Raw genomic sequence first — 144179 nt, 5'->3', positions numbered from 1 at the left:
GATTTCTGTGGCTTGACAATCTCTCGGGGCTCTTAATGTTTGTAATAGAAATAAGCCCTTGCAGTTTAGGTAGTTATTTTATGAGTGTCGTTATTTTTCTCAGCGGGCCTCCTGTTAGGGAACTATGTGGGGCCTCTTTAAGTTTGGAAGGTTCTGCAAAGATTTTGTGGCCTGAAGTAAAGACTTGTCTGCTTAACTACAGCTTTGCTAGATCTTGGATGACACTTAAAATGCATTTTTCCACAGTTGTGCATATTCCTGCACATCAGAGTTACTTAGCTGTGCCATTAACACCAGCGATTAAGGCTGCAATCCTGTGCATATTTACTTGGGAGCAATGGAGCTTCTAGATGGGGGTTTAGTTTGGGATCAGTGCTCCTCGTGCATGCAATTTTATTTTATTACTGCAGCATCTACATGACATTGTTGGCATCAAAATGCCCACCTGTACTGCTGCCAATAACCCATTGGCAATCTTAATGACCTTTTTGCAATATTAAGCCACCATCCAGAAGCCCCCTAAGCCCCACTATAAGGACAGCAGTTCTTACTCCTGACTAAACATGTATAGGATTGCACTGTAGTGGGAAATTAAAAGGTCAGTTAAGAAGGTATCTTTTACAGCACCAATTACTACTAATGAAAAAGGCAATATAAGCTAAATTTCAAGTCACAGTGTGTGTACTCAAAGGTTTGTGGACTCTCTCCAGCAGAAGTTGGACCAATCACAGTATCTAAGCTTGCTTTCTTTGGACATATTCCAGGTCTCCTGAACAAGCCCCATCAGAACGAATGAGCTCTGCACATTTGTGCTCTTGCACAACTCCCATCGGCTTGCTCGAGGCTTGCACAGAAGTCATTCTCAGAGGACAGTGCTCGTTTTCTCAAGCATTCCTGCAGATGAACGGCTATTGCTCGGAGCTGCCAAGACTGGGCACTTAGCAAAGCCCAGCTGGTGAAAGGAGCAGCACCCAAGCGAAAGCCACAGTCAAAGTCTCCATCTCCAGGAACGGATGGAATATATTCAGAGCATAATTACAACAAACAAGGCCAGACAACTGGAAGCTCTATGCAATTGTAAGGAGGATGAAAACTGGAACTGAGCTTCCACTTTGGAATATAAATGGCAGCTCCTTTGGCTGCTGTGTTTAGGCTTAACACAGAGCACTTGTGCACAGGCTGCCTTCAGGGAGAGCCTTTCGTTTCTGGTTGGGCTTTTTTAGACCTCATACTCAAAGTTACAGTACTTACTTAGGGAGGAAGGATCCATCCAGTGAAACACAATTTGATCAGTGATGTGTCCAGCATCAGGCGCTACCAGCGCTGGATTATCCACGAGGCACACTAAACACATACTTAGCATACCAGCAAAGCAGGGGGACCCAAAAAGTGAGAATCGTTTTGGAAAGAATTGGACATTTTATATATATTTTTTAAAGCACTGAAGCATCCTCACAGGAAAGATCAGAACTTTGTTAGACTTCCTTTGTTACCCTCCACAACACACACTTTCCCTGTTTCTTCTCTTCTCTGAAATGACTTATCTCCACCTAAACAAGGGGGCATCCTTCTAATGTAGATCAAAATAATGCGAGGAAATCACATCCTGACGTACATTCATGTACATCACAGCATACCTATATGTTTTGAAAAATAGATTTTATTTTACAGTTTAGTGCTGTTTTTGTTTTGAATTACAGGGATAGGGGCATCAGCGTTTAGGGCCTCTAAAGGTCTTCATCTGGACCTAGGCACAACTATACAGCAAGGATACCCTATGTATCTGCACCTAGAGGGAGAGGGAGAGACAGAGAGATAGTATTCAGATGAATTTCAGCGGACATGATTCATCACAGTTTGACCATGCCTCCTTGATGTGAACCAACTGGATCATCTTATTTTAACCAAGGTTGCAGTAGTCCTCAGAGAAGGGCTGCCAACTTGGGTAAAATATGGGGGGGAGGTAAGCCCTGCCCTGCAGTATCAAATATTTTATTGGGGGACCTCGACCCCCAGGAGTTTGCTCCTATGCCTCAGTGGATTGCATTCTGCAAATGAAGCACAGTCACGTTGATGTTGTTGTTATATGGATTGTTCTCTCAGTTTATTAAATATAAATTTATGACTGGACTTCCTCCCTGTATCACAGCAGCAGAGCAGAAAATCCTCAGAGAAACCTGCTTTCCCGAGCCTTCGGGATTTCGCAGCATCCTGCGCCCTGTGCGGACTTTATTCCGCAAGACTTTTTCGTCGCCTCTTTGGGAGGGATTCCCTGTTATTCCTTTCCCTTTCCCATTTTCCCCTCTCCCTATGGAGCGACGAGGCTATTGCCTCTAAAAAATAAATAAACCCGCTTCTAATTTAGCTCTTTCAAGGCGCCCATTCGGTTTGATGCTTGGACACTGATATTCGCGCAGCAGCTGAGCAGGAGCCAGAGGAAACGGCAGCCCTCGTCGCCCCTCTTTCTCCTGCTTGATGGTCTGATGGAGACGAAGTGGATTCGCCCGTCTTCCGGCAGGTCCAGGCTCCCGGCAGGCGCTGAGCGAGCATGAAAGAGAAGCGGAGCGGAATTCGGAGCCGGGCTCAGATATCACCGAAGGGTTGTCATTGGGACACGCGAAATGCGCTTCCCCGGAAAACGGTGCGGCGGACAACTCTTCCCAACCCAGCCAGACCACTGAGATGCCTTTGTTTCCTGGGATTCACGCAGAAAGTCATTTGTCATTTAATGGTGGTGGTGGATTTTGTTAGAAACCAAGAGTCTGATAGCGCCTTCAAGACGAACTCATTTAGGAGGGCATGTGCGCTTCGCCAGATGCCTGCGTCTTAGTTGGAAAGGAGAAAATGGCACGGTGAGAGCTGAATGGCAATGGAACGCAAAAATTACAGTCAGTGACAATTAAAGGATAAACTATGTTAAATAGGCACAGCTTTTTACTGTAGCAGAATTGCTATAATTGCTGAAAAGATTCAAACCTGTAGTGGGGCAAGGAACCATTCACAAGAAACAGGCATGGATAGCGCATTTTCCCGTAATTAATACATATACTGTGAGGTTTTTTTAATTTAAAAAAATCATTTTCTTGGTTTAGCCCACAAGTGATTGTATGGAACGTGATGGTCCTGAACACATGAGCTTACTCAGAACTTCTGGGAGCTTTGTCCAAATCCAGAGGCTGGTAATGTATTTAGGAGGTGTTAGAAGCTCTCGAGGCGTTGTATCCTAGGCATGGGATTCAAGATTTCGCCCGGAAACCGTTTACACTAAATCGTTCATGGCAAGGAAATACTTAGAGGTGGTCCCGCTTATTTGTTATATAAAAATCATTTATATTTTTCTATTAGTTTAATAATAATAACAATAACAATAATAATTTTTGTGCGGCTGAGCATTGCCTGCGATCAGCAGATTCTAAGCCTTGTTGATCCTCATGCAACCTGGAAATAAACTTCTCCCGCTACTCCCAGCTCTAGTGGGGAAAATGAAAAAGTCATCCCTCCGCAACTTCGTCCCAGCGCGCTCCCTTTGCGCGCTCCCTGCGCTGCGGCTCTCGCGATTTTCTCCGTCGGCCGCTTGCTTGGATTTGTCACTTTAACCCTTGCTCAGGAACCACTTGATACTTCATACTCTGCACACCTCACCGGGCAGGAATCGGAGGGACTTAGGCTGCAATCCTAAGTAGACTGCAATCCTACTCAGAAGTAAGCCCTACTGGGTCCAGTGGGGCTTTACTCCCAAGTAAACGGGGTTAGGACTGCAGTCTTAAATCTCGGTCAACAGTGTGGTGTAGTGCTTGAGTGTGTCAGACTCGCACCTGGGAGACGAGGGTTCAAATCCTCCCTCAGCCCTGAAGCTCGCTGGGTGACCTTGGGCCGGTCATTCACTCGCACCCTGACCTACCCCACAGGGCTGTTGTGAGGATAAAATGGGGAGCAGGGAAACTATGTGGCCACAATGAGCTCCTTGGCCGAAAGGAGGCGATAGAAATGTAAGAAGCAATCTGTGAATAGGATCAACGGGATGGTCAGCTATTTGAGGTTACCCTGAGGAAATTCTGGTTATGGGCGGCACAGACTAAGGAGGAATCCTCCGAGTTCCCTAGTCCCTCGATCCAGGTTTTGCAGAATTAGGAGAAAGAGACCACCAGCCAGTAGCAGCAGCAGCGGGAGCTCCAGGGGCGCCTGTGGGGTGTCAGTGCCGGCTTCTCGCTCTCTTCTCCGCCTCATGCATGAATTAGGGTCCACTTGGCGTCATCCTTCTTGATGCAAGAAACCCGTTGACAAGCAGGGAGACGAGGAGTCTCAGCGCCTCCACGCCTGGAAGGAAAAAACAATTTTTAATACAAGAGATCCGGGAGAACCTGAGAGCAGCTCAGAAGAACTCAGGCGCTTGGAGTGAGAAGTGACTCTTCCCATCCAGGGACCAGCTTCCAAGGAACCGCTACTAATAGTAGTAGTAACAATAGCTCTTTGGAACACTCGAAGTTGGTTGTTGTTCTTGTTGTTAATAATAATAATAATATTTTGTTGTTGTTGTTGTTGTTTAGTCGTTTAGTCGTGTCCGACTCTTCGTGACCCCATGGACCAGAGCATGCCAGGCACTCCTGTCTTCCACTTCCTCCCGCAGTTTGGTCAAACTCATGCTGGTAGCTTCGAGAACACTGTCCAGCCATCTCGTCCTCTGTCGTCCCCTTCTCCTTGTGCCCTCCATCTTTCCCAACATCATGGTCTTTTCCAGGGAGTCTTCTCTTCTCAAGAGGTGGCCAAAGTATTGGAGCCTCAGCTTCACGATCTGTCCTTCCAGTGAGCACTCAGGGCTGATTTCCTTAAGAATGGATAGGTTTGATCTTCTTGCAGTCCATGGGACTCTCCAGCACCATAATTCAAAAGCATCAATTCTTCGGCGATCAGCCTTCTTTATGGTATAATAATAATACTAACAACAATAACAATAGCTTAGCTTACATAGAATCAGAGCATTGTAGAGTTGTGGCCCAAAGAGTCATCTATTCCAACCCCCTGCAATATAGGAATCACACCTAAAGAATCCCTGACAGAATCCCTGATCTTGTAATCCTGCCAACAACCCTGCAAGGTAGGTTGGAATTATGACCCCCTCTTGCCGAGGGGAGCTTGAGGCCACCTCGATTTTAGGTTGCTCTCCTGAGCATTAAAACGCAGAGGAGAGACTTTTTACCGCCCTAATCTGAAGCGCGCATTGTGGAAGGCGCAGTGATGGAGATGCCATTTACGCGCAAGTAGCGCCGTCGCAGAATCCGAGCTGCTGGTGACAGAGATCTTTCTTTCGGATGGGGCTCTTTCTTGGCAAACCATCCCCGCCGCTTGGAAAGGAGATGGTTCCCGGTTTAGCCCCGCTTCTTAAAACGAGTTTGAAGTTGCCCGCAGTCTCCTTCTCTCAAACGGAACGCCGAATCTGGTGCGCAACACTTGATCAGCTCCTGTATCATTTTGGAGAGGCAGCAACCGAAGTGGTGCAGACACCCGCTTCGTCTCTCTTCCTCGCCCTGCAACGAAGGGATTGACTGGGAGCCCTGGTTCCACAGCTGCGCCCCTCACCGTAGCTCCATCCTGGTAAAAATGGCACCTGTTGGATGTGCCCTCCTGGCCCAGACCAGGGCGAGGGTTGGGGACCTTGAAGCTGTCCGGCACCCAGCGCCCCTGGCTGGGTGTTGGGGTCTCCAGGGCCGCAGGCTCCTCTCCCGGGTGGAATCCAACAATGCTGCCTTATCCCGAGTCAGGCCACTGGTCCATGATTTAACTCAGGGCTCCCTGAACAGACCGGCAGTAGCTCTCCAAGGTTTCAGGCTAGCCCAACCTGCAGGCGCCTGGATCTTGAACCAGGACCTTCCGCACGCCAAGCAGATGCCCAGTCACTCCGCGACGGGTGCTTCTCATAGCGCCCGACCCAAGGTTTGGACGAGAAGTCGAAGAGATCCTTTGGGTGGCCCCAAAGGGTGGGCACGGCCAGAGAGCCTTCTGTCTTTTAAGGATGATACTGAACACTCATCTCCTGCGTAGACAGAGGTCAGGTGGCACCCCTGGCAGACGCGCTGTTTGGAAAGCCCCCTTCCTTTTCAAAAATGGCTTGCTGCCTGGCCTTGCCGGGGGTCGCTGTGGGCCAGGCCGCCGTTCGCGCGCTCCCTCTCTTGAACCGCGGAGTTCTCGGTTCTTTCGGATCCCGGTCCTGAATCAGGCAAGAGTCAGTTGGGGTAATAAGAGCCAGAGTAGTGTAGTGGTTAGAGTGTCGGACTAGGACCTGGGAGAGTAGGGTTCAAATCCCCACTCGGCTATGAGTGACTTTGGACTAGTGACTGCCTCTCAGCCTAATCTATTCAATGAGGATGGGGAAGAAGAAGAAGAGTTTGGATCTGATATCCCGCTTTATCACTACCCTAAGGAGTCGGTTAACAATCTCCTTTCCCTTCCTCCCCCACAACAAACACTCTGTGAGGTGAGTGGGGCTGAGAGACTTGAAAGAAGTGTGACTAGCCCAAGGTCACCCAGCAGCTGCATGTGGAGGAGCGGAGACGCGAACCCGGTTCACCAGATTACGAGTCTACTGCTCTTAGCCACTACACCACACTGGGTGGGAGGACCATGTACGGCTCTTTGGAGTATAAAATGCAGCAGCAACAACAATATAGTGCTCAGGGGAAAGCACCAATGAACGGGTGTTGAATAAGCAAGAGAAGCGGGGGTACTGTGTCTTATCACACATTTTGCATTGAATAACGGAAAGGAATACTGTTATTTTGAAAACCCCTGAATTTAAAAATATTCATAAGAGGGTGTCTTTTTTTTTAATTAAGAAAGGTGGAAAATAAGATTTTGTGAATGTTTTTGTAAAGTTATTTTTGGGCGATTGAAACAATCGGAGTCTAAATGGAAAGCTGTTACCTGGACAGTTGCTTTTAAGTAGCACCTTCCATCCCAATAAAGTTGGTCTTTTATTCTCACAAGCCCCCCTTGGTGTAGTAGTTAAGAGTGTCAGACTGGGACCTCGGAGAGGAGCTGAGTTCAAGTCTCCACTTAACCACTGTGTGGCCTTGGGCCAGTCACTATCTCTCAGCCTAAGTTTACCTGCAGGGTTATTGTGAGAATGAAAGGGAGCGGGAGGGATCAGACTGTGCGCCGCCTTGAGTTCCTTGGAGAAAGGCGGGATGTGAATTTAATAATGGCCTAGTGGAGAGAGTGATTCGCGCCTATATATGGGATATTTTAACAAGAAATATGATTGCATGAAAGGAGTGAGTTGCGAGCATATTCGAAGGCTCCGCTGACGGAATGCTTGGCTCACTCTGTGCTGCGCGGGGACAGGACAGGGATCTGTTGCTGCTGGCCAGCTGGCTCGCGACTCCCTTTACCCAGGAGCAAGTCCCACAGAGCTCAACCCCGCTTACTTGCGAGTAAGTGGCCTGGGTCAAGAGGAAGGCCAGCGAGCAAACATTGCAGGCTGCTCCTGATGTGCGCGTCGGGGGCCGAGAGAGAGACGGGGAGAGACCCACCCGGGACAAGCCCTGGACTGGAGCCGGGCCGGGCCGGATCGCGGCTTGATTGGCAGGCGGGCCGGGCGGCAGGTCCTGGCGGGCCTTTCTGCGAGCTTCTCCCATGCCGTGTAGATTATAGGCTAATGGGGTGCAGGCGATGGCAAGCTCTGTTTATATAATCCATTTCTTCACACAAGTTCCCCGTGCCTTTGCTGTCTGTGGTGGTTCTCTGATCCCGCTGACCCCGGCCATGTGGTTTCACTTTTTCTTCTGATCTCAATTCCAGGACCAGCGGGGAATAAAACACAAATTGAATAGTAACCATTCACAGACCATTCTTTGCAAACGCCTCTTAAGCCTTCTTTGTCTTGTCGAGCAATTGAGAGATAAATGCCTCGCATTTGGCCCCGTTTCTCGATTTTGCTTTCTTTACCCTCCTCCTCCGCCTCCTTTCGATGTGTGTGTGGTGTTCTCCCTTAAAAAAAAAGAAACTTTCCCCCAATAGACTCACACCCAGCCACACAGGCGCACTTTCCCCTACAACACAACGGCGGCGGCGGGGGGGGGGGGGCGGTTAGTGGATCCCGTACAAATCCCCAAAGCAAAAGGCCATCAACATTTGGATCAGTGAATTTCCTCTGTACACGGGTATTGCCGGCTTTCGGGCTGCGTTCACACGGCTCCCTTGAAAGCGGACCCTGGAGCGCTGGTGGGAACCGAAAACATAGCTGGCAGAAGAATCTCCCCATCCCCACTTGATCCTCCGGGTCAGCCTTGTCTTCTTTTGCTCCGCAGTCCTATTTTCTGCCGTGTCAGGTGAGGGCAGGAGCTGTTTATTCAGCTTTTCGAGAGAACGAAAAGCAGCCGAGAGACTCTGAAACCATCTGTCTTGTTTGTTATGGGGACAGGACCGGGATCCGCGTGTTTGTCTTAGGCTGGTGCCCCAGGCTCTCCCGGCTGCAGCTTCGCTACCACATTGCTGAGCGGAGGAAAAGCCGCTCCGAGCGCTCAAGTGAGCCGCGAAACCCAGGTCCGATCAACAGTCTCTTCAGACGACCACAAAACACGACACTGCGGCAAAGACTGCTCGGGATTTTTAAATAGCGGGTGGCGAGTGGTGATGACGAGGCCGATCCTTCTTAAATTTTAGCTAGACTGATGTCATAACCACTTCTATTATTATTTTAGAAACCATTTGCCATCTATTGTTCGTTGCCATCAGATAGTCAGAATTCATTATTACACGCGTGTTTCGTGGCTCTGCTAAACTGGGACGGGGATGCGGGGGAGGGGGACACACCACTTTGTACCCATCCAATACAACATTACTTGGTGAGTAAGCCCCACTGGGTTTAGGGGAATTGAGGGTCACAATCCGTTACTCTCCTTCCTCCTCGAATGGATCTACTTCGAAGTGACCTCAGTTTAACTTCCTCGGGGTGAGAACAACTGTCCATAACCCCAAATCAGGGCATAGTCTGGTGGTCTTTGCTGGACCTGTAAATATCACTTCGGTTCGGCGGGTCAATTATTTCGCCGCTTCCCAGTTTGCATTCGCAACGAATTCGCGGTGCGGGCCGACTATCGGTCACTCGAGTCCGTGACAAAAGACCCCCTTGACGCGAGAGCCTCTGGACCGCAGCACTCCGGCAGCTGTAAGTTGCCCTGTCCCTCCCAACTCCCCCCCCCAAAAAAAGGAGAAATTAAAAAGGGATCGGGAAAGAAACTGGAGAACAAAGCCAAACAAAGATCGGATCGTGCAGTTAAAGTCATTAACCGCAGAGTTGAAAAGGCATTTAATTGGCCGTGTTTGAAAAGGTTCCCCCTGAAAAGGAGCCAGCCCTGCCAGCTCATCAAAATATGTGTGTGTGGTTGTTGTTGTTTGTAATAACCCTCCTGCTTTCCTTATGGCTGTCCAACCAATAAGTTAAGCATCTGCCTAGCAACGGAACCAAATCCTTTAGCGTGCAAGAAATAGCTCTGCACTTTTCTCCTGTGTTGAGATGCGCTCATGCGTCGCCGAAGCGTCGATGACACCAATCTATGAATTGGGAATAAGAAAGGCCAAAGATTTGGCTCGGGGCTGGGGCTGGGGTTGCACCCGAAAAGTGTTAGATCCGTGCAAGGTAAAAAAAGAAAAGTCCGGGGGGATTTTAAAGGAGTCTGAGGATTCAATGAAGTTCTGAAAAGACGCAGCGTCCGGGATTCCCAGGGCTTTTCGGAGATTTGTAGCGCAAGCCTCAAACCTTCATAGGTTTACTCCGAATTAAAAAAGCCCCCAAAGTTCAGATCTTATTTTTCCCTAGTAAGCATAAGAAAGGGTGTGCAACCTCACGGTGGAACTATTTCGTCGCAACCTCATCGTCTTCAACACGTGTATTCAGCCTCGTGAAGAGTTTAAGATCGGGGCAATCTGGCAAGGAGATAAAACTGAGTTGGGAAAACCCAGGGCCTGCGGCTCTTTAATGAGATCTGGAAGGCGCAAATCCGTAGGGGTGAAACGAACACAACCCGAATCAGGCCAGTCTAGTCTACACACGGACTTGCAGCGGGCCTTCAAGATGTTAAGTTCGGCGTCTAGAGGTTCCAGATTGGCCCCGCGACCGTGGGTGCCCGGGGCCGTAGGTGCCATGCAGTGTGCATGGCCCTGGCACAGAAATTTGTGAGTGCCCGGCCCCTTCATGGGGAATTTTGTGGGTGCTCGGGCACCCAGGGCCAGTGGCGTAGCGTGGGGGTGCAGGGGGGGCCGGCCGCACCGGGCGCAACATCTGGGGGTTAGGGTTAGGGGGCGCAAATCCACGGGTTAGGGGGCGCAAATCCACGGGTTAGGGGGCGCAAATTACTTGCCTTGCCCCGGGTGCTGACAACCCACGCTACGCCACTGCCCAGGGCTCCAGGAAGTTGGCACCTGTGACCGCGTCTTTCCCAGACTGACTTACCTGGAGATGGCGGAGATCGAACGCTGAGCTGCGGCCGTCCCCGGCTTGGAACAGGGCAGCATCCTAGGACGCCTTTTGGTCGGGCGTCACTGTGCAACCTTATGTGTGCTTTGCATAGAAGCAAGTTTCCGTGTGCTTAGTGGGTCTTCCTGCCTAGGAAGCAGGTTTAGGATCGCACCCCTGAAGCACAATGTTGAGCCTATTACCTCGAAAGTGAGATCCTCTAGATTTCCCACGAGTAAAATGTGTTTAGAGTTGCTAATCCTAGGCTTATTCAATTGTTGTTGTTGTTTTATTAAAAACAAATTATATCATTTTGTGGCTGTTTCAATTCATGCTGCGAAGCGCCTTGGGTCCTGCACTGGGAGAAAGGCGTAGTATTAAACAAATAAACAAATTGCTCACTTAGCTGGGAGGGAACCCGCTGAAATCAATGGAACGTACCATTGTCGATTAGAATCTCTTCCCTGAGCTTTGAACGCCAGAACAGGAGAGCTACATCGCTTGCACAGGGATTCTCCGGATTTAGGAAGGAGAAAGTGTGGACAGCAACAGCGGACTAGGGGGGATTAAAGGAGGCACGAGGAATTCATAATCCACATTAAGCAGAGGTATGCACGGGCCCATAATATAGGATTGCGCTCTTAATCCGGATTGACAACAATGTGGGAAACGTATTGAAGATACTTTGCCCCACTCCCACAACTGAACGCATTCCTTTGGAAGTCCGACGCCTGGGGAGGATTCGAAAGCGAAAGAAACGAAGCAACGCTTTCAGATGCGTGGTTACCTTTCGAGTTAGGCAGCCTGAATGATCAATACAAGGCGGGGGAAGGAAGAGGGACAATCAATAGCCTCTTGCTCGCTGTTTATCCTGTCTCTGCCGACCGGCTCCCATTCATCCAAGCCATTGCAAGCCACTAAACCTAAAAAATAAAATCCTGAGGGGGGGAAACGCCCCGAATTTCGACAGAACGCTCTGGATGCGAATCTGTCGGAAGGGATGCGAATTCTATTTATAAGGCCGTTTACAGTGAGATATTTATTTTGCATGCAGAAAAGGGGGCTTAATTCGGAACAGACGGTGGGGGAAGCAGAGGTGGAAATTTTAGCACAACCGCTCATCAGCCTCGACCGGTCCTTTTGGATCGGCTGGTGGCGGCGAAAACGCGGGTTCACGAAGAGGGAGACCTTTGAAAAACGGGTTGTTTTGTGGGATCCTTATCAGCTGGTTCCAACCCGTATTAGTGAGCCACGAAGAGGACCGCCCCCAGAGTGTGTTCGCTACTCCGGATTAGCCGCTCCGGATTAAAGCGGCGGGGTGGTGCCCGAGGAGCGGAGCGGGGCCGCGCTTCTCCCCCTCCCACCTGCTTCCCATTAACCTCGCCTGCGCGCTCCGGCCTCCTCCCGGCGGCTTCCTATAAACTTCCCGTCGTTTATTTAGCCTGGTTTTCATTGCGGCAGTCGTGCATGGGTTGCCGCTTTGTTTAGTTTATTAACCCACAGGGTTACTTTAACTAAATATTTGGGCGGAATACTTTCGGGTTGGATTTCAACGTTTTCTAACAAAATTACCCAGTTTTGCGAAGCCAAACAGAGAGCCCTCTGTTGACTTTATTAGTCGATTAGGCAGACTTATAAAGGAAAATAAAAATAAAGGGGGACCTTGCGGGGTGTCCCCCACGGAGAGCCGCTTCTCACCCCGCCACTTTCCCCCAAGGTATCTTCTCTGGACCTCAGCTGCAGTTCCTCCAAGCGCGCATCGACTCCGGGGTCCAATTCGGCCAGGGCAGCAATTTAGAGGCTTTCAAGGCGCGCGATCCTATGCGCAAGTACCTTGGAGTAAGTCCCATTACTTCTGAGTGGGCATGTGGAGCACTGCTCTGTAAACCATTCCCAGCTGGAATAAAAATGGCTTCTCTTTTATTGGATCCTGCTCAGGAATTGGAATAGGAAAACGACCCAGCTTCTGATATAAGGAAACTAGATTAGATTCAGCACCCACTTATCCTACCCTTGTCCAATGGAGCTTACTACTCAGGGGTTTACAGGGTGATCAGAGCGAAGGGAGGCGCTTTCGGGTTGCTCTTGGGAACACAGAGAAGGGATGAAATCGGTTAGCCTGCTCTAATTCAAAGACGTTGTCGCGGACCAAACGCGAGAGAAGATTGTGTGTGTCTGCACTATGAAAGCGAGATCGGCTAGGTCCATTAAACTGCTTTGCATTCTGTTTACTTGGAAATCAAGTGGGGTTTCCTCGGAGGTAAATGTTCATAGGACTACAGTTAGCGCAATTCAAGTTAGCACACTTAACATTATTTCTAGAATCTAGATAATGTGCTAGTATTAAGTACGATTGAAATCACGGGGACTTTAATTAAACTTATTCCGGTGTAATTCAAATCCGTTTGTCTAAATGGTGCATTAATTTTAACTTGGTTTTATTGTCTTCATTCGCGATATCTTACTTTGTATCCTTGTTGCGGTGTCATTGATAGCTCATGCTGTGTTGATCAGGCTCTTGCGTCATTTTGGGTTTTGTAAATCGGGTAATAAACTAGTTTTAGGATAGCGCGGGTACATAGTCGGCCCGAAAAGGCGCGTGAACGTGCCCGGAAATCAAACAGCAAACACGCACCCGAGTCAGCAATTCTGAAATAACTTGTAAATAAATTTGATTCTTGCCAGTTGCTTAAATAAAAGTCTAAACGGCTTTGCAGCTCGCAAACGAGCTGAAACCGTAATGGGACAAAAAATCTATTTGGATTTTTCGCAAGATGGTTTGAATCCGGTGCAATTTAAAACTGGTGATTGCTACGGGTCCGAAACAGGCGATACTGCACAACTCAGTTAAGGCTGCAATCGTGCATCACTTTGTCCGTAAGTCCCATTGAAATAAATGGATCTTAATTCCTGTGTCTAGGATTTCACTGTGAGGTCCTGCATCTAAAGGGGCTTAATCCAAGCCCTCCTTCTCTAACGGGTCTGTCAGCTCTGGGTGTTTTGAGCAAGGGGCGCCTGGCGACGGTCTTGCGCAAAGGGGGGGCTTACCAGATGACGTCACTGAACTTCAACTTCCACCATCCTTAGCCATTGGCCATGCTGGTTGGGGCTGATGGGAGCAGAGAGACCAGCAACATTGCAAAACGCTTCAGTTCAATGATCCACTGTTTTCAGTGGTGATTTGTATGGCAGTGCACCACTCTGATATTTCACGAGATGACAGCATCTAAATACTTTTATAAGCAAACAAACAAACATATGGAGAGCCACAGGTCTCCCCCCCCCCAGCTTTTGACTGGTACAAACCAGTTCAGTCTCACTCGGTTTCTCTATCTCATTGGCTTCTATCGAATCAAATTGATCTCCAACCCCCGGGAAATACAACAAGGGCGCTCTGGGCTGCTGGTTAATTCAATGGGCAGTTAAGTACCCCCCCCCAGGCTCCACCTTGTTAGATGCATCTTTGGACTGGACCTGGAAGGTACGTCTCAGATTCCTCCCCACACCCACTTTTCAGACTCTGTCCCTCTGCCCCATCCTCCCTCGCCCTCCGAAACTTGGGTGGTCGCCTGCTCCAGGGCTGCCTCCCTTCCGAAGGGAGTAAGAGCCCGCCCCCTGCGCCTTTCAAGCTGACAGCCCTGCCCAGGGGAAGCACAAAAGCTCCAGGCAGCAGAAAGGGGGACGGGGGTGTCAACCAGGACAGGCTTGGTGGTTCAAAGAGGAACCTGAGATTTTGGGAGGAGGCTTGGCCACCCCATGACTGAGAGCCCTTGGTCATGGTGGGGAGGCGGGAGGAGACGGGTTCATGGAAATGGAGAGGGTAACCCAGAGTCTCCCAGCAAGCGAGGCAAGCTTACACCCCTCCATTCCTTTTTGGAAAGGATCGCTGGCTGGTCTATGGGGCCGAATTGCAGGCTGCGTCAGCCAGCCCCACCTGCCTGCCTTGCAGAGGGTTGGACTAGACCAGGGGTCAGCAAACTTTTTCAGCAGGGGGCCGGTCCACTGTTCCTCAAACCTTGTGGGGGGCCGGATTATATTTTGGGGGGGGGGGAATGAGCCAATTCCTATGCCCCACAAATAACCCAGAGATGCATTTTAAATAAAAGGACACATTCTACCCAGGTAAAAACATGCTGATTCCCGGACTGTCCGCGGGCCGGACTGAGAAGGCGATTGAGCCAGATCCGGCCCCCGGGCCTACCCATGGATTAGACGAAACTTGGGATGCCTTCCAACTCTATAATTCTATAATCCCTTAACCACCAGTCCAGGGGGCAGCGGCACAGGCTGTCTCTGTCCTTTCTCCCTTGTAGAACTCGGCAGGGAAGTAGAATGAGGGAGCCCTGCCTGCTGTCATTGGCTCTGGCGCCACCTACTGTTGGGCTCTCAGCCTTCTGCCCTACGAGTCCCAATGAGCAGCCGTCACTCCTGTTCAGTAGTGTACAGAACAATGAAGAGCAATGAAGCTGGCTTCACCCAGCTTTTCCCCAACTTCGGCAGTGTCCCTCCCCACCTTAGAAGTTGCCCTATGCCTGACTATTCTCTGGAGTTGGCCACCAGAGGAGTGAAGGTCAGGATGGGGTAGTAGAGAATGAACAAGGGCAGATAGACAACATTTTATTTCATAGAATCTCATAGACTGGAAGAGTTGGAAGGGACAATGAGCGCTGGCTAGTCCAACTCAGGAGCCTATTGAATAAATTATTTTTCCATAGGTGTCAAGAAGATGAAGGGACATATTACCATGCCTGGTGGATATTATTATTATTATTATTATTATTATTATTATTATTATTATTATTATTATTATTATTATTATTATTATTTGTATATCACCCTATACCCAATGTCTCAAGGCAGTTCACAGATAAAATCACAATATAAAAACACAAAATACATAAATCAAGACAAACAAGAACAACCCAATAACCGCCTCTCCCAATTTTAAAAGGACATTGAACATCAATCAGTCAAAGGCCTGGTTAAAGAGGAATGTTTTTGACCTGGCACCTAAAAGTGTATAATGAAGGTGCCAATCAAACCTCCCTGGGTGTAAAAATACTAAAAAAAAATGGTTACAAATGCCTATACTGATATAGCAGATTTTAAAGGTTAATGTTCAATGGAAGCCAGACCTTTTTCCAGGTAGGACTAATGGATACACAACTGGAAAAGGACTAGGGAAGAACATTTCCATAAATAATCACAGCCATGAGATTGTTATATGCACAAAGATGGAAAGATATAGCCCTACTTACTATGGATGACGGATAAAAATTATTGGACTTAGCTGAGATTGCAAAGTTAATGTGTTTAAGAAGAGAAAAAGCATTGACTTTTATTTAGGATTGGAAATGTCTTATGGACTTTTGAGTGAGGGAGCAAATGAGCTTATAATATCTAGACTTGAAGACTGAAAAATATTGGCTTATAGAAAATAGAATAGTTGGATGTTATTGAGAAAATACTATATTTAGCTGCGGGACAGAGGTCTTTTTACATTTCCTTTTCTTTCTTTTTTCTCTCCCTCTCCTTCCTTCCTTCCTTCCTTCCTTCTTCCCCCCTTTCTATTTCTCTTTTTTCCTTGTCCCTTCTTTTCCCTTCTGTTTCTTTTTAGATTAAATTTTGAAAGCATTCCTTTTATTCTAATGTATTATAAAAAGATGCTAGCTAATAGTTTCTTAGCAGCCTAGGTTTTTTAAAGGTTTTTTAAAAAGCAGACTGGTTTAGGAGGAGTGGTGTTGGTTGGCAGAGAAAGGAACTTCAGCATTCCTTTCTAGTACAGTGAGGCTTAGCAGCAGGGAAAGTAATGTATATGATTGCAAGCGTACCATGGTTATGTACGTGTACTTCTGCTTGCTCTGCATCACATGTACTCCCACTGCTGGTGTGGAAAGCAGTGTGCACATGATGTTAGCCATAGTACATATCTATTCTCTCTCTCTCTCTCTCTCTCTCTCTCTCTCTCTCGTCATTTTTTATAAAATACTGTGTTTTAATGCACTTTCCACTAAACCAGCTTTAATCTGAATCGAGAAAAAGAACAACTTAGCTGTTATGGAAGTCTACAGTGTCTGGAGAAACTGGAAGTTCTGCTAAAAAAACCATGGTGGAAAATTCCAGATTATAAAAGCCACAGTTAGTTATAAACAAAGATATTTTAAAGATGCAGGTAAAATTGGATGAGCTGAGCTTTCCAGTCAAGGTGTGGAGCAGAGAGAGAGCGACCACACTTTTCAGCTAAACACACATGGAAGGACAGACAAGGAATAACAGAAGAGCCCATGATGGATTTGTACTTCCATTCCATGAAAAGAAAGGGCTCACCTTTCAGCTGTGCACTTCTTGATACTTCCTTAAGCATACAAGGATAAAGCACTGTACTCCCACTTCAGTCATTAATCAGTCCATCAACAGTTTAGCAGCAAAAACATATGTAATTTCATCCAACAGGAATGCACAAGCTAAACTTGGTTGTGTGATGTTGGGCAAAATGCATAAGATGTCAGCCATCATGCCTAAGCAGTGTGAAGTTGATGAATAGTCAAGTTAAAGTGGGAAATTATAGTTATAAGCTTGGAATAGGCTTTATCCCAAAACCACACGTTATTGATTTTTCATACACACACTTATAGACTGTTCTGTGAAATTGTGAAATACACAGGCTGGGAAGAGCTGAAAAACTGCACAACTTGTTCTGCATGACCAGCAGGATACCCCCTCCCATGTGTTTCTAAAACTACTTCTGAAGCAGAGAAGATTTGCAAAAAGCAGCTTGTAATATGGCATTGTCTGATGTTCGTCACATATGCTATTATAACTATATTATAACTCATATACAGAGAAACTAGCGGGGGGGGGGAAACAGGTTCCTCTCAAGTGATGCAGAAAGAAGAGTCAAAATTACATTATTTTGGACCTTATCGTTTGAATACATAGTAAATAAATGCCAAGTTTATAAATTTCCTTTTTAAAATTAGTGAATTAATGAAACTGCAAGTATGCAGGTTTAGTAACTCCTTCGTGTACAAAGCCTCCCAAATTACATACAGGCGGGTAGGTTCTGGGGCTTTTGTGCTGGACACCAAGTTTGTTATTTTTTAATAGAAACCACTATAACATATAGATTGGGGTAGAAGTGGATGAAATTTGCAGGCAAAATAATTCCTTCTGTGTGCATGAATCTTGGGAAGTTTCAGAAGCATCACTTCAGTGTTCTCCTACAATGGCAGCTGTTATGGTTTGGGGGAGGGGATTTAAAAAAATGAATCAACTAATCTCCCCCAGTGCTCTGCAGGCGATTGGCATGATAATGGTGGACATTAGAGAGGTGCTTCTGGGCAAGAAACCTGGCATATTGCAGATAAATAAGTCCAGGGGCTTTTGTGCAAGGCACCTTTAAATTTGATTTGTCTGGAAATGCTAAAACTAATTTGTTTCTTGGATAAAACTATTTTCTCAGAGTTTAACACCATTTACCATAATTTTTTTAATATACTGCTTTGCAACTAGAGGGGTAGCAACCTTGAGAGCATCAACCACTAGTCCCTATTTAATTATAAGGTTTTCACTTTTTTGGCCCAGCTTTGTTCACATCTATTAGTAATTGCTCCAAATAACTTTTCTTAGGCAATCTTGCATCTGACATGCATTGTAATTTCAACCAGTACAGAAGCAAGGCAGTGTGAATGCTGCATAATATGGGGGAGGGAACCCAACCCCACATTTCATCGTGACAATGGGAGCGCCGCATGTGACGTTCAAGGCTGACCTCACATATAAATTTTGGTTTGCTTCCAGTTTGACAGCATTTCCACAAGCCCACACCTCTGCACCATACACCGCTTCTGAGATCACCATTCCCTTAAAAATCTTAAGTATAGAGGGTACTAACTTACCAACTTAGGGGCAAGTAAAGGTTAATAAGGCTTTGGTTACTTATAGGGTTGAGAGCTTGTATTGTTCTGGTTGAACTGGTTATTAAATAAATAAATAAATAAATAAGCAAGCCAGCCAGGCAGCCAGTGTACTCAGAAAAGTGATCCAAAGCAACGTACAACACTGTATAAACACCAGTTCCAATTACCAGTTGAGTTATGAGTTACTGTAATCCTATGCCCACCTACTTCGAGCTTACTTCTGAGTAGACAAAAAGAGGCTAATCATAGAAAATGCAAGCACATTTTATAACACTATTTTTTTTTCATCCTCCAGAGATCCTGTTCACCTTAATTCTTCCCCTTCTTCAGCTGCCCATTAGCCAGAGCATTGTACTAAACCAATTGTGAAATCCTATACAAGCCTATTCAGAAGTAAGCCCCATTCAGTTCAGCAGGACTTACTCCTAGGGAACTGTATAGGATTGCAGCCTAAGGAGCCTCCCATGACATTTCCTTTCACTTAGAAGATCCCCGTGTGCAAAGTCCACAGCTACCACTTGGCGTTTTGAAGCACATTTTTTACTTTTAAAATTTAGTTACTGTCCATTTCCCAAGCCAGACATATGCTAGTGATAAAAGAAGGATGGTGACATTAAAGTTTAAGCAGTTACATAAGGCAGCGTGCTGAATTAGACTCGAAGGGGAACATGTTTGGCTATAAAATAAAAGAATGTGCCATTATTAAACTCTTGTTTGTGGTCAATCCTTATTTTCAAGGAAATTGGCTCCCAGAACCTTCTTTGTTGTGTGAAAATTACATATCCAAAGTAACAAAACTCAGGCTTCCTGTTATGAGTTATGGAACACAACATTGCTAGGAAGAAGCATTTGTCTGCACCCTGCTTCTGAGCTCAGCCAGTCTGAATACGGAAGAATCGGGGCAGAAATGGGTATGAAATGCTTCCTTGTGTTCCTGTGATCTTGCTGGCTGAGGGCATCCCACTGCTTCTCTCCTTGATCATCAGAGATGCCCTGCAAAGGAATGGACATGACTTTACCCCGGGGATATCCTTTCTCATCAACAGCCAGCTCAGGAATAGCATAGCATGTGCAGTGGTATCATTAGGTCATTTTAGATTCTGGACCTAGTAGCCTCCAGCTGATAGATGAGAATATGCGTTACTTAAGTTACTGTGGCAAGCTGGAGCTCTTCTGTTTGGGAGACCCCATGTTTATCTTGCTGAGTGGGACCCTCTATGTCTGTATCCAAGTCCTATTTGGATGGCGCCACTGGCTGCATGGTGCATGTAAAGGTAAAGGTAAAGGTAAAGGTAAAGGTAAAGGTAAAGGTAAAGGTAAAGGGACCCCTGACCATTAGGTCCAGTCGTGACTGACTCTGGGGATGCGGTGCTCATCTCACTCTATAGGCCGAGGGAGCCAGCATTTGTCTGCAGACAGCTTCCGGGTCATGTGGCCAGCATGACTAAGCCACTTCTGGCGAACCAGAGCAGTGCACGGAAATGCCGTTTACCTTCCCGCCGGAGCAGTACCTATTTATTTACTTGCACTTTTGATGTGCTTTTGAACTGCTAGGTTGGCAGGAGCAGGGACCGAGCGACGGGAGCTCACCCCGTCACGGGGATTCAAACTGCCGACCTTCAGATTGGCAAGTCCTAGGCTCTGTGGTTTAACCCACCGTGCCACCCGCGTCCCTAATGGTGCGTGTAGTTTGGTGCTATTAATCACGATCATAGCTAGATGGAACTTCCATGGGTCACATGGCCGTGAATTAACTTGCTCATCTACTGGTGGTGGCTGGTCTCTTCTTGTTGGACGCAATGGAGAAATCCCTCTTGCTCCCCCTTCAAAGAGTTTTATCCAGCTTGTGAGACATCTGGGGTGCATTCTTGATGGTGCTCCAAGACATATTGAACCTGCCTGCTTGTGTATTCCCCTTTACCAGTGGTGAGATAGAGAGTATCAGCCAGTCCCTTGCCCAAGATGCTTCTATGTGCGATGGGGCTTCTCTGCAGAAGGGAACCCAAAGAGCCCATGGATCCTCCCTCCCTTCTACTTTCGTGTCATTGGCTCAGTTAATTAAAATTGCAGTAATAAGGGCGGCTGAACAGTTTAGCTGATTGGTAACAGGATATATAGCCTTTCACCTCCAGGTCACTGGTTTGATTGCAGCCCAAGTAGGTAGTGACTAAAAAATTATTACCATCCAATTGCTTTTCAGTGACCTCTGCGAAACCAGTTGGAGGCTTTCAGTTCCGTTGCTAACTGGGTAGGTGTCCGCGTTGTCAAGGGCTCTAATGCAATTGGCACTAATTGGCACCTTGGTTGGCAGGCTTAGCAAAGGATGAGGATGGACTGGGCATGAGGAATGAACTGCACCTTCCACTTTCTGCTCTGCCATCGGGGATGGAGTGATACACCAGTTTAGAACCTGGTTCTACAGAGAAAACAACTGTAAATAAACATATTGCTTGTGCATTGTGTACTGCATATCACAGAACTTAATAAGAATGTATCACTGGACAAGTTATTGCAGTTATGTGTTGTTCCTGTGCTTACACTAGAAGCAGTAAAATAATTGGGGAAAAGAATATTTTCAATTCTGGGGTATGTGTGTGGTGTGGGTAAGAGATGCATTTGTTTATGTGTCCAGGTGAAAGATCAAAATTAATCTGCTGGGTAACTTGGCTTTTGCACACAGATAGCTTCATTTGAGCAAATGATTAAAATGCTTATTCTTTCAGAATGAAATTCTTGGAAGTCAGTGCCACTTGAGTGAGTGGAACTTAATAGTAAATGAGCTTCCGATCGAAGGGTTAAGTGTTCCTCTTCTTTGTGCCCGTAAAAAAACCAGCATGCTATTTTCCTTCCATCTTCCTTTTACAGAATCAGCTTAAGTCCTTGACTTCTCTGATTCTCCACACTCCACCTGCTTGATCCTAAGGGCCAGCTGAAACTGCACCAGAAGAACTGGTGATTTGTCACACTGTGTGGCATAATCCTGTGTTGGTAAACTCTTAGGAAACTCCCAACATTTCCTTTGCTTCACTTAATGATAACTCCTAGGATGATATGCAAGGTAAGTCCCAACCTGAAGCCTTGCATGGGCAGGGACTGAAGAAAGCTCCTTCAATCTGGACAATGAGGTCCCAGTACAATGAGGTCCCATCAGGTAATGAGTTGCGGCTTGCAATGTGTGGTCCTTTCACCGATTCCTATATGCTGCAGAAACATCTTGCAACGCAAGTGACTGGAAATGACTCATGTGAACTATGCCCATGTCATCAGATAATGCACCCTGCTTCATGTTTGCTACAGATTTGCTGTGATCTCTTCTCTTGACATACCAAGAGACAAATCCCTGTCTCAGTTTTGATTACTTCATCCAGTGGTTGGTTAATCTTAAATCTACTTTCATTAAAGTGTTTATTTTGGTGGCCAGAATTTAAGTGCTGCTTCCATTTCAGATTTGGTCTTTTATTCAGTTATTACTAATTTATATCTCTGTAGCTATGTGTGTGCACATTTCAGATGTTGTTTTAATAGGTATTGTTCTAAGACAGTGGTGTCGCTGCCCTCCTGTTTCTTTCAGAAAAGGCCCATAGCTTGTTTATAGAGCAGAAGGTCCCAGGTTGAATTTCTGGCATCCCCTGGTAGGGCTGGGAAAGAAACAGCAGCAGGGGTGGGATGTGACTGTGGTGGCAGCAAGAGGGGCAAGTGGCAGGCTCTTCAGGCCCAGATCTGCTGCCTGAGGTGACCACTTCACCTCAGCTCAGCTCACCTCATGGGTTGGCTAACCCCGGGTGGAGACAATGCTAAACTCATAGACCAATGGTCTATTGGTAAAAAAAGATCAGCTTCCTTTTGTTATATGCCACCTTAATCTCTGTTGAGTGGCAGCAAGATTCCAGAGGGTTCCAGGCACTCACCCAGGGTTGAGTTTCCACTGGAAAATCAAGGCGCAGTGGAGTCTGCAGTGGCTTAGAAATATGGATTATTCACACACATTTCCACCTCAGTTCATGGCATTTACATCTCAAGAGGGGCTTCTCCTTTCTAGCATTGGATCCAGAGGCATTCTTCTTTTAAAAACATACTTTTATTGAAGATTCTTGGTTTACAAATGTGCAATCTCTATTTTTTCAAGTTACATTTAATACAGATCAGTTTTGTTTGTTGAGATATTAGTGTTCCATTAGGAAGAAAGGGGGGGAAGAGGTGGAGGGGGGCATGGTGAGTGGGGTGGGGTCGGGTGGCAATGCTTCTATTCTACTTAGTGTATGTGTGGGGTTTTGTGTCAGCGTCACTTGTGTGGGTTTGCTTTACCATTCGCTTGTATTCCTTTGGTGGTGAGAGAAGTTGGGGTTGGCCTAGGGTGTGGTTCATTGTCTTTGATTGGCTGTAGTGAAATTTGTTTTCATTTGTGTGGGGGTGTTTGGATCAGGTTAGCCAGATTGATTCAAATGCTGTTGGCAGGTTCTTGTTGTTGTCTTGTTGGGCTGTGTATGTGATAAAGGGTAACCATATTGGAATGAAGGCGTCTTCTTCTATCCAGAGGCCTTCTAAGTACCATCCCCATGTCTCTCTGCTACACTTCAGCACCCATGGGGAATTCTGCCCACTTCCTGCTTCATTTTCCCAGAAACCCCTGCTCCCAAAACCTCTGCTGTAAAAGGACACTCTCTTTTCCTGCAGTGACATCACACTCCCTGTTACCCTGGCAACCTCCCTGGCAGAGCTTTCTGCCTGGTTGATGACTTCCATTGCAAGGCTAATGGCTGGCCATCAGCACCACAGTTTCTTCAATGACCCACCATCACCACCATGAGGAAGTTAGCTGGTGTTTGCTCATGACCCTTCTCTGACTGACCCTTCACTGAATGTAGAGAGTGAGGAGTCTTCCCACACACATACCCAAATTCATAACACCATGTTCCTGTTTCTAAAGCTCTTCCTTACCCATTTGAGGACTCCTTCATGGTTTAATTTACACACTATTTTGATTCCGCGCATGAACATTTTGGCAAAGGGCTTATCAATGCCAGTTCTTTTCTTGATTGGAACAAAATGCTGTCACATTATTGACACTCTTTTCTGGCATGTCTTCAGCTTTCCCTTTCCTTTTGCTGTGATTCTCTCTCTCATTGCTTAATTTGGTGCCTTGTGGCTTTCTGGAGAGACTGCGTGGATTCTACCCCTCCTTTCCCCTTCTTTTTTTGGCTGTTGAAGCTGTTGTGTTATTCTTTTTGCGTCCCGCTGACTCTTCTTAAGAAAATTGTTTTCCTAGAGTGTCACTTCTTTGTTCCTCAGTCACCATCAAGACACTTTTAACTGAACTTCGCCCAAGATTTTGGACTCTCCAAACTGTTTGCTTGCTTAAGGGCATCGTTCACACCATCCAAATATCCATGGCTGCTGTTTTAATTAAGTCAGCACCAAATTTGCCGCTATTGTTCCTGTTCTTGCCTCCATCAACCACATGTGGAAAAATGCACCTTTAATAAATAATATTCTGGCACCAGCGTGAACGATGCCTGGTGGTCCCTCTCCCAAGGTTCTCAGAAGACTTGCTGGCAACTTCCCAAGGCGCTGTTGATTAATGCTTTCCACTCTTCCTTTAAGGAGCTCCAGTCTGCACACTGGGCTACAATCCATTGTCCATGTTGGGTTGTAGCTAATGCTAGTCCTAGTCATGAGTATAGCTATTGAAATGAATGGGCTTAAGTTAACCATGTACATTGATTTCAGTGGGTCTGCTCCAAGTAGGACTAGCACTGGCTAAAGTAAAGGTAAAGGGACCCCTGACCGGTAGGTCCAGTCGTGGATGACTCTGGGGTTGCAGCACTCATCTCGCTTTACTGGCTGAGGGAGCTGGCATTTGTCTGCAGACAGCTTCCGGGTCATGTGGCCAGCATGCCAAAGCCACTTCTGGCAAACCAGAGGAGCACACAGAAATGCCATTTACCTTCCTGCCGGAGAGGTACCTATTTATCTACTTGCACTTTGATGTGCACTTTAATTCCCCCTGTGTGGAACCTACTGTAATAAAGGTTAGTTTTCATCGAAGGAATGAGTCCTCATTGAGATAATAAGCCAAACCAGGTGAGGAATGTAGATGGGCTCCAGGAACAACCTCCTTCTCTGCTGCTATTCTGAAGAAAAGCTCTCTTCTGACGCTGGTATTTGTAGTGGGGAAACGCCCCCCCTGAAGCAAATTCCCACTTCAAGAAAGTGATTTTCCACAGGACCACAAGGGTTATATTCTCCCACCATGCTTTTTAATTACTATTAATGATTAGTTGTCCACTCTGCTGGTGCTATTTGGTCCTTGCACAATATATGAAAAGATGCATTTAACTTACACCAACCTTGGTCCTGAGGTATCACAAGGCCACCTGGTCACCTTCACAAATAAGGACCAAAACACATTACAATGCAAATATAAATCAATTCCCATCTCCTTTCTTTTGTAGATGAAAAAACAGCCACAGAAGATTGTAGATTTGAGTGGACAATTAATGTTAGGAAGTGTGACAGGAGGAGTTGTAGATGGAAGGACCACTTAACCCTTTCCAAGCCCATTATCTTAAACTCAGTACCATCATCTAGTCAGTGCTGTGTGCCACACCGGGGCAGGGCAGGGGGTGGGGGTGGCGGCCAAATAGATTTGAACCTGGGCCTCTTGGCTCCCAGCTTGGCCTCTTTCTGAGCCACTATAAAAAGGTAAAGGGACCCCTGACCGTTAGGTCCAGTCGTGACCGACTCTGGGGTTGCGACGCTCATCTCGCTTTATTGGCCAAGGGAGCCGGCGTACAGCTTCCGGGTGATGTGGCCAGCGTGACTAAGCCGCTTCTGGTGAACCAGAGCAGTGCACGGAAACGCCATTTACCTTCCCGCCAGATACCTATTTATCTACTTGCACTTTGACGTGCTTTTGAACTGCTAGGTTGGCAGGAGCAGGGACTGAGCAACGGGAGCTCACCAGCTCTTTAAAAGTTCCTCTTTTTTGTGGTGCAATTTAATAAAGTATCAAGAATGCGTCATTCAAGATAGCTGCAGATAGATTTCCCATTCGCGGCTCCTAGCCTTTAAAATATCACCTCTTTTGCCTGGTAACTTTCCAGCAGTCTCCCCCACACAAATGCAAGATGGTTCATATCTCCCCCCCCCCCACACCCCTTACACCTATATATCCTGGCAAAATGGGGAGTAAGTCAAGCATTATTAGCCTGGCTGCTTGTAAGTCATGTCTTACATTCATGAAGTGGTTGATTTACAGTGTCTGGGTGTTCTCTAAAGCACAAATGATCTAGGCAATAAAATAAAATCCTTTTATTAAGTTTGTAGACTTGGTAGCTCAGTCGGCAGAGCATGAGACCCTTCATCTCAGGACTGTGGGTTCGAGTCCCATGTTGGGCAACAGATTCCTGCACTGCAGGGGGTTGGACTAGATGACCCTTGTGCTCCCTTCCAATTTTGCAATTCTATTATTCTATTTGTACAGTGAGAACTGGGAGCCAAATGCCCTTGAGAGCCTGGGCAAAGTATTCCGGAAGGTTTCCCTTGGCCTGGGGAAACTGTAGAGCAGTGTTTCCCAACCTTTTTTGGGCAAAGGCACACTTGTTTGATGAAAAAAATCTCGAGGCACACCACCATTACAGCCCCGTGACGTCAGCGCGCAGCGTCACGCCGGGAGGGACGCACGAAAGTGTAAGTTTCAATTTTTTCCCTCCCCCTTGCCGGGGAACCTCCAAGCTTTGGGGGTGGGGGGGAGGAGGCAGCAAAGTGAGGCAGGAAGGAGAGCACGGCTTGGCTGGGTGAGCTTTGGCAGGGGCAGGGAATGAGAGCCGCGAGGCGGGCGCTGCGGACGGAGGCGCTGCCCGCCGAGCTCGCAGGCAGCCAGGCAGGCAGACGGCGAGAGCCCCGCGCTGGGCGGCCTCTCCTCGCTGCCGCCGCCCCGCCTCTCGCCGCCCAACTCGCCCGCCTCCCTCCAGGCAACATCTCGCGGTACACCAGGCAACATCTCGCGGCACACTAGTGTGCCGCGGAACAGTGGTTGGGAAACACTGCTGTAGAGATTCAGATGTTATTATTAGACTACAGTGGTACCTCGGGTTACATACGCTTCAGGTTACAGACTCCGCTAACCGAGAAATAGTGCCTCAGGTTAAGAACTTTGCTTCAGGATGAGAACAGAAATCGTGCTGCACAGTGGCAGTGGGAGGCCCCATTAGCTAAAGTGGTACTTCAGGTTAAGAACAGTTTCAGGTTAAGAACGGACCTCCGGAACGAATTAAGTACTTAACCGGAGGTATCACTGTACAACTAATAATTTCAGCAACATTCTGGGTATCTACTCTTTTCCATATAAGTGTGGTGTGATGGATAGAGTGTCATACTAGGCCCTGGGAGACCAGGATTCAAATGCCCACTCATCCCTGAAGCTCACTGGGCCACCTTGGGCCAGTCACTCACCTTCAGCCTAACCTACCTCAGAGGGGTTGTTGTGAGGCTATAATGCGGCTCAGTTGGTTAGAGTGTGCCAAGCTTGCAGGTTCAATACTCATACGGGGCAGCTGCATATTCCTGCATTGCAGAGGGTTGGACTAGATCAGGGGTCGGCAAGGTTTACCGGCCATGGGCCAGATCACTCCCACAGAGATCGTCCGTGGGCTGGACTGGTGCAGCACGATGCCGGAAATCACGTCTGCGCAGAAGTGATTTTCGGCGTCTGGACATATGCAGATGCGATTTCTGGTATCTGTGCATGCGCAGATGCGATTTCTGGTGCCACTTGGTGAGTCCCCGCACCGCACTGTGCCGGTTTAGCGCAGCATGCTGGGGACTCGCCGAACGGGCGGCTTGGTTTGGGGGCGGCTCGTGGGCCAGTAAAATGGTCTTCATGGGCCGCATCTGGCCCATGGGCCGCACGTTGCCGACCCCTGGGCTAGATGATCCTCAGGGTCCCTTTCAGCTCTGTGATTCTATGATACTACAATACTATGATACCTTGGTGGAAAGAAGGGATACAAATGTAAGAATGAAAGAATGATGCTGTGTGCTTTGTGAAATTAGCACGGCATCTAGTATTTCAGTATGTGTGGGATAAACTGCAGCACTTGTGACCATAAGACAGAGGATATCAACCTTTTTGAGTCCGCAGCTCCCTTAGCCAACTGCATTCTTTCTGTGGCATCCCTGTGGGGCTCAGGATGTCACCCCTTGCCTGCAGAGTGGGCAGCTCTCACCCTTTTTCGAACCCTCTCCCTTGGGCAGTGTTCCCTCAGCCTCCTCTCCTCTCCCCTCTCCTTGGGAGTCCTCCAGGAAGCTGCTGCTGCTATCCCTGGTCTTTGAGCTGAGCCCCCCCCCCCCCGCCCCAAAGAGAGGTGCCTCCTCACACTGCCCCACAGGGGCCTGGGCAGAGGATGCACCCAGCCTTAGTGGCCCAACAGAAACTTCAGTAGCTCTTTTTTCACTTCAAAAATGTGTGCTACAAGGCAGGCTGCATTTCAAATACAAGTGAGCTTTGGATAAGGCTGTGTTGGGGGGGGGGTGCTTTTAAAAAATAGGTCAATAATTCCACTTGGCTAGCATGAGCTCCCTGAATGAATTAAGCAGCTCTTTGGATCTAGGCTTCAATCCTGAGCAAGCTAACAAGGGCACACCTTTTCTTTCAGCCAAGTTTTTGAGCACCTGAGAATAAAGACCAAAATCAAATTAAATTAATGTTGTCCAATAGCACAAACCACGGCCGAATTAAGACCTTTAGAGGCCCTCACTGAAAACATTTTGGTGCCCCCATATATAGTCAATTCAAAATATAAACAACAATAAACCATAAAATAACCGTAAAATAAAATTTTCAAAATGAAACAAAACCTAAAATAAGATGGAAAACAATCTTTATTTTTGTATACTTCCATTTTATTTATATTTGATTTTTTTCTCCTACTTTTTCTTTTATCAGATCCTCAAACCAATGTAACACGTTTGCTTCTGCACTTAGTAGAGATAAAGCATCCAGCATGCCTTGTTGCATAGTTGTTCTGTTGGGATTTTTAATATACTTCAGCTGAGAAAATGAAGGCTCCGCTGAGCAATTTGTGACCATTAATGGTAAAAATCCGGCAATGGAAAATTTCTGTGGCGCTTCCCTTCCCTCGATGCCCTAAGCATCTGCTTATTTTGCTTAATGGTTAATCCAGCCCTGGCACAAACTTCGAGAAATATGTATAATTGTGGGCCAAAAAGTAGTATAATTCCTAGAAATAACACCATAAAATAGATCTGATGGGGAAAATACTGCAGTATTGCAAAAGGACTTTTGTCGTTCATATATTAGCAGCTGTGTGCTTAGCAGACACTGAAGAACAAGTAAAGAAATAACACTCGAACTGTGACACAAAGAATTGTGGTAGATAGTTGTGGCTGAATACTGCACTTCACAGTTGCAACATTTAAGAAATCAAAACAAATGCTTTTTTTTGTTAACAAGATGGCAAGCTTTATTCAGTATATAAAGACAAATGAATTGAGAAAGTGTCCACTACAAACCTATCTAAAACTTTCTAAACACACAGAGAACAAAATGCAGATGTATGTCAGTGTGACACTTTGCGAAGAATGTTGTGGCAATATCTCATGCTCTGTCTGCAAACTTGCAAAAAAGAGAAACGTTTCATTTAGTAGAAGGATGCAGAAACTGTCCCCCCCACCCCACCCCAATATTGCTGGACTCCAGTTCCCACCAACCCTTGGTTATGCTGGTCTGATGGGAGCTGTGTAATAGTTCAACAACACCTGGAGGGCCGCGGCTTTCCCATCCCAGGTTTAAGAGACTGCGTGTTTATTAAATGTTTAATGAAAAGAAAAGTTGTCCTTAGTGTGGCATGACATAAGGGAGAAGTCAGGGGGAGGTATGTTCCTCTGATCTCCCAAAGTATTTATATGAGCTCCAGGGCTCGTCTGGGACAGTGATAATTAAGTGGGGTTTAGGGAGGTGCAAGATAAACACCACCCTCAGCCCATAAATCAACTTTCCTTGCAGCAGAAAGGGGGCAGAGATTTTGATAAAGGGCACCTGGAAGCCCTTCCAGCATCGACATGACTGGTTTGTGCCGTCTTGATTTCTTTTCTACACTTGTTAAAAGTTGACACGGGAATGAAAAATGCTGCCAGATTCGGAGAGATCCACCTCCCACTGTCAGAACTGGTTCAGCTTGAAAGTCTTAAAATAATGATCTTTTGCCATGTGTTGGTTAGAACTTGAGGTTATACAAAATGTGTCTTTGATTAAGTGTACAATATACTCCATGACAAACTGCCTGGGAGTTGCTCCTCTGGAGAGAAGCAGCTTCCCCCCTCCTTGCTGTTGTTATAGCTAGTGGGATTTCCCCCTTTGGGCCTACTGAGCAGACAACGGACGAGGAGCTGGCCCTTTCCATACGGCCGCTCTTCAGAATGGAAGGTGCAGAAAGGGTTTCCGCCAGAGTGCCGTAATGAAGTCTGTCAGAGGGCCTTGGAAATGATGACTTCGTTACAAAGAGCTGCTGCTTCCCACATATGAGGTGTGCAAGATGAGACTGTGTAATGCAGTGGTGTCCAAACTTTTTTCAAAGAGGGCCAGATTTGATGAAGTGAAGGGCCACGAGGGCCGCCCAAAGGGCCAACCAAAGGATTGAAGTGGTTGAGCTTTTATTATGACAAAGTTGTTAAGCTTTTTTGAGGGTTGGAGTTTTTAGGATTTACCACAGAAAATACCACAGGGGCTAGAATAAACCAACTAGCAGGCCGGATTAGGCCCCCAAAATGGACCTTGGACATGACTGGTGTATGGACATAAGGACAGGCCCCTCAAGTGTCCCTATTTTCTAGTGACAGCCCTGGATTTACAGGATCCATCCCAGAATTTGATCCCGGAATGTCCTTAGGATGTCCCCATTTTCATTGGAAGATATGTCAGAAGGGCTCTGTTGGACGTTCTCGTAATGGTCAATCTCAGATGTCCCTGGGAATCCTGCAAACAGAACCTAATCCTCACAACACTCTCCCCACTTGTGATTCCCAGCAACTGTGAAATGCAGAAAGACAGACTTCCACTAACAGGGGAGGCAGGGCATAGCCAGAGACCCATCGACAGCTTTTATCCTACATGAATTTCTCAAATCCTCCTTTAAAGCCATTCAAGTTGATAGCCATCCACCTCTTCTGGAAGTGATGTCCAGTCAACGAATATATTTTTAATAATTTCTTTTGAACAGAAAAAAAGACAACAGTAAAGCAGGAAAATGCAAACTAAATAAATATATGCATTCTATTGAATTCCAGCATATACATATCTCTTTCCCTTTGGTCAGCTGAGATATTATTGCTTGTCATTCAGACTGGCTGTGCTCTGCAATCCACAGGCAGGAGGAGCAGGGCAAATCAAATGTAGCTTCTACATTCCTCTGAGGAAAGGCTCTGATGTAAAGGATGCTATTTTGCCCTACTTCCCCCCCCCTAACAGAACAAGTGTGATTTCTCAATATTCTTTAAGATTTTCAGGATCTGGAGCAATATGGTGTATACCCCAGCAACCAGCAGCTGAAGTAATCGAGTGTACCAGAACTCAGAGGCAGCTCTGGAGCACTGGGTCTATGGAATTATTTGTTGGATGCATTAGTATATTGCGTGTAATGACCCAGGCGACATCAGGGGTCATTTGGAGAGCATGGAAAGAGGCTCATGGAACACTGAGCATTTCAGTCTTTATTTTCAGGGCAGCTCTGGAAACACAAAGCCATTCCTCAGTGTACAGAATATATGCAGCTATAGCTTGTTAACTAGTGAAAGGAAAGGCTCACGGTCAAATCCACACACACACACACACACACACACACACACAAATGTTTGTATTGTAGAGTTGTTCTCAGCATAAGTGATGAGCTGGATTTCATTTTTTTAAAATAATGTTTTATCATATCATACATAGAGAAAGACTATGAAACATTGGACACATGACAGCATCCAACTATCTATTTGATGGTATTAATATAATGGGATTGTATTGAACTAAGTTCTATTCAGAATAGACACATGGGGATTAATGTACCTCCATTAATCATGTCCATTAATTACAGCAGGTCTACTCTGAGTAGGGCTAACATTGGATACAACTTGTGATATGAATTCTTCTAATCTTTTGAATCAGTTTACATATTATGAAATCACAATACTGCAAAACAATTAATTTTATAACATGTCTAGTTCTCTAAAATTAATTAAAAGATGACTTTATAACTTCATTGTTTATCATTGCATGTACTGGTAAAGGAGAGGTACTTGAAATGTCTGTATATATTTTGCAGCATAGACTGTTGTCATATTTAAGAATAAAAAATCATTGTAAATGGAGTCCCAAGAACAAGAACAAGGGCAAAAAAAAAAAAACTAGGCGAAAAGCTAATAGCCACATCTGCCTATTTAAAATTTGCACAGGAACTGTAAAAAATCTGTTTCATTTTTGTATGTATGTATGTTTTTCCCCAGTTAGGGAATTATAATGCATTTGAGATGATAAAATTATGTGCCTCCTGGTGTTTTCAGGCTATCTGAGGACATCAAACATCTCATCATGTGACAGTAAATAGGCTGACATGCAAGATGCCCTCATCACACCACAAAAAAGGCTTAAGGGCAAACCAGCTATTTTGAGTGGGAGAAAAAAGATGAGCTCCTCCAATGAGGCAGAATGAAACAGACCCTCTTTGCACGTCAAAACAACACCAATAACAACAGAAAAATGAATGTAGAGCAAGGATTTTTTCCAGCAATGAAACAAAGCAGCAAAATGTTTTTAGACAGTATCAACATCTGGTACATGGAAGATTAGGAAGGATTTTTGCAAATTACAGCTAAAGCCTGCAAACGAAAAGCAAAACAGAACACAGAAACTCACAAGCAAAACTGAACTAGCACAGATGTGAGCTACTGCTTCGTCAACTAAAAATAAGATGCTTTCGTGGTCGTGTCTTCTTGTTTTAAATGAAGCAATTGGCTGCGTTGAGCTGGCACTACCCTGGACTTGCTGAGCTGGTAACCTCGGGTAACACCACGAAGATCTGGATACCAGTAACTATGTGGCAGGATGAAATATGGGCAGGCATGAGCCACGAGGCCGAATCCAGATCTTGCACAAGTCCCACTCATTTGGAAAGGATGCAGGTTGGGGCTTCCACTGGGCCGTATGCCACTACTCAGAGTAGACCAGGCATGTCCAAAGTCCGTTTCGGGGTCCTAATCTGGCCTGCTGGTCTGGTAAAATCCTAAAAAAAAACCTCAACAACTTCATTCAATCCTAAAAAAATGTTAACAACTTTGGTTGGCCCTCATGGCCCTTCACTTCATCAAATTGGGCCTTCTTTGGAAAAAGTTTGGACACCACTGGAGTAGACCCATTTAAAATAATTAACATGGCTAAGCTACATGCATTAATTTAAACAAGTCTACTCTGAATAAAAGGGATGCGGGTGGCGCTGTGGGTTAAACCACAGAGCCTAGGGCTTGCCAATCAGAAGGTCAGCGGTTCGAATCCCAGTAACGGGGTGAGCTCCTGTTGCTCGGTCCCTGCTCCTGCAAACCTAGCAATTCGAAAGCACATCAAGTGCAAGTAGATAAATAGGTACCACTCTGGCGGGAAGGTAAACGGCATTTCCGTGCGCTGCTCTGGTTCGCCAGAAGAGGCTTAGTCATGCTGGCCACATGACCCGGAAGCTGTACGCCAACTCCCTCGGCCAGTAAAGCAACCCCAGAGTCATCCACAACTGGACCTAATGGTCAGGGGTCCCTTTACCTTTACTCTGAATAAATCTTAGCTGAATAGCATCCGCTGGCTTTATTGTACTGTGCTGTTTATTCAGTTTGATAGTTGCCTAACACAGGGCAGCCTAGTGTTTAAAATCAGCCATCAGAAACATAATCAAAAGCTGATAATAGAACACATTTACACTTTTAACCCAACCCAGTACAGTTAACAGCTTATTCCTAGCAAGCAAGTTCCAGCCCATCCGTATCTTTTCAGGTCTTCTTCTTTTCTCCTAGGTGCCCACTCTCTAGAGACAGTTATGTATCCCAAAGCAGCTTACCCAGTCCCACACATTTGACAGCCCCCAAATTGTGAGTTTTGGCACCCAAGGGGCAAAATCATGGTGGTGGTAGTTTATCTCACCCAGTTCAGCAGTAGCCAGCTGCTTCTCGGGGGCATACATACATGCCTCAAACGTTTCCTGCACATCCTCTTGCACTGAGGAAAACATGGCCATTTCCTCAGTCGCTGGCTACTCTTCTGGTGAGCTCACACACTTCTCCTCTTGACACCTCTGCAGGCACCATTTCCTCTTGCTCACGAACACACATCTCACAATCTCCCCCTGCGCTGCTGGTGCACATGGAGTGAAGAGATCTATAAGCAGCAGCTCTTCGCCTCCATCCTGCAGTTTGCCCTCCGCTGAGGCACTTTCCTCCTGCACCCCGCTTTTCCAAATCAGGCTCCCAGGGAGTAGAGAAATCAATGATAGTCAGCTGCTCAGCTCCAGCCAGCTCGCCTTTCTCTGAGGTGTTGTCTTCCCCTTGGCCTTCAACTGTTGACTGGATCTCTTTGCAGTCCAAGCCCCTCAGCTGCCCATTCACAGACTAGCCACCCCTTCCTCTTGGGTGTCTTGCAGCTGGGCTCCTGGGCCACTCTCAACCCCCTGCAGCAGCTTCTCAAGCAGGGTCCACTTGGCATGGAATCACACTTTCCTCCCCATGGAGGCTTCTCAGCCACTCCGCCAGCATCTGCTCCATTTTATCCAACTGCCAGCTTTGTGGTTGATTCTCTCTCTCAAGGAGTGTTGCTATTCTCTATTTTGACTCAGGTATACCTCTCTCATGGTGCTGGAGGAGACTCTTGAGAGTCCCATAGACTGCAAGAAGATCAAACCTATCCATTCGCAAGGAAATCCATTCGCAAGGACAGACCCTGAAGCTGAGGCTCCAATACTTTGGCCACCTCATGAGAAGAGAAGACTCCCTGGAAAAGACCCTGATGTTGGGAAAGATGGAGGGCACAAGGAGAAGGGGACGACAGAGGAAGAGACGGTTGGACAGTGTTCTAGAAGCTACCAGCATGAGTTTGACCAAACTGCGGGAGGCAGTGGAAGACAGGCGTGCCTGGCGAGCTCTGGTCCATGGGGTCACGAAGAGTCAGACACGACTAAACAACTAAACAACAACAACATACCTCTCTCACAGTCCCTCCTCCAGGAAACATGGATCCCAATTTCTGACACCAGTGTTGCACACCACCCCAATCTCCAAGTGGTGTGAGATTCCATGGGTTGCAGGCGCTTAACCAGGATTTTTGTTTCCTTTCAGAAATAAGGCATAGTGGAGACTGTGGTATATTTATGAGATATGGTTTATTTACACATATATACAATCAACTGATAGCTGCAGCCTTGGATTCAAACAGAAATCAAACATTGCTCTCTGACCCTCTGCTTGCTGTTTTGCTTCCAGGTCACATCCCAGATCTAAAGCTCAGGTTTTGTCTTTCTAACTATCTAAGAGTTGTCGGAGGCGCCCCACTCATTTTTCATCTAACAGAGAGCCCGCTGTCTTTTGTTCTCTTAATGACCCATCACCCAGGCTATCATCTCATGAGGAAGCTAGCCTGGTTTATATTTTAACACTTGCTGGATCCAAGGATTAAAGGGATCTGGAACCCACAAACTCATAACAATATCCTCCAGATGGAATAGATGGTCCATGAGGGTTTCTTTTGAAGCTACTTTCTAATTGAATCCACAATTACAAAATGACAGCTACGGTCCCACACTTTCCCCTCCCTCGATCCAGATTTTCTCATACTATCTCCTCCTCAGAGTATCTGTGGTTTGAGAAAATCCAGAGGGAGGGAAGGGGAAAGGGTAGGAAGGCAGTGATTTGAAGGAGAGCATCTTATGGGCAACAGAGATTTAATGGAGGTGCTATCTACATTAAACAACAGTATGGATGAGTCCTGAATCTTTATGAGGTGCAGAGCCTTTGCTAGGATGGAGTGACTGGCTGGCTTGAAATGTGTGTGTGTGTGTGGTGAAGGCATAGGAGGGGCTAAGGAAGAAAGATTGTTTCTGCTTTTGAATGACCTTTTAGGGGGAATTGGCCATGCTCAGCTCAGCAGGGACCAGGAAAGACTTGCCTTCCCCCTTCCATGTTGTTTGAAATAATAAGGATTTTTTTAAAAATGGTTTAAAGTCAACACATGATGCAGAGCCATTTGGGACTATGTGAGGTGAGAGTGTAATAAATAAAATGTTATGTAGAATTGCCTTCAACGGTGCAGAAAACGATGATGACATGGATTTGTTACATCTGCATAGGGCACAGATATAGCCAATTATGGGCTCCTCCACACTTTTGCTTGACCCCTATTTTGATTGTATTGTATACTGATTAATTCCCCTGGGTTCCATGGCTGTGCCTTGTGAAAATCAGATCTCACCCGCTGAACTGGATCTCATCAGAGACATGGGAAATCCAAATAGAGATTTTGCTTACTGAGTGTCTGATTCAGTGGGTAAGATTGGCATTCCCCAAGGCACAACCACCAAACAACAAGAAAAGCTCTTGGAACCATTAATCAGTATACAATCTGATCAAAATTCAAGGCAAGCAAAAGTATGGATGAGCCCTATGACTCAGTGGTGCAGTCTTCCGGGTGCAGCTGCCGATTGGGACTGAAGTGTCAACAGCCGTCAGTTTCACGGTTTGGCTCTATGTCCTAACGGAGGGTACTTTCTATATACTTTCTCAGCAAATGAAGTGCACTTTCATTTATTTATTTGCAGATGTATAGACCACCTCACAACCAAAAGCAGTGTGTACACTAAGTTAAAATACTAAAGATCACAGACTCAGGGCTTGACGACATCAGTGCTTACTGTGTGTTTACAGCTGTTTGTGTGACCCCCATTTAATTTGCAAGTTCCACATGCAAGCAACCCTCTAACACCAGTCCTGATATTCCCCCCCCCCTGTAAATTCAGGTTTACCCAATAGGAGGATAATCTGATAAACCTGGGATGGGGAACAAAGTTGCTCCTCATGTATAAATTCAAATATGTACGGGTGTGGATTACTCCAATTTGAATGGGAGGGAAATGGATTAACAGCTAAATAATGCTGAAATGTGAACATGCCCACAATAAACTGAAAGCAATAAAGTATTTCTACAACTGTACAATTAATATTACATAAAATGACAGGAGTGCCTGGCGTGCTCTGGTCCATGGGGTCACGAAGACTAAATGACTAAACAACAACAAAATGACTGGGTCACAGTTCAGGAAAAGCTATCTTAAACAAAAACGTATTCAGTAGCTACCCAAATAGCAAGATACTAGGCCCTTGTCTAAGTCTATTGGCCCATCTAGCCCAGTACCATGATACCTCAGGTTAAGTACTTAATTCGTTCCAGAGGTCCGTTCTTAACCTGAAACTGTTCTTAACCTGAAGCACCACTTTAGCTAATGGGGCCTCCTGCTGCTGCCGCGCCGCCGGAGCACGATTTCTGTTCTCATCCTGAAGCAAAGTTCTTAACCCGAGGTAATATTTCTGGGATAGCAGAGTCTGTAACCTGAAGCGTATGTAACCCGAGGTACCACTGTATTGTTTACACTGATTGGCAGGAACCCTGCAGGGTGTCAGGCAGGGGGAAGAATTCCTACCTGGAGACAGGCCACTACCATGGAGGCCTGGTATGCTTCTGGCTTTTGAAGCTCTTAGCTATAATAAATGCAGCCAGGAAAAAATGCTGACACACAAAAACAAAATAAGGTACCCCCCTCAAAAAAAAAAAGTTAATAAAGGGGAATTTATACATTCTTTTTTATTTAACAAATGCTTTTGAACTTGAGACCCTGAAGCTAATGGCCTTCCTGCCCCCTCCTCCTGACTAGCCATGCTTGGAGATGCCACGATTCAAACCTGGCCCCTTTTGTGTGCAAGGCATTGCAGCCCTTGCCACCTTTCTGCAGACTGCCAAATTCACTGGAATCCATGTGAAAGCACATAGCACGAAGCAGGTATATGCATTCATTTCCCCAGAGAAAACCAACCCAGATGGTTGCAGCAAGTCAACCATTAATTCTGCTTTTCACCTGACCTACACACCGTCGCAGGAAATGCATCTCTTTCCAGCTGCAAGTACTGCCCCTTTGCAGATATTCTTCATGGTGTTTCTGCTGAAGAAGAGAGAACCAGCAGCAAACAAAGAGAGATTGTGTAACAGAGATCTCTTCTGCACACCACCACAACCAGGGCCGGCCCAAGACATTTTGGCACCTGAGGTGAACCACAAATGGTCCTCCTCTCACTCTGCCGGTTGAGTTGTGAGTGGGGAGTGTAAATCTGCACCAGAATGAGTGAAGATCAGCCTCAGAATTAAAGTGCATGGGAGGAGGAAGCGGTAGTGGAGGAGGAGGAGGAGGAGGCAAAAGTAGAAGCAGCAGCAGGCGGATCTGCTGCCCCTCTTCTGGATCTGCCGCCTGAGGCAACTGCCTCACCCTGCTTCATGGGCCTGACCACAACCTCTACAAATGCATAAACACATTCTTTCCTTGAGGCCACCCAAATGCAATCTGGCAGTCACTGAAGCAGGAAGCCCACCTACCCCTCTGACTTGATGGCAACCTCAAATGTGAAACACATTTGCACAAATGCTGTCACCAAATATCGAGATTCATGTCATGCCTCTGACATCTTCAGGCAATCTCATCGGGCTGAGTCGGTTGCGTGGTGCCAAAGCAGTACAGTCCCAGGCAGCTGAGTTCTCCAAAGTGGCTTACTCCAAAGACTTGGAAGAAAACAACTGAGCTGCAGCTCTTGCATGTGGCATCTGCTCTCTTTGCCATCTTTCGGTTCTCTGGTTCAGTTCTGTAATGCCATCATAACCTTCTCATTGTTAGGAGAGATCTATTCTCTTCCCTGAGTTACAGTAACCAGAGTGGTTTACCATTCAGTCCCTCTTCTCAGGGAACTCTAGGAACTCTGTAGCTCTGTAAGGAAAATCGGGTTCTCCTAACAGCTCTCAGCACCCTTAACAAACTACAGTCCCCATAATTCTTTGCAGGAAGCCATGACTGTTGAAAGTGGTATTATAGTGCTTTATTCCCCCCCCCAAAAAAAATATTGATTTTCTCTTATAGAACATAAACACAAAGGAAAAACATTTTGTTGTGTTAAGGGTATCATAGTGCTTTAAATGTGGCTGTAGTCTGATCTAGCAGAGCTGTTCTGATGTTCTTATGACAACTGGCAATGCTGTGAAAGTACAAACATGGCATTCGTTTCCAAGTGCATCCACACATTATTGTTTGGGGGTACAGAAACTCTTCACATGGGGATGGGGAACCTGTGACCTTCCAAAGATTGTTGAACTCCAACTGCTACCAGTCCTAGACAGCATGATCAATGTTCAAGAATGATGCAAAGTGTAATCCAAAAGTGTCCCCATTCCTGTCTTCCGTTCCTGACTTAGCACATCTACACTCCAACCCATAGCATATGCAGACATCCTCATTAAAAAACCAAAACCAAACCAAATCCTATGAACAATTTACACACACAAACACACATTATTTTAACTAAATATTTAATCTATTATTTTAGGAGTCAAATACTGCTTCAGTGTGTTTTACCTAAGTTTTGTATTTAAAGAAAACAAAACTTTAAACTCTCTTTAAGAGAAGAATGGTGGGGTATATGGAATATATATGATCTAAGAAACTGACATGAAGACTAAGTTAAGTAGCAGTTCTGGAACAATATAGAATGAAGCCTACAGAAGGAAGAAAATACAACATTTTGTGTAATTTAGTATAAAGATTAAAAACTATGAGATTACTGATGTGTAGTCTGATCCATTTTTTGAAAAAAACAAAAAACTGGGAAATAATTTCTATACCCAGAGCTAATATTCTGTTCGCAGAGAAGCATATTTGAACTGGAATTCTTTTTCTTCAGTGTGGATCATGAACTCATTGGCAGAGACAACTGAGAAGCAGAGGAAGTAATTTAAGAGAGATAATTGGAACATCAGTAACTCATCAACTGCAGACCACATACCAGCAGACATAGCACCAGTGAGAGAAACCAGAGAAGTTCTGAGTATATGCACAAAATTATAGGTTCCAGGGACTCAGCTTAGCTCTTACCTTTGGATTAGCTTTAAATTCATAGGTAGAAAATCAGCTTTGTCCAACCTGGTGCTCTCTGGGTGCTTTTGACTATGGCTGTTACAGAAATGTAAAGCCTGGAAAAAATAAATATGTATTTGCCTTCTGCCTAAACAACAACAGAAGGTGTGTCAGATGAGCTTCTCTGGAGATAGAATTCCATCACTGGGGAAAGCATTACTAGGAAAGCCCTTTCCTAAGTCACTACTCACATGCGGTGCTAGAAGTAGAGGAGGAACTCTGATGCGGATCATAGGACACATGCAGGTCAGCGTGGAGGAAGGCATTTCTCTAGGGAATCCGTGGCCTTCCAAATATTGCGGAACTCCCTGGCTCTGCTCTGGTTGGGGCTGATGGGAATTGGGTGTCCAACATCATCTAGAGGGCTGCAGGTTCCTCGCTCTGCTCTAGCCAGTCCTTCAGTTTCTACCACCCAAGTTACAAAGAGTGAGCTTTTTAAAATTCACTTGATTACGATTTATTTATTACTGCATTTTTACCCCACGTTTCCTCCAGGGAGCTCAAGGTGGAAAACATGGTTGTCTCCCATCTGTATTCTCCTCACTAGATCCCTGTGAGATAGGTTAGGCTGAGTTCTGGTGAGAGCCCACAATCACTCAGTGAGCTTCCTAGAAGAATGGGGATTTGAATGTTGGTCTCTCAGACCCTTGCCCAGCACTCTCACCACTTTATCACGCTGGCTCTTTAAACGAATTAATGAATGATATCTCCTTTATTGAAGTCAGCAGAGAGGAAGAAAGGCCGAAGAATGACTCAAGAGGGATTGTTAAGCATGGGCTTTCTATAAATGCAGGCAGTATGAAGCCTTTGGTTGAGAAAATCATTCCTAGTCAACAGAAGAGAGATCACACAGTCAATATTTTGAATCTCACAGCTCAAAGCCTGCCTCTCTAAGAATTGACAGTTAAACCACTGTGGGAATTGTAGCTCCTTGTGGGGAATAAGGATCTGCTCACTTTTAGCTTCCTTAAGTTCCTAGGATTCTTTAGGAGAAGCCATGCCTGTTTAAAGTGGGGTGATGCTATGTTTATTGCAGGTGAGGCCTGAAGATTTGTTGCCAATCAGCATAGGTAATACTGAACTAAGGCAAGTTCCTATCTTCTTATATGCCAACCAGTACAAGTGCGTCCTAAATGTTCAAATGTGAATCTATGTACAAATCTTTGTATATAGTATGCAACCTTTTCTGAAACAGCAAGATACTGACAGACAAAATTACCTTGCCCCACTTTTTAACATTTCAGCGTACAAATAAGGATATTAAATAAAAAGATGGAAGGCTGACGATGGATGGTGTCATGAGGACACCAAGCTGGTTTTAAGGCTTGCTTGCGGATGCAAGTACATGTTTGATTGAAACAATGGGCATTGCCATTTCTGGCTATTATTTCCCAAGTTTGTTCATAGCACTAAGTTGGTATGGTATCTGGGAACGGAAAGGGGTTGTGAAGGAGGAGCTGCCTCTCTGCCACCCCACCAGTAATTATACCCACCACTGAACTAGAGAAAAAGAGAAGGTCAGAGCAAAGGGACCTGCCCCAATTCAATAGCGCTTTGATTTAACAGCTCTGAGGCCTTTGAAAACATTTTGCCAAGAAAGGTTTGCCATCAACCCATATAATCTCTTATCAGAGGCCATTGAAAGTCCTGGCTCTGAGGTTAATTCCCCCATCGCAAAGCGTTTGAATCAGCCCTAAACTCACATTGAGATGAAAGCCCCCAAGTCCCCTGCTCCCCCCGCCCTCCGGCCGACTTGTCCTGCAAAACCCACTGAGATCAACCGACTGGGGAGGATTAGGGCATGTTCATCTGCTGGCTCTCCAGCAGGACGGGCAAGCTCAAAAGAAAAACAATAATTAGGGATAATTGCTTGTGTCCAAACACAGGCATTAAAGTCCCTTTCCCCTTTGGGACTTTGTGAGCTGGAATGAAAGAGACACCCCCTGTTTTGACAGCTGGGCAGGCGAACAGAATGGGTGACAGATGAAGTGAGACGTCTTCAGACATTAGGAGGAGGGAAACAAGGGAGGTAGCCAGGCAGCAACAGGGCCCGCCCTCTTCAGGCTTGATACTGAAGGAGGGTCTCACCCTCCCACACACACCGCCCCACCCAACAGCATCCTGCCCTGGACATTCCCAGCCACCCAGAAGGAAGCTTTGTTTTGTAAAAGCAGCCATTTCACTGAGGCAAGCCCACCCCCTGATGGCTGGGCAGGACACACGGGGGGAACTATTTAGTTTCTAAAAAGAAGAGTGCTAGGATTTTGCCAATTTCTTGTGTGGAGTTTTTGGCCAATTGATTTTATTATTTCCATTTATAGATCACTTACTATCCGGAAATCTCAAAGCTGTTGACAGTAGTCTTTATGGCACATGTACAAAAGTACAATTAAACGATTAACATAAAAAAGATGTACAGTTAAGCCTGCAACTTACATGGGGTTACATTGTGGGGATGGTGCCTAAAGCCCAAAATCACATATAGTCATAAACCCATTGAGTTCAATAGTGGGTATGATGCAGGGGAAGGCATGCCACAACCTGGGGGGCAGCACAGAAAAGGCTGGGGAATGCCTCAGGGTACCATCTTGGTCCTGAATGCTGGTTAATATCCACATTAAGCCACTGGGAGTACAAGGAGACAGAGAAATGTATAATGACAATATAAGCTAGGAAATGCGTAACTTTAATTATTACTACGAATGATTTACGGACAAGCTGAAGGAAGTCTTGAAAGGGATGGTTATGTAAATTGTTGATGTAAAAACTACAATTTTATGTATTCTTTTTTTCTTTTCTTCGCTATTCTTTTCTTTGTGCACTATTTTCTTTCGTTTATTTGTGTGCTAGCTTGCTTTTATTTTCTTATGGAACAAATCAATTTAAAAAAAAAGCCATTGGGAGTACAGTGGTACCTCAGGTTAAGTACTTAATTCATTCCGGAGGTCTGTACTTAACCTGAAACTGTTCTTAACCACTTTAGCTAATGGGGCCTCCTGCTGCTGCCACGCCGCCGGAGCACGATTTCTGTTCTCATCCTGAAGCAAAGTTCTTAACCTGAAGCACTATTTCTGTCTTAGTGGAGTCTGTAACCTGAAGCATATGTAACCTGAAGTGTATGCAACCTGAGGTACCACTGTAAACATTCATATATTTGAGCAGAGGCAGCATCAGTACACTGATGACACTTAGGGCTGGTTCACACTTCCGCCTGTGCCGTGAATAACTCCAAGCAGTTTCCCCCTAGATGACCCACGTGGTCCCTTCCAACACTACAATTCTATGATTCTAACATTCCTTTCCAAGGGAAAACCTGCTCTTTAGTGACAGATCAGAACAAATGGCAATGGGGGGGGGGGAGATGAATTACTGCTTGTTCCGATGAAGCACTAAAGAGTGGCCTCCCCTGGTGAGGCGGTGGAAAGCAGCAGGTTAGGAGGTAGTTTGGATAAGCTCTCAGCTCTATTTTTCTGAAACATCTAAAAAAGAGAGTCCTTGTAAGCCCTGGTCTGGTGACTGTACCAGATAACTGGCCAATTGCTTGCTTTAAATGGAGTTGTACTCCCCCTGGAGGAGCAGGTTCATGGTCGGGAGGTACTCCAGGATCCATCTCTGTTGTCTAGCACATCAGTGACTAGAAGTGCTTCTGACTGCTTCAGTTGGTAAGACAGCTTCAATCATTTCTAGATCGGGATCGCATGATCACTGTCTTCCATGTGCTGGTAACCTCCAGATTGTATTACTGCAATGCACTCTATGTGAGATTGCCCTTGAAGCTGACCTGGAAACTGCAGCTAATGCAAAATGTGGTGGCTTGACTTCTCATTGGGGTAGAATATTCTCTGCTGAAAAAATTGCATTCGCTGCCAATTAACTATCTGGCTGGTGATGGTACTAGTAGCGTACAAAGGCCTATACAGCTTCACAGCCAACTGACAAGTTAAGCTATGGAGCTGACTTACTGAAGGGCAAACTACAATCTCGAAAGCACACTGTTCAGTTGTCCTTAAAGTGTGCTTAGCAAAGTGAATTTTACTTTGAAGGAAAAACAGCCACTCAGTGGATCAGACAGTAAGCAGTAAATGGCAAACTTTCCTCCATCCCCCTGCCCTACAGCAGAGGCTGAAAAGAGCAGGGAGACCTGCCCCTGCCATTAGGAGCCCCACCCCACAACCACCAACTCCAGGCACCTCCTCCTGGGAGGGCAGGCGCCTTCAAGGGAGGATTGGGTCCACCGTTCTCCCACCTGGCATCTTCATCAGACAGCTTTCAGTGACGGCTCACCCACATTTCTGCTTGGCCTGCAATTTCTTTTACTTGCATTTGGCTTTTCTGCAGAGTGATGCTTTGTTCCAATTCAGCAGCAAACAGCATGTCTTCCAAGGGAAAGTGAGTCAAAAATAGAGAGCCTCATGGACCCGTGACTAGAAATCAAGGGACAAATGGAAGTGCGGATTTATTGAAGTCAGCAGAGAGGAAGAAAGGCCAAAGAAAGACTCAAGATGGATTGTTAAACATCAAGTTTCTATAAATGCAGGCAGTATGAAGCCTTTGGTTGAGAAATCATTCCTAGTCAGCAGAACAGGTCACAGTGTCAATATTTTGAATATCACAGCTCAAAACCGGTCTCTCTATGAACAACTGAAGGTTAAACCACTGTGGGAATTGTAGCTCCTTGAGGGCAGTAGGGATCTGCTCACTTTCAGCTTCCTTTAGTTTATAGGATTCTATAGGAGAATCGGGGCTGTTGACACTCGAGTTGTGTATCACACACCTTCTTTTTCTGATTGTGTTTTAATTGTTGTATCCCTCCCTATGACCTTAGGGCAAGTTAATAATAGTAAGAGTAATAGTAGTAGTAGTAGTAGTAGTAGTAATAATAATAATAATAATAATAACAACAACAACACCCCCAAGGGCCGCCTCTCTCGTCCACTCTAGGCGGCTTTTGCACAGCGGCCACGAAGGCGAGATGCAGCAGGTGGCGAGGGCGGCGCCCTGGGCCCAAGAAACGACCTTGGGGGACGAAGCGGAGGCGGGCAGGCGGGCGACTCCAGCTCGCAAAGGCCTCGCCCTTCTTTCCACCCTAGGCCGGACGTCTGCAAGCCAAGCCAGGTGGGGCCGTGGGGGATACCTCGCCGCCCAGGCCCTTCTCCTCCAGCCCCACTCCCACCCAGCAGCGCGCCCCAGCCAGCCGCTGCCAAGATGCGTGCGCGCGCGCGCGCAAAGGGGACGCGTCAGCTCCCATCAGCGCGGCGGCCTCTGACGCCAGGATCAGGGGCAGCCCGTGGGAAAGCGAGCAGCCGGAGGCACGCAAGCGGGGAAGGGCTCGCGGACGCGAGGGAGGACCTTACTGGGAGGGGGGGGGGAGGGACGTGTCCGGCCGGCCTCGGGAGGGAGGCGGGAGCCCTGCCTGCTCCTCATCCTTGATCCCGCGGGGACAGGGCGGGGCGGGGAGGTCCGTGCGAAAAGCTGCCCCTTTTCCTCCGGCGGCCGCCCATCCTCGCGGCTGAGAAGATCGACTAGAAAGAGCTTTTCGACCAAAATTAATCCAGGGCTACGATTTCCGTGTAGACAAATGCAGATCAGATGGGGACCGTGAAATTCATCAAAACAACTGACTAAAATTACACTCTGGAGCTGCAATTGTATACAATGGCATGCGAGCTTCATTAGAGAAGCCACATCCGGGGGTGGGGAGACAGATGAAGGCAGCTGGGACCCAGATTAATACATGCACAGTATCACAGCCCTCTCTCTCCCCCCCCCCCTCCTATATTATTACGGCCCGGCAAATAGGATAATCTAAATGTGTTTACCAGAGCATTCCATCCGCAAATTGCATTTGTCCGTGGATAATTTAATAGAGGTGATATGTCTAAGGAGCTGGACATAGGATCTCTCCAGACTGAAGGTGGTGGTTGTGGGTTTGCTCACGGCTGATTGTTGTTCCATAACAGTTACGTAAATCAATGCCTTTCTTTTAAAACATGCTGGAGATGGAGAACAAAGTACAAGGAAAGTGATTGTTTCCCAAAGGATGACATGCCCATGATCTCTTTTGCAAACACGGTCTTTAATACCGTGATCGTTAATGCAAAACCGATTCCCTTGTTGGTACAGTTTAGGATGCTACAGTTAAGAGAAAGGAGCTGTTTGGCCCAGGATGTGGTCTTTTGGAAGACTAAAAGCTGAGATGAAATTACACAGCAGATAGGGATATGAAACCTTAATGTCATCCACAGCAAAGATAGGTTCTCTGGCTTGTTTCCTAAGGTCACAGTCCTTTGCATAGTACTTACTTGGAAATAAGTCCCATTGAATTTAGTGGTGCTTATTTCTGAGTAAACATGTTTGTACAATTGTGCTGCACATGCCTTTAAAAGGATGGAGAAGGAAGAGCCAGGAAAAAAAAGAGGAAACGTCTGACATGGACTTTGCTCTGCACACTAGAGACAACTCTGTCCATGCATATCAACCTATCACAGGTGTTTTATTATAAATGTATATCACAAAACAGTTATGATAAAACAATTTTCATTAGTATTGTAAGGCGGTGCATTACAGTTTCCTTTCTGCTTTGAACACATACACTGTTACAGCTACCTCCTTTGGACTTGGGCAGGTGTCAATCACTTGATGTCATTATGATGTCAGGTGATTGACAGTTGAGTGGTTCCTCACAACTGTCAAAGTTGTCCAGTGGTGGGTGGGGGAATGAGGAGTTCCCCACCTCTGATTTAATGCAATTTGCTTCTGTTCACACAAATGCAGCTGTGCAAGTATCTGTGCTCTCTGTACTGGGGTAATGTTTGCACTGGCATGATTTCATAGATCTTTATTTAAAGTTACAAAAGTTATAGAAGCTGAGGTGGTGCTTCCTGGTGGAGAACTGTACACACCTTGCGTATAATGGAGCAATAGAATAATGGAGCAGTAGAGTTGGAAGGGATCCAAAGGATAATTTAATCTAGAAGAATCACAACTACCCTCTGAATTCTCCTACTCCAGGGTCCCTATGTGTCTGAAGTATTCACATGTGCATTACACCTTTTGGGGAATCCTTCACTGGAGAAACAGTTCCTGCACAGAAATGGGTGGTGGGAACAGGGGGAGGGCTGTGTTTCTCATTCTGTTGATGCAGCATGACTACAAACAGCAAAATTCTGCAGAACCAAAAAAGTTTTGTTGTAATCTCCCCGCTACACAAGTACAACCCATATGTGACCAATCATGCTGATGATCTATTACTTGTCTAATCATTAACTTAAAATGCCATATAAGAATTTGTAATCCATAGTAAATCATTTCGGAGGAATGATTAAATGTACTACTGACTAATGTAAAACAGTCCAGTTTCCATAGCAGTGGGCTCTTGCCAAATATTGTTTAAAAGGATGGAACGCGATGAGCGGGGGCCAGGGGGAGGGAAGGAGAAAAGGGAAAAAAAGGATTTGTGATCTACTATGACATAAATTATGGTAGCTGTAAATCTCTAATGCATCAGTCGCAGTTTGCAGATTATTGGGCTTAAAGTAGAGGAAGATGAAATTAACTATTTTAAGGACTGCCAGGAATCATGTGTGTTTTCATGAGGCTGCTTTGCAAAGAGTGTCTTTGACTATTCTTTGTATGCTCTGCCCAGAAAAATTCTGATTTGGCAGCAATTGTTGAGAATGTAGCATGACCTTGAAATACCACTGAATACAGAAGCCCCCGGAGAGGGGATTTCCCTAATCGGACTCCAGTGTGTTTCCTTGCAAACATGGGAAACTACTGTTAAAAATAATACCAAGCTGTTTTTATTTTTTAATTTGACTAAAAGTAAATTTGATTGAGTCAATTGTACAGCATGCTTCAGGGAAAATGGAAACAAAAGTCATTAGGACAAAAAAAAAAACCCTCTGGTGGCAATGGGAGGCTGTGGGTTTCTTTTGTCCTTAAGGAGCTGTGGCAAAATTGGTGTGAGGAGGCAGCAAGAGAGGCTCCACCTCACAGTTCCTCCATAGCAGAGGTTTTCAACCTTTTTGAGTCCATGGCTCCTTTGACCAACAACATTCTTTCTGCGGCTCCCCTGTGGGGAAAAGCGCTCTGAGCCTCAGAAGCCCAGTTGTGCCACCCCTTGCCTGCAGAGCAGGCAGCTTCTCAATCCTTTTTGAACACCCTCCCTTGTGGAGTGTTCCCTCAGACTCCTCTCCTCTCCCCTGCCCTCTCCTTGGGGGTTCTCTGGACACCCTCGTCGCCAGGGCTGCTGCAACACAGTGGCGTAGTGTGGGTTGTCAGCACCCGGGGCAAGGCAAGTAATTTGCGCCCCCTAACCTGTGGATTTGCGCCCCCTAACCCATGGATTTGCGCCCTCTAACCCTAACCCCCAGATGTTGTGCCCGGTGCGGCCGGGCCCCCCCTGCACCCCCCACGCTACGCCACTGCTGCAACAAACAGCCACACAAGCCCTTGGGAGGCAGAGACACAAGAGGGCATCAGAGGAGGGAGGGAAAGAAAGAGGGACAGAGGCCTGTGTTGCCTGCGGCACCCCTGACCATCATTCGAGGCACCATAGGGTGCCACAGCACACTGGTTAAAAACCACTACTCCAAACAGTGCTTTGTTTTGCAAGTTGGCCTGGATACGAATTCCACCTTCTGATTTTCAAGCCTCTCCACCACTGCAATTCCTGATGTGTGCTAAGGGTTTTTTTAAATGTTCAACCAGACTCAGAATAGTGTAGTTCCAGAAAATAACATCTTGTCCAAGAGAACGAGGGATACCATTCCAAACTCCCAGGTCCTGAACCTGGTTGCACATTAAAAGAAAAGAAAGTCCTGACACTTGTATTATGGAGTGATGAGGTAAATGCACGCACTCTTCAGCTGTTCAAGGGCACTTTGTTCTGGTTTGATATGTTCCAAAACCGAGTCCCAGTAGTGAAACGAGATGCAGGGACCCTGGTACAGATTGAGTCCTGACTCCCATGTGGATTTGTATTTTACAGCAACTACAGATATGTGGTGGAGGGTCATGCTATGCAGGATTTGGGCTTGGGGAGCAGCTGAATTGTGTGTATGGATACTGCAGTGGCAAATTGTGACAAGAGAGTCAACTTTATGGACTGTCCCATTATAAAATTTGAAGAGAAAGCTGTTTAGGGCAAGCGGAAACAGAGGTCACCTCCCTATTGGCTCGGCAGTTGTTAAGTGAAGAAGATAAGCAACTTATCTCAGTTATCGCCTACAAACTCCCAGCAGCAGCCAGGGTTTGGTTCCTGCAGTTGCATCTCTCTCCTGCTCCCTGGTGTTCATTGGCAGTAATGCCAAGGAAGTCTGAGACCCAGAGCGGTTCCTCAATAGTTTCACCAGACAAAGGAGGGGCCTGCAGTTCTTCTTCTGAGATCAGGAACAGTATGAATAGCCTGCTTTAGCTCATATTCCAAAACACACCTAAATGCATATTGCAACCAGCTCAGTCATTCTTAGATAACTCTCTTACAATCCTTGGGAAATATGGCCCAACTCTGATACTTCTTAAGATTTCTCAGGGCAGAGAAGAAAGGGAAAGAGATGGGCAGCTAAGCATTTTTAATAGATCAACTCTCCTAGGTTCCCAATGTTATTATTTTTTATCTAACAGACTTGTGTATGTGAAATCAAACTGCAGTCTCTTAGCAGAGAAGACCACAAGTAGAGAGCCACTTACTGTGGCTTTCCTTAACAGAATCAGGTGTGTCCTGTTCTAACCTCTGAAAGATCCTGCAATTGTGCCAACATCTCAGGGCTTGGATGTGACTCTAAGCCATAGTTTAGTGCTTTGGGAATAAGCCTAAGGTTGCTGTGGGGCTGCATACTGCTCTATTCTGCTGGTTTCATGTAGAGATCATGGGGGAACAGAAGCACATGCAAGGAAAGCATGGTGGCATAGTGACATAGTCAAAATATATTCATTGGTGTGAAAGAAATTTAGTATAACAGGCAGGTGTGTCAGTCAAAAAGCCGCAGTTTCATAACACAACAGGTACTGCAGTATGACAGAATATGAGAATATTATAACCAGGAAAACTAACACAACATTTCCCATGTCTGAATGCACCTCAAGTCACTGCAGAAGGGCAGTTACCCTCCCTCTCCTCCACGAGTTTCCCCTTCATTCCCCCAAATTTGCTTTGGAGGGTTAAGGGAGTCCTGAGAGCAGATTTGGGGGGAGGCTGGAGGGGAGGTGATGGAGGAGAGGAAAAGTTCTATTGTGCAAGTAGAAGTCATCCTGCTCACGTAATTACTTCTATCAGACACAACCCTAGGAATTAGCAAATAATAATAATAATAATAATAATAATAATAATAATAATAATAATAAATTTATTATTTATACCCCGCCCATCTGGCTGGGTTTCCCCAGCCACTCTGGGCAGCTTCCAACTGAATATTAAAAACAGTACAGCATCAGACATTAAAAACTTCCCTAAAGAGGGCTGCCTTCAGTTGTCTTTTAAAAGTAAAATAGTTGTTTATTGCTTTGACATCCGCTGGGAGGGCGTTCCACAGGGCAGGCGCCACTACCGAGAAGGCCCTCTGCCTGGTTCCCTGTAACCTTACTTCTCGCAATGAGGGAACCGCCAGAAGGCCCTCGGCGCTGGACCTCAGCATCCGGGCAGAATGATGGGGGTGGAGACGCTCCTTCAGGTATACTGGACCGAGGCCGTTTAGGGCTTTAAAGGTCAGCACCAACACTTTGAACTGTGCTCAGAAACGTACTGGGAGCCAATGCAGATCTTTCAGAACTGGTGTTATGTGGTCCCGGCGGCCAGTCCCAGTCACCAGTCTACCTGCCGCATTCTGGATTAGTTGCAGTTTCCGGGTCACCTTCAAAGGTAGCCCCACGTAGAGCGCATTGCAGTAGTCCAAGCGGGAGATAACTAGAGCATGCACCACTCTGGCAAGACAGTCCGCGGGCAGGTAGGGTCTTAGCCTGCGTACCAGATGAAGCTGGTAAACAGCTGCCCTGGACACAGAATTAACCTGTGCCTCCATGGACAGCTGTGAGTCCAAAATGACTCCCAGGCTGCACACCTGGTCCTTCAGGGGCACAGTTACCCCATTCAGGACCAGGGAATCCCCCACACCCGCCCGCCCCCTGTCCCCCAAAAACAGTACTTCTGTCTTGTCAGGATTCAACCTCAATCATAGACATAGACATTGTCCTCATGCCTCTCTCATGCTATATTTATGTTCAGTAGGCACCTCCTCCACTCCCCCCATTTCTCCTATACAAATTAATACTTATAGCCTGTCCTTTTCCAAAAGGTCTCAGGGCAGGTTTCATAAAATATTACAATTTAAAACAGTAGATAGATCATTACAATGATTAAACGAAAACCATAGCACTAAATAAAATCACAGGAGCAGCAAAACAAGAGTGCAACAAGGCACACTTTGATAAAACTGACCTGGTGCAGAGAGCCTTCTTCACCAAGTGGTGGCAGCTGTCAGCACCATGCAAAACTGCTGGTGGACTTCTGACCTGGCCAGGAAGACAGGGAAGAGCCAATTATAGGAACTATTTGTCTGGTTATGACAGCTGGCCAAATCCTGGCATTTGTATGTCACTGCAGGCAGACGGAAGCACTAATTCATATTATTTGTTCCTCTGCACAAGCCCACCAGTGTCCTTGCGTACTCTCAGCTGCAAGGTAACAGCAATACTTTTGAACCACAGTTTTTAGGAATTCTAGGCAACTAAGGAAAAAAAGAGTACCTGTGCTTAATGTAAGTTAGCTTTACATGTGACCTAGAATAAAATTCAGTACCCAAGAGTAACCAGTCACATACTCTTTGACTCCTGAGAATAGAGAAAATCAACAGCCCAGGAAAAACTAGGTGAACAGGCCAACCAGCCTGGTGGTTTTAAAATTTGGAGCCAAATGCAAAATGTTTCACATTTGGAAGGAACGCTCACTTGCATTTGTCTCAGGTGCTCAGTAAATGAGCAACACCTGTTCTCAGCAAGACCTTATCACCAAGCCAAAACCTCAGTAGACAATCCTCAGTCTCTTTGGTTCCTACTTGTTCAAGTGGATGTGGATGTTTTCAAGAAGTAATCTCTGTTCCTTAAATAGAAGTGTCGGGGATGCTTTTAAAAATGATATTTATAACCACTGTGGAAATAGTTTCTCATATGGTGGGAGGTGAGACGTCACTGTTAATATCTTCATTCAGCATCTCTCCAGATTCTTGGAGAGTGTCAGCTGACCTGGAAATGTGATGAAGGGATAGGAAGAATTTTATAAACTGAAAAGCAAAAATTCAGGTGCCTAACAAAAGCAGGTTGTTGTATTTTTAAACCCAAACTCCACCCCCCTTTAATGCAGGTTGCACAGCCTGCCTCTACAGAGAATGATAGTCACAAAAAACCAATGCATTCTTGGGGGACAGCTAAAGTCCCAGTGTGAGAACAGCTGTGGAGCTTATAAGGGCATGTAATGCAGATCTGCTCTTCTAAACTAATTTTCAAGACCATAGGAAGGGGAGGGGATATGCTTGCTTAGTGTTGAGGAAAGCATATTCTGAATATGCTCAAAAACACCTTTTTCCCATACTATTACAGGCTTCTGGCATGAAAAATAGATTCTGGGGTAGAAATCTGGAGATCTATCTCTATTAATCCACTCCTAATGCTACTTTGACAAAATGAAAATAATTCTGTGTCGGAGGTAACAGATACATTTTTAAAAAAAAATGGGATTGTACTTAGCAGAGAAAAATAACAACACATAGAAGATTAAAATGCTCCATGAATGCCGCATCATTAATTAATTGGAACGGCAATATCTGTGAACCAGTTATGGCTGCTGCTTTGGGCAATGCTCTTATTTCAAGTCAGTAATTGAAATTCTGTCTGAGCAAAGACTACGCCAATGCTTCATTAACGCCACTAACCAGTGCATGTAAAAGACCTTGCAATTGAAATGCAGTGTACACATAGTAACTTACCTTCCAATTCTGGTGTCTGCAGGAAGATAAGCAGAGTAATTTTCATCTGCAGAAAAAGCAGAGTTATCCAGGGGGTTGACATTATAGTAACAAGGAGGGTTCAAAGCGGGAATTAATGGCCTGGAGAATGGAGGAATTCCAGGATGACTCAATACTTGATGAAAATTCATGCCAATACCTTCCTGGGCTGAATAAGGAGGGATGTACTACACCACTGTAGCACCGTGGAAGTTTATAGCCTGGCTAATCCTAGTGAAAACAACAGATTGTCCAATAGGAGTCTGGCCTGTGTCAGATGCTGTTCCTTCATTTGGGCTGCATGATTTGCAAGCAATCATTTTAAACATGCACACAGCAATCAGCAAAAAAGTCACGTCTACTGAAAGCACAATAGGCCCGAGCAACTGAGTCCATTCGAAGCGAATGACCCTTTCATATTTTGCACATCCCTTCATGGTGAATATAATTCCTACTAGCCCCAAGAACGCACCAGATAAAAGTAGTGTGGCACCAGCTTTGTGGTCATCAGACACCATGAGTTCAGAACTGCTCGGCTAACAAGGAGTGGAGGAAAACACGCAGGGGAAGGCATATTTAACAGCGCTCCATTCCATTACTGTGCAAACCTGTGCTGGAATGCCTAGGAAGGAGGATGTCCTTGGTAGGATGGACCAAGTTTGCACTAGTTATGCAAGAACTCTGTTCACAATAGCGCAGTTGGGTAACATTAGACTCCGGACTTAATCATCTCATGGGGGATAGTAATGGAAGCTGTTTACTTATTTATAAATATATGTATACATACATAAAAAGGTAAAGGTACCCCTGACCATTAAGTCCAGTCACGGATGACTCTGGGGTTGCAGAGCTCATCTCACTTTACTGGCTGAGGGAGCCGGTGTTTGTCCGCAGACAGCTTCCAGGTCATGTGGCCAGCGTGATTAAGCCGCTTCTGGCGAACCAGAGCAGCGCATGGAAACACCGTTTACCTTCCCGCTGGAGTGGTACCTATTTATCTACTTGCACTTTGACGTGCTTTCGAACCGCTAGGTGCGCAGGAGCTGGGACCGAGCAACGGGAGCTCACCCCGCCGCGGGGATTCGAACCGCCGACCTTCCGATCTGCAAGCCCTAGGCTCTGGTTTAGACCGCATTTATAAATTATAGCAGAGCAGTTCACAATTGCACAACAAAACCTTACAACAAAAAACACATTTAAAAAGTCAAAATCAGAAACCGCTAGCTCTTGTGGAAAGCTGTGCTCTTACAGTATTTGCCCTGCATAAGCCTGACAGAGTTGAAAGGTTTTCAGAAACAGACAGCACATGCTGAATCTGTGTTGGCAGAGTATTCCACAATACTGGGCCAATGACACTAAAGGCTGTTTCTTGTCAAAGAAGCTTTGCCAATTTGGGGAATGAACAACGGTGTTCCTGCAGATGATCTCAGTGATCAAGCTGGGATATAAGGGTTCAGGCAGTCCCCGGAGTATCCTGAGCCTTAAGTTGTTCAGGGCTTTGTAAATGACGACAAGGACCTTGAACCTGGCTGGGTAGTAGATGGGCAGCCGGTGGAGATGGTTTCACATATTGTCAGCCTGATGTCTCCCTATCAGCAATCCGGTTACCACATTCTGCACCAGCTGACGTTTTCATTAGGGAAAAAGAGGCACTGCCCCACCAACTGCAGTCTACCCTGAGTCAGCCTGCACCTGCCTGCCTTTATACTTACAATCAGTCTAGGAGATGGTCCTGCCTATTAGCTTCCCCCTTCTCTTCAGCTACCCTTGTATAACTCAGCAGGGAAGAGGAGGACAGAAGTAGAATTAGTTGGCTCTGCCTGCCATTGGCTCTGGCGCCACCTACTGTTGGGCTCTTTGCCTTCTGCCCTATCAGTGACAATGGGCAAGAACCACCACTGTGATAACCGGTATGTATTGCTCCCCAGATACCCACCAGCTTCCCAGATAAGCACAAGTGTAACCTGTTCAGAAGAAAGTCAAGCTGTGCTCAACAGACCTTATCCGAAGGTAAGAATAGATTACAACTAAGAAATCTGAAGCTTCACAGAGAAAAAGATATGGAAGATCACAAACCACAAGGAAAACAAAGCCAGGAATGCGGACACTGGCCTCACTTCCTGCTCTGCCAACACCTGCACTTTACATTTTAAAACAAAAAGCTTGACAAGGCAATCCAGATTTGGGCTTTTAAAAAATAAAAATAAAGAAATAGATTATCTGAACCTATGCCAAGTTTCACATTTTAAACCTACTCAACTCATAGTACCACCCTGACTACAGGATTTAAGTGGAGCTTGCTTCTGCTGCCCTGATGCTGAAAACACTTAGAGGCTGCAAAGTGCAGCCTAGGTAATTTCCCTGCCCTTTTCCTTGCATCAGCCAAGGCCACTGAATCTTTGCAAGACCTAGGTCTAGCATGGAATCCAAGGGCTAGACACTGGTCTAAGCAAACTAGGGTGGCGAGACAAAGACAACACAATTGGCAACACTACAGCACCCACTCAGAGCATCTACTGCCCCACAAGAGACACTGCCTTTTATTCAGGGTTGGCTTCAGGCTTGAAGGGGCCGTCTGCAGACTTCCCTGGCAGTAGCAGGTGAAAAGCTTTAACTGCCCTAACCGGATTCCTATCAGATTTGCACATCTTTCTGAATGGCTATTTCTTCTCTTGCAGCTTGCAAAGGTGACCTTGGAAGAGTCTTCTCAGACTGTGTGGCCGAGCCCTTTATGAAGCGTGCCAAAAGGTGTTTATTCATTGCTGCATTTTACAATTACTGCTAAGAGGTACATTTGTTTCTCATAAGGATTATTTCCTCTTTTGGGTCAGAACTGTAATAGGAAGTTCAGTTCTATGATTTCATTTTATAGTTGCTGTTCCCTGGCTAGCACTGCAAAGTTAAGATTAGCACACCTTCTAAGAAGCTGCTCTTTATAGCGTCACTCCTTGTAAAATCTCTAGGCAGAATGCTGCCATCAGCGTTTCTATGTTCAACATGCCTAACTACATTAGTACAGGCTTCAGAGAGTAACACCAGCTTCCTAACCCTTGTAGTATCTTTCAAAATACTCCCTTGCCTGCCTCTCAAATGCCCTGTGGGGAACATTCTCACAGTCATTGGCTAGAGACAAAGGAAGACGGTTTTTGCCTGCTCATTTTATTTCCCTCTCCGTTTTGGAGTAGTTACTGTAATTATTTAACTTTATTTAAACTCCTAACTCATGACAGAATTGAATGTCTTTCTGCATAACTACATGAATTGTCATCTAATGAAAGCTCTGCAAAAGCACTCTACCATGCTTCTAACTGAAATTGATTTTATTGGTGCTCACTCGGTCATGAGTAAGTTTGTTTCGTACTGGAGGCTTGTAAAAACATACAATTCATAGCAAACTAGGAACCTGGCAAGTAGCATTATGAATATTTCACAATCGGGGCACTACTACTTCAGTTAAGCCTTCCTACTTTGAGAAAGTGTTTAGCATTTTCTACAGAGGCTGGATTCTGGACTGCTTTGATTACTTGGTTTGTAGATTACATTTTCACTGTAATAAGGTTTTTTTAATGTTTTATAAGAAATATGTGTATTAAATGAAAAATCTGTGTACTGTGGAAGTTCTTGGGAGTCGATGATTGCAAACATGTCAAAAATGTGCCCCAGCATTAAAGAAGATAAAAATCTTTTTAAAAGCCTGCAATGACATCATGCAAAAACAAACCAACAAACCCAAGACACTCAGTATATCACAATAAATGCAGCATGTGTTTACTCATAAGTAAGCCCCATTATGTTCAATGTGTTTTACTCTCTAGTAAGTTTGCCTGGGATTCATTAGCGCTCAACCTTCCTGTTGCAAACCTGCCAGTTCAAGGTACCTGCAGTGTCCTTTACGCTAAATCTTCTCTAGTAATTCCTGGTTTATAGATGAGCAAATAGCATGTTTCAGTGAGAGAGGTCAAACTCACAGAAGAGGCCTAGCGAAAAATAAATGGGTCCAGTTGGTATAAGCCCTGCACTGTGATTTACACTAAGAGCAATTCGCATGAAATCAGTCATTACCACAGCTGAAGGGTTAGAGCATTAACTCTTTTCATCTCCGATGTAGTGCTCTTAACCACCAGCTAAAACTGATGTTCATGGGGATTATGACTTATGTAATGACTGTGAATGCTCTGAATTAGTCACCAAAGCATTTGTCAGTAGGAATGCAAAAGACTTTTACTTTCAGTCTCAATGCATTTCAGACTCTGGGCCCAAATAATTCAGCAAGTGACAGCTGCTCAGTTTTAACATTTTAAGAGGAAAAATATTTGTAGAACTACTTTTTAATTGACTCTTCGATTGCAGCTTCAACACTTAGACAATGCAGATTAAAGTACATAAGAGGAAGAACAGCACAAGTCAGTTCCAATTCCTGCTGCTGGACTAAGTGGCAGATAGGTCCCAGAGCTAGGCTATAACAAGTGTTATGTATTTGTGTGTGGCCCACCTATTCTTCAGTTGTTTTAGCTGATTTTAGTATTTTGTCATTGTCATAACCTGCCTTGGGACCTTATGGTGAAGGGTGGGGAAGAAATTCAGTAAAATAATATCAATCCTGCTGCTCCAATGGGTAGCTCTTTGAGCAGACCAAGGCATACTGTTTCCAAAACTGGTGTGCCAAATATTTCTGGGATGCCCACAGGCAGGGTATGGATACAATAGTGACCCCCACACCCCCTTCTGCTGTTGACATTGAGTATCTGATCATGGAGGCAGAGGACCTATCCTCTGTCATTTGCCTAACCCTTTAAAAAAATCCATCTAAACAGGTGGCCATGACCCCATCTTGTGACAGCAAAGCCCACAACTTAATTACGAAAAGTGTGAAAAAGCACTTTCTGCCTTCAGCTATGTCCACTCTATGTCCCCCCCAGAGTTCCAATATTCTGAGTTGGCGAAGAATTTCTCTCTCATTCTCTCGCCATCATTTAAAATTTAATAACTCTGTGTCATGTCCATCCTCAGATGGGCAGGTACCACAAGCATTACAGGGGAAGCGCAGCTGAAGCTGAACTGAGCCCCTCCCATGACACACTCCCCCAGTAACATTAAATAAGAACCATGTGATACCATCATGTCCAGAGATTCCCTGCCTGCTGTATGCAGCAGCCAATGAGCTACAAGTAGGGAAACACTGGAGGCTTTATAATGACACATTGTACTAGAGTAGCAGCCATGGATCCTGCGTAACTTGCAGTTTTGGCTCTTATTTCTATAGGCTAAAACTTGCTGTTGGTCACACCACTCAAGTGCTACAGTCACCACGTACATTGTGCCACAATGTTTAATCAACTGAAAATCTCACATGTACAATTCGTTAACATGAGGGTCAGCCCAAACACACACGCAACATACTCGGTGCTCTGAGGTCTCCAGTGTCTTTACTTTTGAGCTTGTCAACAGCCAAAAAAGGAAAAGGAAAAAGGAAACAGAAAGACAAAGCCACCAGATTTCCCCCTCCTCCTGCTAGATGTGTGCCACAGCACTATGTTCAGATGGTAGCTGACTTGACTTGAGACGTACATTGCTTTGGGTATTCCAGTTACATACAAGGTGCCAAATGAAGAGGTGTTAAGGTGCTGGGTCCTTCATGTCCCAAGTATTTCTCTGTAGATTGCCTTGGCTTCGTTTTCCAGTAACAGAAGTCTTGGCTTGCCAGGCCTTCTACTTTCTTGCCTGTGGAGCTTGCTGCTCTCCTTGCTGGCTCAAAGCTCCTCCATCTCTCTTCCAGGCTATTTTCACCCTGTAATTTAACAGTCCTCTTTCTCTCCCCTTTTATACACCTTCCCTCTTGAGTATTTCTTACAGCTGGTTCAAAGCGGATGCCAATGGATCATCTGTGTGATGTAAGGAGAGGAAGAAAAGACACATTCATTATTTACAGCTGCTCGTTTGCCCTTCTAATTTTGAGATGGCTCAGAGGGATGAGAGAGTGTCGATTAAGTTCTCAGAAGGTGAATCACATCCTGACATTGTATACAGTAGCTCATTCTCTCTTCAAGCAACCAGGTTTGATGCATCAGCATTCTCTGCTCTGCAAAGAAATAACAAAAGGGTACACATGTTAGCATGTTTAATCTCTCTATATTTGCTATTTCGATTTATACCCCACCTTTCTACATATAGTACCCAAGGTGCCTAAAAGCAATGATGATAATGTTCTATTCACCAAAGTGGTAAAATTACATCTAGTATGGATACAGCCAGTTTAATTCTAACTGGTAGAGGCCAAAGAGTACTTTGCACATGGTGAATTGCTTCATATATATCATCGCCCATGGACAATATAGAAGTGCGAACTTCTGACAGGAAGCCAATCATGCAGTGTTATACTACAATGAAAAAGGACATAGGTACACCCTTCCCATGCCATGGTGCATGCAAATCAGTACGCAACAGCAGCACCTGTGAAAGATCTTATTTGTTAAGTAAGAAGAGGCATCCAATCATGCAAAGGGATGCAAAGGCTTCTTGAATTCATATCTAGTTGATTCTGAAAAGATAGGGCAAAGGCTCTGAAATATAATGATGGAAATGATGTAATGTGAAGTGTACATTCAGATGGAATGCCTGTGACTTGTTTAACTTGTTAATAACATTTATATTCTTCCAGGGAGCTCACAGCAACATAGCACTAGGGTCTATGAGACACAAACAGTGTCTCATGTATTGTTGACTTCTGAAGAGATTTTTGCTGGGACCTTTTGTGGGTGCCACCTGAGGTACTGATATGCCCACTGGTGTCCACTTTGGCAACCTCTGCATTAGCCCATGTGCAAAATGCTCAAAAAATTTAAAAGTACAAATGATCTTACCAATTAATAAAAGTGCTGTGGTACGGTGGAGGATTTTCACTTAAAGGCAAATCACTTGTTACCACACTAGGAGTTATTGTTTGCAGTGGACAGTCAGCGAAATAAGGTGGCGGCGGTGGTGGGAATACCATTACAGTATCACCTACAAAAGAAAAATCCAAAACTTTTAAGGTCAAATTTATCTGCAGTTCTCTTTGGAGCAACATGCAAGATAGCCCTACTTGTGATGTGCATTTCATTAAGAACCATCACTCCCAGGCATTAGGGCATCTTCAAATCATTTGATTAAACTCTTATCAGTCTTTCCCTGCTACACTTTTGTTGGAAAACACTTGCACTTTTATCAGCATGCAGAATATTGTTATTATTTATTAAATTTCCACACTGCCCTTCATCAAAGGATCACAGGGCAACTTAAAATATTTTGAAAATGCTTGGAGATTAAAGCTTTAAGATCTGCATTCGTCTAGACACACAAATGGTGTAACACCATAAACTGGAAGGTCTAAAATGCTGTTGTAGGGGCTACTGAGACAAGTGCTCTCAACACAATGTGAAGTAAAGGTAAAGGTACCCCTGCCCGTACGGGCCAGTCTTGACAGACTCTAGGGTTGTGTGCTCATCTCACTCTAGAGGCCGGGAGCCAGTGCTGTCCGCAGACACTTCCGGGTCACGTGGCCAGCGTGACGAAGCTACTCTGGTGAGCCAGAGCCGCACATGGAAACGCCGTTTACCTTCCCGCTAGTAAGCGGTCCCTATTTATCTACTTGCACCCGAGGGTGCTTTTGAACTGCTAGGTTGGCAGGCGCTGGGACCGAGAAACGGGAGCGCACCCCGCCGCGGGGATTCGAACCGCCGACCATGAGATTGGCAAGTCCTAGGCGCTGAGGTTTTACCCACAGCGCCACCCATGAAGTAGTATTGCTATTATACTTTGTAAAACAGAATCCATTACTCTCATTAATTTCACCACTGTTCTGAGGAGTGTACTGTACTTCAAAAGCAGCCCTTGCAACTATACTTTCAGTGTCAGCTTCTGGAGTTTATCTTCTTACCCACCCTGACTTCTTCTTCCACCATTCCCACATTCCGATTCCAAAATTCTTCCCTCCCCTCCTAACCCACCCCTCAAGTGCTGGGGAGGAATGGGGCGTCCTTGCAAGTGTCTCCTGTTGCTGGCATCTAGGGACTGCCCACTTGGAAGACTTCTTGGCTGTGTCATTCACTTACCCACTGTGACTTGAAATGATTCAGGATCCAGCTGCTCTTCTTCATTGACAGAAGACTCCTGGACGAAATTTATGTTTTGTTTCTTTTTAATGTGAGCTATCACAAAGAAACACAATCCAATGAGCACAATCAAAGGTCCCATGGTCTGAACAGAATGAAATCCACAATCCTGGAGTTCAACATTAGAAGCATTGCTATGGTTAAACTGCTGGTAGCGCCAACCTGGGCTACATCCCGGAATCCAAATGCCAAGGACGCTGATTAGCATCCCACTAGTTAAAAATAAAAAACCAAAGACAAGGAACTGAGCAAACTGGCAGTTTCCTCGACAAAAAACAAACCCGTACACCTGGTCATCTTGCAATTGCACCTCTCTGAGGTAGCCTTTAGCTCTCGATTGCGCCAGAATTATACAAACTAGTCCAGTAACAGCAAGCAGAGGCCCAATGATTTTGAGGGCTCCTTTACAGTCACCAAAGGCACCACTTGGGCACGTCTGCAACACAAACATCGAAAGCAGAAATCCAGCACATAACAACGTAATGCCGAAAACGAAAAGGAAAGAGATAAGTTTCCTAGGATGTCCATTATCTCCTTCATGCATGGAACCAGGAACTGGATACATTATTATTATTATTTTTAAATCCCTCTTCAAACCAAGGAATAACAAGTTTTCTTCTATGGAGATCAGAATGACATTACCACTTCAGTAGGCCTGAGAACGAAAACGAAAAGAGGACTATGATTATTAAGCCAAGGGCAACAACAGATAATTCACATATTGAGTCTGTCCCTTATTTACACCTGCTGGGTGGGAAAAGGATTGCTCCCGGGCAGAGTTGGGGATATGACATGGGAGAAGAGGAAGTTAGCTGAATCCTCTGCTTGCTCAAGGGGTGGTCTTGCCTATGAGAATGCCATGTTACATCAGAATAAGAGGCAGCTCAATTTGAAAATACTTTCACTGAAGTCAGAGTAAAGCTCAAGATGCGAGCCCCACCTTTCCCCTCTCTGTTACCACCTTCCCACCACATACAACGGATGGCAGGAGAGTCTGACCAACTCTGCAACCAGTTGTGGCATTAACCCCAGGAGTACATAAACTAGAATATAGTTCATATACATCAGCATTTCTGGCATAGGGCCATAGCCTTCTGCCACCATGGCTGGAGAGTTTGGAACACAACAAGTGGGGATTGTTCCCTATTAGGAACTGTGGTGAAGGAGCACACTTTGCACAAACGACAAATGGTGAATAAGGCTAGTCTTTTCAGATCTTTTACAGATGCAAATAACTACCAGGAACCTCAAGCATAGGCTGCAAAGACAAGGCACCTCACACAGATAAGCAAGGGGGCAGTGACTCACTAGAGAAAGAGAGCTCATGTCCAGAGTTTGAACCTCGTCTATTTCTAAGGCCCCGAAGGAAGTAAAAAAAGGTGTGTGTCTTGAGCAACACAGTGTCTCTCAACCCTCTAGGTGTCCTTCCTCAGCATCTCTCACTTGGAGGTCCCTGGATCAGTATGCAATTTGCAGTGAAGGGCTCTCTGTTGTTTACAATAGTACAAGTAAGCTACTACCATGCCTTCACAACCTTTCCCAGCCCCAAAGGTAGGTTCTCAGGGGATCAGATTGGGAAAAAGTGTTGGCTGCAAGCAATGGTGGACATGTATCAGTGTTTATCGCTAGTACTGAGGCAGGGCTGCTCACTTTTGCAAGTACCCCTGCTCAGATATCCACATGGCTCTCTCTTGCTACATCAGGGACTTGAGGTTTGTTTCAATGAAGCTAGTAAATGTTGTAAACTTAATTCAGTAGAATTGAATAAACTCTCAGGGTAGCAGAAATGTAGAGAGATCGACAGGCTGTGGTGCATGGCTAGAGCAGCAGCCTACCTCAAATCTGGTGCCCTCCAGATGTTTTAGACTACAACTCCCATCAACTGATCATTGGCCATGCTGGAGGTGGAGTCCTAAACATCTGGAAGGCAGCAGCTTAGGGGAAGGTTGGGCTGGAGTGCTGAGCTCTGACTGAGGGAAACCTGAGTTCAGATATCAATAGCTAACAAGCTCTGGGAGCCTTTATGCAATCCTTCTTAGACTAGTGTACCTCACAGGGGTGCTGTGGGGGATAAAATGGGCCAACTCCATGTAAGATGCATTGAGCATCTTGGGATATAAATGTGATAGACAAATAAAGACCATGGCAGGCAGTCAGGAAGAGGCAAGGATCTGCATGCACTTAGAAGTCCAAAGTCCATTTGCAACTATTAAAACAGAAAGCAATCACTCATTTGTGTGGCTGGTCACAACACAAGTTAAATTGCAAACCTTCACACCTGTAAAAATGTAATTATGATTGCAAGGATTCCTTGTAAGGAAATAAAGGACTGCAGAGAGACCATGAAGAAAAATGCAGTTTGCTTCCTAGCCCCAAACCCACGAGCACAAAACAGGCCAGGATTTTACTCCTCAATGTGATATACATGATCCAGAGGGGATGAAATAGCAGGTCCCCATCTTCCCCAGCACTTTATCCTAGCTGGATTGCATAAGAGGGTTTATTCCATGTGATCAGCTTCAGCTCATAAGGCAACAAGTTCAACCCTGCTCTTACCTCTAGGCACCTGCCCTCAATAAAGGAGAAAAATGACAACACTCTGGCATCATGCAAGACATGTTGAAATTATAAACCAAATGGTTCCACCTATCAGAGACATATTGGGGAACAGCACAGACTAGCCAAAATATCCCAGTCCACTGTGTGGATACAAGTAAAAGATTCCTTCCTGGAACACCAACACAGGGGGCGGAGCTTAAGAAGTCACATGGTGCTTTGTTTAAGGGTGTTGGGAATAGTAGCTCTGTAAGGGGTAACCTACAGTTCCCAGGATTCCCTGCGGGAACTAATGCTTTTTACATGTATGGTGTGTATGAAGCCTTTGCTACAGCTCAACAGGTCTGGATCTGTCCAGTGTTCATATGAGAAACTGTCCGATAAGCCCCTTGTAGGCTAATATAAGCTTCTTGAAGTGATAAATTAGGCAATGAACATTGCTGTAGGGTAAGGTAATTAATGCTGTGTTCACATTCCTGTTTACTCTGTATCCAATGCATCCCCGCTGGAAACAGTGTACACCCAATGTTAACTCACATCCTTCCTCTATGTATCCTGTAATTTCTTAGGAAATGCTGTGCTTTGATCATGTGTATTTTCTCCAAACCAGCTTCGATCCAAATGGGAAAAAGAACAACTTAGCTGTGTTTTAAGCCCATAATGCATAAAACACCTAAAAGCTATAAACTGTGAAGAATTTACATCTTGCCCCTTGCAAGGGGCTCTGTAAGATTTTCATAACGCAACGACAGCTCTTTTACTCCATCACAAGGGAACAGCATCCCTGGTCCCTATTGTGGGGATATTGAAAAGAATGGAACACTTACAGGAGTATGAGCTTTTATGTATTTAAGAGAATTCGTATGCCACTTAATTGTAAATAGAACCTCTAAACGGTTTGCAGGTTTTACACGTGTAGAATTGTGCTCAGGATGGGATACAGGAATGTGCTTGAACTCTCTGATTATCCGTGTGCAGAACAGGGTGGGCAGAGAGAGAAAAGCAACATACACATTCTGTGCAGTTTTGTTTGGCATTGCAGATCCTCAGGTGTGCCAAAGGGCAGCATGCCCTTTAAGTCCCTAAAGACACTACAACGAAAAGCGCCCCACTCGCAGATAGGATGCTTGTGCATGGAGGTTTTTCCAGAAGTGATTTCTTTATATGTTTGGTAAATTTATAGCATCAAACTGGAAGCAGAGTAAAGCCTTCCATAAACAAAGCTTCATACTTCCCTTCTAAAACATGATAGAAAGTCATAAGACCAGGACAAATGGAAATAATTTGAAATGATATAAAGTCTACATAAAAGCAAAATATGGACGTCTTTATTGCTGTTTTAGAGGAAGTGTCCTTTCCTCACCAATCTTGTAGCAATGTAATTTAGCAGACACAAATATATATAAAAGGGAAGTTGGACATATTTTTTTAATTCTTTCAATACCACAAAAGAATGAACACAAAGAACTCTCTGTTGTGGGTTTCATATTGGGAAATCTAGTGCCTATGCTAGAAAATTTATATAGTTTCATTTTCAATGAACTTTAATCTGTAAAACTAAGGAAGTTCTACCATAACACATTAAGAGTGCTTATTTGGTTTTTGATGAAGTCATCAAAACTTGCCAACCCCACAACCCCCACATTGTCTCAACGTAGAATGTGCCAACTGTACAATTTGAAGATCTGGCATTTATGTGCTACCCAAATTTAGTGAACTGCAGCAAAGGAGAGAGGAAACTAGGATTCGAAGTATTAGTGAACCTAAGGTCATATGCCATGGGAATTATGAAGTCAAAACAGTAGAAAAGATCATGATGTACACTGTGGCTCCAACCCTATGTGTATTTACTCAAGAGTAACTCCACGAGACTTTGGCGTAAACATGAACAGGATTCAATAGAAACCTCTGAATTAATCTCTCTGAATTAATTTCCTGACACTTAACAGACACTAACACAGAATCAGCTAAAATGTGTAGTGATTAAATCCTGTTTAAAGCCAGCTGTAATGACTGACCAGAACTCCAAGGGATTTCACCATCAGTTAACAGTGAGCTTTGCTCCCATACATTTCAGAAGTAAGGGGCTTACTCTCAAGTAATTGGGTACAGGACAGCAACCCAAGGGTAGCTGGATCTGGGTTAGAATACGAGATACCTGCCACCCGCAGACTCCCACTGAAAACTAAGGAAACCAAAACTTTATTGAATTAGGAGCTTTAACTGGATAACTAATAATAATCTTGTGTGTGTTTATAAAGTGGAGTTTTTAGTTTGTTAAAACTTGCTGAAGCTTTAGGGTTGCTGCCCCTTTGTAAACCAAAACCAAAACACAACACCCTTTTGAGAAAGAATAATAGTTCAGTGGAAGAGCACATGCTGTGCACGCAGGTGGTCTCAGGTTCACCCCCTGGCATCTCCAGATACGGTGGAGGAAAGACTCCTGCCTAAAACCCTTGAGAGCCACTACTAGTCAGAGTAAACAATACTGAGCTAGAGGGACAGGTAGTCTGACTCAGCACACAGCAACTTCCGATGTTCCTAACAATACAGTGAGATGTGAGGTCCTCATTCCATCAAAAATTAAGGACAAAGAAATGAATGGGCTTCTACCTACAACGCAAGCAGGAGATTGCATATGACATGTACTGCTTCCAATATATGCAGTTATCTATGCTAAAGACTGATAGCATTAAAAGCTAGACATTATTCAAAATCAAGAGTAGCTCTGGATGTTAATAGATTGCTGCCAGACAGATGCACAAGTGACTTTTTTTATTCAATATAGATGTTTATTGATAATGACTGAAGAAAAGATAAACACATGAGGAACATGTAGCTCATAGACAAGGGGTGAAGAGTCTTCAGCCTTCCAGTTGTTGTTGGACTTTGACTCCCTTCAGCCCCAGCAAGCACAGCCAAGGGCAAAGGATGATGGGAGTTGCTGTCCAATAACATCAGGAGAGTCACTGGTTGCCTGACAGAGATGCATATAAAAGTATGCCTTAGCAAGCAGCCATGCACAAGTGCACCTTTGAAACTTATAAGAAAAGATTAGGGTACATATGGCTGGAAGCACTTCTGCAATTAAACCTGAAGCTTTTTTTGTAATCAAATAGGCACATTTGTTAAAAGTATTGAATTGCATTTGGGAGACCTGGTTCAAATATCCACTCAGCTGTGACCTTCGGCCAGTCACTGAGTCTCAGCCTAACCAACTTGCAAGGTTGTTGTGCAAATAAAATGCAGAAGTGGGTGCTCCTTGAAGGAAAGGCAGGAAATAAATGAAATATTATTCATTTTTTTAATGCTGAGTCAACAGGAGCAAAACACCCCTAAAGGATCTGTTGACATGCCCCTACTGAAGAATGAGTTCAGCAATGACTTTGAAACATTCTTTTCTGCAAGTATGCATACTTCCCCATTTAGATTGCTAACTTTTTTTACACAGTTTGCATGCATCCCCTTTCCCCATAACAAAACATTAAGAATGCCAAAACTCATTGTGTGCAGTGTTTGTGAAAGGAGGGAAATCAGTTTGCTAGTAAGACAATAAATGTTGTGTCATCCAACTACAGTTAGCAGGTAAGGAAGGGAATATACTAATCCGATCTGGCACCAGCAACCTGTACACACAGACATGGTTGCTCCTGGGTGTTATTGGTTCAGCAGTAAAGGTAAGGGCAGAGAGCATGACCTGTGAAAAGGAGACAGCATAGGAACATAGGAAGTTGCCTGATACAGAGGCAGAGCAATGGTCCATCGCTACTGACTGACCGGCAGCTGCTCTCTACGGTTTGAGACAGGGCATGACTTTCCCAGCCCAGCAGATGTTCTACCACTAAGCTGCGGCCACGCTGCATGGGGCAAGAGCGCCCATTCCTCCGCGTGAAGAGCGGCGACCCCTTGCACCCAACGAGGACACCCTGCAACCCCGGCCTGAGAAATGAAACGAGTCAAAAGCGCGGCCTTTTCCCAAGGACACACCTGGCGGGCAAGCGCCCAGCCCGAGACACAAGTAGGCGCTTTTACGCACGCCATGTCCACCCCCGTGATGGTCGGCACGTACCAACCCCCCCACCATCACCTTAAGCGCCACCCAGAGGAGTGCGGCAGCATGACAGGAAGCTGGGGGGGGGGGGGGAGCTGAAATACCCTGAGGAAAGCGTCGGCCCTCGCCTAATGCACCCGGAGGAAGGCGGGTGGGCTGTTGTTTTCCTCCCCAGAGGCGGGAAAGCTCCAGCCTCTCATTGGCGCTCTGGGGGAAAGGGAGCCTCTCTTTCGCCTCCTGCACCTCGGCCCCCGCCGCCATTCCCGCCACGGCACCCATGATAGGCTCCCCCACCTTCGCCTCTCTCTCCCCCCCCTCCGCCTCTTGACCCGAGAGAGGTTGCTGGCGGCGCAAGAAGCGCGGCGAATACCTCCAAGCAGAGCGGCTCGAGGAGCGCCGCCTTCTCTTCGCTGGGGGGCGCGGAGTGAGGCGCTGCGCCGCTGGCCGACAGCCGGGCCGCCTCCCTTCGGCGTCGGGGGTTGACGTCGCTGGGTTGGGGCCGCCCGGAGTGACCTTGAGCGGGAGCCGCGCGGTGATTTTTCCCCCTCTTTCCCTTCGGTCTCCGCTTCTGAAGGGAAAGAGAGGATTCTTTACCCGGCCAGCGCGCCGTCCTGTGCGAGGCAAGCGCGCCCTCTGGGGTGGAGAAGAAGCCCCCTCAGCACCGGGCGGGGAGGCGCGCCTGCGTCCGCCAAGCGGAGGGCGGCGACTGGGCAGGGAAAGTGCCTGAGGGCTGGGAGAGCAGGAATGGGGGGATTCTGTGGCTGCCCGGAGGGGTCCCTCATGCTAGGCGCCCCCTTCGTTGGAGGGCATGGAAAGAAAGTGGGGGTTTAAATTAGCAGGACGTTCAAGGAACAGAAACCCCTCTAGTCCGCAGGTGCAAGCCAACTATTTCATAGCCAGGGAGAATAAAGCTGCCACCTAAATAAATAAAAAATACACCCCAAGTCTTTTAGATAACTTTGTATATATTCAATGCAATAAGAAAGGGCCATGCAGGAAGAAGCCAGGCTTCAACTTCCCATTTTCCGTCTTGGGTTCTCTGTGGCAAACAGGCACATTTCATACTGTCACATTTTAAACGGCTGCAGGTTCACCAGAAAATGTATAGTGGAAAAGACAGTGGCACTGGAGCGCTAGAAAATTAATTACCGTATACGAGTTTATTGTGGAATCGGTATTGCTCCCACCTCAAGTCAAGCACATCCTGGTCAAAATTCCAGCTCCTACTTTTTTAACAGCAGGAAGTTTGTGATCTACAACCACTCCTTAGTGCCTTCTGTCTTTTGTCATGTGTGATTACGTTTTGGTGGGTGATAGGTATCTTTGCGCCCCTTTCCATTTGCTCTGCACCAGAGTACAACTCAGCCATTTAGTTCTACAGACCCAAAGGAAACCTCCAGTATAACCACCATGAAACGTTAGCTGGATGTTTAAGGCAGATAATATTTCCTTTTGCACACTTCTTAGTAATTAATTTTTAAAAGTATGCACACTCTGGTTCAGAACTACATGCATGCCCAGCATGGGAGAAGGTAGCAAGAGTCAAGGGAGGAGTGTGAGAGAGGAAGGACAGAAAAACAGGGCAGGTATATTCTGTCAAGCTCTGCTTGCTGGTATGGATGGCAGAACAGCAATGAATGTTGAATGAAAAATAAATGCATGGAAGCTAATGTATCAGATGTATACAGAGAAAAATCAGAACGACACATTTGCAATATGAAGTTCTTCTGTGGAAGCATCCTAAGTACAGTAATAATAATAATAATAATAATAATAATAATAATAATAATAATAATAATAATATAGTCTAATACCACCTCTGAATCTTTTCAGGATTGAGTTTCGGTTTGTTGACCCACATCCAGCTTCTAAACACCAGCCTAGCACCTCAGCTGCCTTTCCTGATTCAGATGGAAGAGAGTTACTTGTCCTTCACATACTGATGACACTTCACTTCAAATGACAGCTCCCATGGGCTTCATATAGATGTTAAATAGCGTGGGGAACAAGATGGAACCCTGCAGGAGACCACTGGAAAACTGCCATTGCCTTGAACAGTGCCCCCCTACTTTCTGGAAATAACTGTGGAGGTAGGAGTAGAACAATTTAAATACAGTACCCCTAGTTCTCATGTTGAGCCCCTCCAGAAGGATATCATAGTATTTAATGGTATCAAAAGCCTCTGCAATATCAAGAAGAATGAGCAAGGCTACATGCCCTCCTTCCATCTCTAGCCTGACAAATGTAATTAGCCAGGGTGACAGAGGTAGCTATGACCTGTCCTGAAGCCAGACAGAGATGGATCCAGACATTACAACTCCTCCATGTATCCCTGAAGCTGGACTGCCATCACCCTTTCCAACACCTTTCACTTAATGGGTATATTTGTCATTGGGTGGTAACAGTTCATGGTCCAAGGATGTCCTCTTAAGACGGCAGTCCACTCTCCAGTAATTGTACATTTAGATGGTCTACATTTGCCAGCTTGCAACTAAGGGATCATTCTTACATTGTAGTGATAGTATAGCTGCCACTGAGATCACAAAGGACTCCTAACCAAATGGGCAGCTATTTTAAGAAGCGGTACATCGACCCAGGCTACTGTGGTAGGATCCAGCCAAGTGTAGGATTTTTACTACAGTAATTTATGATGGGTTCAATGAAATGGTTATCCTGTTTTTCAAGCGATTTTAACCAAGCTAGGAAGATCTGAATTCGGAACACTTTGCTGGTATCGTTGAACTCATTCTAGCAAATAAATAAAATGCTTCACGCAAAAAGTATTTTAGATTAGAAACTTGCACTCTCACGTTCATGGAGGTAGCCATGCCAGAATAGTTGGCATAGCTAACCTGTGGAACTCCAAATGCTGCTAGACTACAGCTCCCATAATTTCTGGCCTTTTGCCATGCTGCCTGGAGTTGATGGGAGCTAGAGTCCAAGAGGATTTGGAGGACCTCAGATTAGCAACTGCTGCCATGTAAAATTGGCTCCTCGTTGTATAAAAAACAAATATACAGGTGATGTAGACACAAAGTTTATAAGCTCCCAGTTTAACCAGCTCAGGTCTTCCACTTCTAAGCCGCTTTGGAAACACAGTTTTATACATTGTATAAACAGGCCCTGCCACATATTCTTTTGATGACAGTTTAGCTAACTGGCCAGGTGACCTGACCATGAAAGGAGATATGCCTACCCTATGCAAATACAGTCGAAACTCCGTTTACGTAACCCTCTGGTTACATAAACTTCAGGATGCGAGCACAGCAAACCCGGAAGTATTTTACCGGCTTTGCATGCACAAAAGCGGTCTTTAGGTTGCGGAAAACTCTGGATCCGACCGGACCTCTGGAATGGATTCTGTCGGTGACCAGAGGTACCACTTTACTGTCCCCATTGTTTGAGCAAACACCGAATAACTAAAATAAACCTGGATGGTGAAAGTATGTTGCCTCTGTGAGGTTACTTCTGGTTTATCACCAGAGACACAAAAGAAAGGACTTGACACTTTAACATGGCAGGAATACAAACTGCAGAAACAGTGTATTTGGCACTGGAATAGATGTAGATAAGAAAATACAGACTTTGAAATTCTTGAGTGAAGCCTGTTGGCTCTTGCTCTCAAATAATGTATCACAGCTAAAAGACAAGGTTGGGACACTTAACAGAGTACTTCAACTCTGGCATCACAAACTTTGAATCAAAATAATTTATAATAAAGCTAGTAATGCAGAAAAGCAAAACAAAGTCCATTTGTGACAGTGGTTGTTACGGTGCCCTTATGGCAATTGTTGCAGCTGATATTGATGTTTAAGAGGATATATTATCTAATAGTTATCTGTGTGGCCCTAAAATGTGGATATATATTTTTACTGTATTTTTGCATTAGATTTTTATTGGTGATATTCTTAGGTTGTAAAATGTTTAGATATTTTCTTTGAAATGTGAAGTGGTATATAAACTACATAGCCCAAGGATTCTGAAGAAAAAGAACTTGCTTTCTAGATCCAGTCAATCATAAGTCTTGCTGGTTCAATGGAACTTCCTCCAAAAGAAATCTGCAGAATGGCAGTCTTACTGCCTCTTTGGGAATGACTCAGTATGATGGCATGTCATAGCAGTGGTGCAGATAAATCATCCTTCTTCCTGCCTGACTTCTCCAAGTGGTGAGCACCAGTAATGGTGTTAGCCTGTGAAAGCACACAAAGTTTCCATCTAATTCCACCCCTTACTAACAGGAAGGGGAAGGAAATAGCAGGCACCCATTTAGGAGAAGGAAGAGGAATGCCTTCTTTAAAATCAGGGCACATTTAAAACCAACGATGGGATCTTTGATTAATTACTGTAGCTCTGCTTGTTATGTTTCCAAACACACCCTCTTTTTTTGGTTCTAGCAAAGCACCTGGCCTCCTGAAAATGGCGGCATAAGTGCAAGAGTGTATGTGTGTGGTGCGTGTGTGTGTGTGTATCTAAGAATGCACACCCATATCATCCTATTGTGCCTGAATTTTCAGATACAGGATACACTGTGCAATGTTATGTCATATACCTTACCCTCCATTCCCACAACTTTCTTGTATGGGAGGAAAGGAAGTAGAAAACCAAACCATTTTCTGTTAAGTGGAAAGACAGACTGCTTTTGGCATAGGACCTACTCTAAACCCGTTGCTTCCTTTTACCAAATCCCTTGAGTTTTTAAAAACAAAAATGGTACAAAGATCCCATGAAGTTTTTCTGTCCAATGAGCCCCTACAGAAAAATAAAACCATCTGCCCATAGGAGGCTGCTAGGTAGCATTTAGGTATCATTTAAAAGAAAAGGAAAAAAACCTATTGTATCACATGCTTTAATAAAATACAAACATGTTAACAGTATTACCTTTGTTTGAAAAACCAACACATTTTATGTGAGAAGACTGTCCTTGACCTGAGATAGCATATAAACAGCAGAGTCAATTTATAAGTTATATATTATATGTTTATTATGGGGTGCAATATTTTTTACATTTTGTGAAAGATCAGATGTATTTACAATTTTTCTAGGAGATTTATATTGCTCTAATTTACAGTTCATACAAACCTAAAACCCTTTAGAGTTGTGTTTACAAATTCTCTCAAGAGGCAGCTATAAAACGGATCACTTTTATAAAGAAGCAAGATCCAGCTTGCTACATGCAGTTTTTCAGATATTTGTGGTTTTATACAATTTCTAGAGTTCTTTACAAATATGCTAATAAACTTGTATGGCTTCAGAATTGTAACCTGCACTCTTTGCGAATGTATGTTTGAGAACACTTGGTATTAAGGCTAGATTAAAAGTGCTGAAACTTAGCTTTTGCACGAATTTAGAAATAATACACGATTAATAATGAAAAACAAAATAAACTGAATTTCAATAGTAAGGATTAAACTGTTCAAGCAGTTTTGATTGCATTAGCAGATTACAATTAAGATTCTGGTAAAAGACTGTACCTTTTGAAATGCCAATTTATGCCAATTTTAGTTTAAAAATTCTAGTAATAATTCAGTAAAGACTAACATTTTTAAATATGAAAATCCAATATATATTGCTGCAATGAAATCCCAGTTAAGATTTGATAAAACAATCAAAACATTTAAAAAGCAAACTAATTCACTATAAATCTTTTGACTGCAACCCTACACTTAGTTATGAATGTATAAAATATGACTAGGCTAAAATATTCAGCCCAGAGTTTTTTTCAGCATTTTGGAGGCAGGGCAGTGGGGGACGACTCCCACCCAAGATTAATCTGGTCTTCAGAGAATGGGTGAAATCAAAGAATCTTGGGTATGTGGTGTGGGATTACCGTTAAAGAGAAGGTGGCATTTTTATTTTAAAGGGGGGAAGCTTTGCTGTCGGTTCAAGAGCCAATTGGGTTGCCTTCAGCAGCTTGGCAGCCTTCCCTTTGAAATTAGGGACAGAACACCCCATGGAAACTCTACTATATCATTGACCAGTGGTGACAGACACCTCTTTTCCTTCCAAGAGTGCTGCTGGGAACAACACTATGTCATGACAGTGTGTCATTCTTACAGGACATTCTGTTTCTAATTTCAAAAGGAACACTGCTCAGGGCAACACCACTTGAAATGGCAGTAAATGGTTTATTTTTCTGTTTGTTAAAAATGAAAAAAACCTTCAGCTACTTTGTAACGCGAGCCCATCCTCCAGCCAGAAGTTCCTAAATTTTGTTCCTGTCTCCCCAAAATCTCTGATATTCTGTCTCCTTTTGCAGGAGATTAAAGTGGGGGAGAGGGGAGGACAGGATACTTGGCTCAGCTTGAATATAAAATCCTTTGAAATCTATGTAACACGTGCATTAACATATGCACTTGCCACTAGTTGCAGCCTTTATATTGTGTTCCCATTCTCCAAAACTTGTGGCTAAGAGCATTATATATCTACATTTTATATATAAAGCTGACTGGTCAATCCAATACTGATTTTATAAGCATTTTTATATTTAATTATTTCCCCCCTAGACACTGCAATTCAGAAGTGCACAGAATTCCACACCCCCTTAACTTTTTATTTCAGGATTTAACAAGTTCTTAACAACACAATACATAGCAAGCTTTAAAAGTATGAATTTGTGCTAAAAATGATCCCACTAGATCACTTCTGTTGATGTTTAGAGCCACTGTGTTTAAAAAGTGATGAATCCAAACATTCAAATGCTAAGTTTATCAATTTTGTTGAAATTAGCATGAATGACAATTTTTGTTCTGCTCAAAATAAACATTGAAAAATATTACGTCTCTAAAGCTACTACATTTACATTCATGTCACCTTTGAAAGCACTTGAAACTTCAAAACTTTATAGTTAGCAAAAGGGAATGCTATAATTATTCTTGTATAAATTGTTTTAAACTTATTTAACACACCTTCAGGATTTTACACATCTTTGGTGATACTGAAGTTGAATTTTGATATCAAGTTGTTTTTCTGTGAATATATAAAAGTCAAGCAGTTCCCTTTACAGTGGCTGCATTTATTGCATTCAACCCACAAGGAAGCAATGTAATATTTTAGCGGCTGTTTTAGAGTTATTTGAAGTTTCCCTTCCAAATCCCTGCTTTAGGGAATTATGTAGTTGTACATATTACACAGAAAAACATCAGCTTTTCTGTATGGAAGATCTACACATTGAAAAAAAGAAATAAGAGGCATATAGACATTTTGATAGGCACAGTTTTTAAAAGGCACAAATGTTACACATTCCATATAAAAATAAATTAATCTACAGCATTAATTAAAAATTACAACTCCCATAAAGTTAACTAATGGCAGAAGTAAATATCTGTTGTCTGTTGCAATTTTTTTAAAAAAACATTGCACTTTACATTTTTAAAACCATCTTTTATAAAATAATATACACTTAATTATATATGGTATATGAAAATCAAGTTATTTTGTATACGTATCTCTAACCAGATATGGCACATGAATATACAAGAATGAAGAAAAAAAATTACTTTGCCACTTTTTTAAATGAAATGGCAATATTGAAACTGGAAAAAGTATACTTCAGTAATATTTATAGAAAGCTAAAATAATGTGGTTGCTTTTGGTATCACAAAGCACCACACCTTTTAAATACCAGAAATGACTGCTATTTTGGCTTTGAGGCTACATAAGTATTAAGCATTTGCGTGATCTTGTTTCCCAGTATATCAGCTGACCACCTACAGATAGTGTTGGAGTTCACTTCAGTGCTAATAAAATAGAGTTTGTTTTAAATGACTTATTTTGGAAAGTGCATTTTTGTTGGATATAAGACTCAAAAACTAAGCAACACGTTTTTAAAAAAATAAATGCATGTTAAAATAGTGTTGGAAAGGTAGTAAAATAGTGAATTTCTATTCATTGAGAGAACTCATTTCCCCCCACACTGGCTCATCAGCAATCTGCCATATATCGACCTGAAAGACAGAAAAAGCTTCTGTAGTTAATACCTTTTCAATAAAGTGAAAAACAGTTATACTAATTACTTACAAACAATTTTCTTCTATTTAAAGATAACAACTAAGATCCACTTGTCACATACAAACAGCCCTATTTGCTAAAGCTGCTAAAATAAGCTAGCTATATAAAAGACAATGCTGTAGACTGTGCAGGCGATTCATTAATTTGACTTATTGTAAATTGATGTATATCTCTATATTTCTTTTAACAGCTTTTAATTGACTTGTGAATCTATAATTGAATTTGTAATGGCTTTAGTCAAACACAATAAATGATTTACTGATTACTGAGCTAAGGCTATAGTTTTAAATTACCGTATTTTGCCGCGTAATGGTCACATTTTTTGTGCCAATTTTTCCCTTCAAAAAAAGGGGGGTGCGTCTATTATGAGGTGAATTACGGTAAGCAGCAACAATATGATATGGACTCCGGTTCTCTTAACAGGGCACTGTTGCAATACAAAGCAAAAGGCACAGACTTCACCCTTTCCGCTGGATTTTGCCTTCTCCCAGCGCGAAGCTCTGTTGGGAGAGGTGGCGGCTTCAGTCATTGTTAAGAGTTCTTTCTTCCTGGGTTTCTCAAGGCTATTTGCTCATGCAGAGGCGGAGGAAGGTGGTGGATGGGCAGTGGAGACGTTTGCCCGCCTGCTGCTTCCCCTTCTTGGCAAGTCCAAGGTGGCGGCACTAGTGGCAGCGGCAGCAGTAGCAGCCCGGGCCTGGCTTTGCCTTGCCTTGTCTCCTCTAGCTGGCAAGCCAGTGAGGGCCTGGACTGTGGCCCTCACTGCCTCAGGAGCCCCCTGTGCCTACTCCCAGCTTGCCTCAGAATTACCTCTGCAACTATTTCGCAAGGAATGGTCTGGGACCAATTTTGGGGTCCAAAAAAGGGGTGTGTGACTATTACATGGTGGCGACTAGTATGCAGTGAAATACAGTATGCTTCCACATTTCCACTGGCCATAGCAAATAGGTTCCTGTGCTCTGGTGACACAAGTTCCACTCTTCTCCCTAAACCTGGAACTTCAACCAAAGTAGCAAGTCTTTTGCCAGCCTTACTTACAGGAAAGGCAGAGAGGGAGCAAGCCAACAAGGGGAGAGACAGGGACAGGCAATCATAATTTTTGGTTGGCTAACACAGCCAGCCAAAAATGGTGGCACTGTTTTCAATGTTTGAATTGTATATGTTAGAGCACTCAGTTGCTTATATTCCAAGATGTCAAGTCAGTACAGAACTTAGGTTTTCCCCCACACACTTTCTTCAACAGATATGTTTGTAGAACATACACTGGTATTTGCCATTGTAAATGTTGTAAAATGTGAAGGGGAGATTCGTGTCAAAGCACTGTGACTGACAGGGGAAACTCTCCTGAGTCTACTACATTACAGAAAAACGTTTTCCCTTTGCACTCATGGTTCTGAGTGTAGCAGAACCACAGTGAGTCACAGTGTACTTTCAGGAGGTATGTTTGACTTCCATGCAAGGGCAAACTGGTACTGCATTAACCACATCCCACTGATGATTTTAAAAAGTAAGAAATGTATGCCCTATTATGATTATGCTTCTTACCAGTGGCAAATCTCTTCTTAAGTAGGGAAAGCCGGTAGCCAGTGCCTACTAGTTCAACGTCTACTCCTGAAAGTGTGCTTCCTTCACTGATAAATTGCACTGCAAGTGTTGCTGGCTTACTGGGTCCTTCTGAAAGATCAAATTTGGCTCTGAGGGAGCCAGAGCCTATTCAGGGGAAAAACACACACAAAGTGAATAATAATTAAGGACTTGGTTTGTAATGCAACATCTAGCTTGATGAGAAATAATTTGGAGGATGCTTTGATAAGTCAATAATACAGGCATGTACATTTCAGCACATAAAAAGTCAACATCTGCAGTGAGGAACCTCCAGTCCATGGACCTATTTAGGCCCAGTAGGACTTCTAATGTGGCTTGCAATGGCATTTCCCTCAAACCACATCCACTTGTTCTACACCTGATGTAATGTGATGTCAAATGTGGGTAGGTTAAGACACAGCTGCAAAGGAGCAACTGGGAATTTAAGCTTCCAGTTGGCACTTGGGGCTCACTGACTGCACTGATCAGCTGACCTAGGTCCAGGTAGTGTGGTAGAAGGACTAGAGGAGGAAGCCTGCAGTTGCACACTCACTCATTTAAACTTATCCATGGTTTCCTTTCATTGAGTTTAGGATAAATAGGCAAAACCACTATTTCTCATTGCTATTTTGATGACCAAAGCGACAGCCTATAATATCCAAGGCCAACTTTAAAACTGCAAATATATAGTTGAATTTATTTTTGAAGGTAAGGTAAATCATAAAAGTGCCTTCGAACAAAAGAGACCTAGAAATACATTAAAAGGTAAAGGGACCCCTGACCGTTAAGTCCAGTCGCGGACGGCTCTGGGGTTGCGGCGCTCATCTCACTCTATAGGCTGAGGGAGCCGGCATTTGTCCACAGACAGCTTTCCGGGTCATGTGGCCAGCATGACTAAGCCGCTTCTGCCAAACCAGAGCAGCGCACAGAAACGCCGTTTACCTTCCCGCCGAAGCGGCATCTATTTATCCACTTGCACTTTGATGTGATTTCGAACTGTTAGGTTGGCAGGAGCTGGGACCGAGCAACAGGAGCTCACCCCGTCACGGGGATTCAAACCGCCAACCTTCTGATCGGAAAGCCCAAGAGTCTCAGTGGTTTAGACCACAACGCCACCCAGAAATACATTAGTAGGCATCTTTTTCCACCTGAAAGGGTCCCCCCGAAGACATGTAAATACACTGATATAAATATATAATACATATAAAGATGTGGAAAATGTATAATATTATCTATATACCAGACACACCATTAAGTGTGCATCAGTTTTCCACTGCTTACTTGTTAAATTTGAAATAGAAGATAAACAAGAAATATATACTGGTTAACTTTAATTTTTTAAAAATGCTTTCTTACCTCCATTTTCTGATTTTTCTGAAATACTAGATAATTTCCATAAAGCTTTCATCTGCTCTGAATTCCTGTTGAGAAGTAACGTCTGGTTATTGGACTGCAGCCTAATGGCAAATTTTTATAGAACTCCCTTCCAGGTAAAGATCATACAGGCTGGCTTACTTTTGAAAGTTCAGTGACTATTGATGACTTCTCTTTTAATTCTAGCAGGCACTTTAATTGAAGTTTGATTTTATAGTTTAAATTGATTTGTACTTTTTTTCTGTATAAGAGACAATCGTAGCAGGATATATATTGCTTAAATAAATAAATATTTTAATATTTTCATTAACTTTAATTTTTTCTTTTTACTTAACAAGAATATGCTAGATGCCGGGCAGAACAAGGAAATTAACGTTGTAGTCTAAAATATCTTGGAAAAGTCATTGTTTTGTTGAAGGTTTGTACTAAAGCAGAAAACCTAGTTTTCTGTGTATTATCTTTCAGGAGATGTACAGCACCCCTAATATCAGTTCCATGGTGTGAAAAATTTAAAAATAAAAGGATTGCTTTTCACAATGTTTCAGATGTAAAACAGCAGCAGCATAGTGGAATGAATTCCATGTAGTATCAGCAGTAAAATAATAATAATATTTTTTTAAAAAATTACCATTTTGCTGGAGGAAGTGACTGCATATTCATTACACCTCCATCAACTGGTACCATGACCTGTATATTAGAAAGCATAGTTGGCACTGCCATAGAGGCCGGGTTGTATTTGTAATCGACTCTTACATCAGTAGTGTTACTATTGCACTTCCAGTACGTAGCAAGATTCAGAGGTGTAGATTGGATGCCATTTGAAGATACCTTTGAAAATAATCAAATAATGACTTTTAGGTCCAATAATGAAAACTATAAAGTTTCAATTTTGTGCTGCGTTCTGCAAAATATACTTAATCAGAAACTTTACACTTAATATGTATAAATTAACTACATTACTATAAAAAGTCCTGAAAATGGCTACGTTGCCAGGAAATACTTTTAGATGATAAAGGCACAGACTGAAGTTATGAACTCTTGGGTCCAAGATGTGTCTTTCAGTACAGCAAAATATTCGTCCTGATCTTTGAACCCATCTGGGCAAAAAAGGCAACAAACAGTATGTTGCAGCTAGGACAACAGCCAAGATCAGAAGTATTAGGTCATCATATATGAGCCTTAAAAAGAAAATACCAGAATGTTTCTATAAATACTGTGAAAAAAACCAGTCTGAACAAATTAATCAAGGGAAGAGTCAATTGCTTTTTTGCAGTCAGATGCAAGGCCAAGCTAGTGTGGTGTAAGTAAAGTAAAAAATAAAAAGTTACCTGATATTTTAGAACATCTACATTATAGTAAGAAGCCGAAGGATTCTGTTCCGATAGCTTCTTGAGGTAGACTGTAACAGCTTGCATGTCCATCCAAAAATCTCTTACATTGGAATCGCTTTGTGATGGATCACTGTGCACAAAAAGTTGGTGAAAACACAGGTTTTAGATTTCTTACATATTGGAAATGTTTTGCAAAAGAAGGAATACAAAGTTTTTAACCATCTTTTAAAACTACTTCTATGGATGGGGGTTGGATCCAAAGGGTCCGCAGCACACACAGAAGAACTGTTTTATACCTTTGCAGAAGATCACACAGACAAATGGGAGCTGCTATGGAACCTACCAATTAAAACTAAATGAACTCTTGCATATTTGCAGAACAGTGACTTTGTCTCTGCTCTGGATGTTTTGCTGTAGTAGAGAGGCTAAATTACAACTCGAAAGTTTCTGGTTTCACTTCCCCTCTGCCCATATATAACTAGAAGGACTTGGCATTTCACACATTCTCTGCCTCAGCACCCTATATGTAAATTCTTTGGCTTCTTCAGTTGCTGAAATTATATGACTATCGGGAAAGTTCAACTGTTATTTCTTTATTTTAATGGTTTTATGCATATTGTGAACTGCTTTATGATGTATAAATAAAAAGTAGTATGTAAGTAAATGAATAAAGTATGATAGTAAAAATGTTGCAATACACTGCAATACACCACCTCTACAATTTTATACTCAGTTTTGCATTTTTACAGAGTGGGTGCTATATGAAGTAGCTGGAAGTCTACTTCCACTGTAACACACAGACAGGAGCAGCCCAGGATGAATTTAGCATGGTCATTTTAAACACACAAACAGCATATCCTGGGGGAAATTCATGTTGTCCAGTAAGAGAGACAGCTGGTCTAAGACCGTAGCCTTAATCACTCTCATATGTGTCTATTACATAGCAGTTTCTGTCCAGCTTGAGCAGCTGCCCCCAGTGAACACGTTCTGTACTGAGTAAAGAAATCAACTTTTGATTCAGTGGCTCAGAACATAATTAGGTGACTGCGATTAAGAGACCAGTGTAATCCATATGTAAACCCAAAATGAAGGCTGCAGTTTCTCAGGAATGAATGAGGTACTCTAGTGTGTTGCGTACGGCCAATTGCTTAAAAAGCAATCCTGAAGATATATGGCATATCCTGAGCCTGCAGAAAGCTAGTAAATTGCAGAGTGACCCTCATATTTCCATAATGCCTGGGAATCAAAGAATTCTGATAAGAGAATGTATTGCCACACTTTCAACCTGCAAGCCAAACACCTATGGGGACTCATGACACATATCCTTATGATGGCACTCAGGCACAAATCAACAAGTTAAAATTGTACCTAAACATTTACAAGTGATACAATTTTAGTTTTCCAGTTTGATGTGATGAGTGATGTCTGAACTATTCTCTAACACATGTTTCAAAACTGGATTAAATCCTTCCTCAAATGAAGGAGCTTAGTATGTTTTGAAAAATAATGTAAATAAAATAAAATAAATCACAAAAAGCATTAGATGCTTGCCTTGAGGAAATGAAGCATACTATGTAATCTGTTTGTAATATCAAACCATATGAGGAAATGCAACTAGCTTCATGGGGTAATGAATACCAGCATAGTTAGGAGGTGGGAAGACATCCCTGTTACCCATGAAATAGTGCACTACTGCTGTGGACGTTATGGTTAATTAACACTGCCGCTATGCATTTCTTTAACACCACCATTTATTTAGCATTCATCCAGTTCTCATACACCATGGACCCACTACTGCTCTATGAATTACCCCTCTGGGAATTGTTTCTATGTCCTGTGTGTGCATGCAATGTGGACTCTGCGTGGTGAACCTGGCAGGGGGTGGGGGAGCTTTTTAAGGAGCTGTGAATCATGGTACTACGAAAAATGTTTATGGTTTAAAATTAGGTTATTTCAGTAATTTGTTCTAAGCGAGCTCTAATGGAAACTTGCAAGTTTATTAAATCTCTAAAAGTAACACTAGAATTGGAATGAAGATGTTGAAAAAGACGACAAGCATAAAATATACAATGCAATTTACCAAAGCATATTTGCAGGGTGAACAGGGTTTCAGCATGAGAGAATGTATAAAAAGGTAATAATGCAACAAAGCACATTTATAGATTAGATAGTTTACTATTAGATAAAAAAATACAAAACCTGTATACAAGTTGTGCATTTGGAAGAACCTGCTCTAGTTTGCTTGTGTTTTTTACCCTGAAGCAGAGCACAGCTGGAGATGGATTGCTGGTGAAGACTTTAATAATTCCACTTGGGAATGAGACTGTCATATCACCAGTGATTTTCACAATACATCTAAAAAAAAAGATGTAAAATTACAAGCATTACTTTCACAGGAAACTAGAGAATGCATGCTACATTTAGTAAAAACATGTCTGTTGTTATAACAATCTAACTGGAAAAAAGTATTAGTTAACATACAAATTTACTAAGATTGCTCATTTATAATGCAAATTTAGAACTAGGAGAGATTTCAGCAGAAAGTTCTAAACATACAGCACAAGTTCTGAGTACCTTTGGAATGCCTCATGACTCCCATTATGGTCAACCAGTGAAATATTGCTTGAGGTCTTTTTTGGATGCTAGACCATCTCCAGTTGGGAGCTGGGCTTTCTCTGTGATAGCTCCAGAACTGTAAAATTCCCTCCCTCAAGAGGACAACTTGCCTAACTTGTTGCCTTTCAGAAACAGGTAATAAATGCTATATCTAGGCTCTGAAATGGCTTCTTGTGTGCTCTTATACATTGCTAGCTTTTATGCCTTTTTATGTAGAAAAGTGGTATATAAATATGGCACTGGGTAGACTTTGTTCCCACGAACAGTGAGATCCAATGCCACACCAGTAGATGTGATACTTTTCATCTCTTCTTGGGAGCTACCTGTCTCTTCATCTATTCCCCAGCTACTCCAGAAGGTCCCCCAACCTTATGGAGCAAATTTTTGGGGCTACAGAGGGAAGGAGACAAAAGGGAGACCTGTTTGCATAAGCAGAAGTCTGATGTACAAGTTGGAAGTCACAGCTTAATATTACCCTAAGAATCATTCATAAATAAAAATGAAAACCAAGTCTGATGCAGGTATTGAATGACATTCAATAGTTATCTAACAACATAATCCATACTTTCATCAGCAGTGTATTTATCCAAATAGACACTGGACAATATACATTAGAATTTCATTTCTGAAGTTCCATTATTTTTTCTAAAGCAAAAAACAAAACAAAAACCTTAATCTGTTTTTTTAATGCAAGATATAAAATTCAAAACAAATGTTTCACTAACTTTGTGGGATCTGCTCCTTTGAAGTAGGCATTAACAGACTCAGTAAGGGCCACTGCAACAGGCAAAGTGTCCTGGTTTCCAAGGCTGACAGGGCTAGGGCCACGTGAAATACCTAGAATGCATAGAGTTTATTGATGTCATTTCCTATCATGCTAGCAACTTCAAAGATGGATTACTTCAGCTATGAATTTCAAAAGACATTAATTATTAATGTAAGACTTAATACTAAAGTACAAATATTAGATGATGCAGATTTTAAGATATTGCACTAGGATTTTTGGAAGAAAATACCTGTGCATACATGCATCATATCAACAATTTAATATAGATAACACGTCTATATTTAACAAAGGACTCCACCAGTTAATGTCAATTATTTCCATTTCCTCTATAATGACTGCAGAAAAGTAACTTTTCCTTGCCCACTTTAAAGTAAGATAATCACATCATTTTTTTCCACTTTGGAAACAACAAGAAACCATGTAGTTCTACAGCAACAAAATGTTTCAGAGTAATGCAGGTGACATAATATCTATGTGTGGTGGAAGACTGAAACAACACCTACTGGCCCTCTTTGCTCCTTGGAAATAAGGCTATGTAGGCCCAATCTGCAGAACACTCTTCCCTCACAGAGATGGCTTTGAGGGCTAGAGACCATGTACACAGGGCCCATATGCTGACAGGCCTGGCACAAGCACAGCAGGGGCAAAGCCAGCTGGGCACTGGAATCCCCACACTGTGAATACAGCTTAATTTTTGAACGTTTCTTACAATAACGTATACAACAGAATAAATGCCAAGTAATTCTGTATGTTTTGTAACTTTAAAAAATATTACCTAGGAAGATGGTGATGAAAAATAAGAAGGAATTTATTTAAAATAACACATTACAGAAATAATTTGGGTAACTACTACTATTATTATTATTATTATTATTATTATTTAATTAAATCTTGCCAAAGGCAACCCAAAGCAGCTTATAACCAACCAACAGAAGGAGGGAAAGAAGGAAGGAAGGAAGCTGCATAAGTTCCTTTCTCTTGGCCTGAAGCAAGAGGCAGAAGTTATAAGACAGCTAACATGACCTCCAGACAACAGCTGAACATTCTACATACTGCTAGTGAACACATTAAAAATGCTTTCCATTCAGCTGATACAATGATTTTTAAGAGAGCAAAGCCAAATTTGTCAAATGCTGCATCTTAAATGGCTTTGAAAATCAATCCAGAAAAATCTGTTTGGATAATTGCTTGTTATCATGAACAACACCAGACAACCAATTTAATAATTAGCTATTTTAAAAAGGCTTTTTCACAGAGGGAGAAAAACTTCACCTATGAAAATAAGCATTCTCTCAAAAAATAAACTTATCAGTACCTCATAGGCTTCGTCATGCAGATATCCCACTTGTAGAAACATATAGATCACCTATGTTTAAAGTCTAAAATCCTGTTTAAATGAATCCTGTCATTGCATGTTTGCAATGTGTGTGTGGTGTGTGTGTGTGCATGCCTGGTGAAGAGACCTTTTTGGAGTAGCTCCTTTATTCCTAAACAAATTCTTTCACATCTCATATAAAGGATTTATAAATAGTTTTTATACCCATTTTTCAAAGGCTAATAAAGTTTTAGAATTAGATACTACACAGGGAATCACTGATAGACTTCCTTACCAACTGTAGGTGTATTTGCTGCACTTAATGAAGCAGAAGATGATATTGAGGAGGAACTCTCTGCACGTGCCAAAGGAGCTGAAGGAGGTGGGCTGGAATTGGAGGTCAAAGGAGGGCTGAATGGCCTTGGCTTGAAAACAAAATGCAAAAGCATGAATACATACAAAAGTTAAGTGGGAAAAGCTACACTGAGAGATAAATATAACTTAAGGCAAGTTGCATTGCTCTTACAATTTCATTAATTCCACTGAGTTTCCCTGCAGTCAACTTTGGTCTAGAAGCTGGTCTTGGAGGAGGCACTAAGGTACCCACAGAAAGAGGGGTAGTTGGTCTTGCTGGAAGGCAATAGTAAAGATTAATGTATTTCTATAAAATTTACATTTACGAAAAGCAATAAAATATTCTAGTACACTAATTATTAGAATAGAAAACTAATTTAAACATAGAAACTACTGGACTAAACAGTTCAACAGTACTGACCACAACATTGGTGGTCAAGTAGTAACAATAGTATGAATACTACTCTAAAAAGCAGCACTAAAAAGTACCGTATTTTTCGCTCTATAGGACACACTCCCCCCCCCAAAAAAAAATTAAGGGGAAATGTGTGTGCATCCTATGGAGCGAATGCAGGCTCCTTGGCTTCAGCGATAGCAACGCGAAGCCTCCAAAGCGCAGAGGGAGCGCTCCCTCCGCGCTCCTTGGCTTCACGTTGCTTTCACTGAAGCCTGGAGAGCGAGAGGGGCCGCTGTGCTCCGGAGGCTTCGAGTGCCTTTTGCTGAAGCGGGGAGAGCAAGACTCAATCAAGAAGCAGCATCTTCATTACTGTCTGTAATAAAACCAGGCTGATCCGTGATCTGATCATGAATGAATGGGGTGACCTGGTGTGTATCACTGGTACTTGAGGGGTGGGGAGCTGGAACCATTTTCAGGCAGAAACCATGCAGGGAGGGAGAGAAGGAGATTGGACAAATCAGGGGAGGAAAGATTGGACAAATCATTTTTTCTCTTTGTCTCTGTTTGGCTACAGTCATTTAGAAAAAAAAATCGTTGAAAAAGTGGTGAGAGAGATCAGAAAAATCCCAGATTAGAAATGTTCCCCTAGGAATCAATGGAAATCATGGACTCATTATGCAAATACTTTCCAGGGAACACATTGTGTTCAGTAAGTGGGGAGCATTTTCTTTTTTAGAAATCATATGTAAGTTGACATTACTGTGACTACATTTGAAAATCCTATTTACATTGCACACTTGTCATTAAAGTTTTCCAATGGAAAAAGAGGCACTTCCACGGGCTTTTCTCTGTTAATAATAAACCTACCTGATGAAGATGAAGATATTGTTGAAGTCAGGGAGGCTGAATCACCAGAATTCTTAAAGAGTGGATCCCATGCCAGGAGGTCATTGTTCCCCTTCCTATAAGTCATCATAAAATGAATATAAATCATACCAGGTATGTTTTTAGAACTGAACTAACAGTTGAAGCTGCATTTGCATATTAAAATAATAATAATGCATACTTAAATATTTTACACCAGAAACTATTCCCTTACAAATGTTGAAGGGGAGAATACTAGTGGTTTTTAAAATCAATATAAAGTATTACCATTCTTATAGCTTTTAATCCATTGTTGCCATTTTTGAGACCTTGGCTAATTAATAATGCAATCCTAACTAGTTCCACTCATAAATAAGCCCTACTGAATTCAATGGGGTTTACTACCAGCTTAGTCGGGTGAATACTGTAGCCTTAATCTATTTTTACATCTGTGCACTCCTACAGCTGCTTTGAGCTGCTGGGTTACTGTTTAATGGTCTATTGAATTATCATAGACATTGTCCCTGAAACTGTCAATTGTTTGACATGCCAATGTTACTTTTGCTACTGATGTTTCTATTTTATGTGCCATAAACCACTTTGGGAACTTGTGTGTTTATAAAATAAGATTAAACAACTGTTGACCAAACAATGATTAAATTATTTTTTAAAAGTAAAGAAAAACATGGTGCATAATGAGGACATATTGAAATTTGCTATACTATATTTTTTTATTTGGAAAAGGCAGATGGAATGAAACCCCTTCTGTAAGCATCTGAATCAAATTCTGTCACAAATCTGTTTTATTTGACTTAAAAAAACCTTCTGATTCAAATAGAACAAAATACATTTTACACACAATAACTATGGGCCAGATTCAACTAACTGCACCCCCCAAGTTCCATTAGTACAATTGGGCTTTCCCCTGCTTCCACTACGTGTCCCCTGTACCCCCAAATTTACTCAGGAGGGGCAGGAGAACTCCCGAAACAATGCATGGGGGAGAGGAGAGGGCAGTTAATTCCCTCAGACAAGCAGAAAAGCTTGCACTGACAAAGCAATCTGTTTAGCACTCCACTGAAGAACTTCCTATATAATGGCAGCTTCTAAAGGTTCCTGATTGAGCTTTAAGACTGCATAAGAGCAGCACTTCAGGGTGGGGATGGAATCATGTATGGCTAGCAAGTTAATTGATTCTTTTTGGCCTTGGTCTGCAACCATGCTATTATTTTTTCCAATATGGCCTTGTAGAATTTAGGTTGACAATAAGGCATTTTTTTTTTACTTATGGATAACAAAAATATTTTGGCTTATGACAGCAAGAAAGTGATTTATATTCTTCTGGCAGATCATACATAAATTTTCAGATGCAAAGCTATGTACATCGTATTTATGCTACAGGTAATTATCAAATTTTCATCTTAATTGTTTTATTCTGGAAATACTATGTATCATATGATATGAGCACAAATTAAAAGGAGAGTCAGGTAAGCAGCCAAAGTGAAGGATGAATAAATAAAGAAATAAATGCAGAAATTCATCTTTTGGAGTCCCAAGCAGCCCACACCTAAACTGTCACATCAGAACTGAACACTGGACACAGGAATCTGGGGGGCGGGGGCAGGGAGAAAGCCCTTCAAACCTAATATTCAGTGACTCTTCAAATAAAAATAAATGTCTAATGTGAAACTTACTCATTAGATGAAGCAGAAAGCTTTGATTTTGTTAATTCTTCACCTAAAAGATATTATGATAATTGAAAGCCATGACATTTAATTAACAAAATCAGCCCGCTTTATAAAAGTAATGTTTTAAATGGCAAAGATGCAATACAAAACAACTCAAACACTGACATGAAGTGGAAATGCATCACAGTATGAAACTTTTGCTTTTGCCAAAAGTGTTTATAACAAAAATTGCTGTGTGAGAAGGAATCCAGGAAGGACATGGGTGTGGAAGGACATCAAATGCCTGCTTAAACGGAATCAGTTTGTTGGTTTTAAAGATGTATAGTTTTTAATGTTTCCAATGCATTTTATAAATGTTGAGAGCCTCTTTGAAGACTCCAATTTAAAAAAAAACAGGATATGAATAGAAAAATAAATAGGAAGCGAGTTTTGCAAGATGCTGATCTCAAAATAGTTTTACTGTAAGACACAGGCATTACAATATTCTTCTCAAACTATGGCTTGGATTCTAATTTGTTCTTCTAATGTAAGAAGACGGTTGATTTTTGCAACTTTTCTCCATCTATAGCCCCCTGCACCATTCTCAAGAGACTTCCAGCTCTCAAAAACAGATTTTCAGAGGTGCATTGGTAACAGGCCTGTGGGAAAACCCTGATTTGTGAACATGCTCAAAAGGAAATTTGGGGTACAAGCCTGTCTTTGCAGTTAAAGGTTAATAACTTGTATTAAATCAGTAAGTATTTAATAGGTATTTAAAACCTTAAGCAAATCTAGAAAGAGACATGTTTTTACAATTAAGCACATATGTACACAGTGCTGACAAAGTAACTTTTTGTATTCAAGTAACTAATACCTGACAAATTCCTATATGGAAGTCACTTCTATATGGGTACATGTAGATCACTCTGTCATGTGGCAACCTGCCAACTGCAAAGATTCCCTAGCTCCTAAAGGTAAAGGGACCCCTGACCATTAAGGTCCAGTCACGGACGACTCTGGGGTTGTGGCGCTCATCTTGCTTTATTGGCCGAGGGAGCCGGTGTACAGCTTCTGGGTCATGCGGCCAGCATGACTAAGCCACTTCTGGTGAATCAGAGCAGCGCACAGAAACGCCGTTTACCTTCCCGCCGGAGCGGTACCTATTTATCTACTTGTACTTTGACGTGCTTTCGAACTGCTAGGTTAGCAGGAGTAGGGACTGAACAATGGGAGCTCACCCCATTGCGGGGATTCAAACTGCCAACCTTCTGATCGGCAAGCCCTAGGCTCTGTGGTTTAGACCACAGCGCCACCCGTGTCCTTCCCTACCTCCTACTCACCCCATTAAGGAACTAGTGTACTTGTATGATTGCCCTAATGGGGAAATAACAGCTGAAAATAGCATGGGGGATTAACCTGTAGTTCCTCAGGCTTCAGTCCTGATTCTGAATGCCCCGCTCCAAAATTAAAAAGCTGGGAGATCACAACTCTCTAATGTTTTTCCTTTTAGGGCCAAGCTGAATAAGTCTTCTTTGAGCACCACCAGCACACAGGAGAAGAGCTTTGTCACATATTTTATACACATTTCTCCACTGAAGGCTAGTTCTTTTAACAGCATGTACAAACTGTTACCATATCCTATAAGGTTTTAGAAAAGTTTAACAGGACAAATATATTATTCCTTTTTTAAAGTTGGAAGTGCTATTAGATATAGCTTACAGGACAATCCAAATCCTGGTTGAGCAGCAGCGGGGCATGGTGGAGTAAGAGAGCCATCACCACAGCTCCATCACTTGTGATGCCTGGCAGAGAAGGCAAAGGAGCAGCAACTAAGCCTATATTGGGCCAGATGCCATCAAGTGACATCAGTGAGGCTAAGGATCAAGCAGATCCCAGCATGGGCTAGCCCCACCTTGGAACACCCTTGTTTTCGAGCTGTGAGCTACTGCCCCAGGGGATCCCACAGTACTTCTGCCCATCCAGCAAATGGAATGAAGAGCTCCATGCCAGCAGTTACTCTGTGGGTAGAGGCTGGCAGGGGTGCCTGAAGGAATATCTCCACCAAATCCTTTCTCTCCGCAAGCCTGGCACCAAGGGGAGTTGGACTGCAACCTAAAGCCTGACTCTAAAGCCAGGATGCAAGCACTAAGCTTTAATGTGTAGTACAGTTTCTACTGTCAGATTCTTTAAGAGTTCCATTAAAACCATCTAATATCACACAGTCATTTTATAGATCAATTTTATTATGGACATATATATCTATGTTTCGGACAATTACGAAAAGTAGGCAGACTTTTGCATTCTGTGGTTGAGGGCAGGGGGGTGAATTGTCATTAAAGTTATTAACATGGCAGCAGGAAAAAAACACCTTGATTTAGGGCTCCCTGATATCCCACCATATACAACTTTCCATTTACAAGAAACAATTTATACAGGCATGATTTCATGAACAGGAAGTTAAAGTCAAATATAAACATAAGAAAAACCAGATGATGGTCAGCAGTTCACACACACTTACTGGATGAATTCCGGTTCATTTGTGCCTAGATGAAAAATAAAAAAAAATGAACAACGCTTAGTGAACAAATATTTTTTTTCCTAAACTAAAGAGTTGGCAGTTGGAGATAAATTCCAAAGCCACCACTAGCTATTAGGCTTAGTACCTCTAGCAGGCAAAGTAATTGGCAGAGACAGGTAGTGAAATATTGGGTAGATCTTCTGGAGATTAAGTTTGCAATCTGTGGTAAAATTAACCAATGGTGGCTTTTCACGATATGGCCATCCCATTCCATGCAGACTGCCTAAAACTGCTGCAACATGATGACTGCTCTCTATTGCATGCCAATACATTATGCCACTTAAGTTGGTCCACTTCCTTTTTTTCTTCATGACCAAGGCTGAATACTGTTGGCAGATGTTTTTAAAGCCAAGCAGCTGCTACTCTGCATTTTCTTGAAATAACCTGTGTGCACATTAGTAGCCATGTGGGAGCAGCTTCAAATGGCTTCTGCTTAGGCGTCAAATCGTGAAGCCACCATGAGAAATCTGGGCTGGGCTGATATGAAAGTAAATTACTGATCAAGAGCAGCTAGGGAAGCAAAATGCAGGTTTTTTTTGTTTTTGTTTTTTTAAAAAAGCTGCTCATATGAAATTGACATAGTTCCCCAATTCAGATGATTGTCATGGGGACCACACTGCTCCACAAGAGGCAGCCACTTGTCCCCTTGCCCCTGACCTCACACAGTATAAGGTCAGGGGCCAATTGCCTCTAACGCTTCAAAGTGTCTTGGAAGTGCAGCAAAAAAGCAAGCTTGAAGTTCACCACCATGAAACACACGTATGCACACACTCAAAACAATCACCAGCCCACACGACTAAGTTTTAATTAGAAGTAAACTATGGTAAATATAATTTAATACTTACAGGACTATGTCTCTGATGTCAGCATATAAAATAAAATAGGGAAAACATAATTACATACGATTTGGTGCAAGTTAAATGTACTACTTTATTCCCCTCCTCACAACTTTGAATCTTGAAGCATCAAGCCATAACGTTAATGTAATAAAAAAGCCCAAGTGTAAAAGATAATTTTAACATTTTAAAGAAAAAGGCAAGAATTCTGATGGTGTGGTCTGAATGGTGCCAACTGTTTATTGGAGATCTCAAATACTAAAATCACTAGTCACTAGTTGTATATTTGTATCCATCTTTATCTAGAGCTGGGTGTGTGTGCTAACTTCTGGCCCTCTGTTGATGTTGGACTACAAGTACCATCACCCACCCAGTAGCCATGCTGTTGATCTAGAACAGGGGTAAGTCAACCTTTTTATACCTACTGCCCACCAATGCATCTTTCTTGATGGTAAAATTTCCTTACTGCCCACCAGTGCTCAATGGAAGGAGGATTCAGCTTATGCCGTAGAACCCTCTACCGCCCACCTAGAAACCTGAAACGCCCACTGGTGGGCAGAAGGGACCAGGTTGACAACCCCTGACCTAGAAGGAGCTTTTCACAAAGGAAACAACACAAAAAACTAGAAAAAGCTCAGATTTGACACACAAATAGTTAAAATGGATGTGTACTGGATTACATAGAAATGTTCTTAAATGAGATATTTTAAACCAGTGTTTCTCAAATTTGGTTCCCTACAGTTGTGGGACTACAACTTCCATCATCCCTGATCATTGGTCCCACTAGCTAAGGATGATGGGAATTGTAGGCCAACAACAGCTGGGAACCCAAGTTAGAGAAACACTGTTTTAAACCCTTCTCCCTAGTGTTTTGAGAAACAGACTCCATCTCATAATAGCAGCAGACACTCCAGTACAGAAAAAGCCAAAGCACAGATGAAATAGTTTGTTGGATTCATACACCTGAGGCAGATATGGTCTGGGGAAGATAAATTTGTAGAGTTAGCCAGGGACATATTTATCCATGTAAAATGCAAACTGTAGTTACGAATAATGTTATGTGACAAGTTGCACTGTAGGATGGAACCTGATCGTTTCTCACTTTTCTAAAGACAGTTAAGATGGAACATAGGAATTCAACAAAATGTATTCGCCTGCATCAACTGGCATGGGGTAGGACCATGCCAAAAATATTGTAATTCTAACACGCACAAAGAACTCTCTTTAAACTAAAAATCTGACTTCAGCATATATGATTACAATTAGAATACAACATAATCTGTTCAGAATATAGCTTCAAAAACTGGGCTGGGGTGTTTGTTTCTGAATAATGAGGCTCTTGCTAATAAAAAAGTAGCTCTATGTTAACTATGTGTACTCCCTTAACTCCATATATACACAGGCAGTGTCTCTGCTCTTGCTCCAAAGACCTTGTATACCACATTCCAAAATTCATCCTTTTATCATTTGAAATACGTAACTTATTAAAAATAGGCAATTGAGATATTTTACATTTGTGCTAAAATGGTCAGTTTTAAAGTACTATTTACCGACTGTGCCTGATATACTAAATATTGTGCTCAGTTTACTTACAGATATAGCTGGTGAAAGTGTGATGTTCCCTATTGATTCTTTTAATTCATCCAGTGAAGGCATTGTATAATGAGAACTACTATTTGCCTGTACAGGCTTAATTTCCACATGGAACTTCCTTGGTTCATCATCTTCAGAGTCAGAATCACTTGAAGAATAGAAGTGGTTCGCTTTGGTATGTTATTTGCAGTTAAGGTGAACGTCATGAAGTTAATCACATAATGACTAATAGCACTGCTCTATGCATACACACAAACACAGAACAACAGCAAGTTAATAAGTTGCTAAACAGGATTTTTAAGACCCACAAAAATCACTGATATTAGTCCTTTACATATTCATAAAGCTTTGTGAAGAGATTGTACACAACCAGGGCAACCAAAATTATACAGAGGCTGGAGCAACTATCCTATGAGGAAAGGTTACAACATTTGTGGCTTTCTAGTTTAGAAAACAAGATAACATGCAGATTGTGGAAAAAGCAAGGTTATCCAATGAACCATAATGGTGGGATACACAGGAAACTGAGATGGATTTAACAGGAGATTAGATAAATTTATGGAAGATAAGGTTATCAGTGGCCACTAGTCACAATGGCTCCAGTATCAAGTAATAGGGTGCCTTTGAGTAGCAGTTGCTTCAGATCACAAGCAAGAGAATGCTATCAAGCAGGCACACATATTGCTTGCCAGCATCTCTTAAGCATTTGGTTAGCTACTACATGAACAAACTGCTGGACTAGACTGGCCTTTGACATGGATCCAGCAGGGCTCATGCTCTAGGTTCATAAGTAAGCATTACAATAAAAGGATATTCTGACTAGCTTCTGGTTTAATGCTATAACCTTCATCATCAACATCCGGAATGTTCTGGAAAGAAAACAGGTAACTTATTAGATGACCATCACTATCAAAATATTTTCCAATAGATGTCAAAGCAAGCATAATGTATTGTTGATTATCTTTAAACCTGTTTATGAAAGCAGCAGTGCTTATGTCATCAGAACTTCAAGCCACGAGTTCAGAGGAATCAGGTTACAGTACTCATAATTTGGTACTTTACAAGTCTTATAGCATTCACAGTTCATTTTGTACAATTAGGAAATCAAAACTGCGAGATAAACCTAGCTAGAGAGTCTGGAGAAAAAAGATACTCTTGAAATCTATGTCCAAAACACTGTCCACTGAACTAGATACAATATACCACATTAGTGAAGCTATTTCCCCCTTATAACACTTAAAACAAGAGATAGCTGACCAATCAAGCATAGGAATTACATACTCCAGAAAGAATTTATGACCTATTATTCCTGCTTTCATAACCTTGACAAACTACACTGCAGCCTTTGATGATTGTTCCAATATTGCACCTGGTATAGACTACTGCCAGCCGCCAGAAACCTACAACACTGTTGCAAGATCAGCACTGGTTTATTATAACCTACCAGGAACAGTTACGGCATTTTCATATGTTGCTCTTAACAGCAATGCTAAATCAAGGTGTGCACCAGGAACAGATGGCTTCTCTATGGGATTCATTCCCAATTAAGTGCACATGATAGCAGCACAATTGGCATTTTCAATTACTTTTCTTTCATCTTGACATTCAGGAAGCCCTGACCCCTTTTAGAAGTAATATAGTATTTGCTATTTTACACTGCTTTACTATTTTTATGCATGTTATTCAACCTTCTTAAGGAAATTTTAAATACATTTTAAAAACTTCATTTAGGGTTTAGAATGGGTGGAATTAAGCTAATACAGAGTAAGAAAACCTGTAACCCCCAAAGCCTCTCAATTTAGGTTTGAGTATGTACAGATATGAGCAGGGGTTGGCAAGGTTTACCTCGCCTGGGCCAGTTTACTACAGCAGAGATCGCTCTGTGAGCCGGATCACGCATGCGCAGACTCAATTTCCGGCACCTGCGTCTGTGCAGATGCGATTTTTGGCATCTGCACATGCGCAGATGCAATTTCCAGTGCCATGGAAGCGAGTCCCTGCTCCGCCGGTTTAGCGCAGCATGGGGGGGGCGGCTCGCTGAGTGGGCGGCTCGGTTGGGGGGCAGCTCGTAGGCCATTTAAATGACCCCCATGGACTGCTTGTGGCCCACGGGCTGCAGGTTGCCAACCCCCTGGATGTGAGGCTCTCATAGTGAAAATGCCAATGCGCCATCACAATGCCCTGAAATTTTACAGATGTAATAAACTCTGGGTGCATTGGCAGGTTCAGAGAAGCAATCGGATTCTGATTCTGATTCAGAGAAACAACAAAATGTGGACGCAAGTTGTACCTACTTCACATTATCCCAGCAAAGCAGAAGCAAGAATCACTCTTGAATCTACTGCTTGTAGTACCTTAATGTGAAAAGCAGTTCCTTCTACTGCATTGTAATAGTAATTTTTGGTCAAGAACAGACAGAGCTATGCCAACTGACATTAGTTTACACAGAATGTTTAATGGGTAAGGCAATCACATGACAGCTTTATTATAGACCCATTAATTATGCTTCTTATGTCCTTTCCATGAAGATTAGCAATTTTACGCTTTTTATACATTGCAAACAAGTTCTCTCTCTTAGGATTACAAATTTCTCAACAAATACCAACTTCATAATCGAAACCAAAAAAATGCATCAGAAAATATTCATCCAGATTATTTAGACAGTTTCTCTTTCAAGAACTTGCACATTTTGCTTTTATAAAGCAACATGATTTAAAAACAGAAAGAGTCGCATCACACGGTTCAATACCTTAGCACTAGTTGTTTAGAATCACGAAGCTTTTGTTATGCTTGACCTCAAGCTAACCATGTTAAATGTCCTAACGAGACTTGACAACAAAGTAAACCGAACAAATACAAATAGCTGGAGGCCATGTGTACATTCTCATACAACCAAAGAACTTCTGAAGTTATATCATTAAAGTTGGAAAGCTATTACATTACCTACATTACCTAAATGCAACAAAGACCGTTAAACAAAGACTCTGGATAGCTTGTGACATAAACTGAAGAACAAGGATGCCATACCAAAGCAGCAGCAGGTAAGCTGGCTTTTTATGCGAGCGTAAAATGTGGAAAAGGTGGTGGTCCAAAAGCATAGATATGGAGCAGCTGGTTTACAGTGCTCTACTGTTGCTATATTCATACTTATGAAATATTGCTATTTAGCTAAAGAATAGTAACTACAAAATAATAATTTTAAATTATATTTCAGCTTACAAATACCTGCCATGGTAAGTCCCCTTCAATGTGACCTAAAACCTTTACTTGCCTATCCAGTGGTAGCCTAGGGGATTCAGAACACATTCCCCAGCCTCCGAGGAGCAATACACCCTGCCCACCTGTCAAATTTGGCCTCTAAGACTGATCCTGATAACGATCTGGTTCCCAGAGTCAAGGAGGCTCCCCACCCCTGATCTATTTCATTATATATTGGGACCTATGTTTCAAAGGACCAGGTGAACACCACAATAGGCTACACAATAGCAACACAATCACTATTATATCATCTCTACTAAGGCATTTAAATTGCCTTGGCTAAAGGCATTGGATTCAAGTGCATTAGAGCAATCATCAATATTCTAAGACCAGCTCTTTGTTTCCTTCTGCCTCTACACAAGAAAGTCACTATCAACTACAAGTTCAATGCTACATTTTTAAAAACACATGGATACATTTTGAAGATATTTAAAATGAGTCATGCCAGCCAGTTCAAACAATACCGAAAACATTTTCAATTTGAGGACATCTATTTGATGACAGAAAATTGATGGTGGGAAATACTCTACTTAGTGCTTTTCACATATTTGTTATATTTGCATAACTTTTGTTATAAAGTGAAGTTTGAAGAATGTTGCTTCTTAGTAAAACTGGCATTAAAGAGACTGAGTATATGTGTAACACTTTGAAAATGCTACAGAAAGGAAATAAAATTTATGTTTTGAAAACTATGAAGCCAAGTTATTCTTCTGGGGAAGGGGAGAGTGAGCGATCACGCTTGGTGTAGCTTGAAAGGAATATGCCAGACACATTTACACTTGGATTTGTTTCATTAATTATTAAACAATGAGCAACAAAACAAACAAGTCAAAGAGTAAACATTGTAAGTCAACCCGACTTATGTTTCACTCTGTGAATGGCCTAATTCCTGGAATAAACATATCAGTTTGAGCAACATAAAATCACACAAAAACTTGATCTGCTCGGGCTTCTTGCAACAGTTCAGAAAAAAGCAACTTCAGAGTGGGTTTACAAGAGAAAAAGTTTATTTGACAGATATACATTTTATATCTGTTTATTTTGTGCTTTTTATTATGAGACATTCTCATTTCACAAAATTGTTTAAACAAAAGAAACCAAACCCATGAATTTTCTAGAATATTGGAGGCCTAATACATGGGTTGATAGCTGCTGTTTCTACAGGAAAAAATTCAGATTATTCTGGAAATCCATTCTTTCATTTCAGCCACAGGGAGTTCCACCTTTCTGTCATCTCAAATTAAACACTGATAATATGGCCAAGAGGAACTAGAAATACAAATGATGAAAGGAACACACTATACATAACTTGTTTGAAACTAAAGAGACTGTGAACCACCGAGACCCTCGGGTATAGGGCGGTATATAAATTCAATTAACAACAACAACAATTTTCTTGAATAACTTTGATCAATATAAGAATACTTACAACTGATTCAGCATCTGGACATTCCCTGTTTAAAAAAAAACAGTAAATTGTTATAATAGCTATGGCTTTTATTTACCAAAATCTCTTTTGGTTTTCTAGTTAACATCTCACCAGATACATAGCTGCTTTAGAACACCTTTAAAATCAGGCTATAGACAGTTATTTAATTTTTCAGGATTCATATATCACTTTTCCATTTTCATAGATCACTTTCCATTTTCCATTTCCATATATATCACTTTTCAGGTAAAAAAAATGCCCAAGGCAACAAAAATAACAACAGCTGCTACAGCAGCAGCTAACGTTAATAAAAGCATACATATATAAGTACACATAAAAAGAAGATAAATTCATACATTGGGATGCTAGAATAACAATGTATTTAGCTGCCTATGAAAAATTAGTGAAGTGGCCAGGAGGATTTCCTGGGGGAAGTAGACACAAGGGCAAAGGTCTTGACAGGAGCTGCCATTGATCACACCTCAGAAAATGGTGGGATGCACAGCCTGTGAAACTACCATAACAAATGAGTCACATCCTCAAAATCCTGGCTCTAGTCAGAAGTTCTGCTGATGATGATTCAGGGTGCTACAGTAATGGGTGAGAGTAATCCAACCCTAAGAAATAACCATGATCCTCCAAAAATTTGATGCAGCTTGTGCCCTAACCTGACCTAGGGAAAAGCACTCCTAGCCACAGTTGCTACCTAGAATCCATAAAGATTCCCAAACTGTGACCCCCACACACACTTAAAAATTGGGGAAGTTGTTTTTTTGGGGGAAGGCTATATAGGAATTTATTGGAGCATTATCTCTTACAGCATTAATAATAAAATTAAAAAAGATAGAAATATTTATGCTTCTATTTTTTAAAAAACCAAACAGTAAACGATTTACTAACAAGTTTGAAACATACTTACACAGATTCTGCATCTTTTCCCTTTCTACTAATTGGTAACACAAAATGCTTTCTTTTTCTAGGCTTTATCCCTGCAAAGCGGACAATGTGTTGTTAGATGGAAATTAAGATTAAATATTAGTTAACAGAATAGGTAATGAGATACACTATTGCAGTAAATAACACGAAATTATGTATCATAATATGTATAAATAATATTAATATATTATTATATTAATAATATAATAATAATATTAATATATTATTATATTATTATTAATATTATTAATATTATTAATAATATGTATAAATATATGATAAATATGTATCATTTTATGTTGCACATAAGAGAACTACCAATACCCACATCTTGTCTTGCCTGGATTGAGTTTTAGTCTTGTCATCCTCAAGTAGTTTATCACTCAAAGTATCTGTTCAATGCTTCCAGAACTTAGTACTATCCCTTTTCATCAGAACCAGCTTAAATGTTATTGGTATATTGTTACAATATGTCATACGTTTTCTCCCCTTTGTTTTATAGCGGTTTCTAAAGTATGGAGGTCAAGAATGAAACCCAGTGCATCCTAGAGGACAAATTCCATTGTGTGAAGCCATCTTTTCAGACTTTTCTCACAAAAAAGAATGGAACTACTTCAAAACATCAACCCCAATCTTTAGCTCTGCCATTAGATCAACAGAAAGCATCCAAGGCTTAGTTTCTACTAATGTGCCAATAATTGGTTTGGGGAGCAAGAAGCAACACCAAAGTATTGAACAGAAGATCTATGGGATATTTGGAAATGGCATGCTTTAGATACAGGGACATTCATATATGAGGACATGTTTATGTATCCATGTAAGTGAAATTTGCCACTCCCTCACTAATAGGATACTGAAAGTTAGCCAACTTCTCTCTAGCATCTGTGATGGGATCACACTGAGCAAGTTCTGACTCTTAATTGAGACAAAACATAAGGCTGCTGATCATTTCCTGTTATATCAGAAATATATTAACTTCATTTCATCTTAATTAGAGCAAACGACTTCACTTCTTACTTTTAAGCCTTATTTTTTTAAACCCTTTCCCCAATGTTCACTAGAAATGATGTAAGAAGTACATTTTGAATGATAAACAATACAAGAAAAACTCACCTTCAACTGCACTGGCTGTATTACACTCTTCAAATTCAATAAGTCCTTTAAACGATGGAAAATCAATGTTATTCTAATGCTGTTTCTTGTTTTAATTTATGGAGAAACATTATGCATCAAGACTAGGGTGGCAAAATTTACTCAATCAATTTGTTTGATCAGTGGCTTCCAAACAAGTCCATAGAATAAAATAATAATGTATGAGAAATAAAAGAGGCAATTGAAATAAAATTTAAAAATATGCAGCATCTAGCACAGTTCATTTCAATTGCTGTTTCTTGGCAATTTTAAAGGTTTTTTGGGGGTGGGGGGGTCAGACTGTAATATAATAAAATACATACATTAGAAGAAAACCCCCAATAAAAATGCAATTTAAAAAAATCATACAGCACTGATGCACTGTTATTGTGTCAATTATATGTTGCAGAAGAGATCTGCAAAAATACCACCAGTCTGGAGGGGCCTTTAGCCTAAGGTTGGAATGAACCCCCATCCTTCTCCCAAGGCTGGAGAAGGGCAGAGTCTCATCCCTAAGACTGCACTAAGCTTTGGCCACAGTGAAGAAACAGTGACAATGATCACTACTTTTCACATGACAGAGGCTTTTTCACCATGATGAATCTATTTTCTCCTAAGAATAGGATTAATGAGAATCCTGGCAGAGACTGGGAAAAGAGTATACACACAGACACAGAGTGCACCAATTTCAAGAAATGAATTAGCTGGTATTAGATGAAGCGCTCCTCCAGATAATTGGGCCCCAAGACACATAGGGCTTTTTAAAACCATCACTAACACCCTGAATTGATCCTGGCAGCCAGTGCAGAGCTTTTAGGATAGGTGTTATGTGATCCCATCTGGATATTGCAGTTAACAACCTGGCAGCTGCATTCTGCATTAATTGCAATTTCTGGACCATTTTCAGGGGCAGTTTCATGTAGAGCTCATAGCAATAATCCAACTGCAAGGTCACTACAACATAGGTTACTGATAGCAAGCTATCTCGGTCCAGGAAAGGTTGTAGCTGTTGAATGAACTAGAGCTGGATACAGTCATACCTCGGGTTACAGACGCTTCGGGTTGCACGATTTCGGGTTGCGCACCACGCTGAACCCAGAAGTACCGAACGCCGAATCACAATCTGCGCGTGTGCAGACGCGGCGCTGCAGGTTGTGAACGTGCTTCCCGCATGCATCACATTCACAACCCGAGCGTCCACTGTATACTGTATGCAGTCCTTTGCTACAGAGGTCACCTGTGCCTCTAATGATAGCTATGGCTCAAATAGATACAAGTTATGTACCTGCTACACTGAGGGTGGGTGGGTGCTACCCTATCCTAAATACTCCACCTCCTCAATTCCTAGACTTCATAACTGCTGATCCATAGTACCTCCATCTTATTGGGATTAAATAATAGTTTATTAACCCTCTTTTAATTCATCACTGCCTCCAAGCATTAGTCTACCATAGCTACAGATGGAATAGACAGTTGGAGCTGGGCGTCTTCCTGCTCACTAAATCCTGTTTCTTCTTCAGCATCTGACACCTCCTCCTTGCAGTCTGTTCCCTCTTCTCCCTCTGACCACTCACTGTCATCCCACCACCAATCCCCTGGCTCTAAGCCAGCGGTTCTCAACCAGAGGGTCCCCAGATGTTGTTGGACTACAACTCCCATCATCCCTGAGCTCTGGCCTTGCTAGCTAGGGGTGATGGGAGTTGTGGTCCAACAACATCTGGGGACCCACAGGTTGAGAAAGGCTGCTCTAAGCCTTACTTCCTTGGGGGTTCCCCAACTGGTGCCCCCACCCACTCCTCTGAATCCAGCCAGTCCACAACAGCGGCCTAAAAGAGGCTTCCTGCCACTGATCTAGTTATACTGGTCAGCAGGAAGCCAAAAGAAGTTACATGATCTTCAACATATGGTATTATGTAATAAGAAATATACATATAAATGCAAATCATATCTTCCATTACCATATAAGGCATATAGTATCAGGAGTCTGATGATTGTGCTGTTAACACAATTATTTAATAAGGCTAAACAAACATAGCTGACACCACTTTGACAAATTCAGCTGAACTGGAAACTACATTGATGAAGTAATAGTAGTAAATATAGTATTACCAGTACATCCAATTCTATTTTGATCTTTTGCATGCTAGACAAATAGTTACCAGTGATGCACTTCATCTCTCAAGAGAGATTAATGCGACAGTAAAACAAAAAAACGAGAAAACCCAGTCATGTCACAGTGTCACCTGCCACCTAATTAATCTGTGAAGTGGCACTAATGGCCTTGAAAACAGTTAAATGCTTTGTCAACCAGTTAGAGAAAAGTGTCATGATCGGTCAACTAGTGTATATTCTGCAGAAATGGATAAGCCAAGCTTGATGAAGACAGCAGCTACACACTCATGGGTCTGAAGGAACTTTTAAAAAGGGGGGGGGAAGGAATGAAGTGGAAAATACTGTATGTTGGCTATTTAAATAGGAAAGGAGGAAAAAAGGATGTGTGTTGAAAATTCTTGCTTTGTAAGAGATATGCATTCTCAAATATTGCTTTGTAAGAGATATGCATTCTCAAAATATTTTAGTAGCTTTACAATGGAAATTACAACAAAAAAGAGAGTATCTTAGGAACATATTTTGTGGAGCATAAAGGAATGCTAACCAACTTAAATTGCAACAAATTGGTTTTTACATATTGCAAAAATGTTACATTGAATAATAAAAAGTAGCCTCTATTTAAAAGTGACATAAGCTTAAAAAGCTACTTGTAGTTGCAAATATAACTGCCGACAATATGCTTGGTTTTAGATGAAAACAAAAGGGTTTTTCCCCTCTGGCATTAAATCATGCATGAAAGGAGGACAATTTTTTAAAAAACTGCATATGCCTCACATGCTGCTTCAAAATGGCAAAGCTTTGCGTGTCTGGCTCAGTGCCAGTTGACAGCTCAGCTGGATATCAATGCACATTCTGACCCCCCTTGCAGCGTGTCACTTCTGAATTGTTTCCGCAGTAGAAAGTTTATTCAACCTCTTTCTCAAATGCAGTGGACCGACCATCATTCTGCTATTTAATCATAGCAGAACAGGTTATTTTTCTGACAGCACTAAAGCCAGAGAGCAATTCCTAATGAACAGCTTGATACAAGTGGAATTTCGACTGTTTTAGCCTCAATTAATTCTGCTGTCAAAACAAATGATTGCTCTTAGTACTTAGATGTTAAGCTGGATCACAAAGGTCAATTTTGTATGTACAAACACACAAGCAATCTTTTCCTTGCTAACATCTGATGCCATTTCATATTTAGCACCAACAAATTTTCAAATTGAAAATGAGAGATATATAAACTGCCAGTCAATAATATTCTCCAACAGTAGCTTTTTCTGACTGATAAATAAAAACCAAACCACTCTCTAGATAACTCTGTGGCTATATTTAGACTTGGAAAGACAAGATGCATTTTTATCTCTTCCACATCATTACAACAAAACAAAGTCACTAAACATGTTAATCAAAAAATCTAGCATGTGAAAAGAAATGCAATACATATTGTTTACAAATATTTACTATGATTGGCAACTGGCCTTAACTGCAGAGATACTAAAGAATCAAAGCAGCCCAATTACTTAGGGGTTTCCCCTTTAGAACAACAATAGGCCAGTAGCACCTGTGTCACTGAAGGTAAATACATGTCAAATTCACAAAATTCCATTTCATATTCTTTACACCTGAAAGGTTCTATCAAGACAAGTCCAGTGACAATGAATTTTAATAATTTAACACAATGCCAAGTTATATTCCCTGGGTTACAGAGAGTCAGTGATCACAATACAATCAGCACACTCAAACAATATCCATGACATTAATTCATGGTACTAAAATGAAAATTAAGAAACCAAAGACAAAAAAAGGAAACACAATAAAGATAAATCTCAAAACATTTTTATGAGCTACAAAGTATGACATGTCAGACCTAGATATATATTTGTAGGATTTTAACCTGCTGGGAAAGGTTAGTTTTATGGTTATTAATTATTGTCCTAACAAAAATTCACCAAGAAGCTATGTTAAATGGGAAGACCATGTATCAGATTATTTGACCATATACCACTATGATCATACCTAGATTACAATTCAGCTAGTCATGACCCAATCACATTGCAACAGAACAGTTCAATCATGACTAATGTAAATCCAATTACTGACTTTCATCACACAACTAACTTTAACCAGAGTGGATCCAGATCAATTTCCCCATGAAATAAAGAACTAGTGCTGGAGCTCTGTCTTGTCTGTGATCAGTGAAGAAAACAAGATGCATTAGATCTTGTTGTTCTAACAATATATGAACAAGAAAATGAAACAATGAGGTTCAGGACAATTTTGAATATTATGGGTTGTATCCAAAGTTGTCCATATGCATACGTAATGTAATTCCATTCACAGAATGGGAATTCACATTACTCTTTGCAGTCCCTTGCACACCCTCAAAATCTGCTTTAAGGTTGGAGGACCCTCTGGAGCAGGTTTTTTTAAAATGCAGGGAGGGCAAGAGAAAGTTAAAGGCCAGTGGCATGAGTAGAAGTCCACTCACACAATGCAGAATGAAAATAATGGTTCTGTATAACTTGGGCCTTAACAAAAAAAATAATGTTAGGCTGTACTGCGTGTCTTTTAAAACTCACAAATGTACTGGATGTTTTAGTATACGACATTATGCCATTGTTACCCAGAAGGATAAGATTCAAAATATACAAATCTTGTGTATGTTCCCTACTTTCGATTCCTTCAAGCAAACAATCTAAGGGTTCATCCTGTTAAAGTCCAAGCTGTATCTTAGTACAGTGGACGCTTGGGTTGCGAACGTGATCCGTGCGGGAGGCATGTTCGCAACCCGCAGCGTTCGCAACCTGCAGCGCCACGTCTGCTCGCGCACGGATCGCGATTCGGCGCTTCTGAGCATGTGCAAAGCGCAACTTAGTGCTTCTGCGCAAGCACCAAAACCCCAAAGTAACCTGTTCTGGTACTGAATGTTCCGGCGTATTAGGCAACTGGGCGTATAAGATGACCCCCCCAACTTTTGCTGTTATATTATAGAGTTTGGCCTCCACCGCCCTCCCCTGTGGGGATGCCCAGCTCTTTGGAGCCCTGGCCGAAGCTGCACACCACCTCCTGCGGCAGGCTCTTCATGGCACCCGCGAGCTGAGCGAAGCCCCACGCGGCCACAGCGGAGGCCAGATCCAGCTCCCATGATGGCGGCAGCAGGCGTGTGGGCGAGTGCCGCGCTTAGAAGGACTTTCCGCGGTGAGGAGAGAGCAGCAGCCAATGAACACGCACTGTGCCGGTACGGAAGAGGCAGGGCCTTCCACTGCGTCACAGGAGGCTGCGTCCCCTTTTGTGGGAAGGAGGAGGAGCGACGGCAGAAGGGGTGCCTCTGCTCACTGGCTCCCTCTCCTCCTTCCAAACAGGTGGCTCTGCGTATACCCAGCGTATAAGATGACCCCCAACTTTTGGGGTGGTTTTCCTGGGTTAAAAAGTCGTCTTATATGCTGGAACATACGGTACTTCTGGGTTCAGCGCAGTGCGCAACCTGAACACATGCAACCTGAAGTGTCTGTAACCCGAGGTATGACTGTTGTCTTGTATACCCATTTTTTATCTCTTCCACACTTCTGATAATTTCCGTAGAAGTGTTAACCAGTTGAACTACCAGAACAGTCTAACCTTCCCAGCACTTTAGAATGTGTTTTACATACATGCATAAGAGCAAATGCAGACCAGTTCAGGGTTCTTGTACCTTTAAGAGTTGTGTACAAGTGAGGAACCATAACAGGTTTCACCTCCTTGAATATTAGCTTGGGCAGGCCATGGGTTTTGTAAATCATTTATGTATACTACTAGATCACAACTTTTAACTACACACTGCCAGGGAATTAAAAAAGAAATAGTAAAACTGATTTCTTCCAACTCTATCAACCTGAGATTCTCTCCTTTTCCTATTTACACTACTCATCTGCTCAGTCAAATAATGCCCTATTGTAACTTCAGTCTGCCAAAATAAAAAAGCAATACCTGTTTTTAAAAACTGAAGCAGCACTGCAGAAAGTTGCACAAGCAATTCATCTATAAAGCACAGAAAACTAGAGACTACACCATTTCTGTCCTTTAATATACACTGTGGGCATATCTATGTTCAAGCAAAATATGGAAGCTGAGAAGGCAAAGTGTTTTCAAGTATTACCCTTAAAGTAAGGGAGAACTAATTGGGTCTGGTATAGGTGCCAATGTGGTCTGTAAATTCCTGGCTGGAATTTCTACAGGGGTTGTAAAAATTAATTGTAATGTATTTGTTTTGCATTCATTTAAGCTCTGATTAAGTTGTCAAAGCTGAACTTTTTTTGCATTTTATTGTAATTCAACATCAACTTTGCTGTGTGCATGCACTTATGTATGGTGTCTACTTTGAATACAATGATGTTTAATTAAAATGAGGATTAGCTAACATTCTCTTGGCCCTCCTAACTTTCCTGATCGGCAGCATACACTCCAGTTGGACTTCTAACATGGTGCTTTTAAACAACTCTCAAGTATCTGAATGATTTTACTTTTTTGACTTTGCCTTTCAAATTCCTTTTTACAAATCCCTTCATTTTGGGCAAGTTTCTTGTTATGAAATCAAATGTGACCGTGTTGAATTTTCTTAGCAATCATTCATTTACATGTATATTTAATAGCACTGTGGTCACTGCTCCCAACTGACTTAACAACACATATCTGATGTCAGGTCATGGATACTGCTAAAGATTAAGTCCAAGGTCACTGCCCCTCTGGTCAGTTCCATGACCAACCACTTTAAGATACAGTAATTTGGGGTATCTAGAATTTTACCTCTTTGGAACATATATGTAGTCAGTCTACATCAGGGTAGTTGAAATCAGCCATTTCTACAACATTTCATCTTTTGGATTTTATGTGCATTTAATGATCCCGGCAAAAATAAAAATAAAAAAAGGTTTCTATTTTTAGAATGAGGACAGCTGGAAGTTGATTTACAACCCTATACATGTTTATTCAGAAGTAAGCCTCACTCCCAAGGTACATGGGTACAAAACTGCAGCCCTTGAAGTCTTGTCTCTACTGGGATTTTCCAATACTACATCAAATAAGATGATGCTAAGTAATATATGCACATTAGTCATGGAAATTAATGCCTTGGAAACATGTAACTGATCTGCAGAACATCAGAATGCTAGCCTAGAAACAAATGTGACAAGGTTTAAAAATATTGTGCAACAAGTGCAGAACAATTATGGTAAACTTGGCAGCTCTTTGCAGAACACAGCTATTAATTTTTATGGACTATTTTAAGCATAACACAATTAGGCAATAAAAATACAGCTGAAGACAGGAAAGAATATGATTGGAGAATCAATAATTTAATCTGTTTGAATGTCACATGGAAGGAATTTAACCTTTGTTTGACTGGAAATAAAAGATTTCAAAACTATTTTTATATTGTAAGAATGTAAGAAGAGCCTGCTGAATGAGGCCAATGGCCAACTAGATGCCCATAGGAAGTCTGCAAGCAGGACTTGAGCAAAACAGAATTCTTCCCTTCTTCCATTGTCAGCGACTGTAGCAATGACTTGTAGCAATTGATAACCTCATCCTGGATGAATTTGTCTAATCCTCTTAGACATCCTTAAAGCCATCCAAGTTGATGACCATTAGTACTTATTGTGGGAGCAGGTGTCAGAGTTTAACTATGCACCAACTGAAGAAGTACTTTATTCAGTTACTGGATGTCCACAAGTTCTAGGTTTATGAGACGGCGCGGAATCTCTGAACACTTTCCCTACACCATATATACCTTTATGATGTCTCCTCTTACTCACTTTATCTCTAAACCAAAAAGCACCCAAAACTATAACCTTGCTTTATAGGGGAGTTGCTCTATCCCCTTGATAATTTTGGTTAACCTTTTCCAGTTCCACAATATCCATTTTGAAGTGCGGTGACCAGAACTATACACTGTAATCAAAGTATATTTGCACCCTAGATTTCTATGGCATTATCATATTGCCTGTTTTATTTTCAATTCCTTTCCTAATGATACCCAGCATGGAATTCACCTTTTCACAGTTGTTGTCCCCCCCCCCCCCACACATTTTTTTTTTACTTTGAACTGGCATTATCCAAAGGAAAAAGAATCATGATAGTGAACTAAATATCTGCATTCATTACTTCCAGTAAATTACAGTTATATATGCATAGTATCAATTAGATGGAGGTGTGTGTGTGTGTGCATTGAACACTGGAAGATAATATCAAGCAATCTTTTATTTTAAAAAATACCAAATCAATTATTTTGTATCTCTTACCAGGTCGCTCTTTGCCTGTGCCTTTCGACTCAGCAAATTTTTGTATCAAACTTTCAACTGTTGTGTTTGCCATGTTATTTATAAATTCTTCATGTACCTTTGAGAAAAAGAACACTAGTAAATATAACTTTGTGGGCTACAGCAATTTGCACACAAACGGATTGCTCAATTATTACACTTCCCATCTTGCTCTTATAACTAAAAAGTGTCAGGCTGGGACTCAAAAAACCATGAAACTAGTTCTGTAAGCCTTAGGATTGTTTTCCTCAAACATTCCCTATGGTGACTGGCAAACTGCTTTTAGTTTCAAAAGCAATTTGTAATATGATTGGGGGGTGTCGGCTGTTTGAAGTAAATATTATCACAGAGCTAGCACAATATTTTTGACTATGCCTTGGCCACTCTTTGGATTTTAGACACTGTACCGTTAATATAATAAGCTAGGACTACTACGCCCCTCTGAGATCCTGAAATGTGTGTCTTATATGAACAACTTAGTTTCTTAAAAAAAGTTGTTTGGGTCCAAATCTGTCTGCAAATGGCATACTGAGGGTCTCTTTCAATACCAAACGTATTAGGATTACTCAGAATATCTGAATGATAGAAATACATTCTGTCTTCCTCAAGGGCACTTTCATTTTTAGTATAAGCATGACATATCTGTTTATAATTGATATAAACATGCAATTATATAAATTAAACCATACCAATGTCTCCATCTAAGTTAAATCCTAATAAGAATTTGGCCAAAACAAAAAAAGGGTAAAGAAACAATTTCAAAATCATAAACACCATCCCTTTGATCTCAAATATGTGTATTTTTAGCTCAAACTAACAATTTGGGGAATAAAAAATAAGTTTTGCTTAGCGTTATTTTTTAACCATATGCAAAAATGCTATATCAACATTCGAATAGTATAATGAATACTGCACAACTATAAAAATACTAGAACACAAGGTACAATAGATATAAACTGTTATGGTAGGTTGTTTTTAGATCCTAGATGGGCAAACTGATCTTTTGAATTACATGAAGAAGAAAAAATAAAGTTTTAGAATTCAAACAGTCAAGATGACAATAAAAGCATTCAGTATGGAAATTCAGGAGTCAAAGTTTTACTCCTGGAAATGATCTATGAGACAGTATTCATTTATGTTAAATTCTAATAGAGATATATTTTCCACTTTGTGCCTAGCGAAGAGTTTTCTTCATTTAGATTCAGGGGCATCCTTTTTATAGTAAATAAAAGTCAAGGGGACCAATTTCCAAGTAAATTTGTTTGGTAACAGCAAAATAATTATGCCCCATGCCAGATACACCAGAATGGAGCTTGCCAATGTGGTGCCCTTCAGATGTTGTTGAACTGTAACTCCCATGAGTGCCAATCAACATCACCAATGCTGAAGACAGACAGGAGTTGTCCTCCAAGAACATCTGGAGGGCACTACATTGACTCAAGCATCCCTGTCCCATGTGACAAAGATCAACAACCTTAGTCACATACATTTGTTTTCTCATGCTACTACCAGATCTCTGGATCAGGGTGTTCAGAGTTGTGAATATATGAGTTCCCTGTCTGGGCCAATTATAAGTTATACTCAAACCACACTAAAATTTGGACCCATTTAGAAACTGTTTTGACTCAGTGCCACTCCGCAAGCCCTCCCCACTACCAGCCCACCCTTTTCCCAATTGCACTGAGGAAGGGTGAATGTTTTAAGGAGCATCAAAGCAGGAGAAGATACCCAGTTCTGAGGCATCTAAAGATACTGGGAAACATGTGAACTATAGCAGATTGTAGTTTCCAGTGCTTCCCACTACCAGAGGTCTCAAGACAAAGACCACTGCTGCATTGAGGTTAACCTTCATCATCTCAAGTGAAGCTCCTCACAACTAGACTTTTGTAAAGATGTCTTTTCTCTCTTTACAACCGTAAGTATGAAAAGTGAGGGTCTGATGGTGGGGCGTTCCCACAGACTTAAGCTCTATGGGCCCAAATATGGCGCATTAAAAATTAAGACGTGTGGAAAACTCACTTGTCAGTTATTACCAAACTTACACCTTACAGAGTTTTACTACTTCTCTAAATACTGTTCTTAGCTCACAGCTTATTATTGGATTAGGTGCAGTTTGTGAAGAATCTTGCATTTCAGATCTCTTCCAAAATTTACGGCATATTATTAAGCTAAACTATGTGATACAGGCAAAGAATATGTGCTGCCTGTGTACAGCAAAGAGATCCAAAGAGCTTTTTAAATCCAATACAAAAAGAAAAAACTATCCCAACCAACAAAAGAACCAGGTGTCTGTGGATCTTACTGGTTTATACTCCAAGCAAAAGCTGCTTTTTATTTCTTCTTATCCTAGAAATACATAATCACCAAACTTATTTTTACATCTAGATACAGGTAATGGAGGAACAATCTATAAAACTTGACTGAACGTTTATCACACACCCATATCTTCCTCCACACCTACAGCAGCAGATTAAATACAAGTCCTGCTAAAATTGGATACCTACAAACTTCAGTGAAGATGAAATACATCTTAATTTATAGCCTGAATAATAAGAGCTACTATAAATACTCACCTCGCCAATTTGTAAGTGAACTTCTTTGACCGTATTTGAAAAACATTCTATAATCTCTTTCATATGGAACAGATGCATTTCTTCAATGTCTTGAAATTTCTGCAGAACAAATAAATGTTGTGTTTAGGGCTTATTTAGAGTTAAAACAGCTTAAGTCAAAACTGGATTTAAAATACTGATATACTGAACTGTCCACTGAGCTCCCATAATTAGCTTGCTTTCACATTTGGGATTATGGAAGACATTCATCAGTTAAGCTGTATCTAGTCCCATGTAAGGTTTAGCCTTCATCGACTACAGCTGCCACTTCTGCTTTATTAACTTATCAAATCCTGGCATATATATTTTATATTCAAAATTTTGAACTTAATTTCATCAAGGAAATTATATCAATCTTTTTTATTTGTTTGTTTTACTTTTTTACTCTGCCCTTCTGTTGCAGTCACCAACAACTCCAATGGACCAAATTCTATTGATATTCAGTTCAATCCTATAAATGCCAACGTACTTTTAAAAATTGATATGCCAAATCTAATCAAAATAAAGTGATGTGCATTAAGAATCTCCCAACAAGTATGCAATGTGAAGCTTCTGTTCTACTGCAACACAAAGAACTAACTTAAAATACACAAACTCAAACACAGTACAGTTTGTTTGCTTTGCAAATACGACATTCTTTGCCAAGGAAGCTCTCAGCTTGGCTTAAATGGCAGGCATACTTCACATATTTTTCATGTTTATGTTATTTCTCTATTTATTAACAACAGTTTTAGGACCAAAAGTTAAGTGTTTAATATCAAAACTAAAATGGCAATATTCAAGTAGCACAACAAATTCCACAATAAATTTGATCCAGGTGAAAGAAGCAAATCATTATGTAAGAAGAAATTAGCCAAGGGGAGAATAATGTTGTTTCTCTATCCCATGCACTTAAACTTATACAAAAGTATTTCCTGACACAAAAGTTCAAATTCTGAACGCAGAACTTAAAGCCAACTGTGCAGATTAGGAACACTTTTATTTAATTTGCTGACTGTATTCTCTTTTTCCAGACTCCTTGGAAAATTGTAAGTGAGAAGAGCAGAGACTGTGCAAATTATAGTGTTTGCCTTGCAGATACTGAAAAGAAGGTTTACCTGTGCAGTTTCGGTCATTCTTTGTTCAAAATCAGATTTTGCTGCAGCATATTTTTCAACATAGAGTTTATATGTATCGGTAGCCTTCTTGGATTTTACTGCTGCCTAAAATAAAATAACAAAATAATAATGATTGTAGGGAAGGAAGAAATAACAAGGCATACTTTTTACAATCAATTTAGCTGACTTACAATTTCATGTTTTGCTCCCTCACAGTAATTTCCAGTTCTTACCACATGAGGGCTCATGCAAACAACATACCACATGACATTAAGTTGCTATATCACCTTGCAATGTTAAAACACAGTTGTTAATAATCTCGAACACATTTTAAAATAACTTTGAGTTTATTGAAACTCGAAGGGGAAACATAGAACAAGATGGCAGGAAGATGACAGGAAGAGCTGTTCAACAATGGAACAGACTCCCACGAGAGGTGGTGTACTCTCCCTCCTTGGAGGTTTTAAAGCAGAGGTTGGACAGCCATCCGTCATGTGTGATCTAGTTGACATTCTTGCATTGCAGGGGGTTGGACTAGATGACCCTTGGGATCCGTTTCCAGTTCCACAATTCTATGATCCTATGATTCTATTTTAATATATTTTCTCTACTAATCCTTTCAAAGCATTTTTTAATGATATATAAACAAGTAGTGAACACTATGGTGTTAATCTTTCCTGAATCTCACTACATATATTAGATTTTCCATTAAAATCAAGTTTATTGGCTCAGTTACACTGCACAGTCTCCATGTAGCACTATGCCTGTTTTAAAGAAAAATTCCAACTAGACCCAAAGTTGAATTTACCATAATCATTCTCTCCTTTGCACTTCAACGGTGGAAAACTGAATTGTTCAGAGGAATCAAATACATTACGTATTCAAATGCCACTACACTTTTCAAGCTGAAAGTAATCATGCTTGCTTGTGGCATCAGAGTCTACTGCATGCTGACCATGTTAAGACATCCATTTAGACATTTAAATGGATGGTAACTTTTTTTTAGTAGTCTGAGACATATTACATAGCCTAATAGAAGGTGCTTTGGGGGAAATGTGTTTTCCTCACAGTAAATTCAGCAGGGGCTACACATAACTGAACAAGTGAACAAAACTGAGCAGGGCAATCCTAACAGGGGTCAAAGATTAGATGCTGTGGTGGTTCCACTGCTCCAAAATGTTGCCTGCTCCTGCCAGTCAGGATGGAAGATGCAGCTTTTTGTATTTTTGCTGGGCCAGTTGCAGGGCTGGCAAGTTAAGGAGCCAAAGGATCAAGCTCCTCAGGGATCTACAGTGGTATGGATCCCAGTGGATCCCACCAGAACACGCTGTTTCCCCAGGGTTTGCTTTTGGCTACCACTGGTGGGAGACTTTGCCCACTCAGGCAGTGTTCGGGCATTTGTCACAGCAAAGTTAACTCAGTGACTCTACTCTCTGCTGGCAGAGAGGAGCTTATGCTGCATCCTGGCCCACCCTCATCATCTACATCAGGTGGTTAGGATTACAGCCTCAGTGAATCTCAAAATGTTGCACCTGTGCAGACATAAGCTAATTCAATAAGCAAACAGAACCTTACTTTATACTATTATATAACATACTATTGTTTGTTTTACGCAAAAGACATCCTTTGATTATCCTTATTTCTTACGCTGAAAAACACTAAAAGCAGCAATGTCGTATGGATGTTTTCTATCTGTGCAGTTAGACTATTAAACTATAAAGAAAGGCAGCTAAATCTTTGAAACATTACCTTGTCTATTTCTCTCTGTGTTGCACCTTCCTTTTTCAAACGTTCCTGTTCCACACACTTTGAATTGTAGTTTTCTTTTGCTTTTTGAAGGGCCTGAGTAATATTCTGAATATTTTGCATTGCTTCCAAAGTTCCTGAAACTTCTTCTTTAGTCTGTTAAATATGACATGTGTGTTAAACACTACCAATTTAATATTTTCATCTGAAGTTATTAAAATGCATTAAAATGACTATACACAACCTTTTTATGAGCTTTTAGTTGTTCATCTCCATACTTCTGCACTTCTTTTATTAGCTCTTGCAACTTCCGAACAAGTTCTAAGTGACAGCTTGCTAATTTTTCTGATGATGATTTAAAAACATCCCAGACTGGTGCAAATGTCCTACAAATAAGAGAGAGAAAATGGGTGTTTTAGTGCTGAAATAGCTTGAAAGCAAAAAATAAATGATAAATAACTACGGTTTTCTTTAATTGCAACTCCTAAGGATATTTGATTGAGTCTTACTCTTGTTTACTTTTATTCTGTTTTCTTGTTGACCCAACAAAAATATATTCCCTATGACCCAATAAGAATTTCTAAGTCCTGCATTTCAAGGTTTGACAAATGTCACCACAGCTTCTTATTACTGCTCAATGCATATTCAGGACTCACTTAAAATTACTTGGTTTAGAAGCAAAAAAAAGGTACCGTATTTTTTGCTCTATAAGACTCTCTTTTTCCCTCCTAAAAAGTAAGGGGAAATGTGTGTGCGTCTTATGGAGCGAATGCAGGCTGCGCAGCTATCCCAGAAGCCAGAACAGCAAGAGGGATTGCTGCTTTCACTGCGCAGCGATCCCTCTTGCTGTTCTGGCTTCTGGGATTCAGAATTTTTTTTTTTCTTGTTTTCCTCCTCTGAAAACTAGGTGCGTCTTGTGGTCTGGTGCGTCTTATAGAGCGAAAAATACGGTAATTAGTAGGAGTAAACAATTCACTTACTATAACAAGAACAGGGTTAGGAATGCTCTCCAATTCAGAAATTTACTCTAGATGTGGGAGCTCTGACTGAACAGGATGTTTTAAGTTTTCATCCCTGTTCAAAGGCTTACAAGCACAGCTGAGGCAAGCAGTGCCTCAGTTCCAATTGTGTCATATTCCTGCAGATAATTTTAGGCCTGGTAGTCCTAAATCTCATTCTTGGCAAAATATGATGCTCCACCAAGGCTTTGGGCACTCCTGCTCTAGTTAGGCAGTTGGGGCCTTGGGCATAGCAGGATGGAATGGCAGGGACATTACAGGGAGGCACTCTGTGAATAACTTTCAATTGTTTTTACAAATGTTTAGATGAAGAACTCATCAATGTTTTAGGTTTTTTAACATTCAAATGGAGCACTTATTAAAATATTACTCCTCTAGGAAGTTAAATGTCAAATTTCCACTAAAGAGAGAGTCACATATGGGTTAAACTTGTGAGCTACTAAGGGCTGCCCAAATTCAATTCAGTAAAGGAAGTAGGTTTGCATTCACATATTTCCTTCTACTGAATGAATGTGGCAGCTACCTGGCTAATAGTTAGCAGCCACTTTACATACTTTATCTTATAATAATTGCTATTGCCTTGTAAGGTAGGACAGATTCTTTTCATTCCCATATTCAACACGTAACTACCCAAGTTCTACCATACATAGAGTATATCATGCTTCAGTAAATTCATGCAAAATACACATTTTGCATTTTCTTTAAATGCATAGGTTTTTGTTTTTATTCAGAAAACACACACAAAAGAAAGAAAAAAGGAGTAAGCTCCCAAAGCCATATACACACATACAGAGCTCAGTTTTAAGTGTTGTATACATCCACAAACATTCCAGATAATTCTGTAATATAATTAAGTATTAGTATTATATTATACAGAGAAAGGCAGAAAAGCTCCTCTAACAGCCTCCAAGAACCTGCACAAAATTATTTTGTTTTTAATCATCATAACTTACCCAAGCTGTGAATAATTGCTTGCTGATTTGGCTAGCTTTGTCATTGATCTTGAATAAGCCTCTTCTATTGTAGCTCTATCAACGGAAGAAGACAATCAGCAGTCCAAAACCAAAATATGTACAAATCTTAGAGGACATGAACAAATGCACTGTTTGTTAACAAACCACTACCTTAGTTAGTCTAAAGCTAGCCTAAAATCACGTGTTTTAACTCAATCTGCTGTGTGCTCCCCCCCCCCCAAGAATCACATAAACCAATAGATAGAAGAATAGCTGAGTGTGGATCATTAGGGGGACAAAGACGGGTGGTGACTCATCAAAAGCTGAGCCATCAGGACATTTTCAATGCCTGCTATCAAGGGGGATGGAGCCGCTCCTCCAGTGTGTGTTAGTGGGCAGAGATAAAAGGGGTTTAGGTTTTCAGCTTGGATAATGTAGGCTCAGGGAAATCCTTTTCAGTCTGTTAGAGGCAACAAGGAAGAAGAAGGGGATCCAGGGACAGCATGTAGGCTGATTGTAACAGAGAGAGAGAGAGACACAGAGACAAACAGACAGACAGACAAGAGAAAGAATATGGCTGGTTTCTGTGTTCTGGACCCAAATGCTGCTGTGCTGATGGGAGAAGTAAGAGACCCTCTTTGAGTATAATGGTTTGAACCCCTCTATATTGACCAGGGTGGTCCAACACGTGGCCATCAGCAGCATTGGATACCCCTACCCTTCACAGTCCTCATGCTGCCTTCCCAAAGCCAGGTAAGTGAGGTGCTGGGCTTTGGGAAGAAAGTGTGAGGGCTCTGATAGGGTGCTAGAGTCCTCCTACCCCCTTTCCAAAGCGTAGTTAGGGCTTTCCCATCTTTGGGAAGGAGGTGGGAGGGCATTAGGTCCCTGCCAGAACCTTAAATCTCCTTCGCAAAGCCTGGTGCCTTCCTTAGCCAGCTTTAGGAAGGCAGCATGAGGGCTGGGGGGGGGGTCATCAACCCCCCCATGTGTGTGTGACAATGTGGTGTGCAGCCCATGGGTTCTATGTCACAGTTTTCTTGAGGCCCACTTGGTATGAAAAGTTGGATGGCCTGATCTAAGTTCAGGTTGTATATACAGTGGTACCTTGGTTTACGAACTTAATCCATTCCGAAAGTCCGTTCTTAAACCGAAACCATTCTTAAATCGAGGCATGCTTTCCCTAATGAGGCCTCCTGCTACTGGTCCCCTTCCGTTCAGCTTCCGTTCTTAGATTGAGGTAAAGTTTGCAAACTGGGACACTACTTCCGGTTTTGCAGAGTTTGTAAACCTAATCATTCGTAAACAGGCCTGTTCTTAAACCGAGGTACCACTGTATGTGTAAATAAACAGTATATCATCAAGACACCATAGCCTCCACTGTGCCGCATTGTCCAAAAGGAAACACAGACCTTGGGTAAAGTGTGCCTGCAGCCCCTGAAATTTCACACTACTCATGAAGATATGGGTGGTGTCTAACAATATTATGTGCTTTCTTATTAAGCCTTTGTAAACTCCTTTGCAAATTGATATTGACTGCTGCACAAAATTGCCTCTCTATACAATCTAATCCCAGATATACCTAGCAGATACATTCCTTGAGAAGGTAACTAATTTGGATTTGTTGCATGATTAATTCCTCTAGTGTTAGATCCCTAGGTCAAGGCAGTTACACTGATGTTTCAATGCAACTTTATTCCAAATATTGGAGAACTTTGTTTGAAAGATTACTTTTAAAGCACTATAACAGGGGTAGGCAACCTAAGGACCGTGGGTCGGATGCCGCCCAATAGCCTTCTCAATCTGGCCCACGGACAGTCTGGGAATCAGTGTGTTTTTACATGAGTGGAATGCGTCCTTTTATTTAAAATGAATCTCTGGGTTATTTGTGGGGCCTGCCTGGTGTTTTTACATGAGTAGAATGTGTGCTTTTATTTAAAATGCATCTCTGGGTCATTTGTGGGGCATAGGAATTCGTTCATATCTCCCCCCCCCCATATAGTCTGGCCCCCCCACAAGGTCTGAGGGATGGTGGACTGGCCTATGGCTGAAAAAGGTTGCTGACCCCTGCACTAGATTCTACTTAATGTATTTGAAGGTCTGAAAAGTGTCCTACAGTGGCAAAAAAAGGGTTTTTTTGGACAATTTCAGAACACAGCAGAAAGTGTCTTGTATGAGGGGTAAAGTTGAAGGACCGCTGGACAGTTAAGTCCAGCTGAATTCGACTATGGGGCGCTCATCTCCGCTTTCAGGCTGAGGGAACCGGCGTATGTCTGCAGACAGCTTTTCCAGGTCATGTGGCCAGCATGACTAAACCACTTCAGATGCAACAGGGCACTGTGATGGAAGCCAGAGCACACAGAAATGCCATTTACCTTCCTGCTGCAGTGGTACCTATTTATCTACTTGTGCTGGTATGCTTTTGAACTGCTAGGTTGGAAGCCAGGACAGAGCAATGGGAGCTCACCCCATTGCGCAGATTCAAACTGCCAAACTTGTGATCAGCAAGCCCAAGAGGCTCAGTGGTTTTTAGACCACAGTGCCACCACATCTCTTCCACATGAGGGGTAAAGTGATATGGCTGTAATATATCTTTGACTGTACTAATGAGAGCAAAGCTGGTGACTCAAATTACAGTTTACATCAAGTTTTGTGTTAGCAGCCAAAGATCAAACACACAACACCAGATAATATCCTCTGCCTGGGATTTCTTTTTTAATCTAAAGAAGTTTATAAATGATTTTAAATAATAAATAAAAACATTCTAACACGAGACCAAAGGGCTTGCAACAGTGTAAGTCTTTAAGTAACCATGGATAGAGATTTCGTACTCTTAAGAGTTACAAATTAGAATATTTTAAAGAAACGAATGCCTTGAACTAAATTATAGGACAGAGGATCAAGGGTATGAACGATGCACAGCTAATCCCATTTGAAACTTTGCAGCTTTATTTATTAGAAGTATTTCCCCCCACGTTCCATTAAAATACTCAAGTCCCTTAGTAAACTTCAAGCTTCTGCTTTTTTAATTCCTCTGTCCGCTTACTGGAAACTGGTTTGTACTTCTATAGATATCTCTACAACATTTAACTATGAACCACAAAAATACATTGTTTCCCTTTTTTATAATACTGCTCTATACCAAATTCTGTTTAATTTTTGAATTGATTGTATCAAATTCATATTTTAAATTACAAACAGATGTTTTCCAAATAGCTCATTTTCCCACTTTGCACACTGCTCTATAATTACACTTGCTGTAAACCCAAATAGCATGTGAAAAATAAGCTATGTAAGGACAATGTATTGATGCAAAATCAACTTAGGTGGGATCCAATGTTCTCCCTCTGTTGAAGGGAGGGAACATTTGTATTAACTCACTGATATGAACACTAATTTTCACGACTAGAATGCAGAATTTGCATTTCCTAGTGAAAATGCCTAATTTCTTGGATCAAAAAATAGACATGCATAATTCTAGAAGAGAAAGTTTTGATTATGTAGTGTTCTCAGAAAGACAACACTTTCAGTGTTCTTTTTTCTTTAATATTAATAAATTAAATCTGATACAAGTACCAAAACATAAACAAATTAAAGCATCCACTTTATATTAAAAACATTTCTATAAGAACTTTACAAAAGGGAGACTATTATCCACTATATGGAGTTTCACCATTCTAAATGGTCATAACCCAGTGACAAAATTCTTTATAAAAACTACAGCTCTGTATTTCATTAACAAATTTGAATGCATTTTAAGATTTACAGAATGATGTCAATCAGACTAAATAAAGAGTACCAAACCATATTCCATTCTTTCTTGTTTTGAAGGGCCTCCTTGCATTTCCAACAGCAAGCATAAACCAGTTTAGCAACCAGTAGCGCATGTTTTGGAAACAAGTGACTAGGAGATTGAGTTCTGATGTCCTCAGTATGCTACCACCAGCCAGGTCTATTTCTTTGCTAAATCTGAATCAAAAGAGACCATGACTGTTCTGAACCAATGTAGGCTGTATGAGTATCAGTACACTGAGAAAGAATCCTGGCAGAATTAAGACTTTGCATGCGAGTAATTCTCAGGTTCAGGAGCTCTCTGGGTGGCAGAAGCAATAATGGCGCACAGACTGGAGGCTCCCCAAGCTATCTTGATTTATTAGGGCCACAGTCCAATGCACACAGACCTGGAAATTAAGCCTCACTAAATTCAGTGGGGCTTATGTCTAAGTATACATGCATAGAACTATGACGTAAAACCATTAAACTGTAATACAGTAGTTGACTAGTATTCAGAAAGATGTCTTCAGTGGTTTATGTAAGTATGCCAGAATAAGTAGCTAATAAACACACATACCTTTCTCTTATGAAATCTGCTAGTTCTTTTGTAGATACATGTCCATGTTTCATATTATGATAGAGAACATCAAAGCCATTGTTCCTTTCTCCCTATGATTTAAAAAAAATGGTTTAGTTTAAATTATGAATAATAGAATTAACAACAGTAGTAGTTCACTCATTAGCACCACTCCACAACCAGTTGCACAAGCACTAGAAGCAAACTCTGTGAAACAAAGTATCTGGAACTAAATCACAGTAAGACTATTAATATAATGTGGTTTATTTAGAAATGTGAAGCAACAATAGTAGGGACCACAAACAGCACCCTCATATGGGGATTACATCACTCTTGTGTAATCCACACCTTCTACTACCCTTCTCTTACACTAAAAGATAAAGCAGCAAAAAATAATTGCTCCAGTTCTAATATTTTGCATACTTATTACTTCCAACAGAGGTGTGTCCCATTCTAAAATGCTTCAAGAAGGGCTGTTTCCTTTTTATCTGTATTGAAAAGTATGCAATTACTGTCTTGTTCAACATGGTACACCAAGAGTAAAAAGGGGGCCATGGTGTTGTTCTTCCCTGCTCCAAATTAGATAAATGTTCCTTCTGACAATAGTGACTGATGGCATTAAACCACCACATCAAACCATTGTTAAAAACTAACAATGATATAATGCGAACGTGCAACATGCCTATGCGTGCTGCTGAAAAATTGCTGCTCTGCTCCTTCCTCACTCCTTCTGTTGATACACCACCAGGAAACAAGCCTGTGTGTGGCTTGTTGTGACATCCGAACTAAGGCTTGTGGTTTGTTTCCCCCCAAATCAACCATGAACAGTAAACAAAACAAACTTTGGTTATCACTTGTAGTTTGGAGAGAAACAAACCGAAGCCCAGGTTTAGACATTATGACTCCAGTTTACTTCCTGGTGGTGCATAAGCAGGCGTGTGGGAAGAGCACAGCGAGAACTTTGAGCTGTGTACAAAAGCATGCTGCTCATTCATATTAAACCATAGTTTGTTTCTGACTATGGCTTTTAACATTTAAAAATGAATACCTGTTAAGAAAGCTTTGGTAATACAGTGGTGCCCCGCAAGACGAATGCCTCGCAAGACGGAAAACCCACTAGACGAAAGGGTTTTCCGTTTTTAAGCTGCTTCGCAAGACGAATTTCCCTATGGGCTTGCTTCGCAAGACGAAAACGTCTTGCGAGTGTTCTGATTTTTTTTCGCTCCCCCCCTTTTTCTAAGCCGCTAATCCGCTAATAGCCTTTTAGCCGCTAAGCTGCTAAACCGCTAATAGCGCTAATCCGCTAATAGGGTTGCTTCACAAGACGAAAAAACCGCTAGACGAAGAGACTCGCGGAACGGATTATTTTCGTCTTGCGAGGCACCACTGTATATCTAGATTACAATGAATCAGTTAGGATTGCCACAAAGTAATCTCATAATGAAAACTGAGAAAAAGAATTCAGCTTGATATTTTTGTTTGCTTTTGTTTTTCTTTCCATTGTAAGCCATCCCCAAATTACTCTGTTAAGGTTCTAAATGATATGTCACCCAATAATACTTGTGTTCCTGATTCAACACTTTATCACACAACAAATTCTGAAAATCCTATGCAAGGCAGGATGCTGCAAACATGGAGCTATTTGCCTTCTGCGAAGGTGTACAGCCCAATGTTCCTCATATGCCCTTTGGGGAGCATGTGTAGTACATGACCTTAAGTTCATAAAGAACCCTGTACAAACTGTTAGTGTTAATGAACAAGAATCCAATAGCAATTCTTTAAGTCCAAGGCTATAAATTAAAACAGATAAATGTATTAAATTTGACTATTCTCTTTATCAACTAAGTAAAACAACTTCTAATGCTAACATGGAAATGAAAGTAGCTGTGCAAGCACTATCAAATGACCAGAGCATTTCCAAAAAACCAGTTCATAACAGGAAACACATTACAGGAACTCCTTGTTTTGTTAACTATCCTAGTGCCATATGAAAATTCTGCAGAAAAGATATAAGGCATCACCCTTGTCTATCCAAGCAGCATATTTGAACTTTAAAACTCCTGTTTAGCAGTGCAGAAACTTTTCAACAGCATTCTTGTTTCTACAATATGTAGCTAAGCAAGGAATAGCTTCCTTCCATTATTCTATTGGTAAATACAGCAACTTAAGCTGCTGCAGTTTCTACATTAACATTAGCAAATGTGATAACACAGTATTTTTTTAGGTAAAAGGTAAAGGGACCCCTGACCATTAGGTTCAGTCATGACTGAGTCTGGGGTTTCGGCACTCATCTCGCTTTATTGGTCGAGGGATCCGACGTACAGCTTCTGGGTCATGTGGCCAGCATGACTAAGCCGCTTCTGGCGAACCAGAGCAGCACATGGAAACACCGTTTACCTTCCCACCGGAGCGGTACCTATTTATCTACTTGCACTTTGACATGCTTTCGAACTGCTAAGTTGGCAGGAGCAGGGAACAAGCAACGGGAGCTCACCCCATCGCGGGGATTCGAACTGCCGACTTTCTGATCAGCAAGTCCTAGGCTCTGTGGTTTAACCCACAGTACCACCTGCGTCCCTAGTATTTTTTTACTTGAAGTATAAACTACAAGAAGGCAGTACTGATCACTTACTTATTTCTCTGTAAATCACCCTATCTATAAATCCTACTTCCTTGAAAACCTAAAAACATATATACAGCAAGAAATTGATAGCAAATCATTAAAATAGAAGTACATACCGTAATTTTCGCTCCACAACACACAGTTTTTTCCTCCTAGAAAGTAAGGGGGAATGTCTGTGCGTGTTATGGAGCGAATGCCTACGGATGGCGGGGGAATCTGCTGCAGTCGTGAGCAGTCCGTGGCTCGCTTTGAAACAGCAAAGCGGGTGTAAGTGGCTCCTGTCAGTGAGCCGAGCTGGGGAGGAGGGAGAGAAGCAGAGCGGGAGAGCGGAGGAGCCGTTTACACGAGTGTAAGCGGCTCCTGTCCGGTTGGCTGCTTTAAAACAACCCCGTGCTCTCTGTCCCTGCCTGCAGTTTTTTGCTGTCCGATTTTGGATTAGCCACTGTAGGGCTGTGTGTGTGTGTGCTTGAGCTATCGTTCTCCTCCTCCTGCTTCCCGTTCACTCTCCCAGCACCCCTGTGCTCTCCCAGCGCCCCTGTGACTTTAGGATTGATACTCTCTCTCTCTGTCTGTGTGTGTGTGTGTGTGTGTGTGAGAGAGAGAGAGAGAGAGAGAGAGAGGGATCATTCTCCTTTTCTTGCTTCCCGTTCACTCCCCCAGCGCCCCTGCGACTTCCAGCGCCCCTGCGACTTTAGGGCCGGTTCTCTGCGTGTGTGTGTGTGTTTTGACCTCATTGCGCTTGTTGGGGGAGAGTGTTGGTCGCAGTTTTTCTTGATTTGTCTCAGAGTGGTTACTATCGTGGTTTCCTTTGTTTGTCTTAGCGCGTTGCTTTTAATTATCTTTAAGTGTGAGTGTGAGCCTTTCGGCAGCTGCCCAGCCGGGGAGGAGGGAGAGAAGCAGAGCCTGCTTGTTTTAAAGGAGCAAAGCAGGAGAGGAGAGGAGCCTCTCCTGCATTATAAGCACCATCCTTCTCCACACACCCCACACGTGTTCCTTCTCCCCTTAAACTCCTCTCCTGCATTATTAGCAGCATCCTTCTCCACACACCCCACGTGTGCTCCTTGTCCCTTGAGTGCTTTTCCTTCCCTCCCCATTTAAAACGTGGTTACAAAGCACAGATCCACATGGATCCTCAGGATTTTTGCACTGGGTGACCCCAAATTCACCATCAGATCACATAGCATGTCCATGGCTACAGCCTGCACCAAAAAACACACATGCACCCACTGTTTCATGGGGCCGCAATGGTGCAAAAACGTGGTTACAAAGCATGGATCCACATGGATCCTCAGGATTTTTGCATTGGGCTACCCCAAACTCACCGTCAGATCACATGTCTGCGGCCACAGCATGAACCACAAAAATCATACATCCACTGTTTCGTTTAGGTAAAGGCCAGTCGTGTCCGACTCTAGGGTTGTGCGCCCATCTCACTTAAGAGGCCAGGGGCCAGCGCTGTCCGGAGACACTTCCGGGTCACGTGGCCAGCGTGATGAAGCTGCTCTGGTGAGCCAGCACCAGCGCAGCACACGGAAACGCCGTTTACCTTCCCGCTCTAAAGCGGTACCTATTTATCTACTTGTACTTAAGGGTGCTTTCGAACTGCTAGGTGGGCAGGAGCTGGGACCGAAAGATGGGAGCTCACCCTGCCGCGGGGATTCGAACCGCCGACCATGCGATTGGCAAGCCCTAGGTGCTGAGGTTTTACCCACAGCGCCACCCGCATCCCTCTGTTTCGTTTAGAATTTTTTTTCTTGTTTTCCTCCTCTAAAAACTACGTGCGTGTTATGGTCAGGTGCGCGTTATAGAGCGAAAAATACGGTAAGTTGTTAATGAAGAGCACACATCCTATCTGTCAAACTGCAAGTGCTTGAGTGAATAAAAATGTTTTCAACTGGAATCTCAAACACAACAAAGTAAGAGACAGCAGCACCTTTAAGGGGTGATCATGCCAGGGTCTGGAGCCTACCATAGAGAACACCCTTCTATATACCCCCTCTTATGCCTTTAAAAAAATTGGTGTTTCATAGGTTGCTTTTCAGTTCTCAGGGGTGGAAACATGGGGAAAGTTACCAGTTTTTGATAGCTGCTCAGCAATTTCACATTTGATTTCTTTCAGAACACATGGGTGGATGCCATTCAGACCTGACAATTTGTCGGTGTTTATTTTGTCTATTAGGCCAAGAACTTCATCTCTTGTTCCTTCCTTCCTGCAAAAGTTCAGGCACTGGGATCTGCCCTACAGATGCAAAGAATTTAGCTTCTCTGCAAACTTATCCTCCTTTAGCACATCTTTGACTCGCTTGACATCCAAGGGTGCAACTGCTTCCCTAATAGTTTCCAATAGTTATTAATGGATTTAAAGAACTTCTTGGACTTAAGGCTTTTAGCAATGTGTTCCTCCAATTCTTTTTTCTTTTTTTAGTATCCTTTACTATATGCTTGCACATTTTTTGGCCTAAGTTAGTGTTGCATTTTATCCTCTTTATCTGGACAAGACTTCCATTTTTTGATGGACACCTTCTTGCTAGTAATACTTTCTTTTCTTTGATTCTGCTTGTTAAGAGTGCCAGCATTTTCTTGGCCCTCATGCTTCCTTTCCTGATCTGCAGTATACACTCCAGCTGAGCGTCTAACATTGCGTTTTTAAAGAACTCCCAAGCATTTTTTAGTGTTTTTGCCCACTTGACTTTGCCTTTCAGCTTCCTTTTTACAAATGTCCTCATTTTGGGGAAGTATCCTCTTTTAAAATCAAATGTGACTGTTCTGGGCTTTCTTTAAAATTGGCTCTCTACATGTATGTTTAATTTAACAGAACTATGACCAGTGTTCCCAACTGACTTGTCAACACTTACACATCATACTGGGTCCTGGAAACCACTTAAGATTAAGTTCAGGGTTGCTGCCCCTCTAGTCAGTTCCATGACCAACTGTTCTAGGACACAGCCATTTAGGGTATCCAGAAATGTTACCTTTCTGTCATGGAACATACATGACAGAAGTGGGGGAAGTTTAAGTTACCCATTACAACATTTACTCTTTTCAATGCTTCATTTGCATTTGAATTTCATTCTTCATCTCTAGACCACTCTGAGCATTTTGATCATGGGGACATAGCATGTCCACCAGATTAAATTACTCTTAGGACCCACAACTTGTCCCAGAATATTCCCTAGTGGCTAACAATAGTTACTTGCCACAATAGCAAGTACCTATGTTGTTAAAGGCAGCATGCCTCTGAATACCAGTTGTTGGGGAGCACAGGAGAGAAGAATGCTGTTGCACTAAAGTCCTGCTTTCAGGTTTCACATAGGCATACACCTGGCCACTGAATGAACAGGATGGAATTGTCAGCAAGGCAAGTGAGGAATTTGTTGGACCTTATATTCTTGGCATATTTTGAGTTCCAACATATATCAGGGAAGTTGAAGTCTCCCATAACTATTCTCTCTTTCATTCAATTGGTAAACCGCTCTAGTAAGTCATCATCCAAGTCTTCAGTCTGGCTTGGAAGTCCATATACTTTTACCCATAGACTCTCAATCTGCCTTCCATGTTCCAAGTCATGGATCTTTTTACAAGTATACACATTATTTACATATAATGGTACTCCACCTCCCTTCCGGTTTGATATATTATTTTAGAGCAGGTTGGACCCCTCAATTTCGATATTCCAGTCAAGAGTTTCATCCCACCAGGTTTCTGTAATGCCTATTAGATCATATTTGCCATTCTGTATTAAGAGCTCAAATTGGGCTTGCTTGTTTGCCATACTCTGTCCATTGGTATAAAATATTTACAAGCATTTCCAAGATTGAACATATTTAGTATTTAAACCACACTAAGTGCACTTTAATTATTTGCTTGCTTAATCAAATATTAAAATTACAGAAGTATACAAATTATAGCCAGGTTTAGAAGCCATGCATTACTATCTAGTAACCAGCTGTGAAGTCCAGTCCTGCCAAGATACACATTATATGCATTTATCAATATACATATTGTATAATGATGTAACTTGAGTTTTATGTATACTAAATTCCTCCACCACAACCACTTTCAACATGAAATTTGCTCTACAGGTTTTTTCTTCTCCTTTCATATTTTTAACTGCCCCAGGTTTACATGTGGTATTCAACTAGGTTTTACTCAGAAGAAACCCACTGAAATTAATGGACCTAACTTAGTTATATATAATAATTTCAGTGGATCTTTTCCAAGTAAAACTCAGTTGAATACTACCCTATGTTTTATATCACTTTAGTTACAAAATAGTTACATTGCTGTTTCCTGGTAGAACCACAAAATACAGGGAATGAGCAGAATTTGGCTAATAAAATTATTTTCTAAGACTATTTATTCACAAAAATGAAGAACTACTAGTTTTTCATGAAAGTGTTCATGTGGAATCTTAAAAGGCTAAACTCATTTGCCATCTACTCAAAACAAGCCAGGATATGAACCCAGAGAATGCCTTATATCTTAGCTTGCTTTGAAGCTATTAACCAGAGTTTCTGAATTTGCACACAATTGAACGTTATGGATAAGAGTTAAATGCTAGGTGTTTGCATAAAGAAAGGAAAGAAATGGCTGCAAAGAGGCTGAATGGTAGGCATGTCATGGCTTAGTAAACTCAAATTATTGGCTTTCTGTTATATGCAAATGCAACGATTTATGTAATGCATTCCAAGACAGCAATGTTATGCATAACCATCTGGGAGTAAGCGCCACTGAACCCCATGGTACTTCCTTTGAGTAAAACAGCATTGATTCAAACATACTGAACATTTGTTTAACAAAGTTTGAGTCAGCCAAATACCACCTTTTGATTTTAATCAGAAATGAAAATATTATGAAAACATTTTACTATTTAAAGTGCTAGGCCAAAACAGGAAGCACATCAAAGAAAAAGAGAAGTATCCGGGTTCTACTTGATTATTTTCTTCGCTGTTCCCTACCCTATTTCCATGTCTTTATTTTTGGTATGTACTAATTTGAATTGCAAGTTGACTACTTTGAATGTGAAAACTGAGTTACCTGGTTTACATGTCATGCTAAACCATTGTTTAGCATGACATGCACAAGCAGAAAGAAGCCGCAGCAATACTTGGGCTCAGGTACTCTCTCTCTCTTCTTCTCTGGCATAGCCAAGAGGCATCTGAATATTCCACTTTTCATTACCTACAGCTTGCCATGTGGTCCAAACCTAGATTTGTATTTAACCTTAAATTATGGTGAAACTGAACAAAGCAATTTCAGAAATAATGATTTGAAGTTGGCTTGTTTTAAACCAGGGGTGCAAGGATCCCTGGCCCATGGGCTGGATGCAGAACATAGTCTTCAACAGGGAGCACCCAGAGGGAAAAGGCTTTTGATATTGTCTGATGTTGCTGTGCAACTACAGCACCTTCCGCTGCAAAAAGATCTGGAGCAAGAAAATCAGAGCAGAGAAGAAAGTGTGTTCTCTCTCTGTGTGATAAAGGTGTGTAGTTGTATGTGACACATGAATTTTTGAGTCTGACCCTGTCCCTTACTGGAATGTAGCCTACTACTTTGCAACAGGATGTTTGCCCCATTTCAAAAACGTTCCCCATTTTAAACTAACCACAATGACAAAGCAAACTCTAATTACCAAAAAAGCAAAATCTTCTGTACTCCCAGCTGTGTGGGAGAACCTGAATCTCTCTTGGACTGAATCCTCCACGAAGCGGTGTCGCCCACCCCTAACTCAAGACAGCCGCTCCAGGAGGATGCCATGGTTGATGGTATCAAAAGCCGTTAAAAGGTCAAGGAGAATTAACAAGGACATATTTCCCCATCTCTCTCCTGACAAAGGTCATCCTACAGGGCGACCAAAGTAGTTTCTGTGCCAAAACAGGGCCTAAACAATGACTGAAACAGATCTAGAAAATCTGTTTCCTTCAAGAGCACCTGGATGTGGTCCACAACCACCAGTTCAAGTACCTTACCCTATAAGGGTAGATTAGCAACCGGCTGATGGTTACTTTCTGAATCCAAGGAGGGTTTCCTGAGGAGTGGCTTTGGCACTGCGTCCTTCAAGTAAGCGGAGACCACCCCCTCTCGCATTAATCTCCTTCCTGGCACAGTCAGCTGTCCCTTCCCTACTAGTTATTATCAGCTAAGAGGAGAAAGGGTCCAGAGTGCAAATGATCGCTGTGACTGATCCAAGCCTTACTAATTGAATCTCATCCAAAACAGTGCTCTCGAAATCCCTTGAGATTCATCTGCTGTAACAGCAGAGTTAAGATCCAGGTGGATTGAAGCAATTTTATTCTCAAAATGCTTTGCAAGCAAGTCACAGCGAGCTACCATTGGTTCTACCACCTATTTCAAGCCAGACTGTAAGAGGCCCCACACAGTCCAGAAAAGCTCTGCTGGATGGCAAGAAGAGAATGCAATGGAGGCAGCTAAGTATGCCTTCTTTGCTGCCTTCACTGCTACTAGGTAGACTAGATCAGTGTTTCCCAACCACTGTTCCGCGGCACACTAGTGTGCCGCGAGATGTTGCCTGGTGTGCCGCGAGATGTTGCCTGGAGGGAGGCGGGCGAGTCGGGCGGCGAGAGGCGGGGCGGCGGCAGCGAGGAGAGGCCGCCCAGCGCGGGGCTCTCGCCGTCTGCCTGCCTGGCTGCCTGCGAGCTCGGCGGGCAGCGCCTCCGTCCGCAGCACCCGCCTCGTGGCTCTCATTCCCTGCCCCTGCCAAAGCTCACCCAGCCAAGCCGCGCTCTCCTTCCTGCCTCGCTTTGCTGCCTCCTCCCCCCCCCCACCCCCAAAGCTTGAAGGTTCCCCGGCAAGGGGGAGGGGGAAAAATTGAAACTTACACTTTCGTGCGTCCCTCCCGGCGTGACGCTGCGCGCTGACGTCACGGGGCTGTAATGGTGGTGTGCCTCGAGATTTTTTTCATCAAACAAGTGTGCCTTTGCCCAAAAAAGGTTGGGAAACACTGGACTAGATGATGAACCCTCACAAGTGTTTGAATGCATTCCACAGGAGTTTTCCTGCTTGTTTTCTCGCCTGAGATGGGGCTTGACTGTGACAAGGCCAGTGATTGCAAAAAGGTTACTAACCTAATGAGAGAATCAAGCTTCACCCTCCATTCCCTCTACTTTGTTTTTAAGCTGTAATTCCTGTTTACTGCAACAGATTAGCATAAATAAGTAAACCTTTCCTCCTACAGAGAGATTGGCTCAGTTTCCTGTATTTCCATACCTTTTTGAATTTGATCTAATCATCACAAACAGAAGCAAAACTTAAAAGCCTCCCTGAGCCTAGTCATTATCACCTCAATCACTTTCCAGAGCAAGGAAGACTAGTCACCATAATTAAGCTGAAGAGTAGATTTGCTGGAGCCTGTTATGTTCAACTACCTTTCTCGATAAGAAAACTTCGGAAAATCCATACAGCTAATAAGATGACATACTTTCAGTTTTGTTTTCTGACAATAATAATATAAACACACAAAATCAGATACAACCAATTTAGGGTAGTGGAAAGGTTTCTGAAAACCCTCTTTACAACTTATAGGGCAGAAGGCACAGAAATGAGAAAATACCAGAGTAACTCATTTTATTGCTTGAAGATGGAACTTTCAAGTTCATGCTAGGTTCTCAGACAGTGTGCGGCTCAAACAAGGAGCCCTGTAAGATAGGCACCAATTCCCTGCTTTCTGTACCACCAGAACATGTCTTCTGTATCTATAGCACTGTACCTATCTTCTCTAGCTACTACAGGAACTACTGTCTTTTCTGACTCTTTTCCTTGGAAGGAGCAATTATGCTAAATTCCTCAATTTCTGCATTTTCTGTTAGTAGTTCTCAACACTCACCTGGGGAACTTTGTTAGCTGTGGGAATTTATTGGTTTAATGGCTGAGAGTTTCAATTGCAAAAGAGAAAAGGAAAATGGAAGGCAGGGAAAATTGGCTCATACAAGTGACTACCAGTTTATATTGAGCATTCTGTAGCAAGAGGGTATTAGGATCGTGGAGTGATTGTCACAGGTTTGACAACAGTAATGTACCATAGAAAGTTTTGCAAAGTGGGAAAACTGAAGGAAGTTTTCCAATGCTTAATTTTTCTGTAAAAAATGTCCCATTAAAATTTTGTTTCATAAAAGTAGTAATAATTAGTGGATACCAATACGATTACAAGCTGCAAGCTTGGCAGTTTCAGAGTTGTAATTAATGTTTCTCAGGAAGTGTTAAAGAATGTACTTCTATATATTTTCCTGGTTTGTCATTGGGGATAAAATAAAACTGCAAATACACATGAATGTTACCTGATTGCCTGTGCAGGTCAAATAAAAAAATGAAGCTAAAATTCTTATTTCATCTCAGACTGCATAATATAAAAGAAGTTCATGCCACAGTCTTTACATTTTTGCAAGTACTTAAAAACAATTTACACATAAAGCTTTGAATGTGTTGGACTAGAACATTTAATAGTGCAATCCTAAACATTTCTATTCAGAAGTAAGTCACAAATTCACAGGCAATATTTCACTGCTTAGATTAGCCTTCTCCAACCCAATGCCCTTCAGGTGTTTGGGACTACAACTCCAATCAGCCCCAACAAGCACTGTAAGCATTCTAGTCTAAAACATCTGGAAGTTGAAGGCTGGTTTCATACTCCATGGCATGAGCCATATTATACTGACTACTAGCATCCAAGGGCTAAACAAGTCAATAATTTCTCTTCAGTAAATGCATATATAAACGTCCAAGAATCTGAATAGGCCTTGAAAACACCAACTTAAGTTATCAAATATCGCAAACACTGAACAACCATAAGGTTTCACATGATAGACAGTCATACTAAGCCACATCCTCCATTCTATTTTCATAAAATTTGCAGTAAGTGTCCTCTAAAATCACCTGGATGAAACCACCCACTCCAGGACCAAAATCTTCAAAATTGCAAACTGGAAACTGGGAGGTAAGTACACTATTTGTTGGGCTCAAATACAGCTTCTTTACCAGAGTGGCTGAGGAAACCCAGCCAGATGGGCGGGGTAGAAATAATAAATTATTATTATTATACCACTGCCTCCTTAAGAACTTGAGAACTAATCCTTCAGAGTTGTCCACATGACCAACCCAGTTCTAGCTGATTTGAGCTGTCAGGATGGGAAAGACCCTATAGAACACATATGTCTCAGCCTTCCAAGCAACTTGTCCACATACTCATGCAATACAAGCTTAAAAGGATCCATAACAACCTGACTAAACAATGTCCAAGCCCCATCCCTCTCAGAAGCCAGTGCAGATACAAGCAATTTTATCTGAAAAATGTCTAGTCATTTGGTCACAGCAAGTTTTTTGAGTGTTCCACTATCTGATCTCCTGATCCTATATGAAGATGGCTATTCCCCTTCTCCTGTACTTAAAAATGTAGTGTACTAATAGGCTGTTACGGGGAAACAACAGCAACTGTCAAAAGGTCTTAAAGCACCAAACCAGATGTGAGTTTACAGTACCACAAATGATCAGTTATAAATAAGTTATCCTGTAATGGGGCAGGGAACTTAAACTAAAAAGCAAAGTACCTCTCTATATAAACATGAACCCACTTTTAGAAGTCTCAGTGCTTAACAGTGCCTTACTACTTTCAGCCTATAAAACTAGAAGAATTATGAATTAAAATACCTCTTCCAATGGAACAATAATTGCATGTTCATTGTATATGTTCATTATATCTGCATTGCAAATAAGCCCACAAAAGTTACTAGCCTACAAAAATATTTACTAGTCTGCGGGAGCTGGCAGAGTAAGACTAGAGAGCTTTATCCCTTATCCAGTATGTCCAGAAGAAAGCAGCCTAAATAGTGAAGAATCTGGAAACCAAGAGCTATCAGAAATGGTGGAAAGAGAGGGGTGTACTCAGCACCGAGAAGAGAAGATCAAAAAGTAACATTATAACTGCCTTCAATTATCTAAAGAGTTGCAATGTGGAAGATGGAGCAGACTTGTTCACTGTTACTCCAGAAGGCAGTACTAGACGCAGTGAGTGGAAATTGCAAGGAAGCAGATTTTGATTAAACATGCAGAGAAACCTCCTAACAGCAAGAGATGTTCAACATTAGAATAGCCTGTCTTGGCAAGCTCTTCTTTGCTAGATGGCTGGATGGTTTTCTCTCTCATGGATGCTTTTGAGCAGTGGGCTAGACTTAGCAATGAACATATCAACCTATTTTCTTTTCCTGCCAGTGTTGATGTGCTCAAGTCAGGGCTTTCTTTGCAGTTTTTTTAAAGGTCCCTTTCCAATTTATGAATTGTATTATATAATTTGGTATTTGGATTTTGCCTTAACTAGTTTATATACACACGGCATCTATACACTGTAAGCAAACAGCAAAAATCAACCAAGTCACACAATCTACGTGCACTGGGATTTGCTGCCCATTAAATCCACATCACAGTCTGGCATATTTCCTTCATTGTATTAGGAATGATGTATTAGTTGGGCTGATAGCGGGTTACCTACGTAAAAACAAGAATCACTAAAAACAAAACTAAAAGCTATAATTAAAAAACAATTAAACATTAATAGAAGTAAAACTATATACACATATAAAATCTGTTTAAAACATACAAATAATTACAATAAAAACAGCACAGCACCAGCCCGTTCATCAAAAGCAGTCAATTCCCAAAAACTTGTTGGAACAAGAATGTCTTTACCTGCCAGCAGAAGGACAAGGAGAAAGCCAGTGTAGTTTCTCCAGGGAGGAAGTTTAAGAGTAATGCATATATATCTCAAAGACATATAATAGTCCAAAGTATCAGACCTGACATATTTTATTATGAAAAGTAATTAACAGAATAGTTGCAGTCAGTTCTGCAAATTTTGGGATTATTTATATTAGCCCTGTTACCTTCTACCCTCATTGACAAATCAAGTGTCAGAGTGAGTGAAAAATCATATACATTGTATGCGTGTCCCTATATACATTTCAGGACGCGGGTGGCGCTGTGGGTAAAAGCCTCAGCGCCTAGGGCTTGCCGATCGTCAGGTCGGCGGTTCGAATCCCCGCGGCGGGGTGCGCTCCCGCTGCTCGGTCCCAGCGCCTGCCAACCTAGCAGTTCGAAAGCACCCCTGGGTGCAAGTAGATAAATAGGTACCGCTTACCAGCGGGAAGGTAAACGGCGTTTACCTTCGCCAGATGCAGCTTTGTCACGCTGGCCACGTGACCCGGAAGTGTCTCCGGACAGCGCTGGCCCACGGCCTATAGAGTGAGATGGGCACACAAACCCCAGAGTCTGTCAAGACTGGCCCGTAACGGGCAGGGGTACCTTTACCTTTACCTTTATATACATTTCAGGCAAAGTCACTGGGATAACAGTTAATTATAACTTTGAAACCATTTTATAGAATAGAATTGTAGAGTTGGAAGGGGCCCCAAGGGTCATCTAGTCCAACTCCCTGAAATGCAGGAATGTTCTATCATTGTTCCATCACTAATGAGTTTCAAAAACAAGAGGGACCTGCAGCACAATGTTGCAGTATATTCAGAGAACCCAGAATAGGAGCCTTTAAATGCTTTTCAGGCCTTGGGGCAAAGTGAATTTCAGTAGTTTCTGTCCCTGCTGGCCTTCTAAAGCTGTGTTACATAGCACTAGAGAGTTGCCAGTGTCAAACTAAATACTCTCTTAGCTATGAAGTGGAGGAGGGCACTCAGCTGAGGAGGTGGGTGCTGAATAGGTCAATTCCCTCTCCTCCTCTGCCCTTCATTTGCTTTTTGCTTTCTTTTACAACTGACAGGAAATATTGTATTCTAGTGATTAGATCAGCTTTTCTCAACCTTAGGTCCCCTCATGTTGTTGGACTACAACTCCCATCATTTCTAGCTAGCAGGGTCAGTAGTCAGGGATGCTGGGAGTTATAGTCCAAAAACAACTGCGGACCCAAGGTTGAGAAAGGCTGTGTTGGACTAGGACTTGGAAAAGCAGAGCTCAAAACCATACTCAGCCATGAAGCTCACCTTAGGCCAGCCACTCTCTCTAAGCCTAACTGACTTTCAGTGTTGTTGTGAGCATAAATGGACTGGGAGAGAACCATGTATTGCAGCTTGAGCTCCTTGGAGGAAAGGTGAGCTCTAAATATTATAGCTGATTAAGTAAAATGGAAATTCCATATCTTAAACTGTTCTCAGACATAGACTTGACTGATAGATTCACAGTCTACCAATTTATTTATTTAGATCCTCCCCCACCCATCTCTTTGTAGGCTAAACTCTTACCAATGTTCTGTAAATTCCCAGGTTCTAGTTAGCAGTTTTACTTTTCTTTTCATTAATAAATTTATAGAATTCTGTATATCTAGGGCACTCCTCTAGGAAGCAGAAAAAACTAGCTTATTTTGGGGTGGCTCCACTAATAAGAACTCAACCACTTGGTGTACCCTAGAGTTTGGAGCAGAGTTTCTGTTTATAGAAATGTTTCTAGGGAAAATATAGTGAAGGTAGATTTCATCTATAAGAAACAAATATTTTCACTCAGCATCATGGCCACAATACCTCATACAGAATGCTTTTCTATGGAGTCAGTTCAAACGTTCCGTTACAAAGTAGTATTCATGATCTACTTTTAAATAGGCCTTTAGTCTCATCAAAATTAGAAACATTCATTTGCCAGTGTTTTTCCCTTGAAAGTGACACCAGTTAAACCTGGATTCAGTTAAACCTTTATTTGTTAAACCTAATAATTAAGTTATTAGCATTATCTGTTCCTGACACCAAGAAGGTAACTGTTCCTGACACCAAGAAGGTATGTAGGTTTTCAGCAATGGCAGTATATTCTTCTCCAGCAATGGCCAACAATTACCACATATTTCACACTCTTAAAAAAAACCCAGTCACCACCACCACCCAACTGTAAAATACAGGAACAGAAAATACAGGCAATAAGTATGAGGAAACAATAGGTTATATATTCTGACTTTTATATCATAAAAGGACTAGATCATGGACATAATGAACGTACAGATATCTGCAGAACTGCCACCCCAAATATACTACCAATATCTGTAACAGATACTTCCTTCAAAAGATGTCATTTGAAATACATTCAGCCATATATAAACATTTATAAAGCCATAATCAACATTTCAGTTGATTCTGAAACAGTTGATCACATTTCTTGTCTCAAAATGCCCCAAGATATCTAAGGTTGAAATCCTGCACACACTTACCACAGTGTACACCACAATGAATTCAGATGGACTTTCTCTTGAGTAAGCATGTAAGGATTCTGTCACTTCTGCTGCAAATCCATACATGTCTACTCAGAAGTAAGTCCCATAAAGATAAATGGCAGACAGCAACCACAACCGGGTACCAATTCACAAAATTCCTAAGCAGCAATTCACTGGGACTCTGAGCTTTCAGAGAAAAGCAAATCCAATTTAAGGAAATCAAAGCTGAATGAGCATTCTTAGAAACTTTAGATGGACAAAAATTTTGTGACACTTTTAAGATAGCAGATATTCCAAGGCAACATCTAATTATTTTATTAGTAACCTATCCATGCTATTTAAATCATTACATGAAACTACTAGCTTGCTGTTCTTCTGAATCATGAAGTGCAGAAGAGGCAGAGAAAAAGAGCACAAGCTGTATGTTCTTGTATACAGTTTCATTCCTGGAAAGCACAGGTACACTAACACAGTGTCTCTGAAAGAAAGCACGTATAAAGGGTATTTTTTTAAAAAAAACCCAAACCAGGTTTGCTCTGTAGTTAGGTGATTATGTTGATTCTACTACATACTGTTAAAAACCTCTAACCGCTTAACTCAAAAGTCATGTAATAAGCACATAAAAATTCAATGTCCAGACAGTGACTTGAAGTTCCTATCATTACTTCATCTCTTTGGTTCCTTTGCTAAGAAGTTCTATATATAATGGATTATTATAGTCATAAATAAAGACCTCGTCTTGCTTTTTTTAAAAAACAAAACAAAACATAAACAAGACCTTAAAAAAAAAGCAGCACTACAATGGAGTAGTTTCGGATTCCACAAGACACTGAAGATTCACCAGCGGCATTTAGTAGAAGAGTCAAGGGAAGGAGGATCCCGAGTAAACTTCCACTGAGTGAAGAAGCCTCAGTTTCTAGGGTTTTGTCAGCGAGAGTGAAGAAGAGGAAAAGTAAACAACCTCGCCCAGCAGCCTGGCCCCGTCCCGCCGCCGCCGCCGCCGCCTGGAGAGACGCCCCTCGGGGACAGGAGGGCACATTTTAAGCCGCCACCCCCACCCCAGTCACCCTCCTCTCGGGGCAAAGCAACAGGTGCCCTGGACTTCCTTCCCACCCAGGAGAAGAGAGAGCCGGGGAAGGCAGGCAACCCTCAGCACAGGAGCCACACAAGGGGACTGGCCTGGGATAATAAGCCCCCGCCACACAAGCCAGTCGTCCCCTCATGCCGGCCTCGCTCGCTCGCTCGCTCGCCCCCCCCCCCCGCTGGCACTGGCCCCGGAGCGGCCCGTGAGGTAAAAGCCGAGGCCGCCGCACTTCGCAGCGCCCCCCGTATCCCAACCCGTCGCCACGGCAGGCCCGAACCCTGCCCCGAAGGTGGCGCAAGAGCCGGGAAGGAGAAGAGGCAGAGGCGCCGCTGCCGCCGGGCTCCGGGTCGTCGCCCCTTCTCCCTCCCCGCGCGCTTCTTCTCCATTGTGCGTGACACGGTCCGGCCCCTGAGGAAAGGAGAGCGGGGGGGGGGGGAGGGAGGGAAGGGAAGCCCAAAACCCCCCCACAGCTCCTCACCCAGAAACTCTCCACAAAGTACGCCATGACCATCTCGCTGACTCGGCCCGGCCCCGTCCGACACAGCCACCGGGAAAGGGGGGGTGGGGAGAAAGAGGGAACCGCCGCGCGCCGCCCTTCCCTTCACGGCACAACAACTCCTCCTCCTCCTCCTCCAACTCTGTCCCCTCTCCTTCGCCCTCTGTCCACAGAGGCGAGCTCAGCCAGCCAGCCAGCCAGGTCCAAGGGGCGCATGCGCCAGGTTGCCGGCCAAGGCGCGCGCACCGCGGCTCGGCACAACACGGGCGGCGCAGGAACGGCCGACTTCCCTGGCGAAGGGAGTGAGCAGGCGCGGAGAGGCGGATGTGCAGGGATTCGAGAGGGGCGGGGCGGAGGAGCGAGGGAGGGAGGGAGGCCCAGCTTATGGGGCAGCGGCCGGCGCCGAGGCTCGGAGGGTGGGCGGGCGGGCGAGTCGAGGAATGCTGTGCGTCTGAAGGGGGGGGCGGTGTAGAAGCGGGGTACCCCCCCCTCCCACCGCACCCAGGGATATCTTAATGTAAGACGCCCTGGGGAGCCTTCCGGATGGAAAGGCATCAACAACGCAGGTTTTAAGGAGGAGGCGACTTTTTCCAACAGGTGTGGAGGGAAGCCGCGGGGGGGGGGGGGAGATAAAACAACAGAGGAGGCTGAGCCACAGGTCAGAGTTCAAGCAGTTCTGGTCCACGCTGAGGCTTTTTTGGTTGGCTTCGGCAGTGGTGTGATGGTAGAGAAGAGCCCCAAGCCCACCTGTTGCTGCTCAAGCATCATGTTCTTACACTGGCCCATCATCAGTGGTCCATGGGAAGGACACAAGCAGAGCATGACATGTTCCCTGCCCACTTGCCATTCCCACAAAGGCTGGGGACATAGTAAAAAGGGACCCCTGACCATTAGGTCCAGTCGTGACCGACTCTGGGGTTGCAGCACTCATCTTGCTTTATTGGCCGAGGGAGCCGGTGTACAGCTTCCAGGCCATGTGGCCAGCATGACTAAGCCGCTTCTGGCGAACCAGAGCAGCGCACAGAAACACCGTTTACCTTCCTGCCTGAGCGATACCTATTTATCTACTTGCACTTTGACGTGCTTTCAAACTGCTAGATTGGCAGGAGCAGGGACCGAGCAACGGGAGCTCACCCCGTCAAGAGGATTCGAACCTCCGACCTTCTAATGTGGCAAGTCCTAGGCTCTGTGGTTTAACCCACAGCGCCACCCGCGTCCCTGGCTGGGGACATACCATACATTTAAAGCACATCTGCTGCTGGCTGCAAAGAGTTGTGGGAACTGCAGTTTACCCCTTTCAGAGCTACTATTCCCAGCACCCTTAAACAAGGGCTCCCTGGATCTGGGTTGTGGGTGGGTGTGCTTTAAATGGAATGTGCACCAGCCAAATCCATATAACAACAAATAACACTATATCACAGCAAGCATTTTTTGACTAACTGTGGCAGTGCCAAGCCAGTTTTTTTCCTCAGCCCTGCTCCCACTTTGCATACACTGAAGAGGACTGGAGGCTGAGATGGTTGCTTGCTATTTTTTGTCATTTTAGTGGGTCATAATAAATAATTGCTTTTGATGGCATTTGAACCCTTAGCCAGGTATGTTAATCTAATCAACCACTTACGGGCTGGTTAGCTTAAAGTCTGTTCCATACAAACTAGTAGAAAGCATTGTAAAGACAAAGTTGCCATGCATATAGAAGAACAAGTCTTGCTGAAGGAGCATCAGCATGGCTTCCGAAAGGGTAAATCCTATTACACTATTTGGGTGTCAACAAGCTCCTTGGGGAGTAAGGGCAGGATATTAATAGAATAAATAAATAAAATAGATGTGGATGATCCAACCAACAATGCTGAGAGTAAGAGAAAACATGATAGAGGTGTATAAGATTATGTATGGTGTGTGGGGGGGGGATAGAGAAGGCAAGGTTTTTCTACTGCTCTCATACAATTAGAATCAAGGTCCATCCAATGAAGTGGAATGTTTGAAAATTCAGGACAGACAAAAGAAACAACTTATTTGCACAGTACATACAGTGGTACCTCGGGTTACATACGCTTCGGGTTACAGACTCCGCTAACCCATAAATATTACCTCAGGTTAAGAACTGCTTCAGGATGAGAACAGATATCGTGTTCCGGCGGCGCAGCGGCAGCAGGAGGCCCCATTAGCTAAAGTGGTGCTTCAGGTTAAGAACAGTTTCAGGTTAAGTACGGACCTCCGGGACGAATTAAGTACTTAACCTGAGGTACCACTGTACTCAACTATAAAATTTTGCTCCCATAAGATTTAGTGATAGCGACCAACTTGGATTGCTTTAAATGAGGTTTAGACAAATTTGGGGTCAGGGCTATCAACTGTTACCAACCATTGTGGCAGTGTTTGACCTCTGCTGTTGGCAATAGTATGCCTCTGAGTTGCTGGGAATCATCACAAGTGTGCAGAGTGTTGTTGCATTCTTGTGCTACTTACGGGCTTCCCATAGGCATCAGGCTGGCCACTGTTAGAATGAAATGTTGAACTATTTTTGTTTGGGCAAGCCTATCCAGATGCATAGGTGTTGACGTATTTTAATATCTTTTGCTGTTAATTTTTATTCTTTGTATATGTTTGGATTGGCAAATAGCAATCCTGGAGCAATCCTGGAGATGAGATCATTGTCCCTGCCATGAAATAAGTGCCAGTGCCTTGCTGGCACCTGCTCCTGGCTCCACTACACCACTGTTTTTGTAGGAACAGACAAAACATGGCAAACCCTGCGATAGTGAGTAGGCTTGATCTAGGTCCAACCTAGTGAAGTCAGCATGTGCATTGTCTCAGTACAGTATATCTTTTTCTAACAGAACTGAGTTGTGATACTTGGATTTTATGTTGGTGTTCTGTGGATAAGGACACCAAATGTGTCTGGGAAGCTCTTGATGTCTGGAAGATGTTATCCAGACTGAACATGAGAAAACAGGAGAAAAATAGCCAGTTATGCTAAGCAGGTGAATTTCTATAATCAACGCTGGAAGTTCATTTTCAATTTTTGCTGCTGGTATAGGCTTCTTGCAGCTTGATGATCAAGGGCTTGCAGCTTAATGATCTTCTTCCCATCTTTAACAGTAATGCTTTTTTAAACCTTGAAGTCCTTATGTACAGCTATTAAACGTACAGGAAGACTGGTCCTGCATTTCCCTATTTTTTTCTCTGCGTCTTTTATACAGTTCCACACAATTCTTCATATATGTGCCTTTGCAGAGCACTTTTGGGTGCAGTTTCTAGAGCTCTCTGGTCACAGAACTGTTCTTTCCATTTTTCTCTTGACACTTTTGAATTATGTTATTATTTATTATTTTCTTATTTATTAATTTGCATACTGCCCATAAATCTCAGGACAGTTCACAAGATAAAACTTGTGTGCATCTCTCATTTTTCTTCTGTCATGGCAACAGGGAATGTCATCTGAAATTTTCTGTAGAATTTGGAATTTTGTGGCATTTCTATTTCACTATGTATTTCATTCAGTTCAATTGATACCCCACCCTTCCTCCCTAAGGAGCCCAGGGATTGTAACACTCAAATAATGAGGTTAGTGAGAAAGTACTTGCCCTTTCAGAAACTCTGTGAATTTTTCTCTAGAGCTTTATTCTACCCCCCCCCCTTAAGAGAGAGCTCTTCCCTTTTCCTCATTTAGTTTAAGCCGGCATTGTCCTCATTTTTAGTTTGTGCAAGTTCTTCTCAGTCTTCAAATTCTGGAGTCCTTTAAAATATGCTTTTTCAATGGCAAATTCACCACCACTGCTCATAATCAATGCCCACATTATTAAAACCCACTAAGTATGCACACCACAATTGTTCCTTGAGGCTTTGGGTGTCATTATGGGAAACGGTTTGGCTGCTCTGATTTCAGACTGACCTGTGAAACCCCAGGCACCGCCTCCATGGCTGCTAGAGAACTAACTCAACTTCTGCCTTTCTAATACCTGCTGTCAAAGGTTCAGTTTTAAGCTTGTCCCCAAGAATGACAGAGAACACTGGACTGTTTAACTAACATTATGTTTTACACTGCTTTATAATAATAATTATTATTAACTGGTACTCACCATGAAGTTGTTACAGTAAGCGACACACTTTTAACATTTTGGGGACCCTTTAGTATCCCCAGAAAAAAGCACTGTTTTAGCTTCAAGATCACCTCAAGTGCGTTCTTTATTGACTTCTTGATATGTGTACCATTTTTCAGATATAATGCATTCTGATTTTAATCAGCCTCTGCCAGAAATTCCTTCTTAATCAGAACTGGGGAGCCTGTGGCCTCCCATAGGTTTAATTCCAACTTCCATAAACCCTGGCCAGCATGATGAGTAGTCAGGAATTATGGAAGTCCAGCATTCTTAGGAGGGCCTCAGCCTCCCCATTCAGGTTCTGAATACTAAAACATGCTTGTTAGCTGTACAAACTGCTCATACCCCTCGTTCACCCAATGGCACCTCCAGCACTGCAGCTTCAGTGGTACAAATATCCTGTAGCCCCAGTATCTCAGATTTTGGGGGCACAATGGTACCTGTAGTCACTCAAATGGCTGTGTTTATGATGCCTTCTTCGGCACTGGTGCCATAACTACCAAACCACCTCCACTGGTTAGCATGTCACTTTAGTAATGTCCTAGATATCAGCCCTGTGTATGAAGAGGATAAATCTTCAAGACATCTGATGATGTGGACTCCACTTCACAAAAGCTTTTGTCATAATACATCTTTAAAGTGCCCCAAGAGAGTTTTAGCTTTCAGCTATTATCCAAAAGCCCAAAACTGGGCTCAAGCTTTACAAAAACAAATGAGTTAATGCATATAATTTCTGCTCCTTCCTACAATGTAGAAAAATCCAACAAAATCACCAACTGAATTTGGTGAGAAAACATACTACACCAAAGATAAAAAAATCAATTGGGTGAGAAGTGCAGGGGGGGGGGACGGGGACCTGGTTGCAGGGGGGGGGGATTCTTTGGCCAGTTTTGCTAATTGAGTTTTTAAAAGAAAGAATACTGGTCTTTTTACATTCCTGAGATTAAAATCCAATATAAAAGGCATGCTTATTTTGAAAAGTGATTATATGGTTGAGTGGTTTATTCTAGATTTAATAAATTGTTCTCAGCCAGGCTGAAAATCTTGTTCGTTAAGCTGCATTCCTTACATACCATATTAAAAGTGAAATGCATAATGAACTGTACACCTTGAGAATGTTCTCCTCTTTTGAATCCTTGTTCAAATGACTTATGTTCAGAGATGTGGAAGCGTTTATGTCTCATGTGCTCTCATTTTTATTGCTCGTTTTACAAAATGAACAAGCTCTCCCCTCACTCCCAAGATTCTGGATTCATTCACCAGCCCCTTTGCTCACAATGCTAATGCTACAGCAGAAGAATAACGCTGCCCGGGATCTCATTTGTACAAATTTCAATCTTCCTTCCTCCACTCGGCTCCTTTTGTTGTTGTCTTGGTCATCCATGCATTTTTTTTTATTTTTTTTTTGCCTTTAGTCCTACCTGCAGCCCAGTGCCCATCTGGTATCTCCAATTTCTATCCATGTTATCTGCTATCATCACCTTCCTGCTCTCATTTCTCTTGTGCCAGATCTCCTGCTCCTTCACTGAGAAAGCAGTTGCTTTTCTTCCTCGTTCCCTTCCTTTAGCATCTTGCTCTCATTGAAATCTGGTATTCCCCTCTGATGGCACTGCTGCTATTTGCCAGTCTTTTTCTCCCACACATCTCAGGCCAACACCCAGAGTAGTATACTTGGTCTTCTTGTCAAATCCTGCCAGACAGTTCTGATCTCTGAAGGTTTTCTCAGAATTTGTACCCTTCTATCTCTCCATTTGCTTTGTTTCTAATTCCCATCCCACTCCTTTAAAAGCAAAGTCAGATCTTGATATTTTTTTCTTGCTTTTGACATTTCCAATCCTGCTTACTTTCTTACCCAATATTCTCACCTCCAGTTCTGGACCATCTCCCTCTGCCACCCTTTCCTCTTACCCTCTTCCAACTTACCACACTCTGTAGATTTCCTTCTTTCGCCACAACATAATTTCTTTCAACATTTCAGTTATGGATTAATTTTATACCCACTTCTTCAGTGTTGCTACAGCCATGGCAGTGCACACTGACTCAGTCCTTCATGTAACCTGAGGTCTATTTTGCTTCTCAAAAGCAGTGTTCCACCCCACCTCATCTCACTTGCCATTACCACCTTAATTCCACTACCTTATACCTATTAACAAATAAAAACTTTGAACCACTCAGTGCTTCTCATCAGCATTAATCCTCCAACGCCACTGAAGTTTCTTCTGCTCCCCAGCTCAGGATTCAGTGTGCGTTAGTGAACTGTGGAAACCATTCTGGCATTGGCAATCTTCTCAAGTTTTTGCCACGGAATGGTTTTAATAGCTCTCTGTCAGCCTGTAGCTATCAGGCTACAATATATGCAGATGCAGTCTCCTCAAAAAACCTTGCACATCATAATAATTACACACACACACATCTATTTAACTTCCCCAATAACATGTTCATACTACATGTCCTAGTTCTCTTTAAATTCCATTGCAATCCACCTAGACCCTGAACACCTTCTAGCCAAATGCTAGTCCAACACACTTTTTAAATTGTAACATCTAGTATAGTTTAGCTTCCACAAAATATTATCTATGATTGGTTAATACAAAAATTAAAAATTCAGGTCTTAAAATAGGAGTTTATGCTTTTATATGTCCATTTTAGACTTCAGTTTTGGTGGGTTTTACTGACAAAAGCCTGATAATTCTACAAGTACTTCATTCTTTCCCAGTGCACATCCATTTAGTACCTTCCCTTCTGCAGCAATAGCACTGTCATTCCAACCTTCTTCTGCTAATTATAACTAGGATGCTTCCACCGTTTTTTAGCTATCTTCCAGTGTTTTGTTACATTTTTGTAAGAAACATATTTTATTAAAATATTACATTATAGGTGAAAACCAGTATGCATGTTTTATAAATATAAATGACATTTGCCTAATTATGTGGTCAGGCTAATCATCACCTGCACCGCTTCACTTTAGGATGGAACACGACATAAAGGTATTTCCCCCCAGTACTCTAAGTTCCAAGACTTTGTTGCTATGAAGTTACAGTGCTCCCTTGCTTCATGTTACTA

General features: G+C 42.5%; 2 protein-coding genes across 2 annotated transcripts; both read right to left on the bottom strand.

Annotated features, from left to right (window-relative positions):
* Positions 1–57935: 57935 nt before the first annotated feature.
* TMEM171 (transmembrane protein 171) lies at positions 57936–68083 on the bottom strand. The gene is made up of 4 exons (XM_081212547.1): positions 67752–68083; positions 60715–67269; positions 59485–59626; positions 57936–58703 (listed from the first exon to the last, which is right to left on the bottom strand). Coding segments are annotated over exons 2-4 (768 nt in total). The 5' UTR covers positions 61340–67269; positions 67752–68083; the 3' UTR covers positions 57936–58702.
* A 5143-nt stretch (positions 68084–73226) lies between these two features.
* FCHO2 (FCH and mu domain containing endocytic adaptor 2) lies at positions 73227–137270 on the bottom strand. Its single transcript, XM_081212486.1, has 26 exons — positions 136996–137270; positions 119604–119695; positions 115256–115330; positions 113528–113669; positions 113287–113439; positions 111538–111642; positions 110402–110500; positions 107811–107907; positions 99418–99462; positions 98288–98357; positions 97369–97393; positions 93496–93550; positions 92682–92860; positions 91098–91109; positions 90193–90217; positions 87702–87744; positions 86011–86105; positions 84919–85022; positions 84688–84817; positions 83016–83127; positions 81874–82029; positions 79672–79804; positions 78972–79171; positions 78326–78390; positions 76931–77095; positions 73227–75324 (listed from the first exon to the last, which is right to left on the bottom strand). Exons 1-26 carry the CDS (start codon positions 137026–137028, stop codon positions 75302–75304), a joined length of 2433 nt encoding a protein of 810 aa, XP_081068612.1. The 5' UTR covers positions 137029–137270; the 3' UTR covers positions 73227–75301.
* Between the last annotated feature and the right edge of the window lie 6909 nt (positions 137271–144179).

The sequence above is a fragment of the Podarcis bocagei genome, assembly GCF_964188305.1.
Source record: "Podarcis bocagei genome assembly, chromosome: 11".
Classification (NCBI taxonomy): Eukaryota; Metazoa; Chordata; class Lepidosauria; order Squamata; family Lacertidae; genus Podarcis; species Podarcis bocagei.
The sequence above is the reverse complement of the archived record's forward strand: the minus strand, read 5'-3'. Positions and strand labels throughout refer to the sequence as shown.

Bases quoted from the DNA above. Each gene is read 5' to 3' on its own strand.
- FCHO2 (XM_081212486.1), bottom strand. From the start codon at position 137,028: ATGGTCATGGCGTACTTTGTGGAGAGTTTCTGG. The intron at 107,908-110,401 runs GTGAGTATTTAT...TTTTTCTCAAAG, and splicing joins TTCACTTACAAATTGGCGAG to GTACATGAAGAATTTATAAA. The intron at 77,096-78,325 runs GTAAGAAAGCAT...TCCCCTGAATAG, and splicing joins AGAAAAATCAGAAAATGGAG to GCTCTGGCTCCCTCAGAGCC.
- TMEM171 (XM_081212547.1), bottom strand. From the start codon at position 61,339: ATGTATCCAGTTCCTGGTTCCATGCATGAAGGAGATAATGGACATCCT. The intron at 59,627-60,714 runs GTAAGTGAATGA...TTTCTTTTGTAG, and splicing joins ATCATTTCAAGTCACAGTGG to GTGATACTGTAATGGTATTC.